Source organism: Phasianus colchicus, chromosome 1 (assembly GCF_987193195.1).
Source record: "Phasianus colchicus chromosome 1, bPhaCol1.hap1.1, whole genome shotgun sequence".
NCBI lineage: Eukaryota > Metazoa > Chordata > Aves > Galliformes > Phasianidae > Phasianus > Phasianus colchicus.
The window spans coordinates 122,846,066-122,990,244 of NC_143436.1; the positions used below are offsets into that span (position 1 = coordinate 122,846,066).

A 144,179-nucleotide genomic window follows, 5' to 3' on the forward strand; every position below is an offset into this window, starting at 1 on the left:
TTCCCACAGAAATGCTTCACTTCCTCCTTACTCTAAACTTAATTGTTTTTCTGTCATCTGCACTTCTGCAGAAAGCTGGTGGACAAGTTCTTAAGTCCCAAGAAAGCATGGCACAAGGAACCTAAAAAGAAAGACGCTCCAACAGGGGGAACACACCTGCAAGAGAGCGTCGGACGATTTTCAGTTCTTGAAAGATACTCGAAGTAAAAATTACCCGGTACTCCTTGCTATGTTTCAAGGGGGTTGAGTTCTACTCCCTACCACCGTGCGAATTAAGCGATGCTGCGCTTTCCGATAACGAGGGCAGGGCTAAGAACGCTACCTGCCTCCCCGCGGACCAAAGCCGCGCACCCCTTCCGAGCAAAGATCTCCGGGGAAGGGGCGGCGGGCACAGCCCCCGGCCGGTACCGGCCCCGCCACGTGCTGCCAGCGGCCCCCGCGCGCGGGGAGGCAGCGCCCCGCCCCCGTCCGCGGAACCGCCGGGGGGGGCGCCGAGAAACCCCGCCCCGCGAGCCCCGCTCGGCGCCCCCCGGGGAAGCGCGGCCACTCGAGAGCGGCACCGCCCCCACGGCCCGAGCGCCGCGGAGCGCGGAGGCCGCGTGGGGCCGGAGAGCGAGGCGCCGCGAGCCGGCGGGAGCGGAACGGAGCGCTCCCCGCCGCGCCGCTCTCACCTCCGGGCTGCCGCCGGCGCCCGCCACCGCCTCCTCGCCGCCCCGGCCCTGACTGTGGCGCCGGTTCCGTCCCGCCGCGCCGCCGCCGCCGCTGCCTCCTCCCCGCGCTGCCTCCGCTCCGCGCGTCGCCATGATGTGACGGCAGCATCCAAACAAGCTGCCCGGCCGAGCGCACCGGAAGCTCTCCCGGACGCCCGCCCCTTTTCCGCCGGCAGCCAATCGCCGCGCGGCCCTCCGCCTCACGTGGGAGGTTCGCGCCCTCTCTGCTCCCCCCGGCCCGAGCGCGACTCTCTCCCCCGGCAGCGATGGGGCTCCCCGAGGCGAGCGGACTGCGCTTCCCGGCGTGCTCCGCGCCCGGGGCCGAGCGTGGCATACCCGGAGCAGCCGTCGGGTCCGCCGTGGGGAATACTGGGAGATGTAGTCCGAGCGGCGCACCGAAGCACCTCGCGGGACGGCGGGAGGCCGCTGAGGCTTGCAGCGCGGTTGCGGGGCGAGGAGTTTTATCGCGGGCTGGTGACGGCGGGAGAGCAGCTCCCTCCCTGCTCCCGGCTCTGCTCCGCCTCCCGGTGCCGATTAACGCTCCGAGCCGCGTTCGTCACCCCTTTGAAGGGACGGCCGAGCGGCGCCGCGGGCTGACCCGGTTGTCTGTCAGGTGCCGCGTTGCGCAAGGCGAGCAGCCGGCACCGGCGCTGCGAGCGCAGCCCGTAACTGCAGCCAAACTACACGGTTGTTAGTACATTTTAGAATAATGCTGCTTCCCCAGCTGAGCACACGTAAACAATCCGTTCGACTCCTCTCCAGTGTTTCATTCATGGAATATCCCGAGTTGGAAGGGACCCACAAAGGATCACGGAGTCCAACCCCTGGCTCCGCACAGCAGCACCCAAAAGTTGTTCAAACACATCAGTAAGAACACCTTGATCATAACTAAACCAAAACGTTTTAAAAACGTTGGAAAACTGTGAAATAAAGGCATTAATTCTTTTCTTATGGTGTTCTTACTATGTTTAAGGCTGGGAGGGAACTGTTGAAATGCAGAAGTAAATTTGGTTCTGTCCTGACGGCTTCCACTGACCTCTTCAAGAAGCTATGGACTAACCAGGCTCTTCTTTGGAATACTTTCTTCCTGGTACCAAATAGAAACTGAACTTCTTCCACTGTTACTTTTCACAAAATGAACAATCAAAAAAGAACACGGAGGAGGGAGACGGAAGGAAAAAAAGCAACCAAACAAGTCACCACTCCTTTACTTCACAAGATCCTAAAATTAAATGATGACAGAGAAATTATCCTAGGGCCTTACCTGGAAAGTGCTGTAAACATCTACTGGCTTAATGCTCAGCTGTAATTAAAAAAACAAGCAAGATGCCAAGATGCATAAAGAATGGGATGAGGAGTAGTACAGAAAAATAGAAGCTGCGTGTGTCATCTGAGTGGTGTGTTCTCCTGCGTGCTCCTTGCTGATGTCACAGCTCCATTCCTGAGCGAGGGCTCCAAAGCTCAGGGACAAGAGCTGGAAAAAAAGAGCTGGATATTTGTACTGGTAAGAATTATAGCCAGTTGCAGGCTATTGCAAATGTTTTCTGAAAGAGAATACAGATGTCATTCATGGGGACCCAAAAGAAAGTCTTCAATCATGCCTGAGTGGATGATTGGTCTGGGGATCCAGTTAACCCTGCTCTGCTTGACCTAACACTCACGTTGTTTTTCACACCTGCCAATACTGAAGTTCACATAGCCAAGGCAGATTCCCCATCACACCCTAGGTTTTCAGTCTCCAAAGATGGGCAGCTCAGCCACCTCCACTGGGAATAACTCAGTGGCCAGGAACCAATGCAGAAATGGCTAGTTGTCTCAGGGCAGACATCTTCATGAGTTTTCCCTGCGGGCACTCAGGGCCAGCAGGAGCTCAGTCACCACTCAGCTGACACAGACACAGCACGCTTGCCCTGCCAGTTCCTCCACCTTACTGATCCTATGCTCCAGTATTTCTGCCTGCTTAGGGAATGGTTCCAGGTCTTTCATTCACATTCCCACTACTTGAGGCTGCTTCCCACTAAGACAGTTCACCGTTTCCATATCCACGCTGAATGAATGCCTGGGCTTCTCTCCGCCCGAGTAATGCTCTCAGAGTAGCATTTTTCATCCACCCAGCACATGATGGGCTTGAAAGTCCTGTTATACGTGATACAAGATGCAAGTTGGTGATGATACAGTGAAAGCAAAACTTTGATGTTTAAATTGCAGGCATCGGCATTACAGAAGAGTGCATAGCCAGCATTAACATTTCTGAAATCAGCAGGAGAAGCAGCTAGATGTAATCGATGTATTCACTGGTCATTATTTAGCTGTTAAAGTGGGTCATTTCTCCTCAGATGGGACAGAAAACACAGAGAAACAGTAGCTTTATCTGGCTTTGAGCATCCACACTGGAGTATGGAAACCAGCACTTCAGAGGACAAATAAAGAAAAGCAATTGCAGCATTAAGGTTTGGCGCATGCTTACAATTTAAAGAATGCACACACTAAACATCTTTTATTTATAGTATCACATATCAAAACAGGTATGAAATCTTTACCCAATTTTATATATGCCCCTTAACTAATGGCATTTTTCTTCTGGCTTTCCCTGCTTTGACAGGATCACAAACATTGAGAAAAAGTAATTTTTCTACCCGTGTGGTTTTGGATTCAGCACTCCTCCGAAGAACATCTGGAAAGGTTTGTCATAGCCTGATGAATCCCTGAATTAGCAAAGGAAAACTATTCACAGTCTGTCCCATAATGAAAAGCACGCTTTTACAAAATGAAGCGTGATTCATTCTTCAAGTGAAGTTCTGCAGAACGCTGTCTTGTTAAAAATGACAGTGACAAACTAATGATAATTATTTGGGTTGCTCCTCCTGTTGCAGCACTATTTAGTTAGAAGCAACAGCTTCAAAGTACCTTCTGAGTCCCTGAATATGTTCAGGTACAGTAATACCTACATTTGTATTTGCGTGTTCTACAGCTGGACTCTAGACATAGGGCCCAGCGTGGCTGCTATTGCTTCTGAGGACTTTGGTAACTAACCAGATGCACTTCATCTTCCTTTATGTAACAGCTGTTGCAAAGTCAAAAAGTCAATAGTATTGGAGTGTCCAACAGTTCAAGGATGCATCTCACAGTCAGGTGATACACTCCTGCACATAGGGTTATTTTTGTAAATATGTGAGGTAAAAATTGACATACTGTGCTGTACCACACGCACAACCCCATCAACCTAATAGGAAGATGGTCAAACAGCAGAGAATAAAAATACTTTCATGATCCAAATGAATGGATAAAGTAATAAAAAAATTTACTTAACTCTGGAAATTGAAAGGTTTTTTGATTTTTTTTTTAAAGACGATGTCTACAAATGGCTTAATAAAGGTATGCTTTCTATTTCAAGCTATCCTGAATCACTCCCAAGCAATCTTCTCTTTATTTCATAAAGGTTAATTCCAAAATCTTCCAGCTTAGTTTCTTCTGAAGAAAACAGTTCACAAAGTTTGCTTGTTTTTCCTCAATGTTTTAAATGACTGAATTTTTTTGTTACATCATCTCTACGGTTTAACATTCTATTCTTTAGCTCCACGACTACCCACCTCCCTTTGATTTCACACTGCTGTTCTTTTGCTGTATTTTACCATCCACACAACTCCAGTCCAGATCTATTTGTGTTCGCCTTGTTACTACAAAAGTGGAACAGACACTTTCTGGTGAAGTGCAATTAAAGCTGCAAAACATTTGTAAAGCTAAACTAAACAGAAATTATGGAGCAGTCCTGAAAACTATGCAGGACTACAAAAAATTATTACAGCTTCCTGGGTTAAAATCAGATAGACAGATTTGAGAGTATTAAGATGCTTTTTGATAAGACTTTTTGTGGCAGAGCTCAATCAGATCAAGCCCTGCTACATTATTGCCTTCTCAAGCACAGAGCTACTTAGCTACTGGCTTTTCATTGCACTTGGCAATTTTTTGTATGTAGGAATGATCTTTTCTGAAAGATTGTGTTTTACATCTATAACCTTATATAGGCTATGCTTACATGAAAAGAGAGATAAACGCTGACGTATAAACCCTGCACAAATAAAAAGGTGATTAATTTGAAAACATCAGGATCAGACTGGTTTTCAAGAAATCACAAAGTTAGAGCAGTGATACTGAGCTCTGAATCATCCATTGAAAATCTGCCACTGAAAGAACAAAAATACCAGGATTTTATAAGTTCTGGTAGGTGTTGTGTCAAATCATAGAATCACAGAACTGCTGAGGTTGGAAAAGAACTTAAAGATCATAGAGTCCAACCACAACCTAACCATACTACCCTAACTCAAACAACCCTGTGCTAAATCATGTCTCTGAGCACCTCATCCAAATGGTTTTTAAACACATTCAGAGATGGTGACTCAACCACCTCCCTGGGGAGCCTATTCCAGTGCTTAACAACCCTTTCTGTAAAGAAGTGTTTCCTAATATCCAACCTAATGGTGAAGCAGATACCCCAATGCCTTTAGCTTAAGTCTGTAAGCATTTACTAAAATTTAAGAGTAAGAATTAAACACTGAATAGTCTAAATATCAGTGAGCATAACAGAGTCACACCATTTGTGGTTCTTTAATTCCTGATATGACATCCTACACCACCTCATTATTACCACAATACCACACAACTTACTTCATATCTGTTAACTAGAAGGGAAAGTGGACCTTAAAAGTGAAGAACACTGTAAAAATAAACTGTGCTTAAGATGATTTATAGTTGGGAAAAATGCATAAAAGTAATGAAAACAATTTGAGAAACCAAGTATTTGTATGTTTGAAACAGTCTTCCATGTTGGAAATTATAGGAGGGCTTCTGGTCCAAATCGTTAATTGAGACAATCTTAACTAGTACTTTCTTAGCAAAACAGCAGTTCAAACTACTTGGCTCTTTTCAGGATGTACACGGTCTGAATAATTACAGCTATAACCTTTCTCAATATCTTCACAAAAAATTTCTGTAGAACTATGTCCTTAGGACAACTTTCTGTAAGTAACATGCCTATAATTCAATTATGGTGAATGGATCCTACTGCATTTTACCCATTTTCCTTTATATTCAGGACTTTATGAATGCTTTGTCATCGTTTATGACATAGATGGCAAATAGAACAATAAATTTTTCATTTATACATCTAAAGAAATTGACTTAATGATAAAACTACAGAAAATATCCATGTCTAACACAAATTAAAAAAGCCTATAAAGAAAACTATTTTTATTTAAATTCCATGCCTTACGCACTGCGTGAAAAGATACTTTTGAAATCTGCATGTCTGAAACGTCTTCCCTTCAATATGCCCTCCTTTCAAATAAATGAGCCAATTTTATACATATCTACAATATTTAATAAAGATGTCCAAACCAGCCAAAGTTCTACATAATTGTTTCAGCACAAAGAGAAACATTCAATTTGCTCTTCCTCAGCAAAATTAAATGGAAACAAAACAGTCATTGAACAAAGGAAGCATTAAAACCAATTCTCTCTGTGGGGAAAGGCAATATGACGACTTAATAAAAACATCAGGTTTTTCAAACAGGTAGGAACTCAGTTCTTATTTAAATGCTTGAATGTTTGCCTACTAATCATATCTGATCAATAATAAATCAGCAATTCTTTTGAAGCCGGAATTAATTTTTTTAAACATCAGAAATTATTTGTTGGGGGTCTTCTATACATTCTTTGGCTACGTATGTTAAGGAGAAGTTAAATACACATGAAAGCTACTAGCTACAAGTAACTGAAAATAGTACACATTTACAGATTATACAGGAATCAGAGTGTAAATTCAAAGAAAGTTATTTTCAGGGACAAAGTTATATACAACATCAATTTCTACATCCCAAATAGGCTGTAGACAAACTGTACTTGAGATTCTTAGACTTGGAAATCTTGCAGAGCTTCTTGATTACCTAATACCTCAAACTACACTGCTGCTTCATGTTATCATTTTTACTTGTTAGATATAACCTGCAGTGTCTGTCTCCTTTCTTTCATTTAAAAGAATAAAGAAGTTCAGATATTGCTCATATAAAGAACAGAAATACTGGTTGTATCCCAATATGGAATTATACAATTCTATATTTTCTTGTCTTTTGAAGGTCTTTAGGAAACAAAATATGAAAGAGGAAATCCATATCAGTTTTCAGGAAAAGTTTGGGGGTACAGTGATTTTGTGAAAATGCTTAATTTTCTTCTTGCAGCATTTCTTCTATTTCTTTATCCCAGTTTTCATCGCGTTTTTCTGATTCTGTCACCACTTCATACTCTTGAAGCTCTTGTTGTAATTCCTTTTCCCAATCAGCAGTCTCTTCTGCAAGACATAAGCAACATCTTATACTATCAAAATCGACTGTCACACATTATTTATTTATATAAAACTAGAAACTTGATTAATTTGCATTGAATCTATCTTTTCTCTCTTGAACTTTATGAATAATTCTTCAAAGCCAAAGAAACTTCAAGATGGGAAATTCCATCTTCATCTTCTGACTGACCACACATAGGAAAAAAACAGTTTTATCATGTGTCCCTTGGCTAATTTCCTACAGATGTGCAATTTAATATCAACTGAATCTCACTTTGTGCCTTTAAATCATGGTGTGGGAAGAAGCTGTGCTATTTGGAAAATAATGAACATGATAAGATTGTTAAGAAGAAAATCAGGATCAAATACTGTGGATAATTTTAAATATAGCTGGTATTCTCCTCACTGACATTTGTAGCTAGGCAAAACCATCTAATCCAGGTTAAAGGTAGCCATATTTCATACCTCAGGGCAAAAAGAAAATGAGTCAGAAGGCACTCCCTGTGTTGTTAATCTGTTTAATTAACTCTGCCTGTGATATGAAAGATCATGGGGGAGGAGGTGGGTTTTTGATATGTTACGTGTTGGTTAGTACTTAAGCCTAGATACGAAGGTGGGTAATTCCACAGTCCAAATCAGTAAGGCCAGCTGAGATTTATCTGAACAAATTACTCTTGAATAACTTATTGAAACACTTCCATCAAAAAATCTAGATGCAAGAAACTAATTTCCTCAAGCTTGGCTATGGAAAAAGAGAAAAAAAAAATCAACAATTTCAGAAAACAAAGATTTTGTATTGTCCAAAATACACTGGAAAGCAAGTTTGAAAATACTTCTACTGATAGAAGTGTCTTCACTGTAAATAGTTCATTGTGTATGGCCAAAGTCACATCATTATAGACTGTTTTCATCCACTTGACACCAATATTAGTTCTTCTGAATCACTGTTTTAGAATAAGCCCCATTTTTTCCACTCATCTTAATCAAAGCTATTTGTTAATTTTTAACCATTGCAAATGCATGCATGTAAGCCTTTTACAACAAAGGCACTGGGCAAACTCACAATCTGGTGCAAATACTAACCTAGTTTAACAAAAGCCTGATTTCCAAATAATGCATTTTACCCACAATTAAATAAAGAAAAATTACATGCAGATAAGAATCTAGGAAAGAGGAAAAGAAGGAGAAAGGTAGACAAAGGGTAGGAAGGTAGATACTTATGAAAGAGCCATCTACAAACTGTTATTTGGACTGGAACTTGTCACAAGTAACGTTCTGCACAAGGCATTGATTGTGGAAAGAATTATCACTGATTTCATTCATTTTTGAAGAAGGGTCACAAACCTGATTTCCTAAATGTAATTACAGTACATATATAGATTTAAGCCAACCTATCTTAGAATTACTGTATTTAAGATAAAAAGCACTAGTAGTTTTACCTTCTACTACTGAAGTCTCTTCTCTCTTTTTGTCTAGCACCAATTGCTCCATTTCTTTTCTTAGGTCTTCCTGATTCAAATTACAGGCATCAAAAGCATCGCTCACAAATTCTGATACACCTGGACTTGTGGAAATCTCTTCCTCATCCTGTAATAAGATAGTTTTATATAATCTTATCCTAAAAGTGGGACACAGAATGGCACCAATATAAACTTTTACTCATGCAGCTGACTGCCTTTTAGTTACAAACCAAAGAAACAAAATAAAACCAAATATATTACACAGCTCTGCTTTTGCCAACTGTGGCACTGATTTTACAACCCAGAAATGAACAAGGGTCATCATGTGTCTAAGTTAAAGGTTTTGCACTATCAAAGCTACTTCTGCTGTTGCAAGAAGGTAATATTGCTATGGCAATGTATGATTTAGATTTCCTGTAATTAAGATTGACATTGGACAAAACATAGTATATGCACATCCCTTGTGTTTCAATGTAATAGAAACCTTCTACTCTCAACACTTTGGAAATGTTTCTTCAGATGAAAAAAACAAAACAACATCTTTATTATTATAACATGTAGGATACTAATGAAAGCATACTTCAGATACATTGCTGTTTCTACTACTGAAAATGAATATCACAACAGAACAACAGTATGTTAACACCAGACTGTCACACACTGTTATAGTTTCATATCACAACTTATTCAATAGGATGGATAATTACTTAAGAAATGACAGTTTCACATAACAAATAGCAAATAAAAATATAAGCATTTTTACCTCTTGAGATTTTATCTGAGGCTTTATTGTTACAGGTGGTGTTTTTGGCCGTATTGTTTCTAGCAAGAGGGAAAAAAAGGTAATTACATTTTAGAATAAAGGAGATCTTTAATATTAAATAGCTATTAAGTATAGAAGGAAACATTTTACTTTAAATTTTAAGGAAATCTGGTGGTCAAAGGCTGAATTCAGTTATAGGTGAAGCATTTGCAACAAAAACAAAAGACACAATTTTCTGTCTTTAATTAAGGCAAATTCAGCAAATTATTTTCTTATTATGAATCCAAAGTTAAATTGCAGGAACCCTCCTGCCCCAGAAAACAATCCAAAAAACCACATAAATAACTGGAAATGGGGAAGAATGCCTTCTATAAAATGCTCACAATAGCATTACATGCTGCAAAATCTTTGAAGTTACAAAGGTGTAGAATTCCTCAGGAAATCCAGTCAAGCTCCCTTACCTGTGTACTTCTACTGACATAGGCATTGGTTACTCTTAGGTACAGCAGACTGTATCTGTGTGCACACCCTTGAACCACACAAGAACTCTCCAAAGCCTTACCTTATTTCACACAGGCAGAAGTCACTGAAAAACAAACCCTAGAAGCTGTTCCAAACTTTCTGATAAAACTCACTGTATGTTCTTAATTTAGTAGCATGGTGCAAAGGAGACAGTGGCTGCCTACAAAGAAGGAAAGATCTTTTTCTCAGAAAAAGAACACTTCAGCTTTTCTCCCCACATGGCTAGTGAGGTAGAAGAGTCACATTAATGAGCCAAGTGTACAATTAATGTACAGGGCAAGTTGCAGTGGTGATGAAGTGCTTGCTTAGCAGTTTATTTGTTTAAACATGCAAAGCAGTTGTGAACTTGCAGCTGTGTTTACTGCAGGTGGATCTTTCCTGCTTACGCAGTGATTTTTGAAGAGGGACTTTTTTCAGGTTTAATTTTCAAGATCAGCTCTAATTATTATAATTCTCTAATTGGTAGCTGTTGCTGCTTGTAAAGCTCATCTACTCAGTGGCCACTGCTCTGTCATATCCTCTTTCCTCCTTCCCCTCCCTAATCTTCATAGGATTTGTTATTGTACCCAATACTGCATCCAAAAGGGCTCCACTACTCTCGATTCAGGGAGGAACACACACAAAACTCTGCTCTTCAACAGTGAATCCCACAACACTGGGAAAGAGAGGTGCCTCAGGCCCCATGCCTTCCCTCATGCAGACGCAGCACAGCAGTTCTGTGCTGAGCCAAGCACCAATCCAATGTCAATAACAGACCATTAGCACTGCTCTGGATCTTCTAGCTTGGCATCATCTCCTCCACTGCTGCTAAGATAACTTCATTCCCAATAGTAAATAGTTCTATCAAGAGAAGGAGCAGAACTTGCCATTTATTTTTTTATTTTTTGCAGAGCATATATACACATGGCTTCTAGGTCAGAACATGGAATGCTTTCCTTTTATTCGCCTTAACTATCATGATTGACGTGAAACTCTTTGAAAACAGCATGCAAGGAGGAGACAGACAGAGATGAAATGGAAGGCAATTAATTCTATTTCATAGGCATGAGTCAGCTTTGGGAAGACACTGAACATTATGAGAAGTTCCCAACAGGCAATTACTTCTACTTTTAGCCTCCAATTAGTGAATTCAACCTTCAAAAAGGTCATATAACATATAACAATTTGAAGCTCTTCAAATCCATACAGTGTTGAAATAAAAAAACATATTTACAAACGACTGGTAAATATCTCTTAGCCATTACATAAAATATAGTCACTGAGGCAGTAAATCTATTTGCATATTCTATACTGGCCTTCTGAATCACATGAGATCCTTAACAGGTCAAAAGGTGATGTGTTTTTTTTTTTCCTGAATTAAAATGTTTCATTTTCAGTCATAATGGTAAGTTCTACTAGAAGAGCTCTTTGGGTATTACCCAGAAACTTCCATTGGAAATTTCCAAGTGTTTGGATGATTCAGAGGTAACAGTTCTGTTGCTCAATAAGTTCAAGTGCTCTCTCTCAACTCTTGTAGAGTTGAGACACTTCCATTAAAACAGCTGTGGCTTGGCAAATTTGAGTACTGTACTGTTTAAAAAGCAAAGCTCTAGGAACTGATAGTTCAAGACTGTCCATTTAAGCACACATATTTAACTGGTGTAAAGGAAACCTTCTGCATTGTATGACAAAAAACCTTCTATCTATGTGACTAGACCATCAGCCACAAGAGTAGCAGCTTTCTTGTCTCTAAAACTGGTCCACTGAAGCAATGACATGCAGAAAACAGAAATCAAATAAAAAGATCAGTGGTAAGGAAAAACATACTAATAGCAACCAGATTCCTCAAGCAACATTTTTACAAATAATAGTGAATAAAATCTCTTTTGTGAGACTTTATGTTTTCTGATCTTTCCAAATGCAATCTTTTCCACTATATAAAGTGGATTTAAAGACAGCAGTGAGTGACAAGATCCAATACATAAAGATCTACTGTAAGGCACTACAAAAAACAGAAGATGACAGTCACCACTCTACAATACAGTCCTGTCAGGTGGAGTAATGAAAAATCCAAAAAACCAAAATTATTAAAAAAAAAAACAAAACAACAAGCCAAAACCACCACCCCAACCTCTTGATTTTCTTTGCTCTAGTAAAACAGAAACAAAGCGATACAAATGTACTTAGATGCCTGATAGTGCAGTTAGTGAGAATCCCAGTGATTTCCTGAGTTGGATGGCTCCTGCACAAAGCAACAGTGAACAAAAGTTGCTCATAGAAAGTGACAAAAATGGGAGATGAATATGGTGAAATTGTGAAAGTACTATGACATGAACAGTTAATTAGGAAACAAACCTAACTACAGCCTGCACAAAAAGGTAAACACAGAAAATGCCTGCTTTGAGAAAAAGTTAGTGCAGGGCATTAAAAACTAGTTCTTTTACACAAGGAAAAAATTTCAAGTTGCAGCCTCCATAAGACTTGAGCCCTGTGAGATTATTCCTAGTTATACGTGCTAAGAAGTGATTGGATGTTGACATCTTCCTTTCATTTCAACCATTTTTTTTTCTCCTGTACCCACACATCAAATTATATGAAATTTGTAAAGAATTAGCGTCTTCAAGATTGATTTCTTGAATTATTCACCTTTCTTAATTCACCCTTTATAATTGTTGACCACTTTATGGCTTCCTGAAGGAATGGCTTTCTGGTCCACATTTTAAAAGCACAAGAGTTAGACCTGAATGAACATGTGAAAAATGTTATGAAAAAAATATCAAAAATACTAAATAATATCAGTTAAGACGTATAGTAATATTGTTGGTGTTTGATTTTCAAATAATGTAATTAAGTATGGTCAGGAGAAAAAAATAAAGGAAAATGATGATTATGGTTTTGGGCAAGCAAAATGTAATTTGATAAGATACCTATGACATGAAAATGAAGAACTACACGATACAAGAAAATCAGAGGGGTAGATTTTACTAACATCGCTAGTGAAAAGAAGTTCAACTTGGACATTACTTAAACAGGTGTGAATTAAAAGAATGAGAGTGGAATAAGACAGAAGGATTCAACCAACAAAATCAAACAGCATAGCATAAATGGGACACAGAGTATCTGCTGAAACAGCTGCCACAAAGACAGGGAAGGTGGAAACAAAGGCAGCACCTTTAACAGTGTCAAAATATCTGTGAGAATACAACTATGCAATGAAGACTCCATTGGCTCCATTCTGCTTTGCTGATTCTAAATGGGGACCTTGCTTGTGCTAACACACATGAACTATGACAGAACTCAAAAGAAACAGAATGAGAAAAAATGACATCATAGGCAATCATTAAAAAAAAAAAAGAAAAAAGAAAAAAGCTTGAAGAAACTACAATTTTTTTGATAAAAGTATATTCTATGCAACATGCCACCCCAGCTGTTATCCTCTTGATAAATCTCCCTTTATCCCAAGGTTCATCTGCCTGTATCCAAGGAACCAAGGCCCAGCTGAGTAAACTTAGCTCAAAGTGCACAGAAAATTAGCAGGTTCTGCAAAAAGGCTGTGAAAAAGTATGTATGAAGATAAGAAAGGTGAATTTACAGACTGAAGGAGACTTACAAAGATGGGATCAATAGCAATGCAGGACTCAAGAGGAAAAATAAAAATATGGAAAGATGTAATATCTGAAAGAGGGAAAAGGGAGTCAGCTTGACGCTGATCAGTTGATTGTCAGTCAAGCTGGCTGTCATCAGGACACCAGCACTGGTGGATCTGATGATCGTTTTTTTGATGCTGGGAGCATATATAAATCTGTTCTAAAGTACAGCAAAGGCTTCCTCCTCCTGCTCAGTGCCTATCCAACCTGCAGATTCCTCAGGGGTAATGAGTGCATTCATTAGACTATGATTTTATAAGCTATGACTGTGTCTTAGCCAGAAACTGCTTTATTCCCTAAAGCTGCTTTTATTCCTGCTTGCAGAATTTGTCTGTTTGCAAGTAAAGATGCCCAATGACTCAAAAGAGGATCAGTAACGATACACTGATATAAACTGATCAGCATAACTGAGAAACCCTATGTTCAGAATCACAGAATTGCCAGGGTTGGAAGGGACCTCAAGGATCATGAATCTCCAACCCCCCTGCCACACGCAGGGCCACCAACCATCCCACCTAATGCTAGACCAGACTGCCCAGGGTCGCATCCAATCTGGCCTTGAACACCTCCAGGGATGGGGCATTCACCACCTCTCTGGGCAGCCTGTTCCAGTACCTCACCACTCTCTCTGTAAAGAACTTCCCCCTGATGTCCAACCTAAATCTCCCTTCCCTCAGCTTAAAACCATTTCCCCTTGTCCTGCTGTCACTCACCCTTTCAAAGAGTTGATTCCCCTCCTGTTTGTAGGCTCCCTTTAGGTACTGAAAGGCTGCAATGAGGTCACCCCGCAGCCTTCTTTTCTCCAGGCTGAACAAGCCCAGCTCCCTCAGCCTGTCCTCATAGGGGAGGTGCTCCAGTCCCCCTACCATCCCCGTGGCCCTCCTCTGGACCCTCTCCAACAGCTCCCTGTCTTTCTTGTACTGGGGACTCCACACTTGGACACAGTACTCCATATGGGGCCTCACAAGAGCAGAGTAGAGGGGAACAATCACCTCTCTGTCCCTGCTGGCCACCCCTCTTCTGATGGAGCCCAGGAATGTTAAGGTAGCTCGTTCATCTCAAGGCTGAATCTCAAGTAGCCTATGTACCCATCCTGCTCCAATGTCTTTCCATGTCTCACACACATCTGCCTCCACCACCACAGTAATTATACCCCCATATCACTAACTTATTTCCATCTGGTCTGAGGCTTATGCAAAAAAAAAAGTGAGAGCAAAGTGCATGCCAGCTGGCTGGTTTGACTAGCGCCTCATGTCTTACAGGTGAACCAAAGCTATACCTGGCCTCTGACAGGTCAAAACAGTGCACGAGAGACCACTAGTGGCTGAGACCTGTTACAAATCAAGTACAGCATCTCGTCTCTTGGGACTTGCACCACTATGGCAAAGTTGGCTGAAATAGGAAAACCGCTTAAAAAGCACTCAGAACCCCCTTCCGCATCTGGACAAACAGGCTGAGCATGGTGAGAGAATTGATTTCAAATAAAATCCAGGATAAAAATTCTGGTACCTGATACATAGTCAGTAAATAAATTAACGTGCTGTGACAATAGAAATCTTTTCCATACCTGTCAGTTGACTATCCTCTTCTCTGCCTTTGTTCTCTTCTTTTCCTACTGCTTGCTGTTGAGCAGCAAGTGCGGTGAGTTGTGCAGACTGTTTAATCAGGGATACTCTGTAGAAATAATTTCTCCAGAACACCTCCTCCTTTACGCTAGAGAGAACAAACAGATACTGATTACTACATACAGAAATATGGTTCCTCTTACCATCTACCAATGAACTAGAAGGAAATATACAGACAGAAGGAGTAAGCAGAGCTGTCACTTTGACATGTGTGATATAAACAATTTCAAAAAAATCTACCATTATACAAATTCTTGATCTCTTCCACAACAGTTACATTGGGCTTAATATATAATCAGGTGTTATTTATTAAAAACAAACAAAAAAACCTAACATCATGCAGTAATACACAATTTGGTAAAACATTATGCTATTATATTCATCTGAGTTTGTTGACATTTTCATCACTTCCTTTATAAACTCAATATTCTTTTACTGTTGAACTATCTTTATCTATACGTTCCTTAGACCTCAGGTGCAACTGTAGTCTTTAATTTACAAGAAGAAGCCAGCCCAAGATTACAGTAGAAATATTCCACTACCTGGCACATCTTTCAGCATGTCTGTGGGACTTTCCGTAATTAGAAAGTGACATTTGGGAAACAACCACCCCATAATCAGGCAAACAAACAAACAACTGAAAAATATCAAACCAGCTATTGAAAAAGGAGGCAGGGCAAGCAAGGACAGCAGGACCAAAGATTGAAGACAAGAGCATCAGTGACAGATCTGACAAAAACCTACAACATGCCAGAGAGCTGACAGAACAGAAACAGAAGAGCAGGGAAGGGGGAGAAAGAATAAGGAGATGGGAAGCTTTATAAAATGAGACTTAAGACAGAAAAACTCACAAAAAACATTTTTTTTCTCCTGTTTCCATCTTCAAACATGGAGACTAATATTGGGAAATCCTAGTTAACAAGAATGCTGACTTGTGAAACAAACTTAGAGAGCAGAACCTTGAATTGGACAACAAAGGAGAACAGAACTGGAATAAAACCGGGATAAAGAAGTCATACTGGAACAGACTTTAAGTGCTGGGACACTTAAGGATATTTTAGTTGGGTCTGCTGGAAGGTGGTAACAACAAAGAGCATTTCTCATTGTTCCTCTTGCTTACAATTATATTGTTTTTCTTTCTTTTCTTTTCTTTTTTTTTTTTTTCCTTCTTCTCCCGCATTTCTCCAGGGGCCTTTGACTATCTCTGATCACTTCTTCTTTGGTGTGTGAATTACACCACTTTGATACAAAAAAAAAAATCAAACCAAGAAACCTGCTGCTGCATTTATCTTTGGTTGGGAAATAAATTTGCAACTTAACACAGCAGATCTAGAAAAAATTAAGACCTCTCCCATACTGAAATCAAAGGGTCCTTAGTAGTTCCAAATTTCTAAGACTTCTGCTCCTTCCCTTAATTGGCAATACACATGCAGTATTTTATGTATTTGAAATGGGTAGATATAAAATACAGAGAAAGTAGTTACTAAAAGAATTGATACAAATATTTGCAGACACAATGTAAATACAATGATAATAACCATCAAAAAGTTACTTACTGTTTAGGAACGAGATCAAACCTCATCCTATTGAGAAGCTGATCTTCTTGTAACATCACCATTGCAACAGGGTACATTTGATCAAAGTCAAAATTAAACTGAACACCTGCTGGAGGATCTCGCAGAAAGTTTCGTTTATCCTTTGAAGAACATATTACAGTCATTAACTGATACCAGAAAAAGGCTATCACTTTTCTCAAACAAGATCAGCAAACCAATCCCACTTCTCACATAATTCTATCATACCATAAAACTGTAAATCCTTCTATAAAAATGAAAAATCATACTGTTGATCTTATAGCAAACCAAATACTTACTGCTGATAAGGCCAGTATTTGTTGTTGAATTGTCTCTTCCTCATTGCTGTCTACCCAGGGAGGAACTGCTGCTTCTGTTATGGAAATGAGAAAAAAATTGTGTTTGTGCAACTTAGGAAAAAAAAAAGTCACAAAAATAAGCAGACTTGCATCACTATGTTAGCTCATTGCTCCTTTTTCCTAAACCAAGCTCAAGCCATAAGATCTCCATAAGGTCACTCTAGGCTGATCCTGATTTATCATGGATCCTGATTTATCAGAGGTAAACAATACTTTGAATAGTTGCTGACTTATGTCATTATAAAACAAAATGTGGAGGTTTGTTCCCTATGTGTTCAGCCAGAACTTAACTGCCTCTTAGTTTAGTTACTGCGGTAAAAGCTGTGTAACTGGGTAATCTGACTGCCAAGAGAAATTTCTAGAGTCACTATAAATGTGCAAACTTTGCCTAAATTAAATCTTCAAAATAATTTACTAGTATATTAATTTTCCAGCACTCAGAGGACACAAATTCTTTAGAAGAAAGAAATAGGAGAAGGAGAAAAATAATTTAAAAATTTATTATAAATGAATTATACACGGAATAAACATACTGCAGTTGACCTGCTTTGTAAATTTAGATACTTACACAATATTTATGTAGGCTGTACACATACAAAAACTATTCTACATGTATAGAAAGCTCTTCATTGTCAATGTAAATTCAGTCTGCAGAGATAGTATAACTCAACCAAACCAGTTAATAAATAATTATTGTGCATTTAACTATGCTTTTTTGCCTGTACAACTGACATAAGCAAGCTCTTTCACCCACATGGATTCCCATGTTGATGCTAATGCTTCTTTCCATTAGACCATCTCTGTCTCCCCTTTATTGTCAATCCAGCTAGCTGTTTTCATGAAACTCACAGAAATGTTTTAGAAATGTCAAGGTTTACTGATAAGATACAGAAAATACAACATACAGGCAGCATGATCACATAAGTGGCATTGTGAGAGAAAACCAAGACACATACTACCTACAGACGGTATGAAAAAATTCATCACGATCCATTTAAAATCAGCATATTTTCTAGATTAACAATAAAGCCACTAATTATTCAAATTGTAACACATCACTGTATTCAGTTACACATTAAAAAAGATTAATGCAATGATAAAGCCAAATGTAGAAAAAAATGCTTATTTTAAAGTTTCAAATCAGTTCACAGATCTCAATAGTAGATAGGCAGATAATTAGGATCTATATCACAGATAATTATAAAGCAAATGAGTTATGGGAAAGCAGAAGAGCAATTATGGCTTCAGTATAAGCAGCACAACTATTTCTATAGCAACTCATCAGACACTATAATGCAACTTCTAACCCACACTTTCTATTTCATTATGAAAGCATAATATGATTGCTAAAGCTTAAAGGAAAGTTAATTGGCATGATAATTTTCAGTAAATACAGACTTAAAATTCAAAACAAGCATAAGAGATCAGCTTTGCCAGCATACTGATCTTTTAGTTGATTTTAAAAAGCTGAATTTGGTTAAAAAAGAAACAAATCTAATCTTACTAGATAACATAACAATGACATTGATTAAAAAAAATCATCTTTCTATCCCACGGGATATATTAAGTTTGGCCACACAAATGTTTCCTTACACAGAAATCCAATGGATTATGCTTAGATACAGCTCAAATATCCAGCTACCTGTAGCATTTTAGTTTGTTACGTCATGTGTTGCTCAAGATAGCATACATTACCTGATTTTTTTGTTTGCTGCTCTTGGACAAACTTCTTTTGTTCCTTTTGAAAGTCTCCAATAATTGTCTAAAATAAAAATCAAGAAACCTCGGTAAGTAAAACAATATATACACACACACTCTTTCAAAGTAATATTTATAGTTTTATCAAGTTCAGCAGATGAAAAACACAAAGGCAAATCCCAGCTTACAGACTTAATTTAAACATCAACATACTGTTCATACATTTACATACATTTTACGTATGAAATAGAGACAAAACCTACCATCTGCTTTCACCAACACTTCAGGATATCCTTGGCCTCTTAGTAAGATGCAAGATTTGACTAAAAAATATGCCCATTGCAATAAATCAGACCTATAAAATTGTTAAGTATGACTTTCAGAATGTGTGCTTAGCTGAGTGCTGAAAAAATGTACAGCACAAGATTATGTTCAGAAATATCCTATACAGAAATTAACATTGAAAAAATTGGAAATGGTCACAGAAGAGTGATATGCTTGATGTAAAAGAGCATTGTACAATCTACAGTGAAATGTTTAGGGATTCGTGAGGCAGGAATGCCATAATCTAGGTAACAATGCAAATATTGTATTGTAGTTGAAAGCACAGGAAGGAAAAAAAAAAGGAACAATACTGGAAATTAGAAGCGAATACTTAAACCTACTTTGAGATACTGTAAGAACATTTCATTCAGTGATCCAGCATTCTGGCTTTAGGTTAGCATGTGAGAGAGCTACTGTAGTGCCTATGATAACAATACACCATTGTGGTTCCCTCCAGTTCCAAGTTATTTGAATTTTTACTATTTACAGAATAAAAACGTTATATGGTGTAAGAGAAAAGCATTAGGATGCTATGGAAGCTATAACTCTATTTCTCTATACACACACATTCTAGTCAAAACAGGGAATTCACATTACCTGAAGAAGAAAACAGTATTTTAGACATGAGAAACTGTGCTAAGTACCTACGGTATGTTTTATAAACATTACTGCCCCTGTAATAAATGATCAGACAGCCTTTTTGTCTATTTTCCTTCTTTTTTCCCAGCATATGGATTTGTGCTAGAAAGACTCTAATATATTGTTATAGGAAACATAACTCTGTTATCATACATAGACAGTTGTCCCTAAAAAGTCAATTAAATTTGGAGATAAAACTAAATCACAACAGAATTTTAGAAGTGTCATTTGATCATTAATTTAGCAGATGACACGAACATTGATTACACCAAGAAACTGAACTTAATACTTACTGTATTTTAAATCAACAAATAAGGCAATGCTTTAATTCTCCAAAAAGGGTGTATGAAACACAGCTGCAGGAGGAGGGAGACAGCTCCATCTTGCATGATGCACAAACTCACCACACGTGCATTGTTTTTGGTCACTTTCCTTCTCCTTTTGAGCTACATTTGCACACAAACCAAACACTACAAGGTACTGATTGTTTTACTTTCCCCTGTCAAGTTCAGCACTGTTAGAACACTTGGTGCACAAGTTAAACAATCGGAGCCAGCAGAGAAGAGCTGTGAGAGCAAAAGATCATTGCCAAAGCAGGGGAGAAGAGCAGGATCATAGTATTCTTTTTCATTTACTCCCTGGTCCTACAAAAACATACACATGTAGCTCTAGGCCCTTGCTATACAATATCCACAAAACTGACCTAATTCTGAATCTTGCTTCGGAGATACATTTAAGACACAAAGGCTATATAATTTCTTTCCACTTAACTGGAAAAATAAAAGTAATTACATCCCAGACATCCCCAACTGTCCAACTCCAATTTGTTCAGCCTTTCATCCTACTTCAGCACATATATATATATATTTAGTTTTCACATAGAATCACAAGGTGAAAAGGACTTACAGGATCATCTAGTCCAACCGTTCGCCTTTCACCATTACTATGACAAGCTACTAAACCATATCTTGTAGAACCTCATCCAGACACCATTTCTTACTGTCTTTCTCCAGTACATCTACATCCTGAAGGAAATGAGCACTGGTGCAGCACTGAGTAAAGCACAGTTGACCATTGCATTTTTTACCCTCAACAAATATTTTGGTCATGTCATTTATCATGGCAGGAGATATGTACTATCAAAACACACAATTCTGAAAGCCAGCTTAAAGAAATTATTACATATACAACACAATAGTAAGCAAGCAGATATTTCAGATCAAGAATTGAGAAATAAAATACCTTATCAATGATACTGTCGATTTTCCCTTCTTCTACAGACTTCTTAATGGTCTGTGCTGTTTCAGCAACAGATTCAGATATCTTTTTTGTAGCAGCGGTGGCGAAATTGAAGAGGTAACCTTCAATATAGACAAGAAGAAAAACAGCTGAAAAAAGATCTCCCTTCATCCATGGCTAGTACTAGACTTTCCTTTCTCTTTAAATATTTGGATACCTACTTGAACTCTTTCTTCTGAATGATTTAACCCAGCTTCTAACCTACAAAGAACTGCTAAAATCCCATTTATCCTTTTCTGGTTCACAAACTCTTTAGTGATAAGCAAACTGCAAACTGGATCAAAGTTTTCTGTAAATCAGATCATTATACCTGAACATTGATTACTAAATCAAACATTCATAACAGTTCAATACACTGCTTTAAATTTTCTGAAGCAAAGTATCTTTCACAATTTCACTTATTTCTGAGACTTTAAGTAATAAAGTAACTATAGCAGCAGTATTAAAACAATACTATTTTGTAGAAAATCAATGTGCACAATACTGTCTCACGAAGTGAGACAACAAACGCATGAAAGTTCTGGAAAGGAACACTTCAGATTCCTTGAAAATTCTTAAGATAGAAGCTTGCCCTTCCCTACTTTGTGTCTTCTTTAGAGCTCCATTACAAACAATGTGACACTTTAGCCCTGAACCTGTTCAGAAGAGTAAGTAGAGAGGCAGTTACCCTGTACTATAAAGTTCTTAATTAAAGTAGTTAGAAAAACTTGAGAAAACCACTTTAACGACAGAGGATCTCAAAACAACACTCATGTTGTTTAATTCACAGATGAGTACATTATGTCAGAAGCACTTTACTCAGATGTATTATTCCTGCAGCATCACTGTTACAATATAAGTGCCAGGGTAAATAATAAAATTCTAGGATTAGAAGTGAAGAAGTAATGGTAGATCTAAACTGCACAAAAATTCGAGTTCCCTATAGGTTAGAAATATAAATAATAATAATAATGATAATAATAACAACTTCAAAATGTTAAAAGTAGTTCAATTGTTTTAACACATCGCTGTTCACCACTGGTAGAATGAGGTACTTCGCAACATTCACGCCACCCTCTGGAAAGCTGACTTGTTCTTTGAACCATGTATTCATTCTTAATGTTATCACCAAATCAGCACTGAAAAATGCAAAGATGTAGCCAAGTCCTTCACCAGGCCAAGGTTTTTTTTTTTTTTTTTTTGTTTTGTTTTTTAATTTGTAACTTATTTCTATCACAGATTTGTGGTAACTAAAACTAAACTTCTAGCACTTTCTAGCATCTTTCTCATCTGTTTATCAGGCTTTACATCCCATCACATGCTTTCTATTGCATTTTTTAAAAAAAGTCTATTCTCTACCTCTCTCAACAGAGAAAACAACAATCTACTAGACTCTTTTCTCCCCACAAGCTTTCATTGGTTCTTTTATGTATCCCTGGAATCTTTCTAATCCCCCCACCATGGAGGCATTCAAGGCCAGGCTGGATGGGGCTTTGAGCAACCTAGTCCAGAGGGAGGTGTCCCTGCCTACAGCAGGGGGTTGGAACTAGATGATTTTAAAGGTCTCTTCCAACCCAAACCATTCTATGATTCTAATATTAAGCGCTTTAGGTGGAAAAGTTTGAAGTATTTGCTGCCCAGCAACACTTTGGTACCACTGAGCAAAGTAGTTCAGGCCAGTTCTGGCACCAGCCTAAAGGGCAAAACATTTTTTCTTTCCATTAAGGACACTGAACGTTCTTATGCTAAGGTACTTAAAAATCATCAGTAAGAGGAGGAACTTAGCCTCAGAAGAATAGCATTAGTGTTGGAAAAAGAAAGCTTCCACATACAGTCGACCAAGAAATCTTCACTTCATCTTAGAAGCCTATGTAAGAAAATGCATCCAACAACATTTCTATCACTGATTCATATCGACAAACATTTCTAAACCTTTGTAATGATATAATAACAAGCAAAAAGAACATATGTAAGGCTTCAGTTTTACCAGCAGAATTTATTATGTGCTAGGAAAGTCTCACTCACAGATGCTTTCTACTATTAGAGTCATCTGTTACAAGAGCAGCCTCCAAATCCACACAAAAAAACCTTCCCATCCCAATCTTGTTTGACATCACAGGCGATGAGTCCACACATCACTGTACCACAATCTTACTACTACAGCAAATTACAGGATAAATGTTTTTGCCTATATTTTTTCTTCTGAAACCTCAAAGTATCCCCATGGATAATCAGAGTAGATTAGGACCTACTTACAAGAACAATCAGACACCTGACCAATCCATATGGACAATCTGCTGCATTTCAGAAAGCTCAAGATATGTACACCTCAGAAACACCTCAGACAGATGTCTCAGAAGACAGGGAACACCTTCTGTACAGAGCTATACGTTATAGCACTTCACCTAACAATCTACACTAGTAATGCACAATTCTTACCTACAGCCACCTACAGCCCTACCTCTCTACAGATGAGTTCAACAAAATAATCAAACAGACACTGCATTCCTATAAAGTATCAAAGAAACATCCACACCACTTCACAAAGCATGTGATCTGTACGTATGCATTGCTTTTGTCATACTGACAATAGAACAGGTAAAGAAATGCTGTTCATTTTGTAAGAGATAACCAAAAGGAACACCTGCAGCAATTTGCTTGGTTCATATTTTTAATATCCAACACATTTCATACAATGACTTTTGACACCTAGTGAGGAAGCATCATTTAACAGGGCACAGAACACAGACAGCAACTCTATCTCATTACTATCTCATAGTAATTGTTAATTAAAAAAGAATCTCTGAAAAACAAACCAACCAAGCAAACAAATAGCAGAGATGATATTGGAAGAGTAGCTCAATTTCAAACTTCTGGCTCTATCAGTTACATAGGACTGACTGAGAACTATGGAAGACTACACAAGACGTATAGAAAATTCCACTTTTGGAGATCTTGGGAAATACACCCAAGTGATGCATACATACACAGCCATTAACAAATGTGATTCAGGAGAGATGCAAAACAATGATATGAGAAAACACAAAATAAAAAAGATATGTGAAAGTAACTCAGATAATTTCCTACACTAGCTAACCTGACCCAAATTCTCATTTACATCTGGAAAGATACTTTTTAGGGCTTGCTTTGCTATTTGCTTACTTTTCAAATATTCTGGTCGCCTCGTTTTTATTTTGCATCACTAAGCAAGCTACGCTGGGGGTGTAATTATCTACAAAGAAGATAGCTCTTGAAGTGTGCAAAGCTGAGAACAGCATTTAACCTAAAACCAACACGCAATTGTTTAGTCCAGTTAAAGCTCAGCCAACGAGAAGCACCAGGGGATTTACATCTAACCATGCACCGAACTGATCTGCCTTCACTCCTATTGCTAGCCTGCCTCACTCTCGCTATATCACGGGATATACGCTGCTTTAAGGCTACATTATTACTATTTCTAAGCAGACACATCGCTGCGCTCCCGGAACACGTCAGGCAAGAAGGAAGGCTATTCTTTCACTTCAACCTTCCCCTGGCACGAAGCCCCCCGTAGCTCACTATGCGTGGGACATCCCCAGGCCTGACTCAGACAGGACAGGACACTCACTGCCGAACCCCCTGGCCTGGCTGAGAAGCGCGTCCGTATCCTCCTGCGGCTCCGCCCGCTCCTGGCTCTGCGCGGCCGGCTCCGCGCCCGGTTCCTCCACCTCCTCCGCAGGGCTGCTCCCCTCCTCAGCCACCAGCAATTTCTCCTCTCCCGCCCGCTCCAGCCCCAGCCAGCTGCCTAAGCCGCGCAACATGGCGCGGGGGCGGCCGCGGCCGCGCAGGCAGCTGCTAACGGGCGCTCCGGCAGGCAAGCCCCACTCTCCACACGGACTACCGGACGGCCCGCTCCTTCCGCATACGTCACTTCCGGCCGCAGGGGGGGGGCGGGGCTCTGTCTGAGAAGGGGGCGGGGCCAGGCGGGGCCGCGAGGTGGGAAGAGTGCGGTCCGCGCGCGGGTATCCGTGCGTCCGCCCGTTCCCCTTCCCGCGCGGAAGGTAACGCCCCGCCGCCGGCTCCGCGTCCCTCGGCTCCGGAGGAGGGGCCGTTTCTTCCCTTGGGGCTGTACGAAGCTCTCCGGTGCGTCGCGGATCCGCCCCCGTCCCGCGTAGGGCGCTCGGAGCTTCTGGTACGGGGTGAAAGTCTTTTTTGGGGAGTACCGCGGTGCTTTGGTGCTTACGGTAGTTTCTGTAAGCGGAGCCGTGCGCTGCAAGCGCGAAAGTTAAAGCTGTCCGCAGGGCGCGCCTCAGCTTATGGAGCTGTGGAGGAGAAGGCGAACTTCGTGGCTTCGGTCTTCAGGGGGAGAAAAGGAGCCGGCTGCCATTTCCAGCAGCTCCTGTGGCTTCCCAGCCCACCTGCTGTGCGTTGTTTCTGTTGTGAGCAAGCAGTGGGCTTCCACAGCTGTAGGCAAATGGGCAGGTCTGTGCTCCTGAAGGTAGCAGCTCTCGTTTCGGTTCCTGTCAGGGAAGTGGTGGGGTCTGTGAGTCTCGAAGTGGCACGCGTTGAAGATCTTCCATTTCTTCATTCATCAGTTTCTTGCTTTATGTTACTCTGAAGTTCTGTCATTAGTGTGTTTGCAGGTTGTGAAGGGGAATGGAAGGGAACTTCCTTCTTGTTTTCTTCTTTTATTTCCATTAGTGTTTGCTGCATGCCTACCTGTTACCAGCTTACAGTAAATTCCAAGGTTCTTTTATTCTGAGTTAAATGCTTCAATTTTGTCTCCCTTTTGTGCATACTGGTAAAGAAGTAATACTCTGTTAATTTCCTGCTATCCATTGTAAAAGCATTGACAATAAGCATTGTTATCTTCTTGACCTATGCCTGCTGAAGCTCTAGGCCTTATTTATGTTAACTAATAACATCAGAAGAGCAGTTATTCACTTGCTACTGCTTGCTACCCGTGTTTAAAGAACTGTGCCAACTTGATTTTTCGTAAACACTTTCAGATCACATGCAATTGTCTGTTGTTTTGAACAAAATGCATATTTAGGTAAGGAAAGGTTATTCTTAACTCCAAGCCTTTTGCTTTGTGGCATGCTGTGCTATCATTGTTTTAGAATTACTCCCAAGGATTAGCCCCCAGATTTGCCTGAATGTAATCTAAATGCAGTTACAGGTAAGTTGCATTCTTCATTCACTTATTCCAGGTGGGCTGGAGACTTATGCTATAGATTTTCACACATACTGTATATAATCAGCTGTGACTTAGAATGTTTGGAGGTATCAGTTCATATGTGAAAGCTGAAGTGAAGAAATAAAATTAAATTAGTTATTTTTTATTTAAATAAATATTGTTGGTACTTTTCCGGAAGTCAAAAAATTCACTGGCACTTTCTCAAACAATTGAGTGCTACTAGATGAAAGGAATAACTAAGGCAAGGAAATAAGAGTAAATAGTGCAAGATGGCATAGGTGTGTGAGTATCTTAGATGTTTTTTTTCCATCCAAAATCATATGATTGTCCTGATGTGGTATTTGAATCTGTTAGTTCATAGTGGAGCTTTTTTTTTTCAATTTTGATTATCTAGGCTTCTTGTAAACAGTCATTTTTTTTTTTTGAGAGAGATAGTTTCAGTATATGAATAGCCATTGTTCTGTATGCAAGAATTACTGCATAGCCTTGTGAAATATGGTGTTGCATCCTCTTATCAAAGCTTTGGTGACATAATGTACACAAGCAATTGCAGAATCATAGAATGGTTTGGGGTGGAAGAGACTTTAAAGATCATCTAGTTTCAACCCCCTGCCATGGGGAGGGATACCTTCCACTAGGTCAGGTTGCTCAAAGCCCCATCCAGCCTGACTTTGGACACTTCCAGGGATGGGGCACCCACAGTTTTTCTGGGCAGCCTGTGTCCGGTCCTTACCATACTCTGAGTAAAGAATTTCCACCTACCATTTAACCTAAATGTCTCCTCTTTCGTTTAAAACCATCTGTCACTACAATCTCTGATGAAGAGTCTCTCTTCATCTTTCCTGTATGCCCATTTAGGTCCTGGAAGACCAGTATCAGGTCTTTCCGGAGCCTTCTTCAGGCTGGACAATTTCAACTTTCTCAGCCTTTCTTCTTAAGAGAAGTGCTCCAGTCCTCTGATACCTCTTTGGACCTGTTCTTCTAAGAAATCTACCTCTTTGTTAGGGCCCCAGAGCTGAACACAGTAGTCCAGGTGGAATCTTGTGAGGGCAGAGTAGAGGTAGAGAATCACTTCCATCCACCTGCTAGCTACACTGTCATGTTTTCTGTTCAGATAGTAGTTTTTACCACTACTCATAATTGCAGTTACCCCTTTTAAAGGGTCATTTATTTCTCTCTGTATCTAGGAAGCTAGCATAGAGAATTTGGCCTTATTGAAGGCCATATGACACAGCTATGTACTATCCAAGGTTTGTACTATCCAAGGTTGCAGTTCTGACTTTGTGTGTCATAACTTTGATTGGTTCTCTAAATCTGAAATTTAAAACATAACATTGTTTTCTTCTAGTATAGTATCAACAGTCTTGCAGTTTTAAAAGGTGGTTGGCGTTCCTGTTATGTTAGAGAAGTCAGATGAATTATACCTGCTTTGGTATCTCCACAGGGCAGCACATCTAATCAGTATCTCTGTTTTCTCACCGATTATGGAAAGGATTTAGACATCAAACTTAAATAGCAACATATAAGGTGGGAGGGATTCTAAAGTGGTGATTTTGTTCTCTGTTCCTAAAGGTCATTTTGATTCTTTGCACAGTGAGACTATGTTATTCCTTGGGATGAATTTGCATTAATCAAATGTACCTCTTTGTCATTTTAGATTTCCAGCTCAGTATCTGTGTGCTTGATCTGATTTTTCCAATGAAGTACATCCTTGTAACTGGCGGAGTCATCTCAGGCATTGGCAAAGGGATCATTGCAAGCAGCATTGGCACCATACTGAAATCATGTGGTCTGCGTGTCACTGCAATCAAAATTGATCCTTACATAAACATAGATGCTGGAACGTTTTCACCATATGAACATGGTATGAAGAACAGCGCTGTTCCATTTTGTAGTAAATATTTGCATATTTAATCATGTGTTTTATAAACAACCAAACAAACAAAAAACAATAGTACAGTAGTTATTAGTCATTTTATCATCTATTTAGCAATGTGAGCTTGTTCCCTTCTGCGTATTTTCAGGTGTTATCTGCTCTAAGTAAAGAGAGGAGCCTGTTGGGAGAAACCTCTGTTAGTAGAGGCTTACTTTCTATGAAATTCTGCTTTGTTGAGAAAAATCCTAGCTGTGGGCCTTGTTCAGTGTATGCTGTCTTCTGTTCAACAATAAAAAAAAAAATTGGAATAGTACAGCAGAACTTATTTGAAGCTGTACTGCTGGGCAGTTAGCTGTGAATGCTGCTACCTGGGTTTCAGTGTCTCTATTGCGTCTTCGTGAGAGTTAAATTAAGTTCTTGTTTTAGTTGAAGGTCAAGTCAAAACCATCAGTGGAGCTTAGGAAGTTGATTAGTCTTATTATTTAAAAATAGATGTTAGTTTGGTTGGCTTGTATTGACTGCACTGATGATCTGCAAAGCAGTCTGATAGGCATTTATAATGCTGAACATTCATCTCTGGTGCATAGTATTGCTTTGTCTATTGAAAACAGTGGTTTTCAAAGTTCCCAAGCACCTTCAGACAAGACGGATTTCTTATTTGTTTTAGTTGCCAAGTTTTGCCTGCTTAGTTTTAGTCTTCAACATTTTTGGAAGTGAACTGAAAGCAGTGGACCAAACCTCACTCCAAGCCAAACTGATCTAACCCAATACTCCTGCACTTTCAGAGTATCACTGAAGCAGTTTTCCAAGGATGTTCTCCCTTTAGTTTTGATCATAGGACTCCTGTAATGACTTTGAGGATGTTTGTGGTTGTTTTTTTTTTTTTTTCTGAGGGTGATAATTTGTTTTTGTTAAACTGTTCACTAGAATGTCATATCTAGGTGGGATATATATTTTTCATAGTCTACATCATGCCTTCAGGGGAATTCCTTCTTTTGGTCTCTTGTGCAGAGCTTTCTGCCTTTACCTCAGGATCTAGCAGTTATGATTTCTTCAGAAATTGGATTCAGAAGTTAGAGACTGTTCAGAGATTTTAGGAAAATATGAGTCCTGAAAAATATTTTCGTTAGATGTTTTTCAGGGTCAGAAATAACTATTGCTGTATGCATAGTGAACCAAATACATGAGATGAAACAACCTAATAATAAATAGTGAGCATGTTTGAAGAAGCATTTTATGCTCATCATAACTTCTGGGTCAAGCCTTATTCAGTAAAATTTATTATTAAAATTTATGATTCCTGGAAGTTACTTCCTCCTGATCAAGGATTGTATCCGGCTATTGAAATATTTGTTGAATGGCTTTGAAATCTCTTAATATTTTAACCATATTATTTAAATCTGTGTTCAAAAATATTTGTCTGATAGACATTCAGTGTGAAAGTGGTGACTTAATATGAAGTCACACAATGACAACACAAATCAAGTTGCAGCGTCAAGTTTCATCTATGTATCATTTCATTATGTCCATTTAAAAAAAAAAAAAAAATTGTTTGGTTTGAAGATATGTTTGTGGTTCTCTTGATCTGATGTGTGCTTAGCAGATTTTAGCTATTTTATTACTTTCCTGTCTGTTATGTTTTTTTTCCTAAGCTTTCTTTATGTTATTTTTAATATTTTCACTTTCTTTTTTTTTTTTCAGGAGAAGTTTTTGTACTGAATGATGGTGGAGAAGTTGACTTAGATTTGGGAAATTATGAGAGATTCTTGGACATCAATCTCTATAAAGATAACAATATCACCACTGGAAAGATATATCAGCATGTTATCAATAAAGAAAGGCATGGTGATTACCTGGGAAAGACTGTTCAAGGTGATATTTTCAGTTCTGTGGCATGCTAGTCCATCCAGTCTTCCTAAAAGAGTGTCTAGAACAAGCTGCTTCTTGCTACATCAGCTTATTCCTCTTTCCATTCTAGGAAATACAGGAGTATTTGTGTAATGTGAGACTTGTGGGTTCATGGAAAGGAGGAATATATTAAAGAAAATGCTGTTGATTCCGTTTGACTTCCTGCTCCTTTTTTCCCCGCTTTTTCTGCACCAAAAAAAGAAAGAGTATGTGAGTCTAAAGTTGGATGTGCTTGCCTTACTATTCCTGCTTTGTCTTGTAGTTGTTCCACACATCACTGATGCGGTTCAGGAATGGGTAATGAATCAGGCAAAAGTTCCTGTGGATGATGACAAAAAAGAGCCGCAAATCTGTGTAATCGAGGCAAGTATAAAACCTCTCAGGTGAACACAAAGAGCTAGCTTGTTCTCTCTTTACTATTTACTGCTTTAAAAAAAAAAAGTCAGGCTGAAGCTTTACAGAAAGCAGTAATATAATTACACATTTTGTATTCTTGATGATTTGTTTTGAGAGCAATAGGCATGGCTGTATCTCCACAGGTTTTGTTGTCTTGACTAAATCCTGCTGGAACTGAGCTGCTTAAGAGTTTACTAGTTGACAATAAATGGCTACCTTAATTTTATAACGTGGAGTATCTATTCAGAGATGCAGATGTTTGACTGAAGCTATGTACTATAAATGGTATTGAGGAAACTTGTTTAATATCTGAAATATTGGAAATAATAACTGAAATGCCTTATGGTCAGTAGAACTTGCACAATTGTAGCTATCCACGTGGCTTCAAATGCTCCATCTTGCTGCTTGTGGTAATGTTTGCAGGAATATACTTCAACATTATGTAAAGTAGTTTCCTACTTTCTAGTTTCATTTTGAAGATCTCTCTGAGCAACTTTGTTAATTGCTTAACCGTGATTAACGGTTCTGCATGATGGATCTAATGAGTTTCACTTGCACTTAATAGTGCATGATGACAACCTGGAGAAATGCGGTCAGTAATTGCTAGGTATTACTGTTAGGGTTATCTGAAAATACAGAAAAAAATTATACCTGATAATCTGACAGAAGAACATGTTGTAGATTTAATGCCAGAAGCCACCACGATAATCAGCAGTGTGATAAACTTTATGACCCAAGATAAGCAGTTGCTCAGCGTTTCTTATGCAAAACATTTTTTCTTAATCAAAATATACTCATTTATGTAGCTATATTTTTTTTTTAATGATGTGCACAGTGAATAAAATGTTTAATGCAAACATAAAACCAGTAAATACAGAATTTGCACAAGAATGTTAATAAGTGATGACCTTGTCAGTCCTTTAACTTTGAACATAGTTTTGTTTCTTCCATGTAAAGGTTTTTGCACTGTAGTGCCAGCATCATGAAGATATCTTTAAGACTGTAAGGATATAGGTGTTTGGTTTTTTTTGTTCTGCCATTGCAAAAGTCTGAAAGCACTAGACTGAACATATGTATCGAGAACAAATACAGGAAGGTTTTCTGGTACTGTGTGAACAAAAATATGCAACTCTGTAGAAAGCCACATGGTGGCACACAAGGATCATTCTGAAATAAAACTATTTCACAAAACTTCTGTGCTAAACTGCTTCGCTGAGTATTTACTACAGCTCTTTGCATCTTTAAAAGATATCTAACTCATGTCTTTGAATTAGGTTTATCATGGAATTAGTGTTGGACTTTGGTTTGGTAGTAAGTATTCAAACTGTTTTCAATTTAAAATATAATTTTCATTGTCCATGTAGGATTTATCAGTGTTGGAAAGCTGTTCTAATTGAACAATTGTTCTAATATAATTACTATTAGATATTGGTATCTTATTGTTTGTGACTACTTATTAATCTGGGGGTCAGGAAAATGTGATTTCTCTAAACATACTGTCAACTTAGCTGTTTATTAACTATTGATCACCACTTTGAAAATAGTAAAAGCATGTATTATTCTGTAGGACTACATATCTCCCTATCTCCCAGACATGCTTGGTATAAAGTGAGTATAATGGAACTGGAAAACTTATGTGGTTTTCATTGGAAAGAAAACACACAGAATATATGAGAATTCTTTGCAGAGTATGCCTGCAAATTTGTATTTTTTTAATAACAAAATTCGGATAACTTGTTGAATATGTAAGAGAGAAACTCTTTAAAAAGTATTTTACTTCTGCCACTGACCGATTCAGGCTTTCTTTTTCAGCTTGGTGGAACTATTGGAGACATAGAAGGAATGCCATTTGTGGAAGCATTTAGACAATTCCAGTTCAAAGCAAAAAGAGAGAACTTCTGTAATATCCATGTTAGTCTAGTACCACAGGTAAATTTTTAAAATTACACTTTTTTAATTAATGGGTAATCTTTACTCTGAATAGAGCTTTGTATTTTTCTATTTCTCTGATTAAGAGGAATTTTTGGAAAGGATTAGAGGTTGAGTGATAAAGGCCAAAAGGTGGCTTCTTAATCAGAGCTTAATCAGAGAAGATCAGCCTCGTTGGGGTAAATAAAATCCTTGCTAGAACATTGAAACACATTCTCACATCAATAAAGCAATTAAGTTATCAACAAAAACTTTATCAATGCTGATTTGTCTAGAAGCCCAAATACGGTTGTGTTTTGCTCTGGAAAGTGCTCGTACATTATGATCCTGTTAAGAAAGGCACCCGGCCTCTGTAGGATATTATTTAGGATTCTGTTTGTTAGAACTCATGTTGTAAGGTGATGGTAACCCCAGGTGATGTGGCATTAAACCACTGGGCTGATCCCTTTTAGTCATTTCACCTATTATGTGATTTTCTTAAAAGAAAACTGTTGTTTCTGCTGTTAAGCAGAAATGACATTCTTATCAAATTTGTTGCTGTGTTCCTAGGTACAGTAAAGACTGTACAGGTGATGCTATCTCTGTATCATGTGATAGCTGCCTTCAGGCTCCTCTGGTACCATGAGTTGGCTGAGTTTATGCTGTGGCTAAGTATATCCTGTGCCCAGGAGATTTGTGTGGAATGGAACAGCCTCAAGGCCAGGCTGGATGTGTCACATAGAACAGTCCTGAATCCACTCAGGTTAACTGCTGTGTGGGGCACCAACTTCTTGGTATGCGGTGATATTCCAGTCAGGACCACTACAACTTGTAATACAGAGCTGAAAGTATTTTACATTCAGACTAAATTGTACTTCAGAAGGTTTTCTTCAGCAATTTCACTGGGTAATTTTTGGTAATGAAAGGTTGATAGTATTGATGTGATTGTGCTTTGTATAGTTAAAGAGATACTAACCACCACAGCTAATACTCAGGAAGTTTAATTCTGTATACTATTTACTACTGATTAATTCTGAGGACTTAAACAGAAAACATCCAACAGCATAAAGCCTTATTAGTAAAACCCAAGAAAGGTTCTTTTCTTACCCAAGTAATTATGTTGAAACTTTTCCTTTGAAAGAACAAGACAAAGTAAACCTGACCTGGTCATGTGTTTCTTCCCAGAATTTTTGATGTGTATAATAACTGTGATGTAGTTTCTGTTTCTAACTTGTCATAGCTCTGTTTCAATATGCTTACCTCCTGCAAGTATTATTACGTGCAATGAATTTTCTCTTTTACCTGACAGCTTCTGTGTTAATATATTTTAAATGCTATTTGAGCTTTCAAAATATGTCCTTCTAGCCTAATGCCACTGGTGAACAGAAGACAAAACCAACGCAGAACAGTGTTCGAGCACTGAGAGGCTTAGGCTTGTCTCCAGATTTGGTGAGTTCAGAAGTCAATAAATACAGATTTATATTTACACGTCATCTTAGAAGTATCTATATGTAACAAGTGGTCAAAAAATGAGCGTCTCCTATGATGCTCAAAATGAGTGGTCTCCTATGAGAGATGAGAATTTTAGAAGAAAATCAACATATTTACTCTACTACTTCACTAAATTAAATTGCTCAAATTTGCTCTAAGATAACACAATCCAGTAACTCTTAGCAAATCTGGGGGCTTCTAGCTGTGTTCTTTGTCCAAAGGGATCTTTGCAGCAAAACCATTCTGCAATGCTTAAAAATAATCTGAAGTTCAGATGTATCAGTTCACTTTATGGAAAGACCTAGAATACTTCAACCTTCTACCATTCTTTCACAAATTTAAATTTATATGAGATTAAGGGAAAGCAATCCTACCTGTGAAGTCCAGCCTTTAGAAGTATTGCTGTTTGGAAACTGGTGAATCTTCAAAGTAAGGTTGCTCAATTACTTTCTTCTGTTGAACTAGCACCACATATTATAAGACAAGTCAAAGCCAGCACGTTTCACCTCATGTGAGTTGGTAGCTGATGATAAATGCTTAACTTCCATTCTATCCCTCAAGTTCTCTAGTAATGAATATGCGCTTAATGCCCAGATTTGCCAATGTTTGCCTCGCTGGCACTTTACCTAAGGAGCAGAGAAGGGACATAAGTTAATTATAGCTCCCTGTGGCAATTCCTTTCTTCCACTGAGGGACGTTAATCTGCTTGTACAAGTGTTGCTTGCAGTGAAACCAGGGCAGTGCACCTTCAGACGCCAATATGGCCCCAGTTCAAACTTAGACTTCTTTTTTTTCTAGACAACTGAAGGCAATGCATTTCTAGTTCTTCAGAACAGAAGACATTCTGTTCTTTTATGTGAGGCTGCTTAAGTCAAAGAATATTTTCTATACTTGATTCTCAAAGTCACTGAGCACTTTTCTCATGAAATCCACTGGTAGAAAAGGCTTCCTACCTGACCTGTCTCAGAAATGAGAGAGTAGCGAGAATAGTCACTGATTCAACATGATATTTGTATGCTCACAAAGAAGTGATTTTCTTGAAAGGATAGTTGTGCAAATCAATTATGTTTATGTTTCTTTCTGTGATTCCTGTGATAAACTTTTTTGCAAGAGTTTATTTTGGCATATGTCCTTTTTTAGTGTCTGGACACTTTAAGGGCCTAATCTTGTTACTACTGTTCATGGAAGAGTGCAAGTGAATTAGTGACAAAGATCAAGTGGGGATAGATGTCACTTTAAAAAAAAAAACAAAAACAAAAAACCTTAGTGGCACAATTTGCTACATCAAGTGCGGGGAAAAAAAAGAGAGATGTATAAGTTTCTTCCTACCCCTTTTAGTTTTTTGAAATGTAAAAAGTTTTCTTCAGGACTGGCCCCTGTTGAACAGGTTTGTTTTGCAAATAGCTGCTTGGAGTATCCAAAGCAGGATAAATAGGCAAGCTAATGATTAAACAGTATAGGCAGTTGAGTTCAGCGTGGTCCTGTGTATTGCTTGGCCCAGATATTAACTCACTTGCTAATACAACACTGTGAATGATAACAATGAATCTGCCACACACTAGCCTCAACTTTTTTTTTTAAATAAAAGCACTGTTTTACATTTTCTAATTACAAGGGAAAAAAAGTTCTGTATCAGTATCTGCTATTAAGTTCTGATGCAGGACAACTTTGTGTTGATAACCAATTTACCAATTAAGTTACAAAGTTACACACATCTTGTTTTCTCTCAAAATTTCAAGAAGTGCCAACCAACATTCTTACTGTTGAAAGATAATTGTGAAATATTTATACAGTCGGAACAGGTAACCTGTTCTCATCATGAAAATATTTTGATACTTGTCATGTGAACAGTAATTCATGAGGCCATTGATAATCTTTACATTATCAGCTGTGATTGTGTTTGTACTGGATAAGGGAGAGCGTGGACTTATTTACGTACATCTTCCAGTTTTATTGCATGAGAAGACTTAGCGTTTTATCAGCAAACGTGTTTTTCACTACACATACAATTGTTTTTATAAATAAGATGTTTGAAGGCTGTGTTAGGTAGCTTCAAACACTTTTCACTGGGTAACTGTAGTATGTTTGTGGAGGGAATGACTTTGTATGTACAGCGCTGTTCTGTATTCTGAGTTTTGAGGGCTAAAGTTCAAAATATCTCTGTATAGGTATGTGTAGTTATAATATCGAAAGTTGGGTGTGATTTTTTTTTTTGTAGGCCTTTATGATAACTGCCAGTGCCTGACTCCTTTTATTTTTTTGGAAATTTTTCTTGTTTCCTAAATTAATTTTTAAAATCTTGTTGTGTGTGTGGAATCAAAGGGAAGTAGCTTAGTCGAGTCACTTCCACATATCTCCTTGTCTGGAGCAGTTCAGGGACTGCCAGCAGCATGGTGCATTCGTTTCATTTTTGTCTTGTTGCTGTGGTTGAGCACCAAAGCACAGAGGTTACGCTGTGAGCAATGCCTATTGGCTGTGTCAGTAAGCTGTCAGAAGAAAACATGTATATAGCTGCTCTCTTTTTCTTGGTTACACTTGGAAAGTAGCAGTCAGGAGGGCTTCCTTCATAAGGTATGTTGCCAGTCTGCATAGTGTTAGCTTGGCTAGGCCTGTTCCTGCAGGTAGCAGCAGTCTCCCTGAGGTGGCATGTTGTGCTGGTCTCAGCTGTCTGCATGAAGGAGCCTTTCTGTTCTCCTTGGGAAGTACCAAGAGCTTAATGAACACACTATGGCTGCAGTTCTCATGGACTCTATTGCTGCGTTTTTAAAGCTGAATGTATGTTTGTCCATGCTGTCCTATTTGATTGAATTGTTCCCATTGTCTTGTTTGTATTATGTTGCTTTGAGATGCTTCTCAGCCACTGTTATTGCAGTTTTGTTTTCATGCTGTTTCTGATTTTGTTTTAATTATATTTCTGTGACATGAACACTGAAGTTTGTCTCAGGAAGGAAGGCAGATTTCCAAGAGGACTTAATCATGAACTTGTGTTATCAAGATTTATGAATAAGGTTTTCAAACAGAATTAAATTCTTCAATATAAGCTGTACGTAATTGAAGAGAATGTACAAATTGTTGCATTCTTTTTTTTAAATTTATTATAAGACTAAACAAATATTTTCCCTTAAATTTGGCCTTTATTTTTCTGATTCTAGAAGCTTTTGCAAGGATAAGGGAAATTATTTAAGACTTCATCATCAGTGTAGCTGAACTGCATTTCAGCAATGGGATTGAAGAACATCTAGTTTCTGAGTAAAAGAAGAGGTTAATGGGTTAAGTAGTTGTGTATACTAGAAAGATGGGGAATTAAACTTTTAACAGTATTGTTGTACTTGGTTATACTTCAAGGATTCAAAATAATTCAAGGTAGGAGGTTAAGTTATCAGTAGACACATTCAGTGAGCAGTTTTACATTTTGTTAATTACCTGATGTTGCATAATGCAAATAAAAAATCTCTTAAACAAACACCAGAACACAATTTATTTTCTTTATTGGGGAAGAAAAGATCAGTATTTTCCCAAATCCCAGAGTTTGGTATGTTACAACATAATAATAGCACCTGAAGGGAAAAAAAAAGAAAACCCACAAAGTTAAGAAACCGTTTTCTATTCTTCAGCCTTCTTTTTACTGCTATGTACAAATTAAGAATTACAAAAAAAGATACTGAAATTATAGAAAACATGCAGATAGGCCAAGTATTATTGCTATGAACATAGCTGATAAGATCACAATATTTATACTTATTTTATTTATTTACTTTATTTATACTTATAGACCTTCCTCACTTTATCTAAGGAGTATTACAAATAGTACTTACAAGTGAGGAGAAAACAAAATACATACAGAAGATGACAAAGAAAGATTAATAAAAATGGGTCAGTGTGGGCAGGTTAACTGAATACTTTTAACTTGCTAGAAGATGTCTGTGAGCTGTGATATTTTGTACAGCTCCAAAAGAGTGCAGAAAGATTGAGTGTATTTGTTTGTGCTGTGCTTCCAAAGGAAGTGAACTTCTTCATAAACAGTACTGAGAGTCTTCTATTGTTTTTTTTTTTCTGGGAAAGATTTAAGACTTTTTTTCTTCTACTATGACAGATTGTCTGCAGAAGTGCGAAACCTATAGAAATGGCAGTGAAGGAAAAGATCTCCATGTTCTGCCACGTGGAGCCTGAGCAGGTCAGTACTTCAGTTATCATTAGTTATATATGCAGGAAAGCATACAAAAATATCTATGCCACTCCAGATTATTTCATTACATTATAGTTTTTCTGACTTTTTCTTGCTATTGTGTACACTTCAACACTTAAGAACATTAAAAGTTTATATGTTAATTTTCATATATTGAACAATCACTAAGAATTTTAATGCATGTTATATTTGGTATAATTACTGAATAGTTTGTTAAAAAAAAAAAAAAGAAAAGTTAATAAAAGGAGTAGATTTTGAGTGTATAAATCACAGAATCACTAAGGTTGGAAAAGACCTATAAGATCATCCAGTCCAACCATCCACCTATCACCAATGGTTCTCGCTAAACCATGTCCCTCAACACAACATCCAAACGTTCCTTGAACACCTCCAGGGTCGGTGACTCCACCACCTCCCTGGGCAGCCCATTCCAGTGCCTGACCACCCTTTCAGAGAAGTAGTATTTCCTAATATCCAGCCTGAATCTTCCCTGGCGCAGCTTGAAACCATTCCCCCTAGTCTTATCACCAGTTACACGAGAGAAGAAGCCGACTCCCAGCTCGCTACAGCCTCCCTTCAGGTAGTTATAGAGAGCAACAAGGTCTCCCCTGAGCCTCCTCTTCTCCAGACTGAACAATCCCAGCTCTCTCAGCCGCTCCTCATAAGGCCTGTGCTCCAGACCCCTCACCAGCTTTCTTGCCCTTCTTTGAACACACTCCAGGGCCTCAATGTCTTTCTTGCAGTGAGGGGCCCAGAACTGGACACAGTACTCAAGGTGTGGCCTCACCAGTGCTGAGTACAGGGGAACAATTACTTCCCTACTCCTGCTGGTCACACTACTTCTGATACAAGCCAGGATGCCATTGGCCTTCTTAATTCACTATATGTTATCATGAAAACTGCAGTCTCATGCAATAACCAGCGCTGTAACTATGGTTGGTTATTGTCTGTAAATCATCTAAAATGCTTATAATAGTGGATAAACAAAGCCAGCCTTAAAGCTAGGGACTTTTTTTATGTCCAGAGATCATCACAGCCGCTTGAATATGAAGGCAGGCTGAGCGAGTTGGGGTTGTTCAGCCTAGAGAAAGGAATGCTTTTGGGAGCCTTATAACAGCCTTCCAGTACCTGAAAGGGGCTAAAAAAAGATGGGGAGGGACTCTTTATTGGGTAGTGTAGTGATAGGACAAGGGGGAATGTTTTTAAACTAAAATAAGGGAGATTTAGGTTGCTTATTAGAAGGAAGCACTGGAACAGATTGCCCAGAGAGGCTATGGATGCCTCATCTCTGGAGGTGTTCAAAGCCAGATTGCATGGGTCTTTGGGCAACCTGGTTTTCTGGAAGGTGTTCCTGCTCATGCCAGGGGGGTTGGAACAAGGTGATATTTAATGTCCCTTCCAATCGAAGCTATTCTGAGATTCTTTGATCGTAATTAAAGCTAAGGGATGGAAAGGGGGAAGGTCATAGTTTTCGCATCTGTCTTCTCAGGTAACAGTTATGTGAGATGAAATCCTGCTTTCCTGGAAATAGGTAAACATCTGCCTACTTAAGGGAAGTAGTGGAAGAATTTGCTTGTGCATGTATTTTGTTATACTCATTAAACTGTCTTTATCTTAACTTAGGAGTTTTTTCAGTTTCATTTTTCTGATTCTCTCTGTCCATCCTGCAGGGATGAGTGAGTGAGTGACTGTGTGGCACTTAGCTGCCTGTTGGAGTTGAAGTTCAACAACTGCTCTGCTCACTCAAAAGAAACTTATTTAAAAAGTAAATGTATGTAGAATACAAAATGTACATAGTATGCGAAAATAGAGCGTGTATTTACTATGAGAAATATTTAGGTAAGTCTTTTATATTGTGCTTTTTTTTTTCATTAGGTGATTTTTATCCATGATGTTTCTTCCACTTACCGAGTACCAATTCTGTTGGAGGAGCAAGGCATCATCAAGTATTTTAAACAGAGGCTGAATTTACCCATTGATGACCAGCCAAGTGATCTTTTAATGAAATGGAAGAAAATGGCTGACAGGTACGCTGACTCCTGCTGCTCTTTTGGGAGGTGTTTGAATTCAGGTTAGGTTTTACTTGACCTGGAACAACCAAACTGTGCTGGAGTCAGTAGCATGTTGCTGCTGCAACACCTGTAGAAACTCTGGGTTTAGAAACATTGACAGTTTAGGGATTTTAAAAGATGCTTTGTAAAGTTAAAGAAAAATGAAACGTTAAAATGGATATAATAATCCAAAAACTTGTTTTTGTCAGATATGAAAGGTTGCTGAAGGTGTGTTCCATAGCTCTCGTTGGCAAGTACACAAAACTAAGTGATTGCTATGCATCTGTTTTCAAGGCTCTGGAACACTCTGCACTGGCGATTAATCACAAACTGGATTTAATGGTGAGGATCTCTCTGGATTTTGCTTTCAGGAATATTTTGAATATACATTACTAACTGCCATCATGTCAAGCAGCTTTTATTCATATGAAAATTAGAAAATGAGTCGTGAATAAATACGGAGTGGCTAAACTTTTTTAGTAGTGTTTAGAAATATAATTGTTTCATTAGGAACTAAACTTACCTGAAAAGGTTATTGATAACCCCAAACTGGATCTGATTATTTCATTTACTTTCAAGGTTAGGTTTCATTTGTTATGGGACTGCTTATTGTGTTAGGGAGATTAGCTTAAGAAAGACAAGAGATAATAGGCAAATTGAAAAGCAATTTATTTTCTTATTAAAATCTGCTGTGAGGATCCTTGTATAAGGATTGAATTTGTCGTCTTAAAATAAGAATAGAAAGTTGAATTACACAGAGAAATTGTTATCAGCTTTGTTACTGCTATTAATTATCCATTTCTATTCCAGGGCTTTGATGTTAGGGGTGAGAAAGTCTGGGGCAGAGAAGCAATGTGGAAGTGCATATTGGTATTTGAGAATGGGTACAGAGGATACTTTGGCAACTTGCAATAGCAAAGTAGTAGTAAATAGTCCCAAAGTATCAGCATCAAAATGCTGGTTTAGTGTGATTGAGGAAGAGGTATTAGATCAATTCTGTCGGGCTTCTTCAAAGAAAGAAGTGTGTTAGTGTATTCCCTAGGGAGGCAGAAAGAGATTTCTTACCAACAGAAGAAACTAAGGAAAACGAATTCCTTAATGCCTTTGTTAATTATATGAAAGATGAGATGGAGTGCACCCGAGCAAGTCTGAGGATGATACTAAATTAAGGGGAGCTCTTTGTATGGTGGCTGTTACTCTGAGGAACTTTAACAGGATATGGGAATGGGCTGACAGGATCCGATGTTAGAATTGTAGAATTGCTCAGGTTGGAAAAGAACTTAACCTAACCATCAAGTCTGATAATCTTTATGCAACCTAACCATACTCCCTGGTTCTAACAACCCTTTGCTAAATCGTGTTGTGAAGTCGAACAGGGAAAAATGCTAGTCCTGCGTCTGACATTGAGTAACCTCATTAGCAGTGCAGGATGCATCATGACTGACTATAAAGCAGCTTGTGGAGAGGTATTTGGAGTTCCAAGTAGATGATTAGTTGAGCGTGAGCCAACAATGTGCCATTGCTTTGAAGAAGGCCTACAACATCCTGAGCAATACCGTGGCAGTAAGTGGCATCACATGGTGAGGATAGCTGAGGGTAGTCAATGTTCCCCCTCTATTCAGCACTTTTAAGAACTGTGTATGAAGGGTGGTATTCAGTTTTCACCTCCCCAGTATAGGCTATGTACTGACATAATGATTGAGTCTGAAGTAGGGCCACAAAGTTCAGAGGGCTGGAGTGCAAACATGTGAAGGGGGTAGAGTAAGTTTCCTCAGTCTGGAGAAGGCTTGGGGGGAATCTTATTGCTGTCTGTATCCAAGAGAGTGAAGAGAAGGTGAAGTCAGGCTTATTCCAGAAGTGTGCAGTAGAAGGTTGAGAGAATGTGACAAGTGTTGATTTGATTTAAAATAAAGAAAAAAAAAAAAAGAAAAAAACTCATTATGAAAGCAGTCAAACCCTGAAACAGTGTGCCCAAAGCGGTTGTGAGGTCTCCAACCCTGGAGAATTTTAGATCCTGACTGGAAATGGCCATGAGCAACCTGCTCCAATTTGACCTGCTTTAAACAGGGATCTTGTCTAAAGTTTTCCAAAGCTCTTCCAAACTATCTGATTCTGTCGCTCTAAGTAGTGTTTTATGCTGGCAATTGCATAATTGGAATTTTTTATGATATGTAAAAAACTTTTTTTTTTAGCAAAGTGTGCCTAGTCTTGCAGGTACATGGTTAACAAGGCTTACTTGCATCTAAAACTGAGTTCAGTGGAGCTTTTTCATTAACAAGCATGGGAATAACTGATTGCTAAAACTCATTCCAGCTTGGTGCTGAAGTGTGCTAGCTGACAAGGATTCCTGCTGTATTTATCTGCGTGTATCAGCTTCTTTTTTTTTTCCTCATCAGAAGGTTCTCTATATAAAGCTGTATTCCAAAGGAACTTCTTAATACTGTATGTGGGATCCTGCTCGCAACCTAATATCTGACATGTGAATGATAAAATGTTGATGCTGCTTCTCTATGCTTGGCAGGGAAGCTACCATTAACTTTAGCTGTAATTAGCTTTTTCCTCAGTTTCCCAGTGTGATAAAGCATCCTTTCAGTTTCTCTTCTTGTACCAATGTAAAATAGCAAGATTCATAGGTAGTTATTTTTCTGTTGTGTTTTTGATGCCTTTTGGAGAATGGAAAAAGGAGAAATGTTAGCTAGGAGGCAACTCTATCTGGAAAATCATAGGCAATCTTTATATCTGTTTAATTTCTTCACACACAAATGAATACAGTCACTTCAGATAATCTAGTTCTTATGGTGCATGGGGCCACTACAGCAGAACGCTACTAACTGTGCAATTTTCAGAAATACTGTTAAAACCATGAATCAAACTCTGATATTTTGTGTCTCCAATGCAGTATATAACTGGTGCCTCAGGAGCCATGCTTATTAGTGGCAGTATTGATTCTAATGCAAGATCTCTGGCAGGACATGCACAGTGAGCCTGGCTTGCTCTCTACAGTTCATGCTTTCAAGTCAACCCATGTGAGTGTCTTTCTCACAGGCTAGGCAGTACAAGTTTATCCAGTCTTGAAGGAAGACTAGATAAACAGTGGCACCCAAAAGCTAGTAAAATATCCAAATGAGATATAGCTAGGATGTTTGTCAGTACAAGGTCAGCCCCAGCCCTTGATTGGTGCCCAGATTTCCATAGAAACTAAAGCTGGGTACATGGCTGTTGGGCACTCTAGCAAGTCTGTGTACTTGGAGGGCAGGAAAACAAGGATTGGAGGCGAGCAGAGCTCTGGAGCTGATGTGCAAATAAAGGAGCATGGGGTGCAGCAAGTAGAGCAAACAGAGTCTTCACAGTAGTTGCTGTAGTTTTACTGAGAAATTCACTTGAATCTCTTAGTAGTCACATCATATAGAAGTTGCTTATATAGTATGTGCTGCTTTCTCTGTGGAAGAAAATATTATTGTATTGTATGTTTTTTTTCTCAGTATATAGACTCAACAGAACTTGAACGTTCTACAGAAGCAGAGAACTCAGTGAAATACCATCAAGCATGGCACAAGCTGTGCAAAGCAGAGTAAGTGTTTTGTATCTTGAGTGTGGTATTTACTTAATGTGATGAAAACTATTTCAGTGAATCACTTCTCAGTGTATCCAAACTTTTGTTTCTTATGGAATGGGATAGCCTTGCGTGACTGGTGTCAAGACAGTGAAACATAAATTGTGGAATTGCCCTACATCCTCAAAGTGTTTTAATCTCTTCAGACAAATTGCAGTTGTTAGTTGTTTTGGATAGCTAGTCAAAATAGTTTCCTTAAAGTACAGGTGTGTTTGTCAATGATTTTAGTTTGCAGACATGCATCACAGTGAAAGGTAGAGAAAAGATTAGTAAATGCTTGTGCCACTCTGAAAAACTTTTTGTTATGAGTTGTTGGGCTTTCAATTTTTATTTGTAAGGACATGTTGTTTAGATGCATTCATTTTTTCAGTATTATTTAGTAGTCATTGAGTTTTGGTTTTAAGGTCCTGCAGTGGTGAATAAACATATTCACGTAGTGAATACACAGCTTATAGCTGTAAAAAAGCAGTGAGAACTTCACTGTGTAGTAAAGAGTCAGGTGAGAATTAGGATGGATAGATGAGACAAATCCCCGCATTTAAATTCTGTACGGTAGTAGGAGACATATCTTTTGTGCACTCTTTTTGTTCTTTTGTAATGAAAAGTCCGTACAATCTGAGAAAGACTTCTTTTGGTGACTTGATTGTATTTGTTAGATGCTTTACATATGGCTGTCATTACAGTGGCATTCTCGTCCCAGGAGGGTTTGGAATTAGGGGAACAGAAGGCAAACTCCAAGCTATTTCCTGGGCAAGAACAAAGAAAAAACCTTTCCTCGGTAAGGTCATTAGTATTAGTAATTATTGTGTTTTGGAGGTGTAGAGAAAGCTAATTTGATATTTAAAAAAAAGTGGTCTTCCTAACCTGCTAGAACAGGTGTGTGAACATCTACTATGTTGTTAGTAAGTAAAAAGAAAAATACTGTCAATAGAATACCAAGAAAGGATTCTGTCTTAGGATTGTATGTAAGCTGTTTGGAACATGTGCCTTATAAATTATGCCTAGGATCATAGGGATCATAGTCATGTACTCCAGCTGCTATATAGGGAAGGAAGAAAAAGGCCTTTCCTACCTTTCCTATTCCAAAGGCTTTATTTGCTGTATTCACATTTTGCATGGAGATTCTGTGTATCTCAATGTGATGAAATCAGTATCATGCTTACTAATCAGTGTGCAGAAAACAAGTGTCTTTGGACATGTGCAGTATTAAATAATTTTTGTTGATTTGTCTGGTATCTTATTACAACAATTCTTGAAGGTTCCATATGGCCTGTCAGCTAAATGCTCTGTGTGTAAATCCCTGGAGCTTTGGTCCTCACTCTAGATTTGGTACAATTCTATAAGTAACAGTGGCTGTTTGGTTATTTGCTAAGATAAAATTAGATTTTGGATATACCCAGGCTTTCAGCTTTTGTTTCTTTGCAATAATTATTTGAGAAGAAGATAGGAGGAAAAAAAAGGAACAATTTTTGAAAGAGTTTACAGCACCATTGTTTCACGTGTATTTCACAGTACACAAAGTCTGGAGAGTTTGCCATTTTTGTTCTAGCTTTCTGTTAAGTCTGTGTGTATACACAGGGTACTAAGATTTCTGAGCAGCCCCATTAAGATAGCACAGTAAGTACTTTGTCTGCCCTGCTCTTTGTGCTGTTAAATTCTGTTTTTTTTTTTTTTTTTTCTGTCTTTCAGGAGTTTGCCTGGGAATGCAATTAGCAGTTGTGGAATTTGCAAGAAACTGTTTAAATTGGAAAGGTGAGCTCAGAATGCTGGTGTGGATGTGGTTTGCTTAGATGGAGTTTTATTCTATACATGAAATATTTATCTATTTTTAGGTAGATCCTAGGGTTATCTTTCAAAATGATTATGTTGCAAGAGCTAAGCACCCTGTGTACAAAGGAGCAGGAACTCCTGCTATGCAGGTTGCCTGTAACTTGCTTCCTGACTTAAGGAGTATTGCAGAAAATGTGCTTATTGTACACCTTTGTGAACACTCTTGCTGGAGTGTACAGGCATGGTGAAGAGTTAAAACATGAAATTAGGCCTCGCTTGCTTTTGCATACTTTGTTGGAGTTGCTAAATTATAGCCATTGCATCAGTAATTTGAAGAGGTTTAGCTCACCAGTGAACTATTACCACTAAAAATGGAGATGAAGAAAGTTTGGGAATTGGGAAATGCAGTGTGTGTGACTGAGGTCACAGGAGGGTGCTTCCCAAGTGGTACAATATGTCTTTCAACAGGCAAGATTGAAGTGGAGATGCAGACAAGTAGAAAATTGTCACAGAACTGTTCTTATGAGTCTGTAGTGCTTGTAGAACAATAGTGATGTACTGTTTTTGAACTTTTTTTTTCAGATGCAAATTCTACAGAATTTGACCCAGACACAAAAAACCCTGTTGTAAGTACTGATATTTCTCCCATGTGTGCTTTGTGAGCGTACTTGTGTTTAAAAAAAAAAAGTGAACTCTGTGGAAGTTACAGTTGATCTATGTTTATATATGAAGTGATGTCCATTGTCTTTATTCAGTTTTACTTATATAGGCATTTTGTTTTTGAATAGTTCCTTGCCTTCACTTGCTCACTTCTGTAATTTGCCATGACAGTATTTTATTACGTTTTTAGTAGTTTCCTTAGCTGTAGACAAATGCTCATAGTAGGCAATAATGCTAGCTTTACTGGAGAATAAAATGTAAAGAGAAGCTGGAAAGTGTAGAACAAAGCCATTAAATATAAATTTATACAGGAAGAGATTATATACAAAGCTGTTGAAAAATTTGTCGTCTTTGATTTGAATACTGGAAAGTAGGCACTCTTTCCTGCTCCCACCCAATGCACATTCATCTCACAGTTCTCTTTTTCAGAAAAATTTCAGTGCTGTAGGTAAGCCAGGGCTCTCAGTATGGGATGCCAATAGTAGTATTTTGGGATGGAGTTCCTCTGGATGTATATTCTAGTTCAGGAGAATGTAGTATCACATTATCTATAATGACAAAACTTAAAATGGATCAGTAGGGATGGGTTTGTAAAAAATGAAATAGGACAGATATGTACACGTGAAAAATAAAGTAGTACCTTTGTGCAAGATCCTTTAGTGATGAATTAAGTGCATTGCTTGTGGTACAGAAACAGCAGCTTATAAACTTTCTTCAAAAGAGTTTTATTGGGATGTTAAAGTAAAATACTTTTTAACATCTTTTACAACAAGCAAATAGGAGTTTTTGAAAGTGTCTTACCTGTTTGTCAGAGTTGTTTACATGTATAGAAGAGATAATACACTCTGAGCTTTTGAAGGTTAATTTGAGACTGCTACAGTTTCATTCATTGTGAGATTTCCCCCTTCCTGAATGTATGAGAATACATACTTTTTCACTGAAGGGATCCATTTCATAATTAGCAATGTGTTGTAAAATGTGGAAGTTATTGAAAGTTTACTGTAATTGTTTTGGGAAGCAGGAGTGATAATACAGGAGGCTGATCCTGTGATGACTTTACTTTTAGGGTTTTTTAGCAACAGTTCTATGTATGCAGGATATTTTACTGTTGTTGGGTAGAACAGGGCACAGTTTCTTCTTTTGGCACCTTAAGATTTTTAACTGCCAAAAATGATGTTCATGGTTTTTCAAAGTTATCTTATTTTTCTAGTAATTCAAGCTCAGTTGGCGAAGGTTATAATGCTATTAACATCTATTTTTTTTATCCTTTGAACAACTGATAAACCTTGCTTTCTGTGGGTTTGAATCACCATCAGCTGCTTTGAAAAGATTTTGAATCTCATTTGGATTTTAACACTGGCAATTTGAATTCATGATTCTTTACATTATTAACATGACTGCTTTCTATATGCAGAAAGTTTCTGCTATTTCATTGTAACAACAACCAGTTTTTTGGGGGGTTAGCGCTGCCTAAGAATGAGACAGAGAGCTGGTGGTTTAAATTAGGTGTGTAGGTCTCACCACTGAAGTAAGCATGCGAAGACTTCTTCGCGTTCACTGCATGATGCGAGATCTTTCTGCCTGGTGCAAAGTAGACTCATAATTTTCAGGGACCTAAAGTCAAGTAATATGGATTACATCTTATATAGCTTCATATGACTACATTTCATCTGGTCAGCTCAGATACCTTTCCGGAGTGCAGTCAGGTCATGAGGCCTGCTTGAGGAAGAGGTGGAACTGCCCATTTGCTTCCATTATTCTGAGGATTGTTTGCTAGTTCATATGCAGAGGTCAACAGTTAACTGAAGTCTGGAATATAGAAGCTTGTCTACAGCAATATTGGCTGTTTCTTTCATTACTGAAATGGTAGTGTGTGTTAGTATAATATATATCAGACAAAGTTTTTATTCCACAAGTAATTAACTGATTTGCAGTTAGCCATCAAAGTCAAGCAAGGTATATATTTTATAAAGAAAGTTGTGTAAGCATTGAATTAAGAAAGTAATAGAGCGAATGTATGTGTCATAGAAGATTAATGCAGTATTTACAATGGAAGCAGTATGCTTTCAGTATGTCTAACAGATTCTTTTGTTTTAAGCTGCACTAAGGTTGTGAAATTGATTAATATTGGTCAGCACCTTAATCTAATCTTTGACATCTCAGTTCTGGGTGAGAAACGGCTGTAAATTATTCCAAGAAAGAAATTTATACTGTCAATATCTGTTAATGATAAGACTTTGCTAAAACAGATTATTTAGCTTGTGCTAAAAACTTCAGGTGTTCTGTGTAATGACAAATCAATAAGAGACTGGAGAAACAGCAGATCAGTGAAGCTTGTGAACTACTAGACTGATGCAGATGTTTCATTATCCATGAAAATTAATTGGAAACAGAGTGTCAGCACTGATAATATCTTGTGATGCCACTGTGTGATTCAGCTGAGTCCTGACTTAGAACCAACACAGCATATACTTTTTTTATTCCTGCTCCTTTGGAAGCTGAAGGGAGAGAGGAAAAGCACTGGTGAGGCACCAGTTCTGTTTTCTTCTGTTTTTAAAAGGAAACATGTTCTACAATGTTTATCAGGAGAATTCTGGGGCAACCATAAGATATACATCTTCTTGCATTCCTTCTTAATTTGCTAAGCATTCAAGTACTCAGAACAGTATGTACCAAAGTAGTTTCTTCTAAAGCACATATATAAAAAAAATAAAGGGGTACTTTGCTTTATTATTTGCCTTTTTAGTCCCTGCAAGTTGTTCTCTTTCACCCTTTTCTTTACATTTGTGGAAACTAACTTTTCTTTTTCAATTAAAAATTGAGATTGTTGAATAACTTGGAGTTAAGCTTCCAGAAGAAATACAAATGTCTGAAATTGTGAGAGATTATTATTGTTTATGTCTCTCAGTAACAGTGGCACAAGTTGTTGTACTGTAGAAGAACATTGTATTAGGAAAAAAACTGTTGTAAGTAGTGTTGTAAGAAGTTTCGGTGTGATGAGGCAATTGTGACTTGTTCTTCTTTGACAAATAATGAACACAGAACTGAACATGCAAGTGCAGCGTTGCTTGAAATGCTGAATATCTGCTTCATTTCAGCTGCTTGTCTGCTTCTTGCTCTATTGTCTCATTGTGACAGTATTACTTGACCTGGGTTTTGCAAAATCACCCAAGTGAAACCTGGGAGGGAATAGGAGGGAAACCCTGTATTGCCTGTTTTGGGAGGTATTCTTATTAATAGTCTTGGTATGTAAATGACTAGATGTATTATTTCAGATTTCAAAAGATGAGGAAAAAAATGATGATCTCTGCATATAAAACAAAAAGAGGAAACTAATGGCTTAATAATAATGTGAAATGTACCCCAAATTTTCTTTTAAAATCCAGTAGGAAAAAAAAAATAGTATCAGGTATAGTGAAAAGTTAGAGGAGTTGCCACCTAGAATTTGAAAACATTAATAGACTGTGGGTTATAAATTCTGTTTGAGACATTTGAAGGTTATTTGTTCAGTATTTTCATTTAGTCTTAAGCTAAAGATGTGTGGTCTAAAATAAAAATAAAAATCTTTAGAGCAGTTTTCACCCAACCATGCCTTTTGCATTGAATAACATATTAAAGTTTTTTTTAGGTTTAAGTATGTTTGATTTCCCTGAGGCAAATGAGACAGATATATGATCACTGATCAGTCCCTGATGTTTCTTACCATCTTGACTTGTTATTTTCAGGTTATGTTCCCATTATATATTCTTAAGCTTTCTGCTCTGTTTTCCAGCCCTTTGGATAATAACAGTAGGTAAATTAGCTTCTCTGCTGGGAAGATGACTGTTCAGAAAAAATAATGCATTGAGAGTAGTGCTTAGTATGAGTTTTCTGTTGCAAATGACAATTTTAAAGTCTCCTTTATGAAGAATCTGTACAGTCTGAACTACTAATGAGGTTGATTCACTGGGAGGAAAAATATATTATTTTTGTGTCTATCCCTCTTGTCTTTTGTGTTCACTTCCTCTACTGTTAAGCTTAGATTTGCTTTCTTTGGTAAAGAACATAATGAAAAGCTGAAACTTGATTTCAGCTGCGTCTAGTCCCATTCTAGCAACCAAGCAGACAGAACAGCAGCAGAACGAAACTGTTTCAGCAAGGATTCTTATGTATTTGTTTTAAGCTAAGTCGTGTTGTGACAGATCATAAAGAACTGTGGTCGCATCTCTTGTAGCATTGTGAAACTTGAAGTATTGCATGGCATCTGTGTTTTACAGCTTTAAGAAATTGCTTAGAAATAGGCTTTGCCAGTAGGTGACACTCTTATAACACATTCATTAGTTGATGCCCACTTTTCTTATACAGGATGCCCATAACCTGATTGAATTCTAAAATACCAAATATTTCCTAACACATCAAAAGGAATGTGTGTCCCATGTGTTATGTAAAGAAACATCTTAAAATTCTATGATATTATTTGTGTGAAGTAGCTAATGTTGCTTAGCACAGAAATGAGAATGTGGCACATCTTGTTTTGAAATCAAACAAAGTATATATAACATAATATATATAACAAAATATGTTGTTAATTTAGAAAAATGATTTTTTAATAAACCAGAAAAAAAGTACCAAGTACTATGATTTCCTCTTTTCCTTCTACAGTTCAACAGTTGAAAAGTTTGTGTAAAAGCATGGCCCAAGAGCCTAGTAGAACATTCCTATTGTGTCTTAATATTGTAATTTTTGAGGCTGCTATGCATGCAACTGCGGTGTAGCACTGGATTCCATTCTGTTAGGGAAGAAGCCCAAGTATAGGGATCACTTGTATGTGGTCTCTAATGCACTTGATTTGCTTTACCATTAAGTTGATTCTTAAGTCCTTAAGTAACTCTTGAGATCTGGACCTAATTGCTCCATCAGCATAATGAAGGATGTTGATATTAAAATTCAGTCCAAAATTGAGAGTTGTATAGTATGATTAGTGCCTCATCCTCTAAATTATTTTGCATAGAAGTTACTTCTCTCCTTTTTTCGTCATTCATTTCCTTTATTAAAGTAAATGGTAGTCCCCATGAATTACTCAGACAAATGCAAGTGTGGTAAGGGAACTGTGTAATGGAGAAGTTAAAACTGCACCAAAGAAAAAGTTGTAATGGATGTTTTAATTTGCAGCAGCAAGCACTCAGATCTTATATACGTATGTGCATTCTCATTTATAAAACTTTTAACACATAGGAAATATGTACTTATTTATCTAGAACTTGAAACTGAGGTGGAATATTGTAGTCATCATGCTTATCATAGTAATTTTATATTGTTATTTAAAATAAATGCCTTGGTTTTTTTTAAGAAAAATTGAACTTTTTAGCATTTCAAAATGTCATCTTATGTGATGACATTTTCTCAAATAGCATTTTAGTAGCATAAAATAAAAACAAGTAGCTCTGAACTAATTTTGAGGCACTTTTGTTGGAAATTGTGCCTAGCCGACAGGAAACGCAATACAAAGCTTAATCTGTTATGTCATATAAATCTTTATTGTGTATTTTTTGAAATTACAACAAGGAGATCTGTGGATTTAGGTGCACACAGTGTCCATGAATGCCACGTTCTTCTCCCTCAAAGGAACGATGCTCATTCTGGCAGATGCTTTATTGTCCTGTAATCTTTTTTATTAGCATCACAAACTCATCGAAGCTGATGCTTCCATCATTATTTTTGTCCAATAACTTAATTACGTTGTCAAGTGAGAAGGAATCCTGTTTTTGTTGGGGGAAGGAGGGAGAAAAAAAGAATGAAATGAATTGCCACAACTGTTTTCTAGTGACGATTATTACCAAGAATTGATGCAGTCAGTAAGAGTGTTGCTTGAAGATGTTATTGGTGATGCATTAACCAGTTCTACTGGTTAAACTAGAACTACAGAGCTTCCTAATGCATCTCAAAAATGTTAACAAAGCTACAGTAACTATTTGAGGACTATGAGCTGTTGTTTGCTTTTAATTTGAAGCTTCAATACGTGAACATAACCTGAATACTCGGATGTGTTTTGTACTACAAAGACATTCACATACAACACGTGAAAAAGCCAGTGCATCTGTCATCACCCAACTACAAGTATTACTCAGGCTACTTCAGTCTTCTAAGTTTTGTTTGGATTACGTTATGAAACATAGGTAATGCAACAAGTGCAGCAGCTTCATTGTGCATGTAGTCCTCAATCAATATACCACCTACTGCCTTATTAGATCCAGGACCAACATAACAGTATTGAAAACATGTTTCAGTAGGCTGTGGACTTGGGCCTGAGGGTCCCTTTCCTTCCCCTTTTCTTCTCTTTCCTAGGAATACTGTGTTAGAAAATTCTTGTTAATAGAATAAATCTGGTTTATGCTATAAGCTTCTTTAATTCATGTGACATCTTCATGCAGTAAGTATTCTGCTAACATTGCAGATCAGGCTAGTTTGTATAAAAATAGTTCTGAATATAAATTAAGTCTTTAAAATGCTTTCTTCGTACTTTTTGTCTGTTATGTACTGTCATGTCCTGCTATTTTGTTGATTTATTATGGTGCCATATATTTCTGCATAGAGAGTGGGTGGTTTCAAATGTCTGATATCCAGATGCAAAACATCTGTATTTTTTTGAGTGCTTCTATTTCCATAAATCTCTGGAAATGGGTCCTGTCACCTAAACTGCCTACAGCTAATATAAAAAGCATTATCTTTCTGAATTTACTATCATATTTCCTATAAGTTTTAGTAATTAATTTCTGACAGGTGGCTTTACAAGGGGAGGCAACTTGTGTTTTATTAGGTGACTTTTTTCTTTTTTTCTTTGCCTTATAAAATAACTAAACTGTATTCATGTAATTTGTAAAATACTGAATTTTCCATTGAGGTACAATTTCTTTCAGATCTCTAGCAAAAAGTGCCCCTGTCTTGTCTTGCAATCCAAAAAACAGTATTTAAGGATTTGCCTAGCAAAAGAATCTAAATTGAGTTCTAATCTGGTTTAGAAAAGATCTTAGGTAGAGAAGTTGGAATTTTTTTCCCTTAGCCTCAGGAAGTAGATATTTCTCTCTAGTTTGGTGATATCTTTTTTTCTTCTTGGAATCTTTCAGAAATGATGAATCTTCTCTTATTTTAAATGGTGGAGAATTAGATTGCATAGAAACTGGCCATGCCTCTTACTTTTAAACTTGCTGTGCTGATTTACTTGATTTATAGGTGTTCTATATATTTTCTAGATTGAAAATGCATTGATTGAAATAAAATTATTTTATGAAACTCAGATGCAGTATTCTATGTGAAATTTGAATTCCATAAAGAATTTATTAGATTTTTGCATTTAATTTTGTAGGACTTAGTTATAAACTCCCCACTTAGTTATCTGTCATCTCCCTAATGATCATTAATGCAAGTAAAGTTTATGAAACTAATCCTTAATAAGGATTATTTATGGAGCTGGTTAAACCATTTGAGCACCATTTGAGAATCTGCCTTGCAGTATCACTGCCTGTATCCCCTTTTCCCTATCTGTTTTATAGGAAGTACAGTGAATAAAACAATTGAGACTTACCTTCAAGTACTGTGAAAACTGATTCTGGAGCAGATTTTTCAGCCCAGCAATGGACAGTGCACTAGTGCTACCCTCCATTAAAGCATATTGAGTAAAGTATTTCAGAAGGTTGTCATTGAGTAAATGTTCCATGTTTCTTAGGTGTTGTCTTGAAGAATAACTGGAAACAAAGCAGACAATAATCATCTCATGCACAGAATGTTTTTTGAAATACAACTGACACTGTTCATTGGTTCACAGAGCATATAATCAATACTTAACCTAGATTAAAAGACCTTTTCTGTAAACTCACAATTCTTGTAGGAGTTAAAAATTAAATGAAGATAATAAAAATACTCAATATATTTAGTTTGTGCTTACCTCACTCAAAATACAGAGCCTTCAAATGTATCCAGCACAAGTGAGAGTCTCAGGCTGGATCTACCTTTATAGTGGCTTTCATGCTCCACCCTGATTATGAAACCAGCATTTGTCATTAAGTCAGTGTACTGTTCCTATTGTGTTTTCAGGAGTCAGGTGAATAGGATACATTAGCAGTGTAAGTGAGTAATATATATTTTTTTAAATCTCTGAAATTGGTCACTGTCAGCATCTATTGTACTCGGGGTAGGTTTCCTTTGTCTTTATAGGCCATCTTGGAGAAGTTTTGTCTTCAGTTTGTGTATTTTATACTTGAAGATATACCTACACCCCCAGTAGCCTAAAAATGCTGCTATGGGGTTATATGTAGATATGTATACTATTTCTTCTAAGTGGAAAATGATAAACGTAGGTTTGTTTATTTTTTTAAAAAAATTGTATGTAAAATATGAAGGAATCACATGTCCTTTGTGTGAATTGATAATTACCACGGCCAAAGACCATTTCCCAGATTTGGTGCTGTTTCTTAGTGTAAGAGAAAAATGCTCTGGGATCGAATTTTGGTTGCAGTATTAAAAATCAAAACACCCTATGAGATGAATGAAGAAAGAAGGAGCCGTGCTAAATAGCTACATAGGAAAGATGAATCTAAGATTCTGGAAAGTGATTTCTTTTTGGAAGCATAACTGAATATTGTATTCAGCAGGTTTTGCAATGTTTAATTGATGATGGTCTGTGAGACATATTTGAGTGATATTCTGCCCAGGCTGATGCTTCACAACCCATCACAGAATGAAATACTGCTGCTGTTTTTGCATAGTGTGATGAGTTGCTGCCTCTGGCTGTAGTTTCTAATCTACCTGGTGTCTTTCAATTGTCTTTTTTGGTGTTTAGCTCCAGGCCCACTTGCTAGATCTTTTGCTTTCTGTGTCGCTTATTGAGAATGTTTATCAGCCGTGCTGAACCAAGAGCTTTGTGGGTCTTTGGGAAATGGATTAATTTTTTGGAACTGTAGGTGTATGGGTCTAAGACACATTTCTAAGTTTGTGGTTTCCTGGGAAGACTCCCTTTGTTGAACTTTGCTAAATGAATTGTCTATTCATTTGCATTAACAGCCCACTTCCCTGTGCTTGTTCTCACTTCCTGGAATAGGACTGGGAGAGTCTTCTAGAAATCATCTAGTTTGTTTTTTTCCTCTAGATTGGGGTCACTGCTGCTTATGCTGGGTATCTGGTTAACCTATTATTAAGTGACTTACATAATGGGGACTCCACAGCCTCCTTATCAGATCTCTTGTTTATTATTAGACAGTTTTGTTAATGTCTGAGTTCCTTGGTCATTCATGACAACAAGATAATTAGGAGACCTTGTTTCTTTTTCTTTTCTTTCCATGGGCAGAGTGAAGGATGTTTTATGTTCTCCTTTCATCTTGTTTTCCACCTTTAGTGTACAATGAAACTTTAGTAGTAATGAATTATCAGGTGATCTGTTAATGCTCTCTTTCCCCTATCTGCTCATTTTTCTTGCCTATAACTTTTGAATGTAGTAGCCTCAAAACACTTCTCCCCTCCTAGAAGCAGTGTCTGGAACCTGATGTGCCTGATACGTGTTGTTGACATTCCAGTATTTGCAGGACTCTTAAGTTTCAAATGACTTGTCTTTACTTGTACTGCAGGCACCTCACCAGTCTTAAATATGCAGTAGTAAAATGCTTATTAGACTAGAAGCATATTTATATTTCGAGGGGTCACAACTTTAGAAATTCAGTACATTAGCCTTGTTAACTTGCTAGAGGTTCATTAAAGAGGACAACTGATTGCAAAATAGCATAATGAGTTTTACTGAAATATCTTCCCACTGAGAGACAGATGTCTGGAAATTTCGGTGACCTGCTCAAAAGTTACACAAGAGTTACATGCTGAATCTGGGGGTGAGTGCATGATCTTCAGATCAGCTTTATTCACAAGTTATTTTAGTCTGTAGGGGCCAATCTGAATAATAGTATCAGTTTTGGGACCTGTAGGTGGATCTCCTAAGATTATTTTGTCCTTTTCTCTCACTTAGACCACAGTGACCTCCAATGATTTGTGTGACACATCTGAATTCTTTATCAGAATTGACATGAGAACTCAGTTTGACAGGCAAGGGCAGTTCATTCTATTTCTCCAAGATTGCTTTGCAGAACACAACTACTACTCTGATAAAGGTCAAAAGTTTATCCATCTCAACCCAGCAATGGTAGATTGTTTCCAGTGGTAAGAAATTGTGATTTCTGTGCCAGAATTAGAACAGAAGTCTGAATATGTTACTGTTGCCTCAATCAGGTGATGTGCAGCTTGTAGGCAGCAGCATGTATCGGTGCTGAAGAACAGTAAGTACTTGGTATCAAGTCTTGACTGATATTTGTTTAAGCTGACACTTAGTCCAGAAGCAGCATTTCAGATTTGGTTACACGTTTTCCTGTGTTTTCTTGGGTATATGGGTCCATATTGTTTCTGTGGTTCATGGGATAATTCAGTTGGGTTTGCCCTAGGCTTGAAAAATCACACTAGCAAGTACTATGTCCTTTTGGAACTGACATTTTTACTGTAGCTTAGATACCAGACCATTAACATTAAAAAAAAAAAAAAAAAAAAGAGAATTGAGCTGATCATGTGCTGTCAGTCTGCCTAGGGACACACATCATGTCTCTCTGTCATGACTATATTTCACTTTCTGTGATGGTGTCTGCAGACTCAGAATTCTCTCTCAACTGGCTATTGCTGTTTATTGCCCTAGTAAACTGATGTATGGACATACTTGATGCAAGCAATTCTAGTCATGCTGGAGTGTGAGAGAATACTAGTTGCAGGATGGCTGAAGTTTGAGTACCACTGCTGGTGGTAGGAGTGGTGGAACTTAGAGCATTGTGATCACAAGATCTTGAAGCATGTTTAATGATGGCTTAAGTGGGATGGTAACTCAGGTGCTATTTTTTTGTCCTTATCACATGTTTTTTGCCACCATTGATGGCTGTATGGCAGGTAAATCTTTGTAACTTGTCAACTGTAACTTATTGGACTATAAACAGGGTTTGTCCATCAGTAGATTTCCATGCCACTGACACTGCTGGAAGAGACAGCCTGTGCTACAGAGGTGGGGCTGTCACCTGGGGGCAGCAACTATCTCAGTCATCCTGTTTAATCCTCTGCTGATGGGTTAACACCCTAACCCTCCAGTATTTTTCCAGCTTCCTTGGTCTATTCTGTAGTACTGTCACCACTGTTATTTGCATATGAACCCTGATGACTTTAAAGTCAGTTGAGGTGTATCTGAGGCTTATATTGCAGCCTGACTGCAGCATAGAAATGTCTGCTGTCAAGGTGAAGTTGGCTATAACTGAGAGCGTATATTTGTGGATGTTGTGCATGTGAGAAGAAAGAGTGGGTACTATTGTGCTTAATATTCAGTTATTTCTGCTTGTGCATCATCCCTAGCTTCCAGGCATCAGTCATTAGATGAAAGTCCTCTGTTAAATTGGGTTACTTCCTGGAGTGGAAAAAGATGATGGAATAATTTAACAAGTTGGTCTCAGTTCCTTACTTGACTTGTGAATAAATCTTGCACAAATCTCAAATAAGTTAGATTTCTTAGCAAATAAAGCAGCAGAGTAATATTTGTATGGAATCAATGGTAGTATAAGCAATGCACATTTATCCATGCCTGCTGTGAAACACCAATCCCTCTTGTTGCCATCTGAAGTTAAATAGAACTAGGTAGAGCTTCCTAAATGTTGCCAGTGCCATGTGTTCTTGCTACCACAGTAGAAGACAAAGGGTAGACTATGGGAGAGATTAAAAAAAAAAAAAAATCCAGTTAACAGATTTTCTGAAAATGATTAAATAATGTTGTGTGAGAAGTTCAGAGAGCTGCACTATAGCCATTGTGGTGAACCTGATGTCGCTCAGAGGTATGAAACTGTTAGAATTTGAAGATGGGTTATAAAATCTTTTATGTGTCAGGAGTGATGCATTCCTTGTGTTAAAACCACTGTTGTTGTCAAGCTTTTAGTGGTGACGTGTAAAAGGGTTGTCTCATCTCACAAACCTGAACTATAGGTTATCCTTGTTATACTGTAACTATATTTCATAGACGTTGAAGGTGTCTCCTTTAAACAGTGCTGGGCGCGGCTGCTTAAGAGATGAATGATTTAATATGATGCCTTGTTTTTAGTCAGCTTTAAATTGGTGATGTGTTGTTCATTATAGCTGTATGTGTCAGCTTATCGTGTCATTTGTACACGTCTGGCAGACAAATAATGGTATTGCTGAAGCTTCCTGTGATATAGATATTCCATGCTACATGAGACAGTTCTGAGGGAGAACATGCTTCAAGAAGAGGTTTTATCCTTCTGCTTTCTGAGCCTTGATACGTGCAGCAGTGCATTAAGATTGTTGTGTATAAGTATGCTGCAGCTGAAATTTACAGTTAATGTAATTGCTTGTTTTTTGTTCCTTCATGAAGTTGTTTTTTTAATTCTTAAGAGTGCTCAAAAACTGTAGAAATCTTCATTTCAGCATGGCACATATGTATTTACTGAGGAGTAAAATATTGTTGAGTTTCAAGTAGACCAAGTAAGTATAAAAAAAACCAAATGCTGTACAAGTGGCATTAGAAAGTTCTTTACCTCCCCAGTGAGTTGTTCTTCTTTCAGTTTTCTCTGGTCTTGGAGATGCTTGGGCTCTCTAGATGTCTCAGTCGTGCCTCAGAGCCCTTCCTCTTTGTGAACATGAGGCTGATGAGACAAGATGAAGATTGGGTTCAGTAGTTTTTTTCAAAGCATTGTTGTTCTCAATGATGTAAAAGGTGATGGGCTATTCAAAAGAAGCCTAGATGTGCACATTATTAAACAGCATAGTCACATAATGTAGGAATTACTTGGAATTGAGATGTCTAAATCCCAAAGCCTGAAAATATTAGTAAGAAGCTGCTTTGTCCAACCTCAGTCTTGTCTAGAGATACCTACATTCTACTTTCATGCAAGTCCAGGATAACTGTCTTTGTGTGTGATAATCCAGCATGATCCAAAGAGAAGTCAGAAATTGCATATCTGATCATCTCAATCCTGGAAAGACCTAATCAAAAATGTGTGCTTGCAGTTTATCTGAGGTGCTTTAATGAAAAGACACCTGATGTTATATGGGTTAGAGGACCTTTCTTTAAAAACAGACAATAGCTGAAGATGGCATTTTCTATATTGACGTGATTGATTACTCTTCTCTTTGCACGTGGGAAAGATGGGAAATGTTCTGGCTTCTGTTTCTAAAACTATTTTGCATTTTGCTAAACATCAGCAGTTGGAAAAGTGAGAATTATGTACTTTTTGCCACATGTAGCAGTGTGTATTGTTGAATGGGAGGCCTTTAGGTACACTGGATGGGGACAGTGGGCTCTCAGAGCCCAGGATTTCAGAGACTGAAGACTTTTATCAGAACTGTGCTATGAGCAGCCCTTGGACCAATGCGACCCTGCTGCAGCCATTCTGTCCTTGCTACTGAAGTAGAAGGGAGTTTCTGACGCAGTGCCACAATACTTGAGTAAAGGTGCTTGTTAGAATCCTAGAATAGTTTGGGTTGGAATGGACTTCAGAGCCCACCCAGCCCTGCTGTGGGCAGGGCTGTCCACCACCAGCTCAGGCTGCCCAGGACCCCATCCAACCTCGCCTTGAGCCCTCCAGGGATGGGGCACCACAGCTTCTATGTTCTAGGAAAGAAGCTCTTTTCTTCAGGATCTGACGAGTTTAGGAAACATCAGCAACCGTGAGAGGTGCTCTTAGGGAGACAGAAATGAAGGCTGTTTTTAGGGCTTCCTTAGTAGGCATCTCTGAATCTCTTCAGTACTGTTGTTACAACAACCAGATCAGCCTTGCTGTTCTGGTCACTCAGCAGTACAAAATGCAGAGACAAGTAAACAGGTATTGTAGGTGGTTAGTGGTAAGAGCTTTAGAGCTCACTTTCAGAGAAAGAGGTGCTTATATGCACTAATTGCTACTTCTCAGACAGAAGTCTGTAAGTGTGAAATGCCACATACAGAGAGCTTATTGGTTTTATTTTGAGATGTTTGGTGTTTTCTTTACCTGTGTGAAATATAATAAAAGTATTATAAAGCAATTGTTTTACCCGTGGCATACAAATCCCCTATTTGTTAGTGCTTCTGTGTAGTGATTTGTAAATATTGTAGATACTTAGTGGTTTGCTTCCAAAGAGGTATTGTCAGAAAGCTCTTTAAATTACCGTGGATAATTGTTGCAGTCATTTCTAATAGGGGAATTTGGGACAACGGAAGCAAAAGGCTTATAGAGAATCCTTTTTAAATTTATTTTTCCCTCTCCCTTTTGATGAAGTCAAGTGTTACCCTGGGATGTGATTAAGAACTAAGATTAAGTCAAGAAAATATAGCCATGCTGATGAGAATACTAGCTAGCTACTAAGAATACTGAGCAGTTGTCTAAATGTCTTAATTGTAATTACAGCCTACTGGCAGGAATATATTGCTACTTAATGAAAACTATAGTCAGGAGGCATAGTGCTTATGTATCTGGCCTAATTTTGTATTTCTAATTAGGTAACATTAAATCAAGGTCAGATGATCATAACTTTAATAAATAACATCAGTAGTAGTTTGGAAATTTTCAGTTTTTGTGAATTGTAAAATAGAACTTCAAATAAATGGATTTGTATTCTATAAAGTTGAATGTAAGGTTCAACCTTGCATTTAATTTAGATTGGTGATGAGTCTTATCTTCAACGCAGGCTTTTTTTTTCCTGTCACCAGTAGTACAGTGAAGTTCACCTCTTAAAGCTGTAGTTTGTTTCAGGAAAGTAGCTGCTGCTTAAAATTAACTCCTTGGATTTGGAACCAAGAATGGAAATTTTATAAGGAAGTTTTAACTGCCTTTAGCTTGTAAAGATGTGCGCCAAGTGCAATGTGGGACTGTGCCTTAAGATTAATACCAGTTTGGAACCAAGGATACCTGTGCATGCTACAAGGCCTTTGTGTGTCAGAACTGGCAAAGCAGCAAAAAAAGAACGAATGTTAGTTTTCCTAAGATGTTAGTAAAATGAATTTTTCCCACTGTCTCTGCACCTTCACCTTTTCTTATCCATCGCTTCCTATGATTAAAAAGCCCTAAAATCTGTGTATAAAGAGTGCAGAATTATACATTTTATATATAAACACCTGGTGACTGTTGTGACTAAAAGATAATATGTATTTAATTAGCTGTGGTTTCTCATTGAGATTATCATTTGGCCTGACTGATTACAGGGAGCCCATATAGGGATCAGATTAATTTTCCATGAAGCTATTAACTCTGGTCTGTACTGAGGAGAAGGAAGCCTAACAGTTGTCCAAGAACCTGGCAAAAATGACAAAACCTCATTATTGCTCAATCTGTAAACTGAAAAATAAGTTTTGACAAATTGCAATAGACATGCTGTTTCTGCAAACAACATAGATCAACAACCATTGCTTTCTTGCACTGCTTGACTTCGTCTTTTTTTCCTTGTCTTTGGAAGGTATTCTAAACTTTCTCAACACAATGTATTTTAAATAGAGATAACAAGACTCCTTGCAAGTTTTGCGTTCTTGTCCTGTAAGTGATGGTAACAAACAGTATGAATTCCCTAACACAAATAAATTGTTGCTGTTGAAATTCAGTAACATTGGCCCTGTCATGTATTGAATGTATTTGTATTAGTACCTTTTCTGCTAACACATCTGTTTTTTTTTTTTTTGACTGGAGCTTAAGAGACAGGATATTTAATCATCTCTTTGCTTTGGGTGACATTAAAGAGCCAGTGAAGCCTTGTTTCTAAAATGAAGGAGCAAGATTAGGTGTCACAGAAGTCCTGGTTTCTGTTTCTACAAGTTCTCTATTGGTTATTTTCTGATATACCTAATAGAGGTGGTGAAACATGCTTGTTTGATACCTGCAAAGAAGAGATTTTGTGCAATAGTTGAGGACTTTCATTATGTTTATAATAACATTGCAGACATCCAGGAGTGAGAACTGGGATCGAACACCTGCCTCAGAGTGTAAGAAGAAAAAGTGAGGGAATCACATCAGTTGCCTAGTTGTGTGGGAGGATGTATTTAATGAGATTATGAGTGCTTTATTTCTTCTGTTTGTAACTGTGTCATTTTAATGAATAACAAATTAAGACTATCAGCTGATGTTGTTTTTAATAAACACCTGCTCTCTACAACACATTTTTTAAAAAGTATCTGCTGACAGAGAGGTAGAAGGAAAATGAAAAGGTCATCCAGAAGTGAAAGCCTAATTCTATATATATTTGCCTCCCATCCTTGACTTTAATGTGCAGTAAGATAGTGAATAATGGAACTCTGCAATTTTTTTTGTAGACTTGTGCTTTTTAAACTTTTTATATGCTATCTAAATTCATTTTGCCATTGGAGACCCAGTCTATTAGATGTGCAGAAGGGAGGATAGAAATGATTTTTGTATGGGCACCATTTGCTTTTGAGAAATTGTATGGGCTCTGTGATACTTTGTAGGAGAATTCCTGCTGTGCTGGCTGTATGCTGTGTATGATGCTGTGCCAGCTGGTGACAGCCTAAAAATTTTGTGGTGTGGCAATATCGGCATGCTTCTGCTGGTTGCTCAGTAAACATCTGTGCATAGCATTTGAGGGGATTGTCGCATTATCTGCTGAAGTGATCTCTATCCTGCCACCCACACTTTTCACAGAGGGTGTCTGAATTATTTTGGGCGTGTTCACTTGATGTCATACTAATTAAATACCTACTTGATTTGCGTAGTATAGAGGTGATAGTATTTTCTAGATGTTACTTTCTTTGGAACAGTATAGGTAAAATATTTCCTATAGGCTTTTACAAGCTTGTTAGTAAATGAAGAATGATCTTTAGACCCAGTTGTCCTCACTTGCTTTTTCAGAATCGTAGAATTGCACAGGTTGGAAAAGACCTTAAAGATAATAGAGTCCAACCATGACCTAACCATACTACCCTAACTCTAACATCCCTCTGCTAAATCATGTCCCTGAGCACCACATCCAAACAGTTTTTAAACGCATCCAGGATGGTGACTCAAACGCCTCCCTGGGAAGCCTATTCCAGTGCTTAATAACCATTTCAGTAAAGAAGTTTCCTGATATCCAACCTAAACTTACCCTGGCGCAACTTGAGGCCATTTCCTCTCATCCTGTCACCAGTGAGAAGAGACCAACTCTGCTCTTGCTGTAAGCACCTTTTAGATATTGGAAGAGAGCAATAAGATCTCTCCACAGCCTCCTTTTTCCCTAGACTTTTTGCTAGGGTTTCTCCATGTGCATCCATATATCTACTTTTCTTTCTCTTTTTCTCCTTACTTTCTCATATTTCCCTTTCTGGAGATGGATTTCATATTTTAAAAATGTCTGCTATATTTCTGTATAAAAATGAATAGGTGGACTTGTAATTACTTTGATTTTGTGATCTAGCAAACAAAAAGTGCACAAGTATGTCTGTGCTGTCATGTTAACTCTAGGCTGGGGCCCACTGTTGAATCCAAGCATCTTAGTGGTACTCTCAGACGCCTTTGTGACAGAAGTGAGTCACCTTTTCTCTCTCCTGAAGTGGATGGCATGGATGCAGCTAGGCAAGCAACTTGTTCTTTTAAATGATGCAGAACTTGACTCCAAATGCCTGTGTAGATGCAAATAAGGAAAACAAATTCCAAGAAATTCTTGTCATTTCAAGTTGAAGGCTGGAAAGTTAATGTAAGGGGTGCAGAACTACATTACAATTTGGACAGTGAAGTTTATCAGGTTTTTGAAGAAGGCAGAACAGACAAGAGAAGATGGTATGGATATTGGATGTTGCACGTTGTAGCTTCTGTTTTAAGTATTCAGATCGCAGGTCAGAAATAATCTGTCAGAATTAAGATTCTTCAACACAAGATGCTCTTTGGCCAGTTAAAGCTTTTCTGGGTGGAAGCAGGAAATAATTAAGTGTAATGTAGAGCATGAGACTTGAAGCATCCTTGAAGTGGCTGGCAGATTTAATTAGAGTAATTAATCTTTGCTATGAAATTGATATATCAATCCTTTTGGTTTTCTGAAACTGAGTTGTGCGCGGTTGTTGGATAGACAGTAATGACAAAGTACTCTTTGTGAGATAATCTGACTCACAAAGTTGTATCTTTGAAATTATCTCCTTACTCTGTCATCTTTTTTAATTTTTTCCTACACTGTTGTTTACAGTATTGGGAAACACTAAAATTTAAAGTAAGTGCCTCAATTACATTTATATGATAAGCAGTACTTGCTTCAGTTCTATCAGTTCTCCAGCTGGGATGAGAAAGGTTATGATGTACTTGTAAGGAGGATAACGACTCATGGAAATAATCTGCAGTGCTGCTGTTTACTTCATGGGGAGTGGGAAAGAAAATCCCATTACTCACTGCAGGAGAGCTTTCCAGAGGTCTACTTTCCAGAGGTCTAGATATCTCTTCCATGTATCACCTCAGAGTGTGGTGAGGCATGGGCCCAGGCTGCCCAGAGAAGCTGTGGGTGCCCTGTCCCTAGAGGTGCTCAAGGCCAAGTTGGATGGGGCCTGGGGCAGCCCTACCTGTGTCAGTGAGTTGGACCTGTATATGCAGGTGATCTTGGAGGTCCTTTCAACCCGAACTATTGAACCATTTGATAAAAACAAAAGTAGAAGGGGTTGGAAATTGGGAAGAAGTGTAACTGTACTGTAAATGAGTTTAAGAACTACTTCAGCCTTAATTATCTCCTGTAGAAAGTTATAGCTTAAATATAAAAGAGCTGAACAGAAAGCAGGCTTGCTCATCAGAACAAATTGCTTCAATTAAAGTTACAGTGATTGGCTTGAGCTGTTTTTTTTGTGTGTGTGTGGTTTTGCAGAGTGGACTCAGCTGAGTGTTTAGTAAGTTAATTAAATTTGTCACAGGATTTTGGCACTAGGGCTAGTGTAACACTGGCTTTCACAACTGTCTGCAGTGGTTCTCTGTAAATTGTCTGTTTTTTTCTTGCTGTTTGTTTAAAACTTAAGTACAGGGAAGTTTTTCTGAACAAACATATTCTTTTATTAAAATAAGTAAAATTGAATGAAAAAATACTTGCCTACCGTGGCGAACGGGCAGCTTAGCATCATGCAGTCCTTCACTCACTCTCCCCCTCTCTCCCAATGGGATGGGGAAGAGATTAGGAGGAAAAAAAAAAAACAAAAAAACAAACCAAGGTAGCCAAGGTAGATATATTCTGACACTGCAGGACTTGAAACAAAACAGAGATAAAGCATTAATGTTCCTGGAGTGATTAGTAAAGTGATACAAGTTGTTGCATTTTCAGCGCCTTGGCTCCTGTATGTTGAGCATTTGGACTTTTCTCATTAACTTTTATGTTTTCTAATGACAGTGAAACAACCCAAGTGGTAGATTTCTGAGAGAAAACTGTATTTCATGGATAGTTAAAGTTGCCATTCATCGACTGTATGGTTTAATACCCCTTGGACTGTTTTACATTTACAATGTGGTTTGTTGTGTCAGTGATTCATTATTTGTTTGATGTTGACTGTCAGGGGTGTAATATGTGATCCCTGTAAAATCCCTGTAGTATTAATAGTTTTCAGACTTGGGTTAAAAAACAAAAACAAGACTGATTTATGCCTTATGTTTTATTGCAGCTTCCCTACTGATACTTTTGTGGTTCCTTTCCTTCTTTGCCATTCTTTACTCTTCAAAGAGTTAAGGCATGGTAAGATTTATTTTGTGGAGGGAAGCACAATCTCTTAGAAGAAGAATCTAGTCAATTGTTCACAGTAACAGCCACTTGATGATTTGTCTTTTATCTGTTCAAATAAATTCTGTAAAATAGAGCGAAGTTTTCCATAATATGAATTGGTTTTCTGATTCTTATTACTACCTTGGGTGGTAGAGCAGCAGTGGTGCTTTTCCTTTGAAAGCTGCTTGCACAGATGTTACTGCAAACTCATGTAATGTATAAATATTGAGGGTTGTCTGCTGGTAGCTGCTGAAGTTGAGCAGTGCTACGGAGCATATCAAGAAGGAAGATCTTGTTTCAGAGTAGCTGTGTTGTTAATACAGGACTCCTTTTCTCACCTGACTGCAAAAATTAATATCTGAAGCCTTTTATATTATTATCATAAACATTAAATCTTGGGGAAGATAGAGTTGATTTAGAATGCAGTGTGTCTACAACAAAACATGAATGCACAGAATGAGTCGCTTGATATTGAAACTCATTAGAGCTTTTATATTGGCAGAAAATCTGTCACTGATTGAAACAAGATTGAACTGTTTTATAACGTTTCTTGAAATACACCTCAATTAAAACTTATCAGATATTAGTGCAAGCTTTAATGGCTACATCCCCTTCTGATTATGTGGTACTGACCACACTACTGTAGATGTTGAGAGAAGGATCCAGTATTTTCAGAAGACAAAGACAAATTTGGAGAAATGCTTGAGACTTGTGGTGGAATTTTTGTTGGGCTTGTAGCACTGTGATAGATTCCAATCCAAATTGTGGCAGAAGACATCAGCAAGGCAGATAAAGCTGTGCTTTTGTAGTCTGGCATTGTGCCATTTGATAATGGCTGATTTTGAACTTTCCTGAAAAACACATTTAAGCACAGTAATTTAATGAAATCTCCTGTGACCTGCATAGGCCGATCCACTTCATTTGGAGCCGGTGTTTTAGCTGCTGAACTTGAGTTGAACAATGTATTTTGTTTCTTTCTCCCTCACTGTATCTCATCCTTCCTTCTATTATTGTGTTTTTCATAATGTTTTTATAGAAATCTTAGCTCAGCAAATAATAAATAGCAAGGAAATTGTGAAATCTAAATTGTTATGAGAAAACCGGGGGAAAACCTAATAATAATCTTCTTGACAACTTTAAATATTCATTAAACAGCCATTGAAGTGGAACCTTTGTGATTGGAAGAGAAGCACGTACTTGAAACATTTTTAGCTGCTTGTGACTATTTTATATTCATTTGACAAGAGTCAAGAGTGCAACTTTAAAATTCTGGGCAATTGGGGCCGTGGGGGGAAATAAACTGGAAAACTTGTGTGTGAATTCAGAGGGCAGCATTTGACATATATGCACAGGTTGTAAAAATTTTAACATTATTTCTAAGTAAATGGAAGGAAATCAGATAGTCTCACTGTTTTTGAAGCAATATGGGTTTACTGAATTATTTTTGAGTGTTTCTTGAGCTGGTGTTGTTTTGTGTGTGTGTGTGTGTGTATACATATACTTTTAAGCTGAGCACATTGCAGAGTCCTCACCTTCATGTTTTTGGGAGGCAATTAGAGGATTTGTAATATCCTATCGGTTTGATCACAACTTCTGCTCATGACATTTTATAATGAGTATATACTTTATAAATAACATTTTGAAGGTGTAAGGTTATGCAGAGATAATTGCACAGCTGAAATGCACTGGCACAAGGCCAAAGGCTAAGCACTTTCCACCATCTCTTCTAAATTGAATAACTTCAGTTTATGAAGTGTATCATCAGAAAATGTTTTCATTACTCCCAGAGGGCAAATTAAGGTTAATAAAAATCCAATTCCAGATTACCCATATGTGTGAATATTTGTATTTTTAGAACCTTGCCTTGCCAATTGTTTCTCACTAAGTGTACATGGAGAATACAGGGATGTGGGTGGTTGTTTCAGCTCATGTGTTCGTAATATTCGGAATAATTTTACCTCTCTGAGACAGACTTTCGCTAAGCACGATTATATGAGACTCATCAAGATTTTTCAAACTGAGAAAAACTAAAGTATACTACTTCTGTTAAGCTGTTGTTTCTCACAGCCACTGAGTTCCACCACTTTAGTTAACCCACAAAGCAGCCATTTGATCCATCTGTTTCAGTCCACAATAACAGGCTTTGTACATTCTCTTCTCTAAATGTTAAACAGTATGTTCTAAATGTAAGGCAGCCTGGTATTCTGTGTACTCTTAGGCAGTTTGAGAAACAGAGTCGACCAGAATCACAGGATGGCTGAGGCTGGCACGCACCTTTGTGTCCATGAACCTCAGCCCCAGCAGGACACCTGGAACAGCAGGGCACCAGGCACACTGTGGCCAGGCAACTCTTGGAGATCTCCAAGGAAGGAAACTCCACAGCCTCTGGACAGCCTGTGTGATGCTCTGTCACCTGCACAGCATAGAAGTGCTGCCTGGTGTTCAGAGGGAACCAGTTTGTGCTGGTTGCTTCTAGTGCTGTTACTGCATACCTCTGGAAAAACAAAACCAACAAAAAACAAATCAAACCTAGACTTTATTTGGTAATGGTGATTTAGGAGGGAAGTTTTGTTAATCTTCTCCCTCTGCTAAGTTACTTATGTCTGTCATCTGAGATAACGTGCATGCTAGAGTCACCAGTTCTAGTACTCTGCTTTTACGATATTACGTAGCCTTGCTGCAAGTGTTATCTTCTCTTCGCTGCCCCATCCCCTCCTCTTCTCAAAAAAAGGAGTTCCACTGTCTTAACATGACAGTTTTTTCTGCTGCTTGGTGTAAGAAAGAACATTGGATATAAAGAATAGTATAAGTACAATAAAGGGCCTAGTATGCACAGAGAATGAAGTGTTAGGAAAAATAAAGACAAATAGTAATTGGAAAAGCTTGGCAGAAAACTGAGTGATGTTACTACTTATAAATCTATGAAGCCTGTTATTTGATTGTTGTGCTGTTCTTTTTCTTTGCTGGACATGAACAGTGTTTAAACAATTTTACTTTAAAGGTCATCGACATGCCAGAGCACAATCCTGGAGATATGGGTGGAACAATGAGACTAGGGAAGAGGAGGACCGTTTTCAAAACACAAAATTCTATTTTAAGTAAGTTATACTTGTGTTCCTTCGCTTGCCTTTTGTGTAGGGTGTTAAAGGATTTTATTAAAGAATTACAACCTCAAGCAAGCAGTTTCCTTGATGTTATTCACTCTGATCCTGTTTCCATTCAATGAGAAATCTGAAGTCTCAGTGAAAAGCTGAATTAGAACCCAGTGCTTTACACTGCTTGAAATAAACAATAATATTTAGATCTCTTCTTAGCCTATTTGGGATTCTGTTATACAGCATTAATACAGGTGATACTAAAACCATGTAAAATAGAATTTCTTATCTTGAGTAAATAACTATGAGCATATTTTCTGTATTGCTGTGCCCCAGTATTGATCTGACATTACTGTAGTTAGCGATATTGAACTTACAGAAAATATCCTTCTGAGTTTTTAGAAATTATATCTACTTCAGCAGGAGATCAAACTGTAGTATGCATGTACATTTAATGAAAAATCTGATTTTAGTATTTAGTATTTGCAGTATTATCACTCTTCAGAATCTTAGATAATTTTTGGCAGTTCTGTTCTTGTACCAACACCCTAAATGAGGCAGTACTCCTAATGATGCTAAGATAAAGCAGAGTTTGGGCAGTGGCTGTGAGAGATAATTAAACTCTGGTTTACTGCATACCTTAAACTTGTTTCTTGTTGGTTTGCGATGTAGAGGATTCATGAGAGCTGCAAGAGTCATTTGCTAAAAAGATCAGAAACCAGAGAAAAAAAGAATATTCTGTTTGTCAGTAGGAGTATGCCATTTGCCAAGTATAATCTGTTAAGATGAAGTGCTAGCAAAAGGCTGTGGAACTTCACTGCGCATTTTGCACACGATTGTTATAAAACCAGCAGGGATACTTTTTCACTCAAATGTCTGTTTTCATTATTATTTAGACATTTACAGTTTAAACTCTGAAGCTTATAAGCTATTTCTAGTTGAGGAATATTCAGTATGAATCCTGAATAAACTTAGGTAGCAGTAAATTAAAAGAAACTAATAATGATTAAAAAAAACTAGAAAGCTGCAGTGAGATGAAGTGTCTTGTTACAAAGTTTTCCACATGAAAAACTTTTGAGTTTTAAATTATTAGCTATATTTTAATTAGTTAGAGCAGTGCATTAGTTTTTTTGTTGTATTTTCAGGGAAACTTTATGGTGATGAAATGTTTGTGGAGGAACGGCACAGGCATCGATATGAGGTAAGCACTGCTAATGGACTTTGTGCTCAAAACTTGAAGCTTAAACTGTGTTTCACTTGGTAGCTGTGATTCTTGGTAAAGCCAGTAGGAGATTTCTTACATAACTATAGAACAAGATTTACTAATGTTTAGATAGTCATTTAGATTGTAAGGAACTTTCATTTTGGTCCAGCTATGCAGGTGTTTGGAGCTGAGCTAACTTTGAAATTAGATCAGGCTTCTCAAGGTTTTGTCCTGTCTCTCTCTCAAAAGAGTTTCTAAGCAAGATTGCTAATATCTTTGGACAGTTTGTTCCAATGCTTAACCATTTATTGTGAGCTATGTTTCCTTTATATCTACTAGGAAATTTTCTTGGTTGGTTTGCATCTTTAATGTCTCACTCTTCTGCTTTGCATCTCCAAGCAGAGTCTGGCTACATCTTTATACCATTCCATTAAATAGCTGAAGTCAACGACCAACTCCACACTTCACCGTCTCTTTTCCAGGTTGAACAAACCTTGGAAAAGCTCCTTCAGTCTCTTCTGAATTATGTGCACTTTAGTCCCCTAAACGTCCCAGGGGACATCCTATAGACTTCACAGTATTTTGTTAACATCTTTCTTGTGCTGAGGGGCCTGAAACTGGACACAGTATTACAGAGATGTTATTACAAGTTTTAAAGAAAGGGGAATAGTGTAGTGTACTGTCGTAACAAGATTGTTTCTTAGACTGTTTTTAACCACTACCTGACTTGACTTCCTATGAGATATTTGAAAGGTATAGGTTTATAATCTTTAAGTGTATTGCTCCTGGGCTGACTGGGTTTAGATTATGCTCAGAAAGTGCATATTCTTCTGTAATCTAAACATAGGCAGACTTCAGGCATCTATAACTGAAAGGCTAATCCAAATCACTTGCTTCCTAGCAATTATTCCATTGCTGTGGTATAGGTCCTCTTCAGTGTTTGAGAACATCTGAGCAAAGGCATCTCTGTTCATCTCTGTGTTCAAAATGCTATTCTCCAGGGAGACTGACAGTAGCTGGGCATGCTGTGTTAGTTCAGAAATGGTTCAGAAGACACTTGACTCCTCAAGTGTCTCTAAAGGGGCCTAAACTGTGAGATGTATGCATGGTAAAATCTGGTTCAAACAATGCTGTTTCCTTTAAGCTGGGAAGAGCTTAAAGGTGGTGAGGGTGTTCAGTTTGAATATTAATGGAGGAGGTAGAACATTACCAAGGAGATGAAACAGTTAATTCTAGAGCTCCTGTCTGGGTGATTTTTGACAGCTTATGCTATAAGCAATTGAACTGAACAGCCTTCCACTTGCTATGGTTCAAAAATGAGGAATACATGCTCTTTGGGATCAGGGGGATAGTGAGCAAAAGGGACCCTGGCTTTAATCTTTGTTTGTATTTATTGTTAAGTTTTTAAGTTACTGACTCATCTCATGTTAATGTAAGCATGCCTATTTTTTGAGAATCAACAAAGAAAGCAAAAATTCTCAGTTCTTTTTCCAAATATTTCTGTTCTTGCATATGTAATAAAAGCATTACAGTTATATCAAAAATTTGCATCAAAAAACAAACAAAACTACAACCACTGTTTTCAATATTTCAGGTGAATCCAGAATTAACTCACTGCTTTGAGGAGAAAGGTTTGAAATTTGTTGGCCATGATACGGAAGGAAACAGAATGGAGATGATTGAACTGGACAGTAAGTGTCTCACTTGTCTGTAGTACTTTCTGTATCTGTTAAAACTACATAAACTGTAGGTAGGTAAATGGCAAGTTGGTCAGTACTTACCTGTTGAAACAGCCAGGATCATGTTAGGAGTTACTGTTAAGTCCACTTGTGTATAACAATAAATTAAGATTCAGTGACTTTTAAGAGCTGCTGTCTTATGTTTCTCCTCAGGGATTCTGCGTGAGTTAGGTTATCAGAGAGATACATACAGTTTCTGCAAAATATTGTAATTCTAGCTCAGTGCTATGTGGAATCACAGAATGATTTGGGAGGTTGTCTATTCCAACCCTCTGTTCAAAACAGTTACCTTTGATCAGGTTGCTGAGAGCCATATCCAGTCAAATTTTCGTTGTCTCCAAATATGCAACTGGTTGGACTTCTTCTTGCCACTGTTCTTTGAACCCAACAGTCTAGCCATTTTTAAGACATTTTGTAGTTTACCCATAGCTTCCAATTTGGTTGCTAGGAAACCATGTTAAAAATCTTGCTAAAGTTGGGATAAAGGAACACTACAGCTCTTCTCTCATTCAGAGCCTGATTGTTTTTAGTTCCTTTCCTATCCTTTGTGTCTGAAAATGAATTGGAGTAGCTTTTATTTTGTAATCTTGCTATAAACCAAGTTGAGGTTGACTGCACTGTAGTTCCTTAAATTAATGATTCTTGTCTTTCTTGAATGCTAGATTGATGACTGTCTTTTTCTAGCCATCAGGGACTTCCCCTGATCATGTTGGCCTTTTAAAGGTGAAAAACAGCTTTGTGATTACATTGGCCTTAAGTACCCTCAGATATTCTCAGTCAGGTCTCAATAACTGGTTTATTTTATCTGAGTTGTGTACATGCAATATAACCAAGCTAAAAAACATCTCTGTACAAATCCCCATCTTTGCAAACAGAGACCTTCTAAACTTGACTAAGTGAAGTAGTCAGTAGCCCAATTTAATTTTCAAGTTGACCCTGCTTTGAGTAGAAGATAGGACTAGAGACTGAAGTACCTTCCAAACTCAATTTGTGTCTCCTTCAGTTACCCCCATTTAGAATCAGAAAAAAATGGGGTATGAAAATCATACCGAAAGCAAACTCCTGTCTTTCAAAGCAGTAATTCATATAAAAAGGCTTAATTCTGTGAAAATCTGATAGGATTGGACTACTACACCAAGTATGGCTAGAAGCCAAGATCTCAAAATGAAAAGGAGGTATGCTCTTTTTTTTATTGTTAAATATTTACATAGTTCAGCTCATATAGACAGTCTCTTAGCTTTTGCTTGAATCTTTGAGTAATGCCTCACTGTTAAGTCACCACTGGCTGGGCGAGTATCAGACTCCTGAACATGAGGGCTACCTTACAAGCTTTTTGTTAAGTGACCTCAAATGCTGTTGATTTAGATAAGCATGCACAGAAACTTATCATAAGACTACACTATCATTCTATAGAGTGCTATTTCTGACAAGATGTTTCTGAGAATTCTTTTTATACTCCATAGTATACTGAAGAACATTCTTGTCATTTTGAACCAGGGTTTGAATATAGACATCTATTTGTAATATCAAGCAACTATACCGTAGAGAGTATACTTAGAGCAAAAAGTACATATGAATTCATTAACTGTTAATTGTCATGATATTCTTTGTTTAATTTGTTCCTGATAGATTAATTTTCTTATGCAAGCTGAGACTATTTGGGAGACTGTTTTATCTGTCCTGCATGAAACAACTTTTATAAAGAGCATCATTAAATAAATCAGGCAGGATTTTTTTAAATTACATGTTACTGTAAAAAGAATGAAAGCAGCAGTAAAACCTGGAATTATTTCACAATGGGCTGCAAGGAGACTGATTACTAAAGCAGAAAAACAGTCATCATAGCGAGGAGGGTGGGTTGAAGCAGAAGCACAGAAATAGCAGCGTACTAGATAGCTTAGGCAAAGCTTTTAGGAAAACATCCCTGCAGGAAACATTTGATGCTTTGTCTTATTTAGTTTTTTAAAGCAACAAAATTTCATAGCAGAGAGAGAGAAATTTTAGGATAAATTTAGGATCTTAGATTCTTTTTATGGCATAGCAACAGAGCAAAGAGCAGTATACTTGCTTATGTTGTTTATCTTCAGAGAATAAAAACTTCTGCTTTCTTGTTATCATTTATTCTATATGGCGGAGAAATTCCTTGAATGTTTGGGATCGTTTTGGAAATAGATCAATCAGAAAAGATCTGTGCTTACTTTTATCTTGTGTCCTGGTAGTAGAAATGGTTAATATTAGCTCCTTTAAACTGATATTTAGAGAAGGAACAGGTGCACAACATGAAAGAGCACAAAAATATTGTTTCATCCTTATCCTTCCAAGAAAGATAGGAGGGATGCAGAAGCAGTATTCATGAGTTGCTTTGACTGGAGAAACAGCTGAAGATTGAAGATAAGACTGTATTGATTAGTGTAATAAATGACACTAGATGATGATCATATTGTCATCCTTCATCACAGAACATACCGTAGAAAAGAAGTGCACTGTAGAAAATGGATATAATTTGGCTGTAAAAAAGATGGCTTCTGAATTAGAAAGAGGCTTCTAAGCAAAAGGAGAGACTATCCTAACACCTTTCCAGTAGGAGCAAAAAATCCTGGGGGGTGTTATGAGGACTTTTGGCTTTTGTATGCGAGACTACATGATGCAGCTTCATTCAGTAGCAGGAAACAGTATTTATTGATCCAGCAGGTCCCTTCCAGCATGTGAAATGGTTAAATTATGGATATAAATCCATGCTACATATTGGACTACAGCTTGATACATCCTCAGTAGATAAAGAAGAGGAAAAGCAGGGGCAGCAGCTGCTCCTGACTCCTCACGTGTTTTCTCCTGTATGTGTCTGTACATATTTATAATCCAGCTTTTAATTACATCGTTGGACACATTAAGGTTGAATCACAGGGTGATTTTTCATTAATTTGCTTTACTAACCCTTTGCCACCATTGTCAATTGCTTTCCATGGGAAAAAAAAAATGTTGAAGTTACCACCTTTAAATTCATACATGCTGATCTGATTTCTTGACTCCTATGTGGTATCTTCAAAAAAAACTTATTCCAGCAGTTGTTCTAGTATCCTCTTCTTAGATCTTTTAATTTCCTCTATGACGTCTGTCTTGTAGATCACCCATATTTTGTGGGAGTTCAATTCCACCCAGAATTTTCCTCGAGACCTATGAAGCCTTCACCTCCATACCTTGGGTTGTTGCTTGCAGCAACTGGAACACTTAACGCATACTTGCAGCGTGGATGTAAATTGTCTCCAAGGTAATCTTTCTTATTTATTTGCCTGCAGTTTCAGTCACGTTATTGGAGGGAGGAGTATTCTGTCCATCAGCTCAGAAGACCAGGAAAGGAAAATGAGTTCTTCATATATCGATATATTTATTCCTGTGTATGCTCAGCATAAACTCTGGTGTAAATGTGTCTATAAACAGCTTATTCCTTTCCTTCTTCATTTACAGAGTCTCTGAGGGTTTGATCCCTGTTACAACCAGAAGGAAGTAAAAAAAAAAAAAACCTTTAGTAAAACAAAGTGAAATTAATTTTGCTTTCTGGCCTACTCTGTTAACTTAAAATGAAATGAAATTCTTACCCAGTTACGTTTTAATGGCTGCAGAAATAAAACAGAAAGCTCTGCCCAGAGAAAGTGGGCAGTGAAAAAGGAAAACGCTTTAAGGCTAAAATAGGAGTATTTACATAGGAAGAACTTTCAGGAGGGAATTTCATTGCTTATTACAGTGAGACCACCTGCTGAGTGGAAAGGATTTCTAATTTAAACCTTTAGACCTCAGAATAGTGATGATGTCATTGAAAAATAAAGACATGTCATAACAAGACTTAGAATCAAATTTGAGGAGACAGTTTTCTGTGCACCTCACCCTATACTGACTACATGAGTTGTAGTTATGCTGTTCACTGCCACAGAGATGTGAAACAAATCCAAGCAAACAAACAAGAATCCAGCAAAAAAAAAAAACACACAAAACATCAAAGACAGTTTTGAACTAGTCACCCCGAGTCATTTTGTACAGTCACTTAGAGAATATGCACTCTCTTAAGAAGTCAAGTAGCTTATCCTAATAGTTGAGTTCTTTAGAGGCGTTATACCCTAGAAGTGCTTGTTTCCATTGACTGGTAAGAAGCTGGTGATATCAGTCACCATCATCTTAGATGAAGATGTCTTGATGCTGTATGAATGGAATCCCATGCATGAGACTCAGGTGACAGTGGGAACTTTTATCTGGCCTCTTGGTTGTAGGTTTTGTTATTTTGAGTCCTAATGAAAACCTTATCCCAGCTCCAGTTATGTGAGTGCAGAAGTCTGGCATGTTGGAAGTGAGGAGACTTGGTATGTGATAAAGGGATTCTTTAATTTGTGTTTTATGGAAGCATAGAATCATATGCTGATGGTGGATAGTACTGTTCTATAGAGACAAAAGCTTGAAAATATGCATTGAGGAATAGAGGTGACTGCAATTAAAACCACTGCACAAACAAAGTTTTAATAGCTGTAATTTTAATCATTCAGATTTGTGTGTGTGTGTGAGGTAAATAATAATAATAATTGATAGATTTGTTTTTACTAGGTTCTAGAAAGCTTATAACAATTATTTATTTCAAACTTCCGCAGTCTATACTAAATGTAATTACGTTTATCTTTGATTTGCATTGATGAAGAAATGCACTTAGTTTAGCTCCTGCCTTTGCTTGGGATAGCATTACTGTAACAGATGTTTAAATTGCTTACATTGCTGGAAAAGGATTTTTTGGTCAATTATATATTTAAAAAATAAAAGTTGAAAAATGCTCTTCTGAAACTGTGTTAACTACTTAGTTTTCAAAGGAGTTTGAAAGATTTTCCAGGTGGAACAAAAAATTTACAAGGAGTACCCATTTTTATAGTTCCCCGTGTTTTGTGACAAAAACATGGAAAGCTGGCAGTTCGGAGCTTATGAGCAGATTGAGAAATACAGATTTAAAGTTACTCATGGGTATTTGTTCTCATAGTTTTGCAGCTGAGATTGGTTGCTGAGGTGAAGCATTATAGCACTCTGTAGATAGACCTTGTGGCCCCTAACTTTCAGCTGCTGCTTCCCATATCATACTGGATCTTCTATCTTATCTCCTTCCATGTGCTAGACTGCATAGCAAATGTGATGATACTTCTGTCAGTAGAACAAAAACCTCTGCAATGGGCATGGATTTGGTAATAATGGACAATGTGCAAAGAGAGAGCTGATTTTATTGCTATGTTATGAAAAGATGAGGATCTGAGGAAAAGCACTGAAACAAAGCAAAAAAACGTAATGTAATTTCTCAGCAGAGAATGTTTGCTAACTCCAGTCTGATTGTATGTGTACTGCAACTCTTCTTGCAATTTGCTGTAAAGCAAAATACAAACTAGGGTACTGTATTTCCATTAACTATGTCTAGGTTGGAAAGGGATTGAAGTGACCACAATTCTTCATCTCTGCACACTCAGCAGACTGTCTTAGAAGACTGAAATGATTGACTAGATGTAGTGACGCTGCGTACTCAGTGTTTTGATCTGATTTTCTTTTGGTCTGAAGTATAAGTATAAGGCCCTGTGGGGCCAGGCTTATTTATTTTTCCCCCCGCCACTTTCATAGCCAACTCATTTAGGTAAGGTTTATACATCACGCATAATAGTAATAGATTTTTTTGTTTAATATTTGTGTAGCAACTCAGTGTAATCTGGAAAGAAGCACGTGTTTCTTCTTGAGAGGTAGTGATTGTTTGGAGTTTTTCTTCAGATTATTTATCAGCTGAATATGGTTTATATTACAGTAAATCTTATGAACTTGATATCAGTATTGGTTTGAAGATATAGTTCACAGACCTAGATATGCCAAGATTCACATGTGCCTGTTTGCAGCTTATCTCTTGAGGGGGTTCAGGTTTTATGGGAGCCTACATTGTTCTTGTTAACACAATGCCACAACTATCTGGGGATGCTTAGAGAAATGATTCAAACAGCAAAAACTGAGAATGACAGTTATTGAGTCTGTAACCCAAGGGCTGACCATAACCTTGGTATTTGCATTACCTTTCTTGCCATGTGGTCTGCCTGTTAGGAGTAAAACTGACTTACACCCAGCAGGACTCTAAATTAGAAGAGAGTGTGGGATGCTACTGCAAAATAGTCAAGAACATAGTGACCAGAGCCCTTCACTGGGATGTGGAATCAAATGTTGTACTGTACCATCTTTCTCCTGGGGATGAACTTGGGCTCTTCTCCATTCACCTTACTGGTGCTTAAGCATTTTTACTTAGATTTCCAGGGGCATTGTAGAGATGTTTGGAGCCCTGGAACGTGTTTTTGTTATGCCACTAGGCAGCAGAGCCAAAAAAAGATAAAAACATAATGGAACTCTTCTCTGAAGGTTTTGGGTTTAAACCAGAGTTATCATGAAACTGCATGCCTCTCTGCAATCAGCAATTTTACTCTGTGTTCTGTAGACAATTTTTGCTATTTTGCTCTGATGTGAAAATGTAATCATGTTTAATAATACTGAATTTTTATTCCATGTGTTTCCATGGGTACTTTCAGAAAGAAGTAAGTACAGTGTCAGTGACGTTGTTTGTGTGTGTGCATCTGGCATGCTTGATCATATTGTTAACAACACTTTCCTCACTTGAACTGTGTAATTGTTTGCCAGCTGGTGGAATGATCAAATCAAGCATTTGTAGTTAGCCTGATATGACACACTCTTCACAAGAGTTGCATCAACGACATTAATGTCTTGCAAAGAAAGGGCAGAATGCTGTTTAATACTTGTTTGAGCAGTTGGAATATCTACCTTGTCTTTTACAAAAGTTGCTACAGTGATTTGCTGTAACTGTGGGGGTCTTTCCAAGCAGTCAGAGGTGGAAATTAAATGAGATGGCAGTTGGTTCCATTTCTCTTGTTGCACTCTGTTAAAATGGCTGACATTATCTTTGATTGTTTTTGCAAAGTGGAGGCAGTGAACTTCGGGCTAGAAAGCAGTACTCATTATGTACCAGTATGAATGAGTGCAGTTCCTTTACCATTCCTCATTATAGTTTACATCAAAGATCTCTAACTATGGGATTACATAGTTCCCCTTGAAACACTACAGTTACTGAAGATCAACTGATAAGGCTGTGTCTGGGTAGGTTATAGGCTGCTTATGTGCTTGATGGCCCAGTGGGAGATCCTGACCTGAGCTAGGGGGTTACATGACTGAGGTCATGTAGGCTGAGGGATAAAATTGTATGATAAGAGTGTGGCAAGGCCGTTGTGCAGAGGTTGGAGTAAATGTGCTACCCGGTGCTGGTACTGGTGCTGCCACACAAATGAGGTTAGAGATCCCCACCTGTATTCTGTTAACCATATGCTACTCTCTGCAGTGTCAGAGAACTGACCAGCACTATTACTGTTCACATATGCTTATTAGTTCCCTGGGCTCCCTTTGCTGAATTCTGATCTTGGGAAATTCATATATGTGAAAAGCAAACTGTAGAGGTGAAGCATATGGGGAGAGATTAAGTCTGGAGTATTTTCTGAAAAGGGGTGCATTTTATGCAGTTAAGATAAACGTTGAGACCTGATAGATATCACTGAATAGATTCTACAAGATCCTGTCTAGCTGGCTACGAATGTGGTTTGTGGGCACTTCTTTCTTTCAGTCATTGTGGTGATTCCTGTCCTTCACTGTTTCCTTGTTCTGGCCACTTATAAAATGATCACTTGCATGGCAGCTCGTTCTGTTTAAAAAAAAAAAAAAAAAAATCCTCTCCAGATACAGCAGAAGGGGATAAAACGAACGGAAAAAGTGTTGGAATGATCCTTGGTGAAAATGCAAGAGTGAGAATCATAATTTAAATTTAAATAGAAGATTTCTGAGTAAATAGTATTAACTTTTCTCTTGGTTAAAATATAATTTTCTTTATCCTAAAGGAGAAATTTCTTTTAGTCTAACACTGAATATCTGTTATTCTCCATGCTGTTGATCATGATCGCATGTGTGTGACACCAGCAAACTGTAGAATGAACAGACAGTATCCAAGCAGGGGAAAAAAAAAAGGCAGAAATTGAATATCCTGTTTGTATGGTGAAATATTGTTCCTCATCAGTTCCTAGACTTCAAACTTAAGCTGATTCCTGTAGAGGAATACATTCTAAGATACCAGAATTGAACATTAGTTTAAAATAGTTTTCTGGAAAGGGGATACATTTGAGGAAAGTGTGTCATATACATCATCTGTGTGGGAGGGCTTGAAGTCAAACTTGTATCACTGTACGTGTTTTCTAACTATGTATTGCTTTTAACAGTGAAAGCTACAGTGACCTCAGTGATGACAGCTCTCCAGAGAAAGAGTTTCCTAAATCAGAAACAAGCTAAAATAGTTGTATGAGAACACAGAAATGGATGATGCTATTGAGGTAAAATGAATTGTTTTGATACTGCTTTATGACATTTATTTGTTCCTTACTTACAACAGGAGACAAAGTTACCTTGATTCTCCCTTTTGTTTCAAATCCCATCTGAGAGCTCATGTTTTCTTCCTTGCCTGCAGCACTTAATTGTTCTCCTTTTCTTCTGCTTAAGTCTGCAATTGCATTATTAAAGTCTGCTAAGCGTTTTAAGTACAGCTTAAAGGTAAGATGGTGTGCATAATCGAGTTGTGTTAGTGTTTGATAATACAGTGAAAGTCCATGCAGAAATTGTTTTCTTCTTTTTACTTCAGTTTGCAGGTATGGACCATTTTGAGTACACTGTGTTGACATGACTTTTTTTATTTTGTCTTAATATTCATCTGTAACTTTGTTTGTTGCCTCGATATGTAACAAACGTATCTCAAGATAAATAGTTGGATTTAATCTGTGTAGTGATGGATACACAAAAATTTTATGAAATTGTAGCATTGTTTGCTGCCACAATGTTTATTGCAGGTCTGGTTGTTTCTTTCACTTGCAAAGATGGTAGCCATCAACTCCTTTTCAATCTGGAGATCAGATTTTCTGTGAGCCACCTGACCAACGCAGAATCTGGGTGTAAATCTTAATTTTCTCAACACATTAATCTGAGTTGTGGCTGGTGTGGTACTGTCATCCATGTGCACACTAACATTTTTCAGTATTCCAGAGCACTTCTGTAAGCAGAATACAACTTTGCCTCCTGTGATTTTATTCCACTCGTGTGGTTTAGTGACTAAGCAGCTGTGCTTAATTACTAAATAAGTGATTAAAGCTGCATATGAATATGCATTTCCATGACCAATAAAATACTGTTGTGAGGTGCTAGAAATTGCACGATTTTTCTGTGACTCTTATTTTTATTCTTCCCTCTCAGATATCACATGTTAAAAATTGATAATGCATCTTATGTTATGACAAAGGAGAACAGAATGTTTAGTGATTCCATGATCTGATCCATACAGATATTGTACTGATGTGTGTCTTAGAATGACCAAAAAATAAGTGTACATAATGTTCCTTTTTGCTCTTGCCTGCATCCTCCCTACCTCCAAACATCATTATAGCTCTATTTCTTTAGATTGTATAGTACAGGATAGGCCCTTTAGCTTTGATCTTGCTTTTCTCAGTAGAACTTACAAATGATAATTCTGTTTTCCACTGCACTTGTGACATTTTCAGTGCTTGCATGAATGTTCTTATGTGATGCTTTAGAGTAGTCAAGCGCATTTTCTCTGAACATGTCACTAGTGGCTACCAAGTATATTCAACATAATTAGTCTAAAAAGAAATAACTAATTCAGATATAAACAAAGGATAGAAGCTTTGGCTCACTTTTTTTTTCTGTGGAGATGATTCTCCCCATTAATCAGAGCTGAATATGCATGTAGATCATGTTTAGTTGTTTTTATTTATTTATTCTGTTTAACCAGTATGAAATTCATCTACCTATAGTACTTATCATTAAAATACTTTGGACTTGAGAGAAACTAACATAATCATAAGTTAAGCTGAGTTAAAGAAGTGCTCTAAATCATTATTTTCCTTTCATTCTTCCTTCCCTTCTCTTTTTATGTTACAGAAAGTTGGAAACAGGTCAATACTAGATAGAAGAAAGTGAAGAAAGTGGAAGAGGAAGCTGCTTGAGGTCCTCATAGTATCTCCTCCTGCACTGTTATCAATAATTCTCTTTAGCAAAACCTATTCTGTATAAATGCTATTTTGCTTTAAAAAATGATATAAATTGTTGTGCACTCAGCTATTAATCATTTTTTATCTTGTCCTATATTTCAGAGTGATCTCAGGTGAATATGTGTTAGTTCACTAGTTCACAGTTATTTTTGCTTTAAGAGAAGATTTGAATGTTCCCACCTTAGGACAGTAAGAAAAAATACATTCATTCTTCTGAATGAGTTAGGAATGCGTAAAATACTTAAGGGGAAGTTTTTCTTTACTGTTCATAGATAAAAACAGTTTCAGATTTGCTTCTCTGTTAAGCTTGTTGTGTGTGTATATATATAAATTTTACTTTTTTGCTGCTCAGTATGTACAAATAAGAAATTGTTTCTGTTTCATCTCTGTGATTGTAATAATTGATGTTGGATATAAATGTCTCTTCACTTTATAAGTGACTCCTTTTGACCACAGTTATTGTTTTCCCTGAAAAATGTTATACCAAACATAATTCTGACCTACCAAGTTACAGAAGTGATAGTAGAAGGTGCTTTTGTATTTACGTTTTATAATAGAGAAAGGAAATATGTTCATAATTTAAAATGTAAGCTGTGCACTTGCATGAAGGTTGTAGAAGAACAAGTCATAAACCTGGAGTGTAATCTGGGATCCAGCTGCATAATACTAATTTAAGTTCAGTACTGAATATAATGATGAATTAAAGTTTACTCTTGTTTTCTTGCATCCATTGATCCCTCCATTATCACGGGGCTCACTCCCCAGTAGAACAAAACTGTTTTCATTTAGAAATTGCAAGGGCAGCCTATACTTGTCACACAATGGTGTAAACTTGCAAAGCCAGGACAGCAGCCAGAATCACTGAGACAATGAGATACGCCGTACTTTGTATAAGCTTGGATCCCATGAGCTGAATGGTGACAATGGAGCTGTCACAGAAGCTGGATCTGTAACTGGTGGGCCCAAATGCCTGGAATGCCCCTTTCTTACAAAGAAAATTTTTAATTGTTAGCTTTATGTTTCACTTTAGTTTTGGCAAAGTGGTGTTTTTAAGTGATCAAAAGGTTGGTACAAGGTTTAGCAGCACACTAGTTATTGGAACCATTTGTTGGAAATATGAAGGTTGGGGACATGCTTGGCTGCTGTAACTGTGAGATGAGTGAAGTCCAGCATCCTGTGTGGGGGAAGCAGGGCAATAAGGATTGCAAACCTGGACTTTAGGTGAGAAAACTTTTGGCCTCTTCCTGAGCTTGGGGAAATCCTGTGGGCTTAGAGCCCTAGAAGGTAGAATGTTCCAAGACATACAAGTTAATATTCAGGCTTCACTTCTTCCATGCTTCAGATCGGTGCATCTCTATGAGTGAGAAGTGAAATGAAGTGGGCAGAAGACTTGCATGGATGTGCAAGAAGCTCCAGGGTAAACTCAAACAGAGTAAAGAAGTATGTGGGACAAAAGGGACAGGCCACTTTGTAGGAATATAAGAACATTGTTAAGAGTATGCAGGAATGTGATGGGAAAGACTAAGGCCCACTTAATTAAATCTGGCAAGGGGAGTCAGGAGCAGTGAGAAGGGTTACTGCTACATCAGTAGCAAAAGGAAGATTAGGAAAAAATGTGGACACACTCTTGAATGGGATGGGTGCCCTAGTGATGAAGAGTACAGGGAAGGTAGAATTACTGAATGGCTTCTTTGCTTCAGTCTTTACTGCTAAGGCCAGCAGCTCACAGGAATCCCATACTCTGGAGACAAAAGAGAAAAGTCTGGAGAGAGTTTCCTGTGGTTAGTGATCATTTAAGCAAATCTGATACTCATGCGTCCATGTTCCCCAATAGGATGCAGCTATGAGTGCTGATTATGCTGGCAGATGTTATTGCTAGGCTACTCTCCATCATTTTTGCAAGATCAGGGATGGCCAGCATCATCTAAGTCTTCAAAAAGGGCAAGAAACTACAGGCCAGTCAATTTCACCTCTGTCTCTGGGAAGCTGATGAAACAACTTATTCTGAATGTCATCTTTAAGCATGTGGAAGAAAAGAGATCAGGAAGAACTGGCTGTGTAGATGGGGAGAGAGTACTGGCTGAAGTCAAAGTGGACAACAAGGTTTTCAACAGTGTCTCCTCGTAGGTAACCTCAGGAAGTGGGGGTTAAATGAGTAATAACCATATGTATTAGTATAGATTAGGGTCTGACGTGCTGGAAAAGCAGTTCTGTGGACCAGGAAATTCTGGTGGAAAACGAGTTAATGAGCCAGCATGTGTCCTTTTGTCCAAAAAGACATTCAGATTGCTGGCCAAGAGTATTGCTAGCAGGTTAAGGAAGGTTATACTCTGCCTCCACTCAGCCCTGGTGAGGCTGTGTCCAGTTCTGAGTTTCCTGGAGGGAGTCCAGCAAAGCGGTGCAAAGATGATTAAGGAACTGGAGCATCAGGGGAGCTGAGCCTTTTTAGCCTGGAGGGAGACTGAGAGGGGATCTTACCAATATATAAAATTTCTTAAGTGGAGGGTGTCATGAGGATGGGACTATACTCTTCAATAACACCTAGCAGCAGTATGAGAGGGAATGGGCACAAACACAGTAAGTTCCATTAGAATATGAGGAAAAACTTACTGTGAAGGTGATGGAACACTGGAATAAGCTACTTGAGAGGCTGTGAAATTGTCCTTTCTGGAGGTCTTCAAAACTTGCGTGGACATGATCCTGTGCAATGTGCTCTAGGTGACCCTGCTTGGAGGCACGGGAGAGGTTGGACCAGATGATCTCCAGAAGTCTCTTACAACTTAAGCCATTCAGAGTGTCTGCGTAAATATCTGTACAAAAATGAAAGGTACCATATCCCTTTTACAGCTTTGTAAAACAGTGAGTTTGAGAACTTTGCATTGCTTTAGAAAATCTCAGGTTGCACAACTAATTTCCCTCTTCACTAAATAACCTTTAATAGTAAGGGAGTAAAAAATATGTTCCATTGGCTGAGATGGTTTTAAAGTTTTAAAGTGATCTGTAAATATGTGCCTTAGAAATAGAAGATATTGATGGAATTGGCATCACTGTATGTCTTCCCCTAGAAGAGATACTGGCTACTGGTTTTTGAAAAGTGAAACATTTCTTCATTCTATCTGTAATGTTCAAATGCATTTTCAAATATATTTGTGTTATTCAGAAGTGTTAAGATGTTTTAAAGAATCACTATGAACTGTGGTGTTGGGAATTTTTCACTTTGTCATTTCTAGTTGAATTTTCTATGTCTGTGGTCATATCTGTCTGGCTCGTATGGTCCTAGTTCATCAAGATGAAATATTAGGATTTAAATGTCTTAGGAAACTACTAAAATTGGGTTCATGTAGCTGTGTTATGGAGAAGTTGTGATTCATCCCAAAAAGTTGAGGGGGGAACACAGTGTGGAATAAAGCTGGAAACAGCTCCTTAAACATCCAGTGCCTTTGTCAACCCTCTTTGTACTACACAAAAGACTGAATCCTGGAGATACGCACTTCCCTGCCACAAAAAAATCTATCTCCTACTTGAACTGACGAGGCAGCAGTGTGCCATTTCTAAACTGAAGGCATACAGGTTTTCATTTGTATGTGAACCATGGAATTTGGATTTTAAGGAATAACAATGGAATAAAGCCCTTTGCTTTGGATTTATCATTCCAAAATGGAGGATGTAATTAAAGATGTATAGGAAAAAAAAAAAATTATTGACGGGCCTGATCTGCTTCTGTGCTTTCTGTGACCTTGTCTTCATCTGTTCTTCATCTGTGGGAAGCATGAATTGTTGAGCAGGGGACCTAATGTACAAAAGTTGAGTTGAAGTACTGCTGGTTATAAAGATATACTTGGAGCACAGCAAGCTCTGAAATCTGTATTTTTCATTCTCTGTTGAGTTACTATTTAGCTGTTGCTTAGCCTTATGGGCTGCACTTGTATCAATAATTTAGGACATCAGCAGTAGTCTGACAATAGCAGGTGATGGAGCACTGGCACAGGCTGCCCAGACAGGTTGTGGAGTCTCCTTCTCTGTAGGTATTAAAAATCTTTCTGAGCATGATCCTGAGCAACTTGTTCTATGTGTCCCTGCTTGCACAGTGGGTTGAACCAAATGTCCCTTCCAACCTCAGCCAACTTGTGATTTTATGAGACACTAGTTACTTTTTAACCTCATTACTGACAGTTTCTTAACAATAATAATAATTTGGAAGGCTTTGACCAAATTAGATCCTTGGAAATAAGTGTTTTGTGAAATTAGAAATTCCTTGGAAATAAGAGTTGTTTTCTGTTTTGTTTTTGCAATCAGCTGCAGCTGAGCTGAATTAAGTTTCTCACTTTATTTGTCAGCTTTGAGAGAACCCTTGTCTAACTGTCTGTGGAGGCTGAATGTGATGGAGAGGCACAGATCTTAGTTTTCCTATGACACTGTGGAAGAGGTATTTGACCAATCAGACTATTTGCAGAGATGTGGGCCAATTTCTGTGTTAGCCTGCTGTTTGTCTGAAGCCTCATAAGGCGCACAGTACTCCTATTACACGAGTATGACTTTGTTGATTACAGGGTGGCACCAAAGAGGGCTTTCTATCACCTGGCATTTAACTTGGGTTGGTTCTCCTATATTTCTCGACAGGCATCTGAGCCCTGCTGTCTCAGGAGGACAGTGGGGTTTAAAAAACAGCTTGAAAGTAGGGGATGCTTTCTGTGCAAGAACCTGTACAAGCAGGAATTGCAGCCCCAAGCCAAAAGAACTTCTCAGGAGAGGCAGATAGGCTTCCTGGAAAGATGTGGAGGTTAAGGGACATTTTGTATCAAAGCAAAAGGCAGGTTACCAGTCTGAGCTAACCTCCTCATGGGGGCAATGTTATGGTTAAGATAGCAAAGCAAATGAAATGTTCTCCCCAAACTGTGTGTATCTTGATGACAGTATAGAGTGTAATAACAGGATATAGGACTTCTGAGTCTGTTGTTCTGGCTACCAGCTATAGCCAAGCACAGAAATGAACTGGGTCAGTAGAAACCTATATGGGACTGACTGAAGCTCATTTTCCCCTACTTCTCTCTAACAGTACATGTAGTAGTGTGTTTAAAATGATGTGGCTGAAATTTGCTGACAGAGGGAGTAAAGGGAATTGAAGAGGAAGACAATAATACTGCGCTTTGGGAGAGAGTTTGATCTCCTCCAGTATCCTAGAGAAACTCACTGCAAGATGACAAAGGAACAAAAAAGCAATATAATCCATTCTATACTTAGGATTGAGTAATAACACCTGATTCGTGTATATTATTTGAAGGAGAGTTCTTCACTTGAGCATCTACATGAAAATCCCGTTATACTTTTGTGTCTCAGCATTTCATTCAACACCATGCTTTTTTTTTCCTGGTAATACTGAACCAGTAGCCCAAGCTCTGTGAAAGCTTCCAGATAAACTTTTACCAGTTCACCCTGTCCTTGCTCTTGATATAGTCACTACCTTGTTAAAGGTTTTCATGCATCTTCTTGGTGAGCATTCTTCGAGTGAATTGAATGAACATATATTTTTCACTTTGATTGGGGTTTTGTTACTGACTAGACTTTTCCAGCATTCTTCTGTATCTGAATGGTTGATCAGAATGTGCTGACAGAAGTAAATGAATTAAGGACTAAAATCAAAGGAATTAAGTGATCAGATGCAGCCAGTATGGGTTTATGAAAGGCAGGTCCTACCTGAATAAATTGATCTATGAGAAGATGATCTACTTAAGAGATGAGGAAAAAGCTGTGGATGTTTTCTCTCTGTGTTCTAACATAGCATTTCAAATGTAAACCATTTGACACTGCTTTCCACGGAATTCTCCTGAAGAAGCTGTCTGTTCCTAGCTTAGATAGGTGTATGGCTCACCGAGTGAAGAACTGACTGAATGGCTGGGCTGAAATAATCACAGTGAATTAAGTTCATCCCAGATGGCTGCCACACCTTCAGTAAATTTGCAGGTGACAGCGAATTGCATGAGATTTTTGATGAGCTTGAGAGTAGGAAGGTTTGTGTATTTGTGACATTCTCTTATAATGATTTGGAATATTTACATAAGCATCTATTAGCTATCCAAAGAAAATTTCTATGTAGGTCTCAGTTGAAAGTTCATTCTTAGAAATAATTTCAGGAATGTTGATTTTTTCAGTCTCTGCCTGGTTCTTTTTGCTCTTACCAGTATGGCTCTTTTTTTTTTTTTTTTTTTAATTTAATGTTAATTTTTTATGAAATCCACTGTAGTAGAATAGTTCTTTTCTTTACTCACATACAAGTGACTCATCTTCAGTACTGTCTGTTTCCCTGATCCTTATTCCTCGTGAATTGCAGGATCTAACATCCTGGTCTTAACCTAGCTGACCAGCTGCTAGAGTAATGTCTGTTAAACTGCATACTTTAATCTTTACACTTTGATGTTTTGTTTTGTTTGAAATATTGTCTCTTCTCATAACATTCTTAGTTGAGGAAATTTGTTGCGTTATCAGCCTCCTGGTAACACACTTTCACAGATTTGAATCAGAGGTTGGAAAACCAGCTTTATCTGAAATGGAGATAGCAATTCTGTGTTTCAATAGTGCTGCTGAAAGTTAAGTCTGTCTTTCTTACCTCTGTGGGCTCTCTGGTTAGTAATTTAAGAATTGTGAATTATGGAAGCTGCTGGTGAAGTTAACATTAATATAGTTTGGATAATCTAAGAACTGTCTTGAGTCATAGATTAAAGCGTAATCAAAAACTCAGTCTATTTAAAGGAATAGTTAGGATAGGTTGCTCTGAGTTTTGCATACCATAACATCACCAAATAGTAGCTTCAATAAACTTATTTCACAGAGTTCTTTGAGAATTAAAATATCTGAGCTCAGATGTCGTTTAGTTCAAGTACCACTTTTCTTTTCTTTGGAACATGCTCCTCATTGTCTATGTCTAAATTAGCAATTGGAAAAATAGTGCCGTTTTGAAGCAAATGCTTTCCATGTACTGTGTGTGATTTGTTCCTTACAGCACTTTTTGTGCACTAGACCTCACTTTTTTTTTTTTTTTTTTTTTTTGGAGGAACTAAAGAAAATAACACTGGTCACAGATATGTACCACAGATAAGTTTCTTGGTCAACAGGTCATCTCAGTGACTACCGGGTTTGAGAGGACTGGCAAACAAGGTTTCATTACATTTTAATAATGAAGGAAACATCCTTAAAAACCAGCATCAGAGTTGGCCTGGCAGGTGGGCACCTGTTACAAAGAGCTTCATAAATATTCAAGTGGGAGCATAGTGCTGATCCAATCTGGATTTCTCAGCCTTTGATTCTTTATGCTGAAAAATAGGGAGGGTTCTCTTGCATTGCTCTGGAATTCCCCATAGCTGGTTCTCAGAGGACTACTGGGAAAACACATCCAGAAACATCCTATCAGCCCATAGCTTACATTAGCAACATGCTATGTCAGTATGGCCAATTCCAGCTGCAATGATCATTATTCATTCCAGCAAACATGACCATTAAATGCAAGGATTTGGGAGGCCTGAGAGCACAGCGTGCCAGTGGAGACCCAAGACAAATAAAGTAGTGAGTACGCTGATCTTTTCCATGTCATTAAGTCCCACGTCCTGTTAAGCAGGTAACCTGTGTTTCACTGGTCTTTCTTTAGCTGCCCAGATATTCTGCCTGTTCATGAGGAAAAGGATGTCAGAGGTTGCGTATCAGGTACTTCAAGGCATTGTTACTGATGCTCAGAACAGTTTTTTCAGCTTCTTTCCTTTTCTGCCCTCTTCTCATTGAAGCAAGCATGAAAAGCCACAGGATCACCAGACATAAACTCAACTCACAGCGGGGATCCAGCAGTGCCACAATGCCATTAAAGAATGCCGTGAGGTGTAACAGAAACAAGACTTCTACATGTGAATCTTCAGACAATGCTGATGTGGATGTCAGCACACTAATACCAGCTACTGGAAGTACATGAATTGACACCAGAAGCTGTCATCCCGGATGTGTGTTGAAAGATCTGTTCTGAAGTAAACTCCAAACCGAACATTTATGGAGCACTGGTGGGCAGCACTGACCACTTCAAACTGTGACTAAATTCACTTTGTGTCATCATTTATTTTGCTGAAAGCTCTCATAAAGTTCCATACAGCCATCCTGATTTGAGTTGCTGGGACAGTATTCTCACATGAGATCATAAACCAGATAGCACGGTGCTGAGGCCACCCTGGATGGCCTGATCTGAGCCCCCCTTGAGCCTGGTAAGTGTCCTGCTTCAGCAGTGGGACATAATGTAAAATGCAGTTCTACTACCACTGTTTTAAAATGGCTGAACCATGCTCATGTAAGCACCTGTACAATATCAATTTAGCAAAATGTCAATGTCTGTATTTGAGCTACTTACCACAGGCTCCTTTTAATTGTTAGCAAATAGCGGGCACTTTTCAGTCATCCTTAGCAGATCAGAGGAATTACCTGTGGATATTTCTTTTTTCTAGTCATGAACCATAAGGAAGAGCTTGGCCCAAATGTCTCAGATATCTGTGGTTGGATGAATCCATTTCATGATGTGTAGATGCCAAAATGGGAATTAGTCACTATCATCTCACAGCAGATCCTCCTGTAAGCTGATCTTACCAGTCATATAGGTGAGATAGACTGGAAATAATAATGCATTTCCCAGGAGATTGGGAACTCCTGACCAATCTTTTCCTGAGTTTCAGAAGCAGCAAGACTTCCCCTCCTTTGGAGGCTGCCCACTCAACAAGGTTAACTCTATTTCTAGGAGCCAGTATCTCTTGTGGTCTTACTGATGTTGGAGCTGTCTGCAGAAAAACACCATTCCATTGTCAGAAAAACAGTTACGTATGAGATTCTGCAGGTTAGGCAACAGATAGGTAGAATCATAGAATGGCCTGGATTGAAAATGATCACAGTGATCATCCAGTTTCAACTCCCCTGCTATGGTTGGCAGCGTTGCCAACCACTGCACAAGACCAGGCTGCCCAGAGCCACATCCAGCCTGGCCTTGAATGCTTCCAAGGATGGGGCATCCACAACCTTCTTGGATGACCTGTTCCAGTGTCCTTGAAACCAAGAGAACCTGAATGCAGGTGTGCATATATTTTGAGTAGTTGTTGAACAAAATACGAAAACAACCCTTTACAAAGGAGCCCCAGAGCACAAGACTCCCCCTTTGTTAATCTTGTGCCATAAGAAGTAGGTTAAAGAACCTGTTTTGCTTTCACTTTTTAGCCAAGTGAGCTTTGGATCCTTTTCTTTAGAATGGCAAAGATTCAACAGGAAGAAGTGACAGCATCTCTTTTTTACCCTCTAATGCTTGGAACTTGCTGCATTGCTACTTTGTCTGTCCAGTTATTATTCCTGCTGTTTTGTAACTGCCTGTGCCAACTTCTGGTTTTCCTGGTGCCAGCCTCAGGCTGAGAAATGCTTATTAGCTTTTTCTCTGCTGGCTATGCAACTCACTCATTTATCTGTCCTACCCAGAATTTTAATTTTAATTTAGTTTTTTTTTTTTCTTTTTTTTCTTTTTTTTCTTTTTTTTCTTTTTTTTTCCGTTTTCCAAAAGGGATTGAAGGAAGCTTGTAAACATAAAAGAAAACTGTCCCCAGAGTAATCCCTCCACAACTGCTACCTGGAAAAACACGATCTCCTGTTAACATATCTGCTTAATGACAGTCTTGGTTTGAGAAATTTGAGTAAGTTTTGAACAGTTAAACATTAACTTTGAAGGCTTGTGGCTTCACTATCATGTGAACTATCACTAACACTATTCATGTGTTAGTCTTGGGAGTTTAATGTGATGTCTAACAAAATTTAGTCAGTGTTATTGTTGAGCATAAAGCAGGTTTGAAGTTTAGAATTATTTCTCTGTACATAGCATTGGAAAGGTTTTCCTTTCTTACTGCTGATGTTGTTACTGCCTCTCAAAGACTTGGATATTAGGAAACATTTCTTCTCAGAAAGAATGGTGTGGCAGTGGCACACCTCCTGGGCTGCCTAGGGAGGTGGTGGAGTTACTGTCCTTGGAGGTGTTCAAGAACCGTGTGGATGTGGCACTGAGGAACGTGGTCAGTGGGCACAGTGTGATGGGTTGGTGGTTGGACTACATGATCTTAGAGGGCTTTTCCAATCTTAGTGATTCTATGATTTCACTCTTCAGGAACATATTCATTCACATTTACTCAAACTTTAAGAAATAAAACCACTTGACCAACAAGCATTGCTCTCTGACCAACTGAAGACATGATCTCCTACTGATATGAAGTCTGACGACAGCACAGTGCTGTGAGCAGGAGAGTAAGACCTCTTGAGGGGTATGAATCAGAAGATTTGCTGCTGGCATAAGTAACTGAATTAGGGATGAGATTATACCTGTGGTAACTCACTTTTTATTCAAACACAGTAAAGAAGCTCTGAGATCTGTATGAAATGAAGACATGATTGCTTATTAAAAATTGAGAAGAGTGCAGATTAAGTCCTGGGGTTGATGTGAAACTTTCAGCAGGACCTTAGTGGGGCAGGTTGGAAGAATCATACAAAACAGACAGATGGTGTTTATGTGCTCTTCCACTTAATATTGCTGTGATGCAAATGTAAAAGTTTGACCAAGAGCCTCAGCGTAACTGAAAATCTTACTGTGTAAAGTAAAAATACAGATACAAAATAGAATGGCCAGTGCCTGTTCTCTCAGATTGCTGTTTCTAAAGTGATACTTCCAACATCTGTTGGTCATCATTCCCATAGAGAAATATGTGAACATGTAAGAGATAAAAGGCTGTGATACTGTCTGCTTGCTTGCTTTGATTTTATATGCTCATGAGCCTTAATTTGTGAGGGTATTAATTTCTTTTTTTTTTTTGTATCTATTGTGTATAAAATTCTGGATATATTGAATGCAGTGTTTGGCAGCATGAATCTGATAAAAGAACAGGTGTCTGCTGCTAGTACCAGATGTTTTGCTCACTCTCCTTCACATTTGTTGATGCTTTGAAAACTTAGAGAGAGAAAGCATAAACTTGAAGACAGGTGCAACAATCTTCACTAAACAAAAAGATTTATCCAGCCAAGTTGAGACAAGCTTTTCTGTCATCTGAATCAGTGTGTGTACTTGAACTTTTGTTTTTCACCAAATTGTAACTCAATCTAATGAAAATTCTACTTCTCCCGCAAACTGTGTCTCAGTTTTCTTCACTCCATCATTGCTGTGACAAAAAATATTGGAACAATTTAACAAAATTTAGCAGTATGTTTCCACTCTCCCTGTCTCTGCTCTAGGTTAGTCCATGATGCTGCTACCTTATTTTCATTCTAAAAAGAATCATGAGATTTAAAAGGCTTTTAGTTAAGTATAGAAAACATTAATAGATCCATCATCAGTTTCTCATTCATGTTTTTGTGATGGGTCAGCAATCTTTAATAAGCTAAATATCTGCACTTGCCATCATTCTGGCAGTTGAAGATTACTTTTTTTATGGGGGGGGGGGGGGGGCAAAATATGATTTGACTTACAATTGTCACAAAATAATCACTGAAGATGAATCCTCAATTCAAAGATTGCTATCTACCACTAAATTTTGCTCACAGCTTTTCTTCAACAGTATGGATGTTCTGACTTTGGGGCAATAAAAAATCCAAGTATTAAAGAAAATATTCTTTTACTTTATGCTCTTTCCCATAGAGTTTTCAAACATTTGACTCAGAGGATCTTTACTTCTCAGAAGACTATTTTAACATTGCATATTGTGCCATCTTATTATTTCATCTCATATCTTGCACTTTGGGCATCTCAGCTCACACCATCACTGATTGTGAGACTCCTGAAGAGAATTTTAAAGGAAAAAGCCTTTGTGTTTGGGCAAATAAACATTGCTTCTGGCAAAATATTCTTACTGGGTTTTCTTTCTCAATCCATATCTTTGACCAGCTCAGTGTGTGTGCGTGTGTACATAAATTTATGTTAACCCAGGGTTTTTAGCTATAATTTCCTCTGAAATTAGTTTTATGTCCTCTTTGATGAATCAACAACTGGATGCCTATTATGCTTGCTTCTATGTTTCTCAAATGGTTCCCATCTCTTCTTAGTTATATTGCTTTCTAAAACTACCATACACAATGAAGACAATTATACCATTTTGCCCATATTATCTATGAATCTAGTAATCATTCTGAATGTATCCTGTTATTGCCATGGCTATTCAGTTTCAGATATATCTTTTTTAAAGATATCTTTAATATCTCTGACCAGAATTGTAGTTTCTAGGATAGATGTGTGATCACATAATCATATCTGGTTTAGGCTCTGGAGAAGTTGCCTTCTTATTAGAGTCTTGGGAGCCTTGAGAGACTTGGTCTTATTCCTCACAGCATGACCTCAGGTAAGTGAATTTGTTAGCATGTGCTTCAGTTCACCCAGATGGATGTCTGTTGGAAAGCATTGTAGCCAAAAGTACTATGTAAGTATTTGCTGAGATGAAAAATTCATTTAATACGGATTATAGTTTCATGTGTTATGACCTAAACTGAGATATATTTTAGACACCAGCTTAAGAGTCAGATATAGCTCTTATGTATTTGAATGAGGGTTTATAACTTGAAATACTAAATTAAGTTCATCTGTCTGTGCAACTTACATTAATGTGCCCAAGGGCAATATTTTGCCCTCTACTTTCAGCTAAGCTGAAAATGGTATGGAAAATTTATGTTACATTGGCATTAAGAACTTAATTGCTTTAAAGCCAAATTGCCACAAAAGATGTTCTGCCAATGACCTACAATTAAATATTTGGGCATTACGATGAATCTGATAATGAAAGTTCAACTTTGGAGGATGGCTTTCTATCTTCCTAGTCTATTTAATGATATAGAACTGAAATGCTATCACTCTAGTTGCCTGAAGAAATAACTATTCAATAATGAGGTTTTTTTTTAATTAAAAACATGGAATGTAATCCAAAATTTCCCCTTCCCTCACAAAATGAAAAAATGTTTTATTCATAGTTTTAATTTATTTTACTAAATAAGAAATCTTGTTACAAGTGAACTCCTAAAAAATTATCTGTACTGGGAAAATCCTTGGTGTGGGAACCTGGAACATAATTGCTTTCACAGTCTGACTGTATTTACTACCACCTTTTTTGTAGTTTTTGTCATTATTTTGTAGGAGACCTCACTCTAGAGCTGGGCAGTATCATGACACGTTCTTCTGCATCCTCATCTGATTTTAACTGGTGCCTTTAAACCACTTGTTTTGGCTTCAGATTACTTCCCACAGCCAAAGAAACTGGAATCTCATTTTGGTTTTATTGAAATAAAGCCACTATGGAAAGTGTGAAAACGCATTTCCTAGAATCAAAATCCTATCCTGACTGAATCAAAACCCTATATGAACCTACTCTGGTCTAGACCACAGTTGCCTTGGACTAATTCTGGTGGAACCATCACTAAACACAACGTCTATACTAAGTGCCTTCTGCTTGCAGACAGTAGGGATTGCAGACAGTGGTAAAGGTCCCCATTCCTTCCATTTTAAGATAGGAAGTTGAGAGTTATCCTTCTCAGATCAGGCACATTTTCACCTTAGGATCTGATGGCCAGTTACAATATTCCCTTGCTGGATATGGCCAGGCCTTGCTGGTGGGTAGGGCCTCAGGCAGTGCCTGGCAGCCACTTTGAGGAGGTACTTTCCTGGTTCTCTGGTGTGTTAGGGCAGTAACAGAGCATTTTACCTAATTATTTCCAGCCTGTTACCACAAAGTTTGGAGGAACACCCAAACACACCAAATCTCTTATTAGGAGATTATCTCTCTTACCAAGGAGATTATAAAAGAAGGTAGACAACAGAGGCAAACAGTTTCAAAGTGTTCAATGCATCACTTCTGAAACAATTATATTTTCAGGATTAGAGTCCAGAAGCTGCCTGCTGCCGTGAGTGCTCATAGTCATTTCCATTTAGCAAAGATTTAAAAATCCAAACATTGAACTTGGTAACACATGTAATGTGTTATTTGGGGGAATAGGACATTAAAAGAAATTTGCAAGTGCTTTGTCTACCCTTTTGTAAAACTATATCCCAAAGCCCAAATTGCACTGCAGTGTTACTTAACAATGCAATGAGCTGTAAAATAGACAATTTTAATGCAGTTGAGCCCTCAAGCTTATTCTTACTTTTAAAATACTGATTTCCTACTGTGGAAACAAACAACTGAATAATATACATCGCTTTCTTTCATGATCTTTATGGCACTATTATTTTTGACCAGGGAGGACAATAATATAATCTAAATGATATAGATTGCTTGTTTTCTTCCTTAATAGGAAAGATAACGAATGGCTTTGTTTTGGTGGCTTTATTGCCTGTAGGATAATGAAATATCCCAGCATGGATTTCATTAAGCTTTCTCTAGACTCGCTATGATACACTCATTAAAATGCCAGACCTCCTCCTATTTGATATGATGGGAAGCAGATACTTCAGAGTTCAACACATTGGGAAGGACTGAGAACAGGTGTCACCAAAGGAACTGCTGGGTCTTTAGACCAGGGCTGGCTTTAGCCATGAGAGAAACGGAATCAATAATGCAACTTATTAAAGTGCTGTAGTTCATGATGCCATAGGTATGAAACTATGAGAGCTTTGGCATTTAAACTTTCATTATTCACAGAGTTAGAGAATCATAGAATTGCTCAGGTTGGAAGAGACCTTAAAGATCATCAAGTCCAACCACAATCTAACCACACTACCCTAACTCTAACATCCCTTTTGCTAAATCATGTCCCTGAGCACCACATCCAAATGGGTTTTAAATGCATCCAGTGATGGTGACTCAAACATCTCCCTGGGAAGCCTATTCCAGTGCTTAATAACCTTTTATGTAAAGAAGTGTTTCCTGATATCCAAACTAAACTTACCCTGGCGCAACTTAAGGCCACTTCCCCTCGTTCTGTCTCGAGTGAGAAGAGACCAACCCTGCTCTCACTGTAAGCACCTTTCAGATATTGGAAGAGAGCAATAAGGTCTTCCCTCAGCCTCCTTTTCTCCAGTCTAAACAGCCCCAGTTCCTTCAGTTGCTCCTTGTAGGGTGTGTTCTCCAAGCCCTTCACAAGCCTTGTTGCCCTTCTTTGGACCTGCTCCAGCACCTCCATGTCCTTTCTGTACTGAGGTGCCCAAAACTGAACACAGTACTCAAGGTGAGGCCTCACCAGCGCCGAGTACAGGGACAGGACTACTTCTCTAGTCCTGCTCACCACACCATTCCTGATACAAGCCAGGATGCCATTGGTCTTCTTGACCACCTGGGCACACTGCTGGTTCATATTCAGCCAACTGTTAATCAGTACACCAAGGTCCCTTTCCATCAGACAGCTTTCCAGCCACTCCTCCCCAAGGCTGGGTTGCCTAGGGTTGTGACCAAAGTGCAGGACTGGACACTTGGCCCTATTGAAACTCATATGGTTAACCTTGGCCCATCAATCCAGTCTATCCAGGTCCCTCTGTAGTGCCTTTCTCCCCTCAGGCAGATCAGCACTCCCTCCCAACTTGGTGTTGTCTGCAAACTTACTGAGGGTACACTCAATCCCCTCATCAAGATCATTAATAAAGATGTTAAATAGAAGCTGCCCCAGCACCAAGCCCTGGGGGACACAGCTCATGATCAGCCGCCAACTGGATTTAAATCCATTGACCACAGCACTTTGGGCCCAGCCATCCAGCCAGTGTTTAACCCAGTGGAGCGTACGCCCATCCAAACCGTGGGCAAAAGTTCAAGGTTAGAGAGTGTATGCTGTTCAAATGTCTGAATATTCACATCAGTTTCATTCACTAGCTTCCAGGGGGTGATGAGGAACATAGGACTTTCTTTTCATCAGCAGGTTGGTTCCATAAAGAGAGTCAGCATCAAGAGAACTGTAAGGAAGAACTTCTTAAGGCTTCAATTAGGAAGAAGTTTAGCCACCTGTACTTCAAAAGGAGAAGGTTATAAATAGTCAAATTGCCTGTATTCTCATCCTGAGGATGAAAGGAGGCTAGGATTGGAAAGAACAGAGAATACAAACCCCCTGTGGTATCTTTTTCTCCTAAAATATCATTTTCTTCTTGTTATGAACAGCTGCATGTTTTATTTCTACAACGGTGATAATGAATACAAAACCCATGTTGGAACAAAACCAGGAAGACGCACTGTATGAAGAAAACAAGATTATCTATTTGGTCCTTACATGAATAGGAGACTTCTGAGGCTGGAAGTATGAGAAGTCAGAGGGTAAGGTTATGCACTGATGTAAAAAAATAATGGCAATTTGTTCTTTTCTCTCCCTCTCTCTCTTTTTAATATTTTTTAATATTATTATTTTTTTGGAATAGTTCACAAGGAAAAAGGCCTAACAGAGTTCAGGGTTGCACTGTGCCCTCCCTTCCACAGCGTTCTCTTATTGCCAACGTAGTCCATGCTCAAGATAAATGCGACTGACTCATGAAAAATATTGCTAAAAATCCCATAATAATGTTAAAAGTTTACAATCTTATGATGCTGTATCACTGGCTGTCCTGTGCCACGTGCAGGTCGGAGGCCATGGGATGGACCCACCTTCTGTAGTCTCCTTAAGGAGGCCCATACACTCTCCAAAGCACGGTGTGCGTACCAAGGGAAGATGCTCACAGATGTAATGCCTGCCCAGGCTTTTACATGGGATCCTTTGTCTTTATGGAACAAATTTGGTGGCTGTTCCTGCCAAGCTTGAATGCTGCACTGCTGGCACAAGTAAATGCTGTGACTTGAGATGAAGAGATGGAAGTGGGTCTTCATTTGTATCTTCCTCTTCTTTCACACTTGCTTGAATTTGAATTAGTCATTTGCTGTGACTGGAACCACAGAGGCATCTTCCTAAAGGTGGCCAGCCGTTAGTCTTTTGCCTGTGGTTTTCCTAAAAGATATGAGTCAGATCAAAATCTGCCCTCAAAAAAATCAGGATACCTGATAGCTAACACAGATTGAAATAAGTTTTCATGTTTTCAACCTTTATTTTGAAGAATTAAGTGAAATTGTAAGAGTTAAGCATGTTTCCTGTTGTTCTGTAGCTTCTTTCCCACCAGTATGGATAAGGACACTGAAGGATGTAGTTTTGTTCAATAACACCTGCTTGTTAAGAATACCAAGGCCAAGTTATTTTGGGATGAAAATTAGAATGAGAGTTGCCCATAAACGCACCACATGCATATGCTTTCACTACGTTTGGACTTTTTGTCTAAACCATGCAAATTCATGGCAGTTTTTTAAACAAAGCACAATCTTATGCATATTTGAATTGCCTTTGTTTTTCTTATCATGCATTTTCAGAATTCAGACTCACAGAGGAGGAGACACAGTGAATAGGCCAGCCTTCTCCAGTGGCAGATGGGTACCATAGGAAACCCTAATGAATAAAGAGTGCAGATTACTTTGCTCATCTACAAGAGTTTGTATGCCACTCTTCCAACATCTCCAACACATATGTCTGTCAGCTGCTCAAATACGACAGCATCTGGGTAGTCTTCACTTTTTGTTGTTGTTGTTGTTCAGCATTATATAGGCAGCAAACAGATTCTCTGAGACATAAACTTTGTGCTAAGAATTTGTGCAATACAATTTTAGGATAGAGGCAGATAGTTCCTTCTGGAAAACCTGTGATGACTGCTCCCTCAGGTGGATGAAACATGAGATCTCTACATTCACCTCAGGGCAAGTAAGCCAAGTTGAACTACCATCTAGCAAATACTAAGTCAATCTATCAGCTGGCACAAGACCACCTAAGGAGAGCTCAAACAACAAATTCTCCTGATTTAGATGGAGTAATGTTCACCTCCAGCAGGGAAGTGATAGCACACTGATCAGCAGTCATTTCTGCAGAGCACATCTGACCATGGTTATGTTAACCTCTGAGGCTCCAGCCTATGGAACTGAGCATTAACTTTTTGGAGCCAGTCCTGGAAAGATTTAATTTTTCAAATAAGAACTGAAAAAATACCAAGCCCCAGCGCACAGCAAGCCAGATAATAAAACATTCTGTTTTATTTCTTGCTCAGTGGTCTGGAAAAATGATTAAAACAGATCACCAAATTGTGCTCTGACAATTACTCCCAAACTCATTGGGAGTTAAACAGGTTAGGATAGAATTCCTGGTGGCATCCTGAAGATGGAGTTATTAAAGGCTCTGCTGCATGGTTGGATAATGCTTTGGCTACATTCTGTGTTGCAGGCCAGGAATAATCAGCACACCTGCTAGAATGAAGACAAGAGGATTAATAACAATTAATGAGCACCTTTTCTTACTATCTTTTTTTAGTATTTATTGTTTAGAACTTTGCTTTTAGAAGAAATATCCATCCTTCTTCTCTCATTAGTAGGGGAAGTAGCAGTATTCTCGCCCGCCTACTGATGTCACATACCCACTGCATCCTTCAGTCCTCCTTCCTCTCTTACTCCAGACTTTCCTGATCATGCAGAGTCAGCACCTGTAGGACTGCAGTGAAGTTGCTCTCTGGATTGCACTCAGGGAGCTTTCTGCCCATGGATTACCACCTTGGTGAGGATACTGATATGTGCAGCACAGCTGTCGTACTCTACTAAGCATCCATGTAGTGCCTGGGAACTTGATGCTTTGCAGAGTTTTGCTTTGGGGATACTCCATGAGACACTGAGGAGGTGAAAGTCACATTCCTGATGCTTGCTTCCACTTTCTAGTGCACTTCGAATCGTTCCTCCAAAGTAAGGGGCAAGAAGGCAGAAAGAAAAGTAATAGCAAAGAGCAGGGCCAAGCAGTTCCCTATTTGCTATTTTTGTTCTTGGACATGACTGGCCTCTTGCTAAAATTTTCCAGAAGGATCTGTCAGAGTTGGATATCACATATGGAAAATTTCAGTTCAGACAGATGAAGTTTTGCAAGGAGTAATTAGCTTGAAATTAGGCCTTCTAATAGGAAATATCCAGCCACCTTCATAGCAGGCAACACTACTAAATTTGCTATGACTAATCCTTGGTATTGATTTTGTTGGCTGGTAGTGGAAAGATAGTTTGCCTGACCCCTGTAATTTAATTCAGTTAATTAGAATAAATGACTATACCGTTTGCCAGGACCACTGCCTACTTGCCTGTTTTCTTGTTCTGTGCACAGCTTCTTGTATGCTTCCACAAGGACCATTAAACCATGGGATAAAGTTCCCACAATACGATATTCTTTTTTTATATCTGGATGTTATCTCTTCACTGAAGCTAAGCCAAGTGTTTAACTAATTACAATGCATGATTTCCAAGACTCCTGATGGGAACTGTTTGCAAAAAATATATTTATTGTCCAGCAGGCATATATTACCCCCATCCAATTAGGCTATTTTAGTCATGGTACTACTAGTTCTGAGGGTCACACAGTAGGAATATGTCACTTTCAAAAGAAGAAAATAGCTGCAGCAATTGTTGATGTTTGTTCAGTGAGTCAAATGTTGTAGAGATAAACTTCAGAACAAGTGAAATGGGGGAGTCTAGGTAATCTTGCCATATTGCATCTTAAGTCATTTACTGCCTGGACATGCTGTCATTCTGACATTGGGTTTAAAGAGCTGTCAGTCAAAAAGTGTTTTAAGACAGGAACAGCTCAGGTTTTATGTTATTCTTGATTGTCCTGTTCTTTGGTTCAGGCGTCAGCGAGCTAAATTTATTTCTGAGTATTGTAGATAATGCTGCATTGGAGAGCTGTTAGAGTAGGAACAGACATGGAATAAGGTTTTTCTTCTTCTGCCTCTCTCCAGGGAGGAAATTCAATCACAACACTATTTTGCTGTATCTAGAGAATGCGAAACTTCCTGTGTTGCTCACAAAGGGTGGTGCTGATTAGGAGAAAATTGGTTCAGCAAGTGCTTGGCTGGAACAGGAACAAAGGTGAGGTGGCAGGCTCAGGACGTGTCTCTACAGTGAACATTGCTGTTCAGGGTCAGTTTTCCTGCCCCAGCTCTTCACTCCAGAATAATCTTTTTCTTCATCTCCTCCTCCTCCAGAGAATCAGAGACCCTCACCTATGCCCCACAGGAATGCTGCTTATCCACACGCTGGGCTGGGAGCCAGGAGAACTGCCTTTAGGGACAGGTGGGGAAAGCACAGCTCCCCTGCCCTTCATCTCTACTGCTGAGCACTGGGAGCTGCTACTGGAGCGAGTGGTGGAGTCAGGAATTCAGAGGCACTGAGGCTGGATTGCGCAAAATGCAGTTGGGCTGGGCCCTACCTATGTTCTGTGATGCAAAGCAGGGTGTGATACCTGTGCCCTGGATGCTGGGTGTTTGTTTTATTTATAAATATGTGCCTGAACAGCTTGGGAATTTTTGATATTACGTCTGTGTAATGCTAATACACTCATGATGGTGGATTGCCTATTAGCAGGCTGAACTTGTTTCTGCCCCCATTCTGTACAACAGCAGAGCACTTCAAAGCTCAAAGTGTCCTGAAAGGCACTCAAAAACCCAAGTGAAAGGTACTCAAGTGATGTGAACCCTTTGTTAGAGCACACATTATTAATGGAAGTATGGCCTATGAAATTGCTTTGGTGTCCACTTATGAGTTTAACAGGTCTTGTGTTTCTATCTGCATGAGCCTCTGACAGAGCACATCATGGAATCATAGAATGGCCTGGGTTGAAAAGGACCACAATGATCATCTAGTTTCAATCCCCCTGCTACATGCAGGGTCACCAACCACCAGACCAGGCTGCCCAGAGCCACATCCAGCCTGGCCTTGAATGCCTCCAGGAATGGGGCATCCACAACCTCCTTGGGCAACCTGTTCCAGTGCATCACCACCCTCTGACAGAAAAACTTCTTCCTAATATCAAACTTAAACCTTCCCTGTCTCAGTTTAAAACCATTCCCCCCTGTCCTATCACTATCCACCCTTGTAAATTGTTGTTCTCCCTCCTGTTTATACGCTCCCCTCAAGTACCGAATGGAATTTTTTTCATCTATTCCTAATGAAAACTTTATTTTTAAAAAGGTTATAAAAACTTTATTTTTAAAAACCTGTCCTCATAACGTTCTACATCAATCAACGGGATAATTTGTGACTAGACGTGGAAATGAAAGCAAAGGCTAGAGTTAGCAACACAGTCTGAGTAAAAAAGTTTTGCTTTGCAAAGTCCTTACGGAAACCAAAATTAGTTTTTAACACCCTGTGGTGTGATAAGAATCTTTGGCCATCAGCACTCAGAGAACTACTTTGGGATTTCTGAGATGCCATTCAGCACCAAAAGGTGCTGGCTTCTCCTGGGCCCTGCAGATTGCCACAGGACCTCAGAAATCGTGCTTGCTACTTGCTGTGGTGTGGTGTACTTAATTTGAAAAAGGACTTTTCCAGGCAGAATAAAACTCTCCACTGGCAAGAAAAGGTGAGTATTACAAAAGTTACCATGTTTCTTTCTGTACGGAGTCCAAAGAAGAGGTATAACAGAAATGTAGGTAGGCTTCAGTCAAGCTGTGCCCAGTTGGGCTAATCCTTAGCCTGGGGAATCAGAGCAGTTCAGAAGAACTGGAGTGGGGAAGACTTTCTCATCACTCACTGCCTCCCATAGAGATTGTACTTTCTTTGCGCTGAGTTGTCAGCCTTAGGAAGTTGGGTTTCGTCGATACCGTTTGACAGGCCTCCATGCTGCAGGATCCAAGCAGTGACTGATTCACCAACAGCCCTAGATGAGGTAAGGTGACAGATTAGATCTAGAGGCCAATCAGCAGCAGCAGAAGCAGAGCTGTGACGTGGGTCTGAGGCCCATGCAGCTAAATAAGATGGAAGTCACAGCTGTGACTGGAATGCCTTGTCAGTGAGGGAGGACAAAAGGGCTGCAACCAATCTACAGTGTAGCTCTGGAAAGGATGAGGGGCCAGGAAAGCTCCTGGTTTACACATTTCCAAATATTAACACTTGGCTTCCTCTGCAGGGGTTCTGCAGCATGCTGCTTTGAAACAAATGTCTCATTTTGTTAAGATGCCAATACCGTGAAAGACACATTAATACAGACTTTCAATGTTTTGTTTTTCTGAAACTTTGATGCTACCATGAAGTCCTTTATGAAATACTATGAGTTTAGTCAAATGATGCCATTCCAGGGACACTGCTGAAATATCTTGACAACCCATTTGACTTTCTCACAGCAAGACAATTTCATTGTTTTTACTGAAATACAGTATTTGATTTCATAAGGAACAAGGAGCGAAATGATCAGAAAATAATGAACATAGCATCTTATAATTCCCTTCACCTATACATGACATTCAAAAGACCTATGCATATGCAGTTATTTCAGTGTGTTGGTCCAGAAAACAGCCTAAGATGGTTAAGTGTGGTAAAGAGTACACAGAGGCTGGTGACACATTGGAACAGGTTGCCCAAGCAGGTTGTGGATGCCCCATTCCTGGAGGCATTCAAGGCCAGGCTGGATGCAGCTCTGGGCAGCCTGGTCTGGTGGTTGGTGACCCTGCACATAGCAGGGGGGTTGAAACTAGATGATCACTATGGTCCTTTTCAACCCAGGCCATTCTGTGATTCTATGATTCTATATGTATTAAGAAATTTCTGTAACCTGGCAACATCCCGATTTAATAATCTCTACTGTCTTGCTTTGTATTTCTTGTTTCTCCTAAATCTAACAATATTAAGTTCACTAGTTCTCTTACAGCACCAGGAATACATGTGCATATAAATGAATGATTATGAAGATGTTAGAAAGAACAGCAAAGCAAATGACTTTCTGTTATTAGTTTTACTAAAGCTGATTAAGACTTCTTGCATTTGAGCAGTCTAGAATCTCTTCAGAATCAAGATAGAGAGAGACGATTGTATGTCTGATCTGCAAAAAAGCAAGGCATGGATCAACAAAAAAACTGCAGTTTGGAAATTAAGAAGATTATGACTAAAGTAAGAACTTCAAGAAAGGCACTTATTTAGAGTTTGTAATGCACATTAAAAGAGATAATAAAGACTTCTTCAGCAATACAGATGCTCAGATAGGCATATTATGGAAATCTAAAGACAGCATTACAAATAATTTAATTTTACCTCATCTTCAGTTGAACCAAGTAATTCTGAACTTGATGGTAAAATATGCTGATTCCTGCAAACAAAGTTGAATTCAAAGAGATGAATGAAGATAAGCTAGGAACTTACACAGTATTAATCTCATAAGTCTGAAAGAATAATTAAAGGCAAGGAACTAGGAACTAGATGGCAAATGGGATAAGCCAACACAATTTACAGTCTCCTGACAGTAGATTGTGTCAATTCAAACTAAAACTTATATCTCATGAATCAATTAACTTTTGATACAAAAGAAATGAGATAGCTTCAGTGCGTCTGGACTTCAGTAAAACATTTCCTCTTTGGAGATTACTAATCTGTCTGGAGTTTTGTGTTTTTATTTGCGTGATTGCTGAGAAAATGGCAAATAAGCAGATGGCAAGAGGCATGCAGTGGAGGGGAAATAATCAATAGGAGGAAAGAGAAGACTTTGATTCCTGAAGGACTGTTTGCGGGACTCAAAAATGTCTTAGAGTTCGGCAGAAAAAGCAGAACACTTGGGTGAACTCTTCATTGTAAAAGGTGGGAGATAGGAGCACTACAGGAACAACAGAGTGATCTTAAATCTTGACATAATAGAGAAGTAACAAAATTGTAAAAATCAGAAATGCAAGGTTGCTAAGTAGCAAAAATTCCTGCTGTAAGCTTGAATTCCTCAGCTGGAAACACAGGAGGTAAGAAAATGACCTTGTTATACTGAGCAGCTGCAGGATGATCAGGTTGAGGTAAAAGTGTAGGAAAACTGAAAGGGGGTCGTTGGCTGCATCATGCAAAGCATGTCCTGTAGAGACTGGAAAAGACTTACTGACCTTGTGTAAACTATTGGTAAATTCTCATTCAAAACACTACATGTGCTATTAAGGATTTGTCCTTTATGAAGAATCTCTTTGTTGTGTGAATCCCGTTTTAGCCAGCTTGTGACACTGTGTCAATCACAAAAAACCCAGTGTATAGCATATAGGACTGATAGAACCAAATCACAATACTGGCAGGTGATACTAGCAGAAACACTTGTCTGCTAGAAATGGCATGCTGAAAGTGAAGAGGTCCTGCAGGACATGGCTGTCAAGTTTGTGCTTGAGAAAATTCTTCCTGAAAGCAAGGTCTTTTATGAATACACTGCTCATGCTTTAAAAAGCCTCTTATGAGCAGCTGAGAGATGTTGGCATGGAGAAGTGATAGGATGGGACTTAGTTTTTATTGAGATTTATAGAAAACACCAACTTATTGTTGCATCCCAGTGTTGCAGATTTCAAGACTCAGTAGCACATTTTGGGTCATTTTTTTTTTTCCCCACGAGTTTGAAAACAAAGCTAAAAGCTGTACTATATAGCTGTGCATAATAACTGTCCTTTTGTATTTATTTTTTTGCTCTTCTAAGTAGAAAATGTTGCTAAATTGCTGCTGCAATTATTTAATTCCTTTGTATCTATGTAATAGCTTCTACTTGACTTTCAGAAGGTCGTTATGGTAAAGGCTTTTCATTTACAAGAAACAACAAAAGCATTGATATTACTTCCGGGAATGAGGATAAAATTATTTCATTAGAGGGATCGCATGTGCGGGTAATTACTTTTATATTTAGAATCGGAAATGGCAATCTAAAATCAGAATATTTCATTAGAGATAATGAATTTTAATTTCTGACAAGTATAGTATTCCCAAGGAAAATACAAATGTTGTTATAACTATGGGGAAAGACTTTGGGAGAAGGCTAAACACTCTGGGGTTTAGCACATTTTTCAGTGTCTTCTTGTCTACTAATAACTACCAACAAATCTTTGTTTCTTCCTTTCTTTATAAATCAAGAAGCATATATATATATATAGATTTTATGCATTCAAGATATTAACAATCATTTCACTTTATATCAAAGTGGATATGAAGTCTTTTTCTCATAGGAAACTATGAAAGCAGTCTGCTTATGTGTAACTTCAGTTGGTCTTAAATCCATACTCAGAACAAAAATAAAGCTTGGATTAATCTGAAGTTTCAATTATTTCTGAAACAAAGCTGTACTTGAAACAAATATAAGCTACTGAAGACCCCGTTTTGTCTAGTCCAGGGTCTTTATATGAACATGAAGGAATAATTCATCACCTATTTTAGATGAATGAAATAAAGTAGACTGGATTGCTAAGAGAGAAGCAGGTTCTCCAGGCAAAATCTTGACAGGAAGTTGGTTTGGTGGTACTTATAATTATGTTTTCTGAAAAGCCCTGTGAAGATAGTCTGAAACTTCTTTAGGGTTTTCTTTTTTTATTCCAGACATGGGGCAGTGGCTTAACAGTCTCCAGGACATCATTCTACACAGAATTGCATGCCAAAAAACTGATCAATAGCAAGGTGAAGTTTAATGCCCAGGTTGATGGTGGAGCCCCATGTTCTGGAGAGTCTGTCACAGATCATACTTCTTGTCAGTCCTCTCACTTTCTTCTCTGCTCTGTGTTTTACCTGATTTCTCTCTCCCTTCAGAAAGTTTAGAATGATATATCTCTACACAGGGACATCTTGGGTTAATTTTCATTAAGGAGTAAGAGGTATAGAACATAGCTTTCCTACCTACAACTATTGGTGGTCTTCTAGGGAACAGATTGTGGCTTGATTTGAGCAAGAAGACCTCAAAAGCTTCTGCAGGTCTCAACAGTGAGGAAAGCTCAGTTCTTGTCATTTTCCTCACCAAACCATAGCAAAATTGATGTAAAATCCTATTTTTGAGGCATCACAGCCAAGATTTTTTTTGCTTCTGCCTAGCTGTGGAAAGTTCAATCTACTGTCTTTCTCCATCCTTGATAGCAGTGAATTATCCTGAAATACCCAGAGCAAGGTGAAACATGTCCATAGACAGAGCTGAGGAACAAACACTTCCTAATCGCTCATGGAGGAAAGTACATCTCTCATGCCAGAAAGACACCTAAAAGCAAATTACAAAGATCAAGACAAAAAAGGATAAAGTGCAATAACAAAACTCTTTTAACAAAACAAGGAGAGTATGCTACATTTCTGTCAGCACTCAAGATGCACAACGAGAGAGGAATGCTTTTAAAGGCAGCAGCTTTGGTTTGAAATAGCGCAGGCTGGGTGTGTTGCAAAAGACATCTTGTGAAGGAACTGCACAGGGAGAACTTCAACTCATTTTTCCACAGCAACAGAGAATGGGAAGGAGCTCTTAAGAATCTTTGTGCAGAGAGCCTTTTCTCTATCTCATCGATGTATTTGCACTGCTGCTGTGCTCAGGAGTGTTTGTTCAGAGCAAGATTCCATCAGGTTGAGTGCAGGTCAAAGACTGTCCATACTGGACTGCATAATTAGCTGATAAGCTTCTGTGGGTAGACAGTGAATGGGCAGGGAGGCAGACAGCAATTACAGAAACACCAAATGCCTTCTTGATGCCACAGTTTCAGCAGACAGAGCAAAGGGGATTTGAGGAGGGTAAAGCAAGCAGAGAATGAAGGATTTGAAGAAGGTTTTTGTAGAAATATCTAGGTGCAAAAGCACGTAGAGGTGCTTGAAAAATTCTTAAGAACATAATTGTCTGACTTCTGCAGTGATGTAAAATGAAGTGTTCAATAAAGACTGCCCTGTTTCTATCAAGGCACAGCTGAAATCATGGAGAAACGTAGGAGCTCTGAAGCAAACAGCAGGTGCTGTACAGGAACCACACACTCCTGGACTTCTCTGTTCAGGAATTGCTTCGCACCTGGATTTCCCTCTCACATGTAAAAAATTCTTCCTATTTGAAATCTGATAAGAAATTTAAAAGTTGCAGTCAAACCCCGCCTTTCTCCTCTGCTGATTTTCATTTCGATAGCTCTTTTTCTAGGCTAGCAATCATTTAGGAAGGGCTGCATTTTAGTCAGGATTCAGTCTCTACGTATGACTGGTGACAAAAGCACAAAGGCAGAATAAGATGTTCCCTGTCATTGCCACCTGAATGCTTGTATTTTGGAATCTACCAGTAACGGTACAAAACTATTCCCTACAGTAGGAAAAGCTATTTCAAATCTGGAAATATATGCAAATCTAACAAAAGAGATTGTGGGAAGATATGAATATTTGTGTATGTGTGTGTATGCAGTCAAAAAGCAATTGGTAGGCAAAGGAAAAAGAAGAAAAGACACTAGTTTAACCCTGCAGCAATGTTCTGAGGGCTATAGAGAAATTGGTATGCAGTAATGCTTTGCCTGTGCAAATACTTTATCCTCCATTATCTAATAAAATCAATCATTTAATTTTTTTTTCTGAAAAGGTCTCAACACTCTGCCAACACTTCTATTTATTATTAAATACACTATTTGCAGCTTGAGTAGAAACCATTTTTGAAGAACACATCCCAGTTAGTTGTGAGATTGTTGTCTGGCCATGCAGCCCTTCCCTTCTCCGCTCATATGATCACTTCCTTCTCATTCCTGCCTTTATCAGCTCTCTAAAACCTACAACAAACTGCTTATTTGGAAAGTATTTCGTTGCTTACCTTAATGCGGTCCAGCAAGTTTGCAGAGTTGGCACTACGTGACAGTACAAATAGGCACGGCACATTGGCAGCCATTATTGGGTTTATTCATGATTTGTTGGTCCACAGCAATGTTCTACTTACTGCACATCTCTGGTGTAATAAACCCAGTACTTCCATCTCTTGAAGATGGCCAAGATCTACCACAAGGCAGGAAAGCAACCGGAAAAACATTTAATAAGAGCCTGCTTTCTCACCAGTTCTTGTGCTAGCACCCTTTTGTCCATTCATGCATGGACATGAGCAGCCCATTCACACAGCTTTGACAAACCACCTTCTGTAAACCTACACTTACCAAGCCACTTTCTCTCCCATGTCCACATTCGGCAAATACAAAAACACTGTGAAAAAAAGCAGAAGAATCCACTCTCCCTCTGTCACAGGCAATAGCCTCACACAGTCCTTTCAAACATGCCAAATGGACTGGAGCATGACTTATTCCTTTATCCTCATGGCAAGAATTTCGCTCTAAAGCCTCATTGCTTTGATGTCTTGAACCCTTTTTCAAATCCTGATTACATGGCTACATTCTATCAAGGACATGATGATCTATACATAACCTGTGGTCAATTCATTCTCGAGCATATACTGTGCAAATATCATCACTCACTGATTGCCCCCAGCTCAAGCTTCTTCTGTCATCTTTTATGTCAGCGGTAAGCTTGTTAGAGGATGGGCTGTCGTCACATTTGTCCCAAGTACTACCTGTGCCTCAAGAATTGAATGAGTAATGTGTTGCACTAGTAAGGACAGAATATGGACTTGGAAAGGTCAAGCAAAATTAAATAAAACAACTAAATCTCACAATTTGAGATTAAAAATGAAACAGTTGCAGTACCTGAAGCTTAGTAAAAATACGTGTGGTTATATATTTACATAACATACACCTCAGCTCCATGCAGAAGAATGAAATAAAGTGCATTAGACAAGGAGACTGAGTAAATAGACTCAGAAGGACTTTTGAAAAAGAGTAAGCATTATACCAATGGAATAGAAGAATAATTTGTTACAGTTATTAAAAAAGACATTGACTGATATATTTTTCCACTTGAGGATTTAATTTAGAAAAAGCAATTTTTTTTTTATACTCACCAGAAGCTCTTCTAGTCCACAGACTGTGTACTCAATATTTCTAAATGTCAGACCAACTGAGACTGAAAGTGACAACCTTGCAGTACATGTGTTGACTACAATACAGAGTACACTTCTAGTACTGCACTAGGAAGGAGTACTGGTCCAGGCGTTTCCCTAGCATTCCCCCAGACTTCTCAGTGAATGTTTCAAAATACCCAGTAATCATATCAAATAATTTATTTGTTCATTGCCTAGTATTGAGATGGATTTCATTTTTATTCTTCTGAGGTAATATTTTAATGCTCTTTTTTTTTCACTTCTACTAAATATTTGCTTTATCAAAGTTCTTTAGCACAGTCGTCTGCGTTGAGAAATTTTGGGAAAACATATCACACAAGCAATTTTTGAAAGAAATGAATGAGCCAGAATGAAAAAAAATACAACAGTGACATTGTATGTTTGCAGCTTGCAGAACACAAGGAACAGAAAGATGTGGCGTACATGAATAGTGAAGCATTCAACAGCACTTTTAGTTAGGAGAATGAGACAAGATGAGAGCTGGGACATAGCTGGGAATGAGGAAAACTCATGAAATAACTGGTTTTTGGGATTGTTTGGGAACTTTCCTCATTAGGATTGTGAGATTAGATGAGTTAAAATTAGCAAAGGACTGGAAAGGAAATCAGAAACATGGTGATAACTAACTGAAGTCACATACTTGAGAACTGGCAATTGATTCAGTATGCTTCTGTATGTGCAGCAAGAATGGTGAGTTAACCCAACAAGAGTTTCCTATAACAGATTCTCATAGTAGAGAGATAAACATGAAAAGCACTGAGTACTTTACCTGTCAATCAATGTTAGTTTGTATAGAAGGCTTTACAGTAGCAATAGCTCTCTTTCAAAATGCAAACTAAAGGAAGCCTGATCTTTTTTCAAGTTTTCACAAAGAGCAATGAGGAACCAAGCATCACACACCACTGGGATTCACAGAGTATTTATTAGCAGTTACCTGGCCAATATTTTACAAATGGAATCAGAACAGATTGGAGTCTCTTCTCAGTGAAGATTCTCAATAGACTTTTGCAAGTGGGAATGAAGGTATGAAGCATTATGTGTTGAAAAGTACTGAGGCTGTTTGAGTTCACCACCACTGGAGCAGTAGCTGCTTACTCAGTCTACAAAGAGAAAGGAATCTCTGTGACCTGCTCTCAGGTGGTAACGTGAAGGCTGTCCACATACACACAGCTACATTTGCACCGGCTCTTCAGTATGCAAGCAAATAAGATGCCAAAAGCATCTTATCCTGATGTCAGTCACTCTTTTCCCTAGTGAGTTGGAACAGTTTCTGCATGAGAAATATAAGCAATGCTGAATCTTGAAGAGTGGAAGGCTACTTATTTAGTATTTCTTCAATGGAAAGACATGTATGTGTTAAAAGCTTAGACTTTCAAAGACAGGTTGAGTGGGATAGCCTCCCCAGGGCTGTGGGCACCACCCCGAGTGCTGGAGTTCAAAACTCTCAGACATAGGGTCTGATTTTGGGTGGTGCTGTGTGGAGCCAGGGGTTGGACTCCATGATCCTTGTGGGTCCCTTTCAACTTTGCATATTCTATGATTCTTTGAATAAATGTGGACTTTTACATGGAGCCCATCAATTTGGTGGCACTATCATCAGCTATCCCTGGGAACCAGAAAGTTGACAATAATCACAGTTGTTACTTATTAGTCTGATTCTCTAAGAAACTAAGCTCATTCTGTCGTGCTGAATGAATATGTTTATCTTCAGCTCATCTCGATAACTTTCACATTCGTGGTTCAGTTTCCACCAAATTTGACAGTCACTGAAGGCCCCAGAGACACTGCATTTCCTCTCATTTCCTTCCCAACGGAAAGGCATTGCAGCCTGAGCTCAGGTCAGACTCAGGGCCAGAGGATCAGTATGGAGATGGAAGGGATCCTCCAGCTGCTTCCAAGGCCACCAGGGATTTGTGTTATGGCTGAATTTCAGCTGCAAGACACACAGCCTAAGCAACAAGTGAAGAATGCTCTCTTTTATCAACAGCTGGCTCCTAAGAGGATTGTCTGACAATTTACTACTTCTACTAACACCCCTCAGCTCCCCCACTACTGACTGTTTCCTCACCATTCATATTCTTTCTTTCTCGTCAGTAGGTCCTCTTGTGTCTTTTTTGACTGAGAGTTCACAGTGCAGCCTACAGCTCCAATACCCACATTGGAGACTGGGTTTCCACTGCTCTGAAACTGCTTCTTGTGGGTTTTTTCTTTTTTTTTTCTTTTTGGTCAAAGTGAGACTTTCTCCATATCTGTTTGGAAGCACTGATTTTAGTGTAAGCTATCAGCCACACTACTTTCTTTTTCCCACCACAGTTTTATATGATGAGCAATCTGTTGATTCCAACCCAGCAGAAATGTTCCTGTCCTACTCTTCTGTAGTACAATTTGCTCCTGAAAGGCAAACAAACAAACAAACAAAAAAAATCCAACCAGAAACCTGACAGCAGTATTTATTGCTACAATTTAGTGTGGTTCAAGCAAAATTAATGAGGTGCCATTACCAAGGGAACATGGCTGTTTTCTGCATAATTACTACTATTTATATAACCATTCCATCCAATATATTATTGTTACATGCTGGGAACAGCAGCGAGTCTCTTTTGTGTTGGTGTGCATGCACGACACATTTCAGCGTCCAGACGCACCCTGTAGCAAATTAATAGGGACCAGTTTAAAGTTACAGAACAGCTGCCTATTGGTTTTCCTGAGAGCAAGGCGTGAAAAGAAAACAGGATGTGAACAAATAGGCTATTAGTTTTATTACAATATCCCATTGTTATTAATTGACAACAGCTGTGTGGCAGGTTGTGAGACACCCACTTCTGGAATGAAATGGCTCTGGATTAGATGTATATGGTCCTGAAAAAGTAGAGACGGCGTTGAGAGAAAGATCACATCTCTATCTATTCCTGCAAGGACAGCCAGCTTCTTTCTCAGTGGTATGTCTGTTCTTGTGGAATGGCAGTACAGGTATTTTTCCATTGAATTCTGAGAACTGCATCATGCACACTGATTCCCTCAGGGGTGAATTGTTTGTAGGCCCAAGGGCAAAATCAATTCAAGTAGACTAGATGCTGTGGGCAGCAGCGTGTTGTGTGTGTGTGTGTGCATGCTCATGTGTTGGTAGATGTTTTAAATCTTCAGAATAAATCTTGCCACAAGTGGCAAATAAAATTGAGAGTGCCCACTCTCATTGACACAATGATTGCCTCCCCGAATCAAAGACAGATCATTGTCTGAGTTCATTCTTATTCTGTTAACAAAATTCATTCACATTCTTCACACTGATATTAGAGCAATAAAACTCCCAGGTTTTACTTTGCTAGTGGAAGTGAGAGAAAAGTAATATCTTGCCACAGTGGAAAGCCACAGTGGGCTTTCGACTGACTTCTGTGAGGTGTCAGAGCAGAATGAGAGCAGCCACTGTTTGGACACAACAGAGAAAAGGGAGACCAATGAATAATAAATATGGATCTGCTCTGTTACACTGTAAAATCACCAGTTGCCACTGACATGAATGGACTTTCCTTGACTCGTACAGAGCAATTGCTTTAAATAACACTAGTCAGGCCAAACTGAGCAAACAGCCATAAAGTAGAGATTTCTTCTCCCCTTAGTGCCCTCTTTGCCCTATCTAAGAAAAGTGGCCAAGGTGTATGGCATTTTCCCTTGTCCCATTTGATCCCAACTTGATTAGTTCCCCCCTGAAGGACTGCAGTTGTCCTGTGTCACACTCAGTGCTCTACCTTTGACCTGAAAAAGAAAAATGTGTCTTTTTCTTTACATGACTACTAACAATAGGGCTTAAGCATAAATACATAAATAAATGAAATAGTTCACAGCTGAGAGGGAGTGTTTCTGTGCTGTTCTGCAATAGCTATGTTTTAAGAGAGAGAAACTTGCAAAGAATTGGTAAGGGGTTTGCTGATGCTGGAGAAATGTTATTTTCTATTCTTTATAAACTTCATGGCTGGAACAATGTAATTCTTTTCAAGCTAATGAACATCAGAGTCTGAAACATGAAAATGCAACATGTTAAAAACTGAAGTACGGAGTTCTGGCAGCAGCTGCAGGCAGTGCTAATTTGTTCCATCAGTAGGTCAACCAACATTCAGTGCTGATGGGCAGTACTTCATCATGTTCTTTGGTGACTTTTCACAAAAAACCTCAGGCTGGAGTAACTTTGTCTGGCTACTTGTCTTAAAGACATCTGCAAAAATGAGTTCATCAGTTACATAGCAAAGTATTATCTAAATCTGTTCCTTTTGGCTATAAAATAATTAATTGATAAGCAGAAACAAGAGTTCATGATGAAGAATGGCATTTTGAAAAAATAGAAAATAAATTGATGTATGTATTTGGAATGAATGATGTGCATTAAGATGTTTATTTCTAAAAAAACTTTTAAAAAAGAAATAAATTCCTGATTCCCTTTCAAAGAGTGTTTGATTTGGGAAACCTGCATAATATGAGTTATTACATTTGGATACACACCAGTAATATCTCTACCTACTACTGATGTATCAAAGTTTCTATGCATGTGGATTTTTTGGATGGTCCATAAATAAATTTAATATAAAACTATAGTATTCAAAAGGGATTTTTGAGTAAATGTATCATTTTAAAAGAGAGATAAATGTAACTATAGAATTCTGGAAGATAACTTCTAAAACTACAGGGAAAATAAAATTCAACCAAAATTACGATAAAGAATGCAGAGTTTAACAGTGCTAAAAATGAAATTGTCTATCTCCCTTTTCACTTCTAAAGCACGAGTCCATCTGATGTCATACTCTGAAGCCTCCAAGGAGCCCTCTGCTATGTTTTAGGATGAATGGGAAAATCAGTCAGTTGCCAAAATACTCTGTGAAAAGAGAGAGCTGAGAGCCAAAAAATGGGCAGAGTTGAGCAGAGGTTGTGTTAGCTGACAGACTCCAAGAAAAATGGTGAGAAATGAGCACCTGCTCCCTTCCTCTCACTGGGCATTGCAAAGCCCTGTCGGACACAGGTATAATTCCGAAAGCCCTCATTGTCTTTTTTTCACTTTCATATATTTTAGCCCCCTACATTCCCAGTCTACGAGTCCATTGGGGTGTTCTTTTCCTGAGTGAGCTGCTGGAGGCAGTCAGTGTGCTGCTGGAATAGCTCTGCTAGCACAGGTACACAAGCAATCTTCAAGTTTTGTTTGGGAGGTTTTTACAGAATGCTTTTAGAAAACCCCCTGCCTTCCTCTCCCTTGAATGTCCTGTGCACTCAAATCTGTAAATACATTGCAGTAAATAAAGTTAAAAAATAGGCAAGAATGCCAAGTCAGTAGAGAAAGCAAAGTGAGCTGAGTTTATTTTCAGCATTTGTGTTTATACTAGGGAAGACTTTTTTCAGAGATGGTATTCTGCTGATGAAACCCAGAATGCTGCAAACTAAAAATAAGATTATTCATATCTGTTGAAAAGGATTTAGAAAGCTGAATACATAGAGAACTACATGGACATAGGATCTGAATACCTGGAAGAGAAAACTGAGTGCATTTGAATCCAAGCATTCAAGTCATGTCTTTTATACTCTTATGAATTTAAACCTCTAAACAGCAAAATTGCCCCTTTTCTAATCTGTACACTAAATATAATTCTTTCAGCAGTCTAAGGACTTAACATGTCTGCTGTTGGAGACCAAAATTCAACTTTGAAACTAGTGTTACAGACACTAACACCTACTTATGTGCATTTATACTGTTGTGTTGTCTAGACCACAGATCATTTCTGGCAAAAACACTGCTCTTTCCTTATCTCCAGTTCCAGCAAAAGCTATAAAAAGTTGCTCAAAAAGTGAACTAATGTCCCTAGATTATGACTGTCTCTAATCTGAGGGTTCATGAGGAGACTGAGGAGCCCTGTGAATTCTGCAGGCAGCTGGATGCCTGCAACGTCTTTAATGAACCCTCAGGAGTACAGAAAACCTGTGTCAGAAAACCTTGCTAGTTTATATTTTTTCTTTGAGATTGGATAGAAGGCAGCATCACCTATTGAGGGATAACAGCATACTGACTCCTAATTGTTTTCTGCTTTGTGGTTAGTACTTGATACCAGTTGATGTCAATGGATGAAGAAAAGGCAACTGATATCATCCACCTGGACTTTGACATGGTCCCACACCACATCCTTATCTCTAAATTTAAGAAATGTGAGTTTGAAGACTGGACTATTCAACGAATATAGAGTAGATTGGATGGCACCCACCAGAAGGTTGTGCTCAGCAGATCTATATCCAGATGGAGGCTAGTCATGAATAGTGTCCCCCAGGAGTCCATCTTGGGACCAGTGCTCTTTAACATCTTTATCAACAGCAAAAATGGTGGGATTAAGTGTACCCACAACAAGTTGAGTGGTACAGTTGACACAGTAGAAGGAAGGAATGCCATCAAAAGTGATCTGGATAGGCCTAAAAAGTGGGTCTGTGAGTACATAATGAGGTCCAACAAGGCTCAGTGCAAGGTATTGCACCTTGGGTTGGGACAGTCCCACATACGTGTACAGAACAGGAGAAGAACTCATTGAGAGCAGCTCTGTGGAGAAAAGCCTGAGGCTGGTGGACGAAAAGCTGGACATGAGCCAGCAGTGTTCTCTTGCAGCCCAGAAAGCCAGCTCTATCTTGGACTGCATAAAAAGAGGGAAGGCAGCAGAAAAATGGAGGGGATTCTTCCCCTCTGCTCTGCCCTCCTGAGGCCTCATCTGGAGTACTGTGTCCAGACGTGGGGCCCCCAGTCCAAGAAAGATCTACATTTGCCTGTAACTGTAGGTTTTCATTTTCTCCTGCTTATTAGACCTGCCTTAGAAAGGCTTTCAGAGAACCCGTGTTTGTCCAGCAGCTATGGAGTGCATGAGATATTAGCCCTGGCAGATCAGTGCAGGAGGATATTACAGCTTCTTCAGGAGCCATAAGAAGCCAATTTAGTATCGCTGCACTCCTCTGAATTTCCTTTAATTGCACTTTTCTTTTTTTTTTTTAAACATCAAAGTGTAATTTTTGAGTTGTAAAAAACAAATGTTGCTTACCTCAGTCAACGCATCTGCACTTCAACATGTTAAGTTGATTATCCAGGATGTATCTTATCAGGATACAGCTGATTAGTCTTTATTCCTCTTCTCCTATTTTCTAGGCAGAATAAGACTGTTCTCCTTGCAAATCATTTAATAAATCAATTCTAGAATCATTTTGTATCATTTTGCAGAGTCCACTCATGTAATACGGTCTTCTGTTTGTTTTGTAGCACTCACTCCCATCTAGTTTGATTTGTTAATGTTCATACTGCCTGTTGCCATAGTAGTTAAAAACAGATAGCGGGAAGGTGCCCTCATTAGAAAAAAACACATATTCCCTACAATAAGCATTATTATCTGCTATGTTTTTTTAGTCAGCAGTGGCTTTTGTTTTTATGGTCTATGCAGAAAACCAGTGCAGAGGGGAGTGTGCTGGCTACTATTGCACAACCAGGCTGCACAAACATCTGCAGAGGGTGCTCATCATCAGGATATCAGGCAGGGTGCTTGAAATCTGTGTGGGAAGCCTGCTGAACTGGGTGCTAGCAAAGACCAGCAATACCTTGAGGAACCATAAATACATAAACTTTGAAGTTTTGTGATAAAACATGAGACTGGTTGAACAGATACTGGAAATATGAAAGTTCAGAAAATGAGCTGCTTTGTTGCATTTGCCTTGGTGGGCAAACACCAGCTGAGACCCAGCTGCTGCAGGTAACAGACACAGACGTAGAAAACTGGCCTGGGAGGACCTGCCTGAACAGGAAGGCAGAAGGGAAAGAAAAAGAAATGAAGCTGGCATACAGAGCAATCTCTTAGAATGACAAAATCAGAGAATGCCTTAGGTTGGAAGGGACCTCAAAATCCATCCAGCCCCTATCCCTAGCCCCTGCAGGGCTGCCCCCCACCAGCTCATGCTGCCCAGGGCCCCATCCAACCTGGCCTTGAGCGCCTCCAGGGATGGGGCACCACAGCTTCTCTGGACAGATGTGCCAGCGCCTCACCACCTTCTAAGTAAAGAATTTCTGCCTAACATCTAACCTACATTTCCTCTCTTTCAGCTTAAAACCATCCCCCCTCGTCCTATCAAAGTTAATAGGAGAAAAAGGGAAGACTGGAGAAATAGGTCAACTTTTGAAGGTTTGTTACTTTTTAGGGTCTTTTTATGAAAGAGCAACGTCTTTATCAATGAATGATGTAGATAATGAAACTGAGTGTACTTTCAGCAAGTTGGCTGATGACGACAAGTTGAGTGATGCATTTGACACAATAGAACGAAGGGATGCCAGAGGTAGAGGCTGCCTAACCAAAATAGCAGTCCAGTGGGTATTTGCGAGAATTTATCCATGGCATATCCTAAACAGCGTGTGCAAGAGTGTCCTGACAGTGCAGATGAAAAGGAGAAATACTTCAGGTAGCTCTTATTTCTTGTAGATTTCTTTTGTTACTTTTTCTTACTCCCGTTTTCTGTGACGATAAATATGATCTTACGTTTCCATTGTGGTGGATCTTACAGTAAACACAGTTGCAAGTTGAGGTGCCACTGCGGGATACTGTGCTTACTTGGAAAACCAACATGTTGAAAGGCTCCCATGCAGTGCTCAGAGTGTGGGCTTGCTGTTGTTCCCAGCAGACTGGCTGGGCATGTTCTTCAGGCTTCAGTTCAGAGACAGTGATGGAAACAATTTCAAGCTTTTGACAAACTGACTTCACAGAGATTTCCTCCAGGATAAACCAAAATACAAACGCTCCATGAAGCTCTCAAGGCCTCTGTTTAGATGTAGTTTTTCACAGTCACATTGACTTTAGGAGCTGAGCTGAATGCTTATCCCTGGTTGGCTTACCAGGATTATTCTGACTGGCTTCTCTGCGGCTACTTTTTTGTGCCATGCTCACTACTGCCATGTATATTTATAACTATATATATGGAAACAATGATGTGGAGACACTGAGCAGAGATGCATTAGCATGGAGAAGGCTTTTTGCAGGGAAGCAGTTAGCAGCTCTGCATGTGAGTTCTCATCACATTAACACGGTGGCTGGTGGCTTTTCTTAGCTTTCTGAGTCATGCTGGGGAGTTTCAGACCTGGTGCTGTTCTTGTATTCTGCAGATACCGTAGAGGGGTAAATAATATAAAAAGAAGAGCTCATTTTTCTACATGTAAATGTAAGTAGCAGGCTTGTAGAGTATGCCTGTATGCCTGAGTGCAGATCAGAAGAGTCTACATTCAGTACTGGCTCAGTTATAATAATTGTTAACAACCATTGTACCCTACTTATTTACTGAAGTGGCTTGCTAATGAGTATGTGCTTTTTGTGTATAAAAACAATAGTAAATAACAGCCCACTATAGGCCTCAAAACTGCTAAGACTGCAAACCATTTTTCCTTTTTCAGCGACATATTTGTATCAATGCCAGCTTTCAATTAAAAGCTGTAATTTTATACATTGCAATTTCCACATGTTAATAAGCATTTTTCACCATACAGATCGTCGGAAACATTTTGGGTTATCTGCTGAGAGAAATTACACAGTGCTCCTTCAATATGAAAAAGTATGTAACTGTTAAGGAGCACTCTGAGAAATTATCCCTCCTTTTGCCTTTACAATGTATACTGAACTATCTCAAACAGTTGGGTTTCTCTTTATGTAATAATGAGGATTTTCTTCTTCTTATCCTACCTGGAGGAATTCCCCATGAGTCGGTTTTGTGAGGGCAGAGCAAGAAGGGAAAACCAATTGGTTTGCATTTTCTCTCTAGCTATTTTGGATGGGATCCACAAATCCATACTGCACTATCTAGATTGTATGGATCTCTGAGCACTCTGACTTAGCTGTTGATGTCCCTGTTCATTGCAGGGGAATTGAACTAGATGACCCTCAATGGTCCTTCCTAACTCAGACATTCTATGATTCCATTATCCAATAACATATGGCTTTCAGTTTTTTGGAGGCGGCACCTAACCTGAAGACTTTGTTGTCCTATGCTGTCTCTAGTCAGCTTCTCTACTTCACTGTCTGGAAAATAATCTTACTATTACAAAGCCAGCTAAAGGGTTACTCTTTGGCCTGCTGGTATAGATTGATTCATATCTGTATTGCTCACACTTCTGCTGCAGATTGTGGATGCCTAAACTACACAGCAGTTGGCCCCAGGTTCTGCTGGTTCCACATGGACTCTCCTCTGACCCAAAGCTGGATGTATATTTTGTGTGTTGGTTTTTTTTTTGTTTGTTTGTTTTTTTCAGTTCCCATGCCTAAAACAACAGGAGGGTTGTGTTTCAGAACATCAAAGTGTTAATCTTTTGTATTAATTACTGAAAGAACTTAGAAAGATTGTACACCTTCCTTTATGTAGTTATAAAAATGACAAAGGAACCAGCCAAAGTGTACTTGGAAGATCAGATGACAAATATGTGCTGGCTCAAATGAAGAGCATAGTCTCAGTTTTCCTCCTGGTCCTCCAGTACAACTTTTATGGAACTCAGTTTTGGATTGGATAGCACTCTTCAATGTAATGAACTACATTTGGAATTTATAGAACGGCTTATCAACAAAAAAGGTACTTAAGCCAGAGAGTGATTCAGTTGAGAATATACGGGTTAAATTAATAGTGAACTCCTTCATTATTTCATAAGGACAGGAAATTTGACTTCTTGGACCCAAAGATTTTTAGAAAGTATAAATCTGCATGACACAAGGCAGTAGAAATCCATCCGATCTTCAAAAGTAAAGGATGTTCAAAATAAGGTGACTAAACGGATGTTAATTCTTTTCTTGTAGGATTTTCTTTTTGTCTAACTCTGCAAGGAGGCTTAAAGAGTTTGTTTGCCTGAGCATGTTGCTATTTTTGCTGCTTTTGGTAGCTGAGACATTTGTGTGGGCCAGGGGAATATACAGCCATGGGAGGGCTATAACCTTATGGAGCAGCAAAAGGCCGGAGTCATTGGAGAAAAGGAATTGCTGAATCTAATACATAATTTTAACATTATATGTTGAAATCTCTGCAGTAGGTAATTTTGCTGCTTTTAGTATGTTTTTAAGACCAGGTGTAGCCTACAGCTCAATTAGAATGACAGCAATTACTTTTTCCAACTGCCAGTAAAAATTAGCCACCCAAGAAGAAGGGAATCAAACATTACCAACTGCTTAGTGACAATGAAATCATGAAAGGAAATGAAATTAATTTATCTCCTCCATTGCCATATTGTAAATAAATGACTGTAAAGAACAAAAATTTGTTGTGCCTCAAGCTATTTCCATTCCAATGAGTAGAATATTTCTGGATAGCTTTATTGACATTTTTGTTTAGTCTACAAAAATCCTTTGCACTAGCCGGAACAAGAGTTTTCTGAAAAATAAATGAAGAAGAGGAAAGTTACATAGATGTGACTTCTGAGTTGCAATTTTGTTTGCAACAAAAAGAAAACCAAGAACAATTTGACAAAAAAGATGATAAATCTACTTGTGAAAATAATTCATAGAAATTGTAACTGTGCAATGTGGTGACCAGTGAAAATACCATTCAAAATTTCTGGAAGCTAAAGTTTTATCAGTGTACCTTGAGATACATCATAAGCACAGGGGCACTGAGAGGCTCTGTAATAACCAAAGTAGTAATTGCCTTTTTCCAAAAGCAGTATCTTCTGTAGGCACCTTTTCTTTATTTACTATGAGTTTTCTAGCTATATTTATTTTGTTAGTATTCTGTCATGAGAAAAATATGCCAAATACTACTCTTAAATTCTAAACCATTGTAGATTTTTTGGTGCTAGGGCTGCATCTTTTTAGAGGAAGCAGGATTGCAGTGTGACTGCAAAGGTCTAACCACTTCAAAGCTGATGGCTCATCAGACATTCCATGCTGGAGGCTTTGGGAAGCATTCCTCCAAGCTTCTGAAACTCCCTCTGGATCGGTCTCTGTGGTGAGGGAAACATCCTCATCCACTCTCTGTCACCAAAGCTTTGCCAGCATTCTCAGGAAGGCTAGTCTTTCTGACACACAAGTGTCTGCTGTGTAAGTGTGGCCACTGCCCTTGATCCCTGCAGGCTCTGTGAGAGGGGTGAGTTCCTCAGGTGGGTTGTTCCTGTTGTCCAAGCTAAGGTGACACATACCATGAGAGAGATCATAGTTTGGTCACCTCTGTTAAGCACCCAAAGCTAATGAGACTAACAGCTCCCATATGATCCCCGAGAATGTACTGTGATTGGTATATGGACATATTGAACAACTTTGTGCACAGCATGGAATCACACTGAGGCTCATTAGTTACTTGGATATCATAGAATCTTAGAATTACTCAGGTTGAAAGGGACCTCAAGGATCATCAAGTCCAACCGCAGCCTAACCATAGTACCCTAATTCTAACAACCCTCTGCAAAATCATATCTCCAAGCACCACATCCAAATGGCTCTTAAACACATCCAGGGACGGTGACTCAACCACCTCCCTGGGGAGCCTATTCAAATGTTTAACCACCCTTTCTGTAAAGAAGTGTTTCCTAATGTCCAACCTAAACTTACCTTACATTATCATATTCATATCTCCATAATTGGGAATTCAAATTTTTGTCTGTGCTAATATGGACATACTTACAGGCCAGCACAGCAAATGCAGTGAGCTATGTGTTCCTCTTTCTCTCTCCATCCCTTCACTCGGTCCATCATTAGGGGTATCCTGGAGACCCAGGGGAAGATTTTGCAAAGCACACTGAGCAGCAGAATGAGAGGATATCCAACTCTCATTGAATGCTTAAGATACTCTTCAGAGCTTCTGTTTTTCTTTGTCATTAGAGGTCTTACTGGAGAATGGAGGCATAAAACCTAGTTGTTCAACTGAGCAACTGTCTTTTGCTCTTTTAGATAATACTCAGATTATGTTCTCCCAGTGCAGATTCTCCTTTTCCCCCACTCCACTCCAAACAACTCAACTCCTTGTCTCCCCAGACTCTCAGATAGAAGGAATCTGCAAAGGAAAGGAAGGCTTTTTGATTTTTTTAGGTCATCATGTCTGTTATAAGGAGAACATCAAAGAATAAATATCTCTAGTGTCATAGTGATAAATCTGTATTTTACCAAAATGCTCTTGCCTCCCAATGAAAAAACTATTGTCCATGTAATTTGTGCTTAATTTTATTTCTCAAATATCAGATTAAATTGGCCATTGTTGCTAAAGTATGTCTGTGCTTTGATCTCACTAAAATAGCTGCTGTAACAGGAAACAGGTAGAATTTTCAAGAAGATTTTTTATATTTACATCTGCTAGAAGAAAAATGACATTCTGCACTCATATCTTTTCTTAATGACGTGAGAAAAACTTTCAACACACACACACACTCAGCAGAGATTACAGAAAACAGAGCCAGTTTGGAGTGTCCTGGTGATCTTCACAGAATCACAGAATCACAGAATGACCTGGGTTGGAGGGGACCTCAAGGATCATGTAGTTCCAACCCCCCTGCCTAGCAGGGCCACCGAACATACACCTTTACTAGATCAGGTTGCCCAGAGCCTCGTCCAACCTGGTCTTGAACACCTCCAAGGATGGGGCATCCACAACATCCCCGGGCAGCCTGCTCCAGGACCCAACCACCCTCCTAGTAAAAAACTTCCCCCTAACATCCAACCCAAATCCTCCCTCTTTTAACTTAAAACCATTTCCCCGTGTCCTGCTATTATCAGCCCTTATGAAGAGTTTACTCCCCTCCTGGGAGTAAGTTCCCTTCAGATATTGAAAGGCTGCAATGAGGTCGCCCCGCAACCTTCTCTTCTCCAGGCTGAACAAACCCAACTCCCTCAGCCTGTCCTCATAGGGGAGGTGCTCCAGCCCCCCGATCATCTTCGTGGCCCTCCTCTGGACCCTTTCCAAAATCTCCATGTCTTTTTTGTACTGAGGGCTCCACACCTGAACACAGTACTCCAGATGGGGCCTCACAAGAGCAGAGTAGAGAGGGACAATCACCTCCCTATCCCTGCTGACCACCCCTCTCCTGATGGAGCCCAGGATCCCATTTGCTTTCCGGGCTGCCAGAGCGCACTGCTGGCTCATGTTAAGTTTCTCATCTATCAGGACCCCTAGGTCTTTCTCTGCCGAGCTGCTCTCAAGGACAACTCCCCCCAGCCTGTACAGGTGCCTGGGGTTCTTCCGGCCCAAGTGCAAAACCTTGCACTTTGCCTTATTGAACCTCATTAGGTTCACCCGAGCCCAGCTTTCCAGCCTGTCAAGGTCCCTCTGAATGGCCTCCATTCCCTCCACCGTATCGACTGCACCACTCAGCTTGGTGTCATCAGCAAACTTGCTGAGGGTGCACTCCATTCCCTCATCGATGTCATTAATAAAGATGTTAAAGAGCACCGGTCCCAAGACAGACCCTTGAGGGACACCGCTCGTTACCGGCCTCCACCTGGACATAGAGCCATTGACCACCACCCTCTGTCTGCGGCCTTTCAACCAATTGCTTATCCATCTAGTTGTCCACCCGTCAAATCCACCTCCCTCCAGTTTGGAGATGAGGATGTGATGGGGGACCATGTCAAAGGCCTTGCTCAGGTCCAGGTAAATGACATCAGTTGCCTTCCCTTCGTCCACCAATGCCGTCACTCCATCATAGAAGGCCACAAGATTAGTTAAGCATGACCTTCCCCTGGTGAAGCCATGCTGGCTATCTAGGATCACGTGCTCGTTCTTTATGTGATCAAGCATATTGTCCAGGAGGATCTGTTCCATAATCTTCCCAGGCACGGAGGTGAGACTCACCGGCCTGTAGTTACCCGGGTCCTCCCTGCTCCCCTTCTTGTAAATGGGAGTGACGTGACCCTTCCTCCAATCGTCCGGGACCTCACCTGACAGCCACGACTTCTCAAATATGATGGAGAGCGGCTCAGCAACCACCTCAGCCAGCTCCTTCAGGACCCTGGGATGCACGCCATCTGGCCCCATAGACTTATACTCATTCAGTCTAAGGAGGCACTCTCGGACTTGCTCAACCCTTACAGTGGGGAGGGATTTACCTCCTTGGTCCCCACATAGAGGTATGGGGGTGCAAGACTTAGGGACGTGAAAAAGACTAGAATCCTGGCCACCAGTGAAGACTGAGGTGAAGAACTCATTCAGCACCTCAGCTTTCTCTTCATCTGTTGAAGCCATTTCTCCTTTTAAATTTACCAAAGTAGGTACGCCCGTTTTGGCCTGTCTCTTCTGGCCAATGTACCTGTAGAAGGTTTTCTTATTGTTTTTCACGTCCCTGGCCAAGTTCAGTTCTGCCTGCGCCTTGGCTTTCCTGATCCCACGTCTGCAAGTCCGGACGGCATCCCTGTATTCTTCCCAGGTGACACAGCCTTGTTTCCAGAGCTTGTACACCCCTTTCTTCACCCTCAGTTCTCTTAGCAGGTCCTTGCTGAGCCATGCCGGTTTTCTACCTCTCCTGCCCACTTTCTTAATCAGGGGAATGGAGACCTCTTGTGCTGCCAGGAGGGCATCCTTGAAGAGCAGCCAGCTCTCCTCAACGTCCTTATCTTTGAGGGCAGCGCGCCCTCTTAATATTACAGGTAACATCTTAGATATAAAATCTTTTACAGTGAGGGTGGTGAGGCACTGGAACAGGTTACCTAGTGATGTAGTTGATGCCCCATCCCTGGAGACTTTCAAGGCAACCTGATTTATCTGTGGTGTCCCTGTTCATTGCAGGAGGGTTGGACTAGATGGCCCTTAGAGGTTGCTTCCAACTCTAATGATTCTATGATTCTGTGATTCTGGGTGTTTGAAAAGATGTCAGAAGATGAAAAACTGAAAGAATGTTCTTTTTTTTTTCTTTGAAAAACCAAGACTCAATTCCCCAGACTTTGCTATGCAGTTAATTCCTTTCTATTTGAATTCACCTTCCTGAAGATCGATGAGATTAACTTCAGATAAATGGACATGGCTGAAGTGCAAAAACAGCTGCATTGTAAGGGCTTGCTTTGTATTTCCACATAACATCATGATGAAATTTTGCTGACCAGAGTTATCTCTGGCTTGTGATCATGTCCTTTAGCTTGTCTCTTCCACATTTCTATTCCCAGAGAGAGAAAGCCACAGACTGAGGGCAGCATGAAGAATTCTAGTGAGTGTCTACCAAGACTGGGTGGGAGATGAGAAGATGACACTGAAAGAAAAAGTATATCAGTTATCACTTCATACTTTTTCCAGTGGCATACAACCTGAAAAATAGAAAATGTTTGCAACTAGTAGGGTGAAGTTTTGCATTCTGGGACTAAAACAAACAAACAAAAAAACATGTCATTATTGAATGGTTACATGCTTTCAGCTATAAGACCAGAAAGACATCTTCCTACAAACTTCAGTTTATTTTCCAGAAGTTAGTCATACAGACTGAGAGCACTGAACATGTGACAGCACTATTCAGCAGGGTGCATGGTCGTGCATGTTAACTACATGCTTTGTGCCTTTCTAGAGATGTGGCCAAAACTATTTTAAAATAGTTTACAAAAGTTTAATTTTAATCAGTTAGATTATAGAATAAAAGCTCATCTACATATCCAAGAGGCACCTCAGAGAGATAATGGCAGGCGAAGAAGACTAAATAATACCATGCCTGACTACAATCAAGTCCATACCAGCCCTTGTACCAGAAAAATTCACCCCAGTGTGCAGACATGAAACCCATTGTAAGGAGTCACAAGGAGTATCTCTCTTAAGAACTAAGGAGGGTTTCTACCTAGGACACATTATGGGATGAAGTGTAAAAGCAGTTTGGAATTGCACAGGACTTACTATGGGTTATTTAGAGGAGGAACCAAAGGTAGGCAAAGGCAAAACTTAAAATGGACAGAAAATATCAATTTAAGAAATCAAAATAACTGAGTATCATGAAATCAGAAGAGAACTATTTGTAGAAACATTTTGTGTGCACTTTTGACTTTTGACTAGTGTTGATTACAGTACAACTTTTTGCCTACTGCCGAATGGTGCTTGTAGAGCATCAAGGCATTCACTTTTTCCCATTTTACTCCACCAGTATAAAATATGGGGATGGGCAAGTCTGGGAGGTGACTCAGCCAAGACATTTGGGATGTTCAAAGGGATACACTATAGGATATTGGGCTTAGCAGTACGAAAGTCAAATAAAGGTGTTTGGTGTCCCAGGACACTTTTGAGAACCAAGTCTCTGCTTCCCAGGAAGCAGCTGGATAGTGGTCCACCAATGGGAGGCAGAGAATAAACATGTTTCATTTTGCTTACATGCAGAATTTTTTTTTTTTTTTGTACTGTCATTGTGTCAACTCATGAGTTTTTCTTTTATTTTCTTCCCATCCTGTAAGACAGTGAAGTGAGCAAGTGCATAGATGTGCAGATGTGTTTGGCTATTGCCCAGAGTCAACACACTAGTGTGCTTTGTGAATTTCAGCTTATTTGTATGCATGTATTAATTAGATAAATATATGAATATATTACATGATTATATGTTTCAAGCTGGAAATTGTATAGGAATATCCAATTCCTAGTAGCTTGATTGTAAATAGAATTTTTGAATCTTTGGAATAGCTTAGAAGCAAGACTCTACAGAAAATAATCTCATATGCATGATAATGTGCAGCACATAGTAAATGGAATGACCAAGTCTTGATCTTGTCACTTTTTCTTTGCACAATCTGGAACACAGGAAGTTCCATACTAACACAAGAAAGAACTTTTCACTGGCAGAGTGGTGCAGGACTGGAACAGGCTTCCCAGAGTGGTTGTGGATTCTCCTCTAGAGATATTTAAGACTCATCTGGATGCTTACTTGTGCAGCCAGATGCAGAGAACCTGCTTTAACAGGGAGTTGGACTTGATCTCTAGAGGTCCCTTCCAACCCCTACAATTCTATGATTCTGTGATTTCATCTCAGTTATATTTTTGAAGCATCACACAGTCATGTAAGAATACACATCTACCTAGCTTTATCTCCCAAGTTTATGTACCTGAATTAGGAACAAGGATCTCTGCAGAGTTCTAAAAGACCTGCTGGATCCTCATTACCCATTCAGGCTTCTAAAGTCCTTAATGGGATTTTATGCATGACTTAATGCTGCTGATACCATCCCATTGGTCTGCCTAAGACATCCTACTAAGTAGTCTGAATGCAGCTCAGCAATCAGCAGTCAATTCACCAGTTCCTCTCTCAGTGCTCCCCCACACCCTAAAACCGACAGTGAATGGAGACAAAAATCTGAGTACGAAGGAGCTGTGTAATTTGAGGACAATTGCTGCACCCCATATCTTTATTAAGTGTAGCAATGCTTGACTCACTATCAGAACTTGAGGTCTCAGCTGATGGAAAAACTTTTTTAATAAAAATGAAATTTTTATGCTTTATGAACTGAAGTAGAGACAGCAAAGTAGTTTAGCAAACTAAAGAGCCTCAATAAGAACAGAGTTCATAGTAAAGAAAGACTAGCATACTCTACACTTGTGAAGAGCTGCCCCTGCTGGTCATTCTTCCATGCTTTCGCCTTGAAAATTCAGACGTAGGATGGTAAGAATGGACAACGCTCTGTAAAAGTAAGTTTGGAGAAGTTAATTACTGATGAATAAATGAAGGCAGCCAGCACTGAGTCTTGGGTAAAACAGGTTTTAGAGAGTAACCCATATAAGATACAAGCATCCAACACACATGAAACTTACTGTATATATAGAAAACAGGTATGAAGAGGAATGAAGACCAATGAAGAAAAAGCCTATGTTAGCTAACTTGTAAGAACACTGCCCCCTATCAATGTCAGATTCCAGCCAAGAAGAATATGGGATGGTGAGGACATGTTCTGGCCACCATTCCTCTTGACATTACGAAAGTTAGTAACAAAAGGGGCTGGGAAGTACACCACAAGAAGGGTAGAAATGAGGGAATTTATTTAGCATGATTTTAACTATATTATTAATGTGTCTTTTCATATAAAATTACATAATCTGAACAATAAAATTTTTATTTCTCCACATTAATAAGCATTACTGTAAGGTGTTCAAAGCCCTGATTTATTTCCTTCTTGCTGTGTGCCACAAACTATGGTAAAATGGTCTGGCTCAGGAAGAGACACAGGTGACGGACTCCTGCCCTGACAGAGACATGGAGGTGGCCATCAGCAAGCCAGCAGTACCTACATTTACCTTAGGTATAAAATATGCTGAGTGAAAATAATTGAGAAATAACGGGACTTCTTATTTTCAACTGTGCATCTGTCTTCTGTTTTAAATGTCTACAACTTGTTTTTAAAGATGTTTTAGAGAAAAAAAAAGTATGCTTATTACCCCTGTATGCTGTGTAGCTCAAAAATACTATTTCCAATCCAGTAGATTTTATCATGCCCCCAAATACAAATTTCAGTTTCTAAAATATACAGTGATCACAGCAAATAAAAATCTCACCTTTTCAATGCCACTTGCCTCACCGGCAATGACATTTTATTCAGTGCTTCTCAGAACATGAGTACTTTTTTCAAGCTGTGATTTCTCATCCTGCAAAGCTTTTCTTCATATGTACAGCAAGGCAATCATATCATCTACTTGTTCTTATGCACCCAGAGAAAAGAAAAGAAACTCTGATTTTTAAATTGTTATACTTCTAGTTGTATACTACATGCTGTTTTCTGATTTCTGTAGTGCTGTTTATTTCTGCCTTCATTTTCTTTTTTCAGCTTCCTCAGTGCTCTGAGACTTCCTTTATGTCGTCCTCACTCTTTTCTTTCTTTCTTTCTTTCTGTAACTCTCAAATTTTCTTCCTTGTAGCTGAGTTATCAAATGACTAGGCTCCTCTTTCTTTGTTCTCTTACCATTGTCTACCATCCCACTGACCTTGGCACTTTCATTCAGCTTCTCAGTACAAATGTAATTCACTCTTTTGTTGTCATTTCAAAATACGCTTTTCTTTTGCCACTTCCATTTCTTAGTAGCTATTTCTATCTTGCTATTTTTATTCTATGTTTGTCTAAATGTCCTCCCAGAGCAGACTTTTATTTGTGCTTTGTCTTTTCCTTTTCTTATAAGTCCAATATATTCCTTTCACCTGTATCATTCACATATTGACTAGTGTTATTTTTAATGGAATTGTTGTGTCTATTTAGTCTATTTTTACTTTCTGTGTAGCTCTTGGATGAGGAGTACTACTTCAGCTAATCATGGTTGCCAAAGTTGCGGTTCAGATAACAGAGAGTAGACACTTTTTTCAAAAAGCACACACGTGTAGGAACAGCTGTGTAATGCTTTGAGGGATGGGATATCTTTTCATCTAACAAAACTAGATACTGACCTTGTCTGGGGTTGTATGCACCACTACGATGCAGAAATATGTAATAATGCTAGCTACCTCTGTTCATTAGTTTATCACTAACTCCAAATAAAATACTGTGTATTTTCTTTCACATTCAGTTCCATCCAGTTGCGTACCTATGACCACACGTTTTGGATAATGTATGCTATGAGCCATAAAAACAACAGCAGTACCATCCCATGCTCTTTTGTTCAATAACAGCTCATTGCTGTGCTCTCCCAATTGTGCTGATCCCATGTTGACACTAGGAGCACATAAAAATTAAAATGCTGTCTGTCACTGTCCTAGAAGTGATCTTTTCAATACTTGCCAAGGCAGCTATCACATAATTTTTATGAGTGCTTACCTTTGTGGTTCTGTATTATTAGAACCTCAGGCTCCACATTTAGAGTTAAAGAGAAATGTGGTTTTCAGCAAGGGAACAACCTATGGTATTTAACATACATTATGGTGATTTACATCTATCATACCCATCCGCAATTAAAAAAAATGTGGCATTTAGGCTCATGAATGGTGCAGGAATGACATTTCTAGAAAATGAGGCCCATCAGATACCATCAAAGAGAAAAATTAGCCAAAGTAGGTATGTGAGCTGCCCCAACACGATGCAAGGAGCAAGAGCTCTTTGATAGGCTGATGGTTGGACTAGATGATCTTAGTGGTCTTTCCAACCTTAATGATTCTGTGATTTTAAGAGCCACCAGAGAGAAAGCAAGCAGCTGCCATGGGAATAATAGCATCGTAGAATGACTTGAGTTGGAAGGCTACCCATGGATTATCAAGCTCCAACCCCCCTGCCACAGGCAGGGCTGCCAACCTCCAGATCTGGTTGTAGACCAAGGTTGCCCAAGGCCCCATCCAATCTCTCTGTAAAGATCTTCCCCCTGACATCCAATCTAAATCTTCCCTCCTTGAGCTTAAAATCATTCTCCCTTATCCTATCACTGTCTACCCTTGTAAAAAGTTGATTTTCCCCCTGTAGATAATCCCCTTTTCAATACTGGAATGCTGCAATGAAGTCTTCTCACAGCCTTCTCTATTCCAGGCTGAACAACACCGGTTCCCTCAGCATATCTTCATAGGGGAGGTGCTCCAGCCCTTTGATCATCTTCATGGCCCTCCTCTGGTTGCTCTCCAACAAGTCAAACTCAGGTCAGCCATAGGACAGCACTAACATCAAAGTCTCGGGGATCAGTGGCAGCATCCAATCCCTGTGCCCTGTAGGTGACCCAGTCTGCTTCGTAGGTCAATTAAATACCAATGGGGCAAGGGAGGCCAGGTCCACAGGTCCACTTAGTTGATCATAGGGAGTCATTCTGAGGAAAGGGTTGAGGTGGCAGACTTGTGTTAGGATCTCTGGGGGTGGGGCTGAGGTGTCTTGGATAAATGGAAGGAACTAGGGTTGGGTGGTAATGAGGTGGGAGAGGGCAGGAAAGAGCAAAGGCCAGCTACAGCTTTTTGCATGATTCAGAGGTGGTCATCCACCCCATCTGTGGGTGAAGCAACATGCTTGAGGGAGCTGGAAGGGGCACCCTACAGAACACAGTGGGGAGGAGGTCTGAGTAGATATGGGATGTTTCACCTCTGCTACCACTTTGTGGTGCATGACCACAAGTGCCCAACCTCCTCAGGGTGAGGTTTGAGCTGCTCTCAGTCTGCACCTCCCAGCCCAGGTAGAGCTGAAGCCCCAGATTTACATCTCTGGCCACATGGACCTGGTAAGTATGTGGAGGGGAAGTGTATCTGGCTAGGAAGAGTCAAAAGGACAGCAGCTGAACTTTGGCCCTGGGATGCAACCTGCTGTGAGACATTTTCATCCCCAAATATCATAGAACCGTAGAATGGCTTAGTTTGGAAGGGACCTCAAAGCCCGCCCAGACCCTACCCCTAGCCCCTGCAGGGCTGCCCCCCATCAGCTCAGGCTGCCCAAGGCCCCATCCAACCTGGCCTTGAGCACCTCCAGGGATGGGGCACCACAGTTTCTCTGGGCAGCTGTGCCAGCACCTCACCAACCTCTGAGGAAAGGATTTCTTCCTAACATCTAACTTTAATCTCCCCTCTTTTAGTTTAAAGCCATTCCCCCATGTCCTATCACTATTAGACCATGTAAGCCCAACTCCCCCAACCTTTCTTCATAGAAGAATTGCTCCAGCCCTCTGAGCAATTTTGTGGCTCTCCTCTCAATCAGCTACAACAGCTCCACATCTTCACTGTTTATTGTAACATGTGCCAAAATGAAAACTAACAAACTAAATAAAACCCCATCAAAAAATAAACCTTTCTGTCAAAAGATTCATGGATACATAAAAAAAAGAAAAATGAGTCTGAAAGGGATTAGGTAAGCTCACAGAGAACATCACCATTATTGGCTGTTACACACAGTGATAGGTATGTGACTTCGAGCTCAAAAAAATCCTAAAAATGTTGGCTTTCAGAGACTGGGAGGTTCCGTCAGTGCAGAAAACTGTTTTTTCCACTCCAGTCTTAAGCATCCTTCAGAAACAAGGTGTTACAACAAAGCAGTCTTGCTCTGACTATATTTACATTCTCAAGAGGCTTCTTAAAATGTGGAGTAGATCTGTGTGGTATACCAAATCCCTTGAGACACATTCCTAGAGCAGAGGATGCCCAGGAACTACCAGCCTTATGGCCAGTTTGTGAAAACTTCACTCATGTACAGGACTTTACAGAGCTACAGGGTGTGCAGGGTGAACACAGTGTGGAATGTGGCAGGGACAGTGGGAGGTGATGCAGAGTCCCTGAGAGACCGAAGATGAGAAGGCAAAGTGGCAGAACAGAACCAGAAACCTCTGCAGCGGATATTGCTGACATTAAGCAGTCAGCCATGGCTGACCTCTCCCAGGGGCTAGCTGCTATTTCTGGAGCAGGGGAGCCTCAGTTTGGTTCACAACATGCCACAGCCAAAAGATGAATGGCAGCTTTGCTCTGTGTGGACACAGAGCTTCATAGACAGCCACAGAGGGCATCCGTGAGCCATCAGTGCACCATCCAGCATGGGAAGGAAAGGGATAAGCAAGTGCAGGTGTGCACTGTTTTGCTGTTTAGAGACTACCTTCCTAGACAGCTGCAGTGCTATTTCAGAAATGAGCAGATAGGAGACGTTTTTCTTTTGGAAAATACTCAGAGGTGAGATAAATCCTGGGGTGCCAAAGGAAAAAAGCCAACATCTGAGCTCTTCTGAAATTTGTCCTAAATTCTTTATTCAGAAAAACTTCCTCTGGATGTGATTGAATGTGTGTCATGTAGCTTGTAATGTGGACCTAACCTGTGAAATATCAAATATGTCAACCCCCTTTGCAATGGGCTGAAAGCTAATTGCTATTTACAGCTAACCTAACAGCTGCCTGTTGTGAGGGTGGGATACACCATGTTCAAAATGGCTAATGGGAACAGCTAGCTAATTTTCCTCCCCGGTATGTTTTATTAAAGAAGAAAGGAAATGCGAACAGAAGAACCATCCCCTGCATCATTATGTAAGGTGTAATCAGGAAATACGCTCTTAATTCATTCTAATTTAGAGGGAAATCGCTTTCATTTTGGGCCAAGGCAGCATAATAGAATCCGTTAGTGATTAGCTCACCTGTCTTACAGTTTTTCAATAATATTCTGTTTTCCTGCTCTATAAACTGCATTTTAATTACTGCCTAATGAAGGAACTCTGAATTTTCCTTACCTCCTGCAACGAGGACTTACTCTTACTCCACACATCACAATTTCATGCCTCTGCTCCACCAAACGTTGTAATTTGCTTGGAACTGCACTAGAATGGTCTGGAATATGTTAAAAGTGATTAGCAAGGCATGCCATTGCATCAGTCATGACATCACACAACTTGCATTCATCAGCAATATAGGGCTCGATTGTGTTGTTAGCACTCAGTACTGAGGCAGACACAGGAGAAAATCTTCCTTCACCTCTGGGAAGAATGAAGGTCTCACTGGATGTAGAGCCATTAGCACCCTGCCTGCAGTGTTGCATCTAGATGATTCCTATGGTTATTTGCATCCCTCCTCCCTGATGAGACATAGGACAGATGTGGATGGGCTTGCTATGCCCAGACTAATACCGATCCCCAGGAGCAGGTGAGGAGATGTGATCCATCCTTCAACCTTTTGGCTAGATCTGTTCCCAGGTTCTCCTTTCTGGGTCTTCCCCTCCCTGAGTCTTTCTCTCTCTGGGTAGAATATCTCCTTCCCACAGAGTCACTCCTCTCCTGCCTTCACCAGAAGCCAGTCTCACGCCGTACTGACAATAAGCATCAAATGGCTTATGGGTGCCATGTGCAGTGGAAACCTGTCTCCCTCCCTGCAGCCACTACCAAGTATTATTTTAAAAGCTCAGCCCAAGAGTAAACACAGACAGTAAGTTTGCATTCATGCTGCCCCTCTAAGATCTCTTAATCACGGTCTGCTGTTGAAGGTCTCAGACAGAAATTTTAGTTTTATGCTATGAAGCATGTTTATCTATGAATTTGGCTAATTGTTTTTGCATTTTGTATCCTTAATTTTTTTTTTCCTTTCTTTTTTCTTTTTTTTTTTTTTTCCCCAGCAATTTGAAAACTTGTTTTATTATACTGGATAGGTTGTCCTAGTAATTGTTTCAAATCTGCCTGCTCTGTGTGATATTCTCATTTGAGGGGCTATCATTTCTCCATTTATTCCCTACCCATTCACTTTTCTCTCTTATCCTCTATTTCTCCTCCACAATCTATTTTCCTAGCTAAAATATCCTGGTCTCTTCCCATATGGAAGACATTGTAGAGCAATGACTATTCTTCCTGCCTCTCTGCACCTCTTCTAGATGTTTGGTGTTCTTTTTATGTATTCTGGCCTTCAGGAACAGAGATAAAGAAGAATGTGTTTAAGGCTATGGGACACAAATCTAGGAGCACAGCTCTTCAGAGGAGCCACACAGACACTGACCATAGGAAACTGCTTTGTCTGTGAAATATGGCAAAGATCTTAGAATAAAGGCTTCACGACAACAACTGAATGAACTATCAGACCTGTCTAAAGTTTTGACAGACATGGTCCTATATTGCTTACTTTCTCTGTCTACTTCTTACAGCGTTGCTCCTGATAACCCATACCATTTGTGCAAACAAGGGTGAAGCAGCAGTCGATATCACCTTGGGAAGAACTTGTCACTTGATGTCACCACAGTGTGGACACTTTTGGCAGGGCTTGCCAGTTCCCTGCAGCAGGCAGGAGCCAACACACCTGGAGGGATTCTTTTCCATCTCTCTTAAGGAGGGGCAGGATTAAAAGCAGAAAATATTCTCAGTACTTTATGGACCATAACTGTATCCTCCACTACAAGTCTAGGAACCATCAGACTTCACAAGAATGCTTTAAATGCCTTAAAAGTCTTAAAAGCAGTAGCATGATGGAGTCATCCCTGCTTGCTGGCTGCAAGCTCTCATTGGTGGAGATCTGCTCTATACCTGAGCTCTTGCACTGGAGGTGCTCCATGTGCAGGGAGGAGAGGACCAAACAGCTGTGGTCTGCAGAATTGCATCCATGTCTGAACATTAAATTATGCCCGAACGTCACTGTCATTAACATCTGAATTACCTCTCACTAATGAATTGTACATCCTGTAAATACTATTTGAGACACATGGCTATCGCCAGTTAGCTCTTATTGTTATTGTAAGTGATAAAACTATCTGTTACCATCCTCCTCATTGTGATAGTACTCTTGGGGATGCCAAATAGAATCAATGGAAGATGAGTCTTTAGCCTATTAATATATGACCTGGTATTGTATATATATATATGTGTATGTGTGTGTGTGTGTGTGTGTGTGTGTGTGGTGTGTGTGCATGCATGTGCATGTAGTCCAGCTCCTCTGTTCATTGCAGGGGAGCTGGAATAGATGACCTTTAGAGGTCTCTTCCAATTCTACAGATTCTACAATTCTATGATATGTAGACCTCACAGGCAAATCTCGTCTCTACCTACCTCAGTTGCTCAGGTGTTCCCACATAATAGGTTTGAGGTTCTGGATCTTGAGGAAAGGTGGGTGGTCACTTGCTGGCCACCCCTCTTTTGATGGATCCCAGGATACCATTGGCCTTCTGGGCTACAAGCTGTTTTTAGTGCTGGTTTTTACTAACCACAACCTCTAAGGTGTTCTCAGCTACTCTCAAGAATTTCTTCACCCAGCTTGTATACATATCTAGGATTACCTCAACCAAGTGCAAAACCCTGCACTTCGCTTTGTTGAACCTCATCCGGTTTACAAGGGCCCACCTTTTTGTTCTTCAAACTGCATTGCTCAGCTTGGTGTCATCAGCAAATTTGCTGAGGGTAAGCTTAATCCCATTATCTATGACACTGATAAAGATGTTAAAGAGTACTAGACCAAGACAGACACCTGAGGGACACCGCTTATTACAAGGCTCCACCTGGACACAGAGCCATTGACCACAACCCTCTGCCTGTGACCTTTCAACCAATACCTTATCCACTGAATAGTCCACCCTTCAATTCCATCTCTCTCCAACTTAGAGATAAGGATGTGGTGAGGAACCATGTCAAAGGCCTTGCAGAAGTCCAGGTAGATGACATCAGGAAGTGCTGATCTACTTAGGGATATGAAGGGCCTTCAGAGGGACCTAGACAGGCTGAATGACTGGGCTGCGACCAGAGGAATTAAATTCAGCAAGACCAAGTGTCAGGTCCTTCACTTTGGTCACAACAACCCCAAGCAATGCTACAGGCTTAGAGTAGAGTGCCTGGAAAATTGAATGGAAGAAATGGACCTGAAAGTATTGGACAGTGCTTGGCTAAACATGAGCCATCAGTATGCTCAGGGGGTCAAGAAGGCCAAAGGCCATGGCTTGTATCAGAAATAGCGATACCAGAAGGAGCAGGGAGGTGATTATTGCCCTGTACTCAGCTCTGGTAAAGCTGCACCTCAAATACGGTGTTCAGCTTTGGACCCCTCTCTACAAGAAAGACATTGAGGCCCTGGAGCATGTCCAGAGAAGGGCAATGAAACTGGTGAGGAGTCTGAAGCACAAGTCTTACAGGGAGTGTCTGAGGGAGCTGGAATTGTTTTGTCTGGAGAAGAGGCTCAGAGGAGACCTTATAGCTTTCTACTTCTCCTGAAAGGAAGTTGTGGTGAGTTGGAGGTTGGCCTCTTCTCCCATGTAACTAGCATCAGGTAAAGAGGGAATTGCTGGAATAGGCAACCCAGGGAGGTGGCAGAGCCATTGTCCCTGGAGATGTTCAGGAAACATTTAGATGATGTATTAAGGGTTTAGCGAGGAAATATTGGTGGTAGGTGGATGGTTGGACTAGATGATCGTAGAGGTCTTTCTAACCGCAATGATTCTATGATTCTATGATTCTATGACCCTTATCAGGCAGCGAATCCAAGAGAAGAGATGTTCATGCTCCTACGAGGTGCATGGCTGTCTGTTGACCCAGCACCCTCTGTGTGCTTTTCCCTGGCTGGCAAGTGTCACCGTAACAGGGAATTATTATACTGTAAAACTTAAACAGTGTCTCATAACCTTTGGATGTGCTAATAAATCTGTATTGCTTCTAATGTATCCTACCAGAGAAGAACTTCAAGGTAATTATGACATTAAGCTCCTAGTCTTCGTATCTCAAATATTCAAAATAATGGAGTTATTAAAGTCAAAGAAAAATTTAACATTTCCAAGAAAGAAATGTCTGTCCAAAAGGTCATTTCTCTGGAAATAGGGCCTTGGACATGTGTTGGTGGTTTAATAAAAGATGGGGAAATTTAATTTCATGACACTAAGCTGAGTGGTGTGGTTGGAAGGAAGGGATGCCATTCAGAGGGACCTTGACAGACTTGAAAGGTGGGCCTGGATGAACCTGATCAGCAAAGTGCAAGGTTTTGCACTTGGGCCAGAGGAATCCCAGGCATCCATACAGACTGGAAGGAGCGGTCCTTGAGAGCAGCCCTGCAGAGAAGGACCTGGGGGTCTTGATAGATGAAAAGCTTAACATGAGCCAGCAGTGTGCTCTTGCAGCTCGGAAAGCAAATGGTATCTTGGGCTCCATCAAAAGAAGGGTGGCCAGCAGGGACAGGGAGGTGATTGTCCCCTTCTACTCTGCTCTTGTGAGGCCCCATCTGGAGTACTGCATCCAGGTCTGAAGACCCCAGTACAAAAAAGACAGAGATGTTGGAGAGGATCCAGAGGAGGGCCACAAAGATGATCGGGTGCTGGAGCACCTCCCCTACAAAGACAGGCTGGAGGAACTTGGCTTGTTCAGCCTGGAGAAAGGAAGGCTGCGGGGTGACCTCATTGCAGCATTTCAGTACCTAAGGGAGCCTACAAACAGGAGGGGAATCAACTCTTTGAAAGGGTAGATAACAGCAGGACAAGGGGAAATGGTTTTAAGTTGAGGGAAGGAAGATTTAGGTTGGATGTCAGGGGGAAGTTCTTTACAGAGAGAGTGGTGAGGTGCTGGAACAGGCTGCCCAGAGAGGTTGTGGATGCCCCGTCCCTAAAGGTGTTCAAGGCCAAATTGGATGGGGCCCTGGGCAGCCTGGCCTAGTATGAAATGTGGAGGTGGTGGCCCTGCCTGTGGTGGGGGGTTAGAGATTCATGATCCTTGAGGTCCCTTCCAACTTGGGCCATTCTGGCATTCTGTGATTGTATGAATTTCTTATGTTTTCCCTTTCATCAGCTGATTGCTTTCATTCTGATGAATTATTAATGTGTTAGGTTTTATTAAAAACAGCAACAACAATTACCAAAACCTTTATAAAATATGAGAGTAAAGTAAGTAGATATAACAATTCATTCCTATAATATTGATTTAATGAAGTTTGTTTTGTTCTTCCAATCTATCATTTTTTTATGAGCCGTCTGCACAATGTCTTAGTGAATTGTTCAGCTGTGTGCTACTACCCTTACAAATGAAATACAGTTGCCATTTGTCTTCTACTTCATCTCTAAAATAATTATTTTGAGGTTTCACTTGTTTTTATTAACCTAGTTTGTTCTTGCAAATAACCTCAGCTTTTCTGAGAAATTAAAAGCCTATTAGGCAAATTTACACCTATCTCAGGTCCATAACGAAATAAAGTACCTTGAACCTGTGTGAAGAGTGAAACCAATACCTCTTCCAATATTTTTCTTGCTTTATTTAGAAATGAACATCCACTTACGACTGAGGGCTTAATAAGCACCTTTAAATATGTAGTGGGCAAACATCCCGGCAGTAACCACAGGGCTGACTGGAAGAACATGGACCTACTCGAGATAAGGGATGAAACCTCCTTTCCTCTGTTTCTACTAAAGGAATGGATGAATAAAGAGAAGTCAGTTCTTGGGTGCCTGCACAAAATCATTGCCTAAAAAACTTGGGGACCAATGTGAAATTCCATAAAGCATGCTGTGGTGCTGACCTTAACACTTGGTGATCATGAACAAAGCCCTGTCTCATCTCCCATTGCCACAGGGAAAATGATGTTTTTAAAGACTACATCATCTTGCTACTCAATGACCTATGCTTTCCAGCCTAAGTCATTCCCCAAAACAAATAAATTTAAATAAGTTAATTATTCTAGTTACAAAAAATTAGCATTAGTCCCATATAATTCTAACTCTGGAATGAGACAGTAAAAGGAATTCAACTATTCTTACACATAATTACATGGATTAAAATAAAAATTACACAGCAAATTTGACCGATGATTTTCACTATTGTTCTCTGAAGTGATTGTTTTTCTCTAATTCTTTGAGGGCATGAAAGAGAGAAATATTTGGAAATGGAGACTATTTGGAAACATCCTTTTGGAAGAGCAGCACAAGCTGCTGCAAATTCAACAGATGTATTGTGTATGGGACCAAGGCATCGATAAGATGCTAGAGGGAAGGAGTCCTTCACATCAGTTTTGCTAAACTTGGCTTCTCATTCTTTAAATCCTTTGATCTTATTTTTTACTTCTCTGCTTTCTTCTTTGATCATGAGCCACAGGCAGGTATGCACAGATTCACCACAGAATCCCAGTGGCTGCCACCCAAATCAAAAATAAATCCACTCCTTACCCTTTCCCTAAGGATTTATAGAGTGGAGGGACACCAAATTGACAGCAGACCTGTTGACATCTTGGTGGTGAGAAAAGGGAGCAAGTGATGGGATGCATGAGTTAGTTTGAAACAAGTTTATTTTTTATGATGGAGAGAGATTTCTGGTCAGGAATGGAGCAGATAATGAAGCAGATAGCTGTTTGCAATTGTAGCCATATATGGCAGTCCACAGTAGCTCACTAATGAGTTCCTGGAGAAAGGGTAACATTTGGCATTGAGTCTTTGGTCTTCATTCTCATACCTGCTGGGGGATGGCATCTAAAGAAATAGATGTTAGTCCTGAAAATAACTTATTTTAATCACCTCTTGCCTAACTGTTTAGCTCTGTTCAAGCTGCAGTTTTGCTCTCTTTAAGGCCAATAAAAAGGTTTGCAAAGCTCTGATGCAATCCATGTTGCTGAAGCAACAGTAAGAATTTGGTGGAGACTTAATAGCTGCACAAGAAGAACCTGGGGATTTAGCTTACAATTCCTGTGCAATATATTCCTCAGTGGCTTCTAGACATTAAAAAGAAAAGCCCCCAAACCTTAGAGAAAGGCTTTGAAAATTGCCATGGCAAAAACAGTGCAGTTATCTTTCAAGATATTTCTTGCTATTTGCATGAAATAAAAGTACAAAATGAAATACTGAAACCTGGAAAAAAATTCTACATCTCCAAAATTAATAAAATTAAACATATAATGTCAGAGCCATGCTGCAAAAATCTGCAGCTGTATTGAATTAAGTGGTCTAAATGTTGTTTCCTGTTCTGTTTAAATGCCAGTGCCAAACTTTCATTGATCTCATTGACATCAAAGCAAGCAGGCTTAGGTCCCCAGGAAGCAGCTAAGGATAAGCTCACCTTTGAGGAAAAGGCTGAAAAGCCAGTGATCTAATTTGGAGATAAGTGAGTGCTGCTCTCTCTTTAATGCAAGGACATACCTAAAGCCTGTAAAGGGTTTATGATTCTGATATTAGGTTTAGAATTTAGAGATGTCTGTCAAAGCTTCTTGTTCTGTCTCTTAAATCAATTATTTTAAAGTGTTTTCTTTTATTATGTATTTTGCCCTTTGCGATCTGCTGAGAACAGCTGGGAATTGTAAGGTAGGAAGGGCAGGCAAGGACAGTGTTCTGTGCAACATAATGGTGCAAAAAAGATTCTAGTTCCTTTGCTATTGATACACACAGAAAGTTGAAATATTTTAGTTGATTGCATGATTGGGAAGATCTCTCTGTGAAAGGCATTCTTTGTCTGGAAATCAAGATTTAGGGGTTGACAAAGAGATTAGAAAGATTCTTCTTACTCAGTGATATTTTTCATCCTCTAATTCAGTGTAATTTTCTATTAACTTCTCCTGTGCATGGTGGTTTTTTCATGAAATATCTAATTTTAATGCAGGAAGAGGAGAGCCTGAATGTTTACTCAACTTCAGAGAATTAATCACTGTATTTCTATAGCAACTTGGCTTGCAGTTTGCTTGGGCAATCTTGCTTGCAAACTTTCTGCTTTATGGCAATGGGGAAATGACAAGAAATGTTGTAAGTCCATAGGAAACATTGTCTTGTAGCCTAAAAATTTGAGAGAAATCTTTGAAAAAGTTATCTTGCAAGTTGTACAAAGTACATTACGAAGTACATGATTATTAAATTGCTGATGTATTTTAGCAGAATGGAAAGAAAGATGTGTTTTAAACGTACTTGTGTACTGGTAACATTCATTTAAAGCCATGTGCATTAGTGTTAACATGTTTTTTTTTCAGTACTCTGTTCATATAATCACTTCAACATCTATTCCATCCAAAGTGAAAATAAGCTCACACCAGTTTGGCCAGAGGATGTAATGAATTTTAATTATTTGGTTATAGGTAGCCATTTATTCATTTCCTGTACAAAATCAAAATTACCCTTTTTTCCCCTTAATGTAAAGGATTTTACTTTTAACATTATCCAAACTCAAGGTATTATTGATAATCATCAGTCATTCAGCAGGAAAAGACATAATGGTCTGTACGCTCACGCGGTCAAAATAGTAGAGAGGTGTTCGGATGCCCTTTCATGTGATTTCAGCTTCTGCCTGCCTTCTAGAAGAAGCAATTAAGCAAAATATTTCAAATGTGTAAAGAACACATTTTCAATTTTTTTTTCCTTATGGGAATAAAATTATAGTAAAATTATAAAATTATAGTAGCACAACACATTTTATGCATGTAGCTCTAATGAGTACTGCCAATGCAAAGAGTGTCCTGGTTTCACAGAAAATGCAGTGTACTTCTTCTACCTAAAAGGGTTAAGTTAAAAAAAAAAAATAAATCTCAACATCTTTCTTTGGCACTGAAAGGGAACTGAAAAGGTTACAGAAACTTAGCAAGAGTCCAAGGATGAGATAAGAAAGTTATCCTGGCCCCAAATTCTGTAGTATTTACTCCTGTATGGCACCTGGCTTAAGAGACTGAGGGAAAAGCAGGTTTTGATAGGTCTTCATATGTTCAAGGACTTAGGATATTGAACTTGATATTGACTTCACAGTCAGTGCCTTGAATTCTGTTTTGTTCTGGTAAAGATGTAGGCGGGCAGCTGAGTCCTTTTCAGAGGACACCTACTTCCCATTGATGTTACTGGACACTCACTTCCTATATACTTCTGAAATTCTTTTGGCTATTTCTCAGCCTTGTTAAGCATTGCATTCTTAAGAAAACACATGTGCTTAAAAGTGATGTATCCAAAAGTCACTGTTTTACCAGCTATCAGTATAGTATGCTAGATCCACATTAGTGTCAAAATGACAATGGTTTGTGTAATTAGTTTGAAAATGTTCTCTGCTTCATTAACCTTCTGATCTTCAAGTAGACTACTGAATGGCAAGTCAGATTCAACTCTTTCATCAGTAAAGCTCAGTTACCACGAGTGCACCTGCTTCCTGCAGGTTCTGATTGCTTATCTCTGTCCCACACAGTGCCTCATGTAGAGACCTTACAGCTTTCTTTTGCTTGCACTTTTCTCTGCTCCACTGGGATATAACTGCTCTTTTCTTCTCACACTGTTGCATGGATACATATAATCATATGAAATACCAGCAATTGCTCCTGATCTGGACTGAACTACAAATTTGTTGTACTGAAAAAGAGAAAACAAAATTTCTGGGCAC

At 39.0% G+C, this 144,179-nt stretch overlaps 3 protein-coding genes across 6 annotated transcripts in view; 1 reads left to right on the plus strand and 2 right to left on the minus strand.

Moving 5' to 3' along the window:
• Positions 1 to 865, minus strand: part of TXLNG (taxilin gamma) — a 19,797-nt gene extending 18,932 nt beyond the window's left edge. The window contains exon 1 of one of the 4 annotated variants that reach the window (XM_031596052.2): positions 672 to 865. In XM_031596052.2, the coding sequence (XP_031451912.2) occupies positions 672 to 803 (132 nt within the window). In that variant the 5' untranslated portion in view covers positions 804 to 865. The other 3 variants (XM_031596054.2, XM_090125113.1, XM_031596053.2) reach the window with 3 other exon arrangements.
• Positions 866 to 5,942: 5,077 nt separating this feature from the next.
• Positions 5,943 to 24,830, minus strand: SYAP1 (synapse associated protein 1). Its single transcript, XM_031596058.2, has 9 exons — positions 24,523 to 24,830; positions 20,880 to 20,998; positions 18,672 to 18,738; positions 16,917 to 16,990; positions 16,600 to 16,739; positions 14,986 to 15,131; positions 9,271 to 9,329; positions 8,487 to 8,634; positions 5,943 to 7,053 (listed from the first exon to the last, which is right to left on the minus strand). Exons 1-9 carry the CDS (start codon positions 24,713 to 24,715, stop codon positions 6,926 to 6,928), a joined length of 1,074 nt encoding a protein of 357 aa, XP_031451918.2. The 5' UTR covers positions 24,716 to 24,830; the 3' UTR covers positions 5,943 to 6,925.
• Positions 24,831 to 24,864: 34 nt separating this feature from the next.
• Positions 24,865 to 85,988, plus strand: CTPS2 (CTP synthase 2). Its single transcript, XM_031596057.2, has 19 exons — positions 24,865 to 25,086; positions 27,749 to 27,955; positions 29,669 to 29,839; positions 30,138 to 30,238; positions 32,084 to 32,200; positions 33,545 to 33,628; positions 37,764 to 37,844; positions 39,732 to 39,883; positions 40,117 to 40,249; positions 43,390 to 43,478; positions 44,204 to 44,298; positions 45,210 to 45,272; positions 45,873 to 45,916; positions 68,677 to 68,773; positions 69,916 to 69,971; positions 71,569 to 71,665; positions 74,837 to 74,981; positions 80,035 to 80,145; positions 81,761 to 85,988. Exons 2-18 carry the CDS (start codon positions 27,790 to 27,792, stop codon positions 80,102 to 80,104), a joined length of 1,761 nt encoding a protein of 586 aa, XP_031451917.1. The 5' UTR covers positions 24,865 to 25,086; positions 27,749 to 27,789; the 3' UTR covers positions 80,105 to 80,145; positions 81,761 to 85,988.
• The last annotated feature ends 58,191 nt before the right edge of the window (positions 85,989 to 144,179 follow it).

Bases quoted from the DNA above. Each gene is read 5' to 3' on its own strand.
- SYAP1 (XM_031596058.2), bottom strand. From the start codon at position 24,715: ATGTTGCGCGGCTTAGGCAGCTGGCTGGGGCTGGAGCGGGCGGGAGAG. The intron at 16,991-18,671 runs GTAATGTATGCT...TTTCCATAACAG, and splicing joins GCAGCAAACAAAAAAATCAG to AAGCAGCAGTTCCTCCCTGG. The intron at 16,740-16,916 runs GTAAGTATTTGG...TGTTCTTCAAAG, and splicing joins AAATACTGGCCTTATCAGCA to GATAAACGAAACTTTCTGCG.
- CTPS2 (XM_031596057.2), top strand. From the start codon at position 27,790: ATGAAGTACATCCTTGTAACTGGCGGAGTCATCTCAGGCATTGGCAAA. The intron at 45,273-45,872 runs GTGAGCTCAGAA...TTTTTTTTTCAG, and splicing joins AAACTGTTTAAATTGGAAAG to ATGCAAATTCTACAGAATTT. The intron at 74,982-80,034 runs GTAATCTTTCTT...TGCTTTTAACAG, and splicing joins GGATGTAAATTGTCTCCAAG to TGAAAGCTACAGTGACCTCA.